This window comes from Tamandua tetradactyla, chromosome 7, assembly GCF_023851605.1.
Source record: "Tamandua tetradactyla isolate mTamTet1 chromosome 7, mTamTet1.pri, whole genome shotgun sequence".
Classification (NCBI taxonomy): Eukaryota; Metazoa; Chordata; class Mammalia; order Pilosa; family Myrmecophagidae; genus Tamandua; species Tamandua tetradactyla.
This window is the reverse complement of record NC_135333.1, coordinates 55,970,293-56,114,471: the sequence shown is the minus strand read 5'-3', so window position 1 is coordinate 56,114,471 and position 144,179 is coordinate 55,970,293. Positions and strand designations below refer to the sequence as shown.

The 144,179-nt window shown below is 41.2% G+C and overlaps 1 protein-coding gene, 1 long non-coding RNA gene and 1 pseudogene across 4 annotated transcripts; 1 reads left to right on the top strand and 2 right to left on the bottom strand.

Moving 5' to 3' along the window:
- The first annotated feature begins 22,595 nt into the window (after positions 1 to 22,595).
- On the top strand, positions 22,596 to 28,759 carry LOC143689680 (uncharacterized). Of its 3 annotated transcripts, none has more exons than XR_013178886.1 (4): positions 22,596 to 22,850; positions 23,277 to 23,421; positions 24,781 to 24,982; positions 26,595 to 28,759. It is a non-coding gene; the product is annotated as an uncharacterized LOC143689680 (long non-coding RNA). The 3 variants fall into 3 exon arrangements; XR_013178883.1 differs by having other exon boundaries at positions 23,243 to 23,421; XR_013178885.1 differs by having other exon boundaries at positions 22,596 to 22,887.
- A 24,086-nt stretch (positions 28,760 to 52,845) lies between these two features.
- ITIH5 (inter-alpha-trypsin inhibitor heavy chain 5) lies at positions 52,846 to 142,750 on the bottom strand. The gene is made up of 14 exons (XM_077169465.1): positions 142,589 to 142,750; positions 133,420 to 133,464; positions 121,517 to 121,680; positions 120,595 to 120,696; positions 116,575 to 116,825; positions 99,707 to 99,876; positions 98,860 to 98,976; positions 73,262 to 73,430; positions 69,752 to 70,061; positions 67,076 to 67,635; positions 61,360 to 61,413; positions 58,826 to 58,942; positions 54,707 to 55,084; positions 52,846 to 53,595 (listed from the first exon to the last, which is right to left on the bottom strand). The coding sequence occupies exons 1-14, from the start codon at positions 142,703 to 142,705 to the stop codon at positions 53,306 to 53,308; spliced, it is 2,844 nt and encodes a 947-aa protein (XP_077025580.1). The 5' UTR covers positions 142,706 to 142,750; the 3' UTR covers positions 52,846 to 53,305.
- LOC143689679 (mitochondrial import inner membrane translocase subunit Tim17-A pseudogene) lies at positions 124,522 to 127,112 on the bottom strand (annotated as a pseudogene).
- Positions 142,751 to 144,179: the final 1,429 nt, after the last annotated feature.

The window sequence follows — 144,179 nt, the reverse complement described above, 5'->3', positions numbered from 1 at the left end:
CCAAACTTCATATATTCTTAGGATATTATAAGCCTATGTGAAAGGCTGTTTAAAAACATTGATTTTTAAATAATTTATTTTTATACATTTTGATATACAGGCTGTGCTTTCAAACACCATATGGTAGAGAGAGACTGGGTTAGAAGGAGTAGCAGGAGGGAAAGGAAGCGGGGGAAGGGAAGGGAAGAGGGAAGATAGAGCAGTTGACTTGGACAGAAAAGGCTCCTAAGTCCACTCTCAATGAAACCCTGATGGTACTCCAAAAGACTAAAGTTCTAAGCGAGAAGCATTGAGCCCCATGTCATACAAAACATGTCCTTTAGATGAGGAGCTCCTTCGTATGAAGCCTTTGCACACCAGAGTACTTCCAACTCACTAATAAAATGTGAAGTGCACACATACCAAGAATGAAAGGTACAGTGTGTCCTGCTGTATTTGCCTGTGACAGCCAGGAAACACTTTCAAAGTGGTCTTCTTATCTGTGCCTGTTTTGTTTTTGTTTTTTTCCTACCTCACTCTGATCCTTAGTTACAGCAAATGAAGGTATTTAAATTACTTCGGGGAGTGGTTTCAGTGAGCAAAAATTTCCAAGAAGTTATCAATAAGTGGCTTCTTCCTTTCATTTATTTATTTTTATTTTATTCTTTGCTCTGAGAACATGTTACTCAGGAAAAGCGGGTTTAACCTCACAAGGGCTAATAGGACACTTGAAAATTTGTGTATTTTCCTTGCTTGGATGGAGAAGAATTAGCCGTCTGATCTTTGCTTGGAAGTTATACCATCTTCTTTCTTTCCCTGTCTTCTCTCCACCCTTCCCTTCCACCCCTTTTTCCTTTCTTTCCTGCCTCTGCCGGATGTCTAGGCTAAATCACCACATGGCTGTAATAATTTGCTTGCATAGGCATCACTCTGCTGTCCCTTCTGGCTCATCTTTTCTTTGGATTGTTCCTCAAACTATGAAAACCAGTCTAAGTCTCCTGTCTTCAGCTCTATCCTTCCCAGAGGAGAATATTCTTCTGTGAGGGTATTTATAATCACACTTTTCCTCTGTACTCATATGATTTCATATAACATATCCCGGAGGAGGAAATCTTTGTTCCAGGCTACCCTTTTCTACTCATAAACCTTTTATCATGTATTCAATAGATATGGGCATTTTATAACGAGATATGCGTGGGGAGACAAGAACATACATTAGTCATGATTGTTGTAAGCTCCAGTTTTGTTCATTTAGGATTTTGTTTGTTTCTATCCTTTCTTAAAGTGCAGTTTTACTGAGATATATTATATAATCACATACCATATAATCATCTAAATTGCACTATCAATGGTTCACAGTATCATCATATAACTGTGTGTTCATCATCATCATCAATTTCTGAACATTTTCATTACTCAAAAGAAAAATAAAAATAAGAATAAACAAAAAAATAAAAGTAAAATAGAATACCCAAAACATCCTATACACTCCTCCTGTTATTTATTTATTCATTTTGTCTTTTTCTTATTCATCTGTCTATATACTGGATAAAGGGAGTGCCAGTCACAAGGTTTTCACAATCACATGGTCGCCTTTTAAAAGCTCTATAGTCATTCAATCATCTTCAAGAATCAAAGCTATCGGATTACAGTTCAACAGTTTCAGGTATTTTCTTCAAGCTACCCAAAACTGAAAAGGGGTATCTGTATAATGCATAAGAATAACCTCCAGAATGCCCTCCTGAATTTATTTGAAATTTTTCAGCCACTGAAACTTTATTTTGTTTCATTTCTCTTCCCCTTTTTGGTCAAGAAGTTTTTCTCACTCACACGATGCCAGGTCCCGGCTCATACCAGAGAGTCACGTCCCACGTTGCCTGGGGAATTTACATTGTTCCTACCCTTCCTGTTATGAAATATAATGCATATATTGTTGTGTATTGAAATGATATTAACGATCCTGGATTCGTAAAATACTGTAGATATACTGACAACAAGTAAAATACAAGCAAATTGAGAAAAACATGTTTTGATAACAAGTGATAACCAAGCATTTGTGCAAGGATATACAGACTGGACGGATGCCTGCCGGAGGAACGCTCCCTCGATGGGAACACTGACTACCAGACCTCTGAGGCTTGGGTCCTCCAGGGACACCACTCCTGAGACCTCTTGTGTTGGCCTGAAGGGCTTTAGAGACTCTGGAATCCTCCAGCTATAAATATGTTGCATACCCTTGACCTGGTGATTCTGTATAGGTTGTTTTGGCAGCTTGTGGATAAGCAAGCAAATAAACTGCACTGAGCATGCAAACTATTGTACCAAATTTGCTTTCCATTTGTGATCACTTCTCAGGTCACTTTATGACAATTTTATGACAATTACATGACACATGCACATAAAAACGCATAAAATATAAATATACAGTTTAATGCAATATTATAAAGCAAACTCCTATTTAGTCACCATCTAAGTCAAACACTAGAAATTGCCACCACTCCAGAAGTCCCCAATCCCGCATGGCCTCTCTCCCACACAACACCCTGTCTCTTCTCCAGAGGGAACCACCATCCTGATAACTTTCCTTTATAGTTTCTGGAAACTATGTATTCATCTTTTCCTTGCTTACTCTTATGTAATTTCAGCATTTGCACATCTCAAAAAAATACAGTTTAGTTTTGCAAGTTTTTTACCTTATATAAAAACACAATGATATAGCACATATTCTTTTGTCTGACTTACTTCTACAACACTACATTTTTAAGATTAGCCAAATTCTTCTGTGTGTTCATTGTTTATTCATTTTCCTTGTTCTATGATATTCCATACTTTTGAATATACACCACCTTTTCTTGATTGAAATCACTGTTGATGGACACTGTGTTATTTCCAATTTAGAGCTATTACCAACTAACTAAAATCACCCTTGCCCTGTTGCTAAGTAAATGTACAGGCCTGCATTTCTCCAGGGAAATAGTTCTGGAGTGATCCTGGAAACCCACCAGCATCAGCTAGGGACTTGTTAAAAATACAGATTCTCGGGCTCCATTCAATATCTATCAATCAGAAATTCTGGAAGGAGGGCTCAGCCACCTGTGTTTGAATAAGCACTCCAGGTGATCATGAAGCACACTAAAATTTGAAAAACATCTCTCTAGGGAATGACAAGCCATCATAATCTAGGTTTACTATCAATAATCTAGGATGGTCATGGGATATGCATGTGTGTCTTTAAATTTATTGCGTACACTCTCTCCATTGTCAGGGTAAGAAGAGGAGGAGTGTAGTGGTATCTCAAAGTGGCTAAATTTGCATTTCCTTGATTACTAATAAGATCGAGCACCTTTTCCTACATTTATTGTCCATTTGGATTTCTTCCTTTTTGAAGTGGCTATTCCATTCTTTTGCTCACTGTTTTGTTTTGTTTTTTATTCTGGAAAGCATGTTCTTTGCTGCTTATAGCTCAATTTTCAGGGTTGGCAAAAGGCCTCAGGTCAAAAATAACTAAAGTGATGGCTCTGAGATTTTTAGGTTTTCCTTCATCACTTTGGCTTGCTAATTCCTTATTATGTTGCCCATGTTTAGTGCCTTTTAAGATATAGTTTCTAAAGATTTTTTTTTAATCCAGTTTATTTTTGTTGTTTTTAATAGGTAGGTTGATCAGAATAAATTTGCCCATCATTCCTGGAGAAGGTTCAGGCATGATGAATCTGACAGGGGACAGGGGTATGTGTTTTAAGAATGAAGGCAGCAACTGCCTATGAAAAATATAGTTAATGCCAGAAGTTGTATAATTTTTCACACCCTGAACTACGAGACAGGAAATTTAAATCTCGTGGAAGAAATCTTACTTTTGTATTTATAATTAATCCTTATTTATTCATTCAGTGAATAGTTACTAAGTTTCTGCTTTGTGCCAGTCTACACAAGGCCCTGTCCTCACAAAGCCTACAGTTTAGTGGGAAAGACAGAAAATTAATCAAGAAACAATAGCAAAGTGTGCTGTATTTTATCATAATGAAGGCACAGGGAAAATGTTACAAAGAGTAGGGACATCTACCTTAGCTTGCAATGGAAAGGCCAGGGAAAACTTCTCAAGGGAAGTGGCATGAAGCTGAGACCTGGAGAATGAGTGGCTGGGTAAAGAGAAATGAAATACTGTGCCTGGCAGGGGGAACCCTTGTGTGTGAAGGCCTGGGGCCCGCAGATAAAGCTGAAATCAGAGCACAGATGGTGAAAAGTTTGCAAGCCTCATGAAAGGGTTTGATCTACATCCTCAGGGCAGTATAAAGCTAGCGAAGTGTTTTAAACAAGGAAGCGACCTGAACACATTTGTATTTTATAAGGGTCAGTCTAGCCACTGGTGAATGGATTGGTGGGAAGCCAGATGATGGAGAAAGAAAAAGAGAGGGAGAGAAGTTAGGAACCTTGCATTAAATTAGTGGCCTGCACTGAGTTAAGAGAAGTAGTCCTGGGGAGAAAATAGACTGGAAAAAGAACTAGGAACTTGAACAGAAAGAGCCTCATTATTGATGAGATAAGCCTGTTGACATAGAGAGAAGTCAAGCATGGTTTCCAGATTTTGGGGTTAGGTTGTTCAATTGATGGCATTATGCACTGAGATACGAAACATTAAAGAAAGGACAGGTTGGGGAAGAGAAAGGATGAGGTTGATATTGCACATGTTGAGTCTGAGGGGTCCATGTAGGCAGTTGGATATAAGAATGTGGCTAGTTAATCCATGGACAATAAATAATAGTACAATTATAAAACCATGTTTTTGTCAATTGTAACAAATACACCAATGCAAGGTGTTGATAATAAGGTGGTATATGGGGATCCTGCATTTTATGCATGATTGTTCTGTAGACTCACTAACTTCTCTAATAAAAAAAAGTGGAGCTCATGCAAGAGTTGGAGGTGTACACTGGGAGTCAGCTTATCCAGTGTACTTGAAGGCCTGGTATTGGTGAGTTCTGAAAATTTCTATGGAATGAAAAGAGAAGATGACTTAAATGGGATTTAGAAGGACACCTGGATTTAAGGGATAGACAGAAGTAGAAAAACTACATGAGTTATGGAACATGGACATCTAGAGGGGTTAGAAAAAAACACAACACAAGAAGAACAGTGTCTCAGAAATCAAGAGAAAATAGTGTTTTGGCAAGAAGAGGACATTTAACAGGGCCAAATACTGAGAGAGCTAGTGAGACAAGGACTGAAAAGTGACAACAATGTCATGTATAACCTGGGCAAGAGAAGGTTTGGTGGGGTGGAGGGGAAGGAGGTCGGGGTGAAGTTGGGGTCAAGGCCAGATTGTAGTGGGTGGGGGCAGAGTGTTTGGGACATAACATAGGCAAAGTTGACCCATGAAGTGGGGCAAAGACATGGGGCAGTAGATAGAGGGTGAGAGAGGGTTGAGAGAGAGTTTCTCCAAAGTAGGAGAGACAATCATTTTGAAAGATAATGAAGGATGCTAATAGAGAGGGAGAAGGGAAGTTCAGTAAAGCGTTGAAAAAAGCAAGAGGAGCCCTTGCTGAGGTAGGAGGGGTAGGCTCCAGGCCTTAGGCAGAAGGTTTCATCTGAGGGAGAAAGGACACCTTCTTCACTGCAACAGAAAAGAAGTAGGAAGGGGACAGCTGCAGCTGCAGGAAGTGTGGCTTCATAGCAGGAAACTGATGGAGCCTTATGACTTTTATTTCCTCTATAAAGTAGAAATCAAAATTATCAACTGAGAGCAAGTGGGGAAGAAGTTGTGATGGTTTGAAGCCTTATGTACCCCAGAAAAGATCATGTTTTTAAACCTAATCCATTCCTGTGGCTGCAGACCCATTGTGGGTGAGACCTCTGGTTAGGTTATTCCAGTTGAGACATGTTCCAGGTGGGTCTTAATCCTCTTACCGGGGTCCTAGATAAAGATGAAATTCGGAGAAGCTGAGAGAGAAGAATACACAGAAAACAGAGAAACCACAGAAATGGAGAGGAAGCCACTGAAGCCAGAAGCTGGAAGCAATGAAATCCAGGAGAGAAGGGAGAGACAAGCAGATGTTTCCATGTGTCCTGAGGATTTTATATTTCAAATTTGCATCATAAATTTTATTCCTGATGCGGGACAAGTCCTTCACTCCCAAATGGAATCACATCCTACTCTGGAGGCTCGGAGACTCTCCCTTGATCTCCAGGGAAGTAGTGAGAAGGCAGGTGCTGGAGACTGGGAAGGCTTTACAAAAGTTCCCCACCTTATTGAGAACTCTTCAGGGAGAAAGTATAGCATGTTGATGCCTTGATTTGGATATTTTCATGGCCTCAGAACTGTAAACTTGTAAGTGAATAAATCCCCATTGCAAAGACTACCCTATTTCTGGTATATTACGTTTCAGCAACTTTAGCAAACTAAAACAGGTTGTCTGAAGGCTTGAGGAGGGTGAAATATATAGGAAAGAGAGTTGAGTAGGGACATGAGAAATGGAAGGTCAGTGTTTAGAGCCCAGCTGAGGAAGGAAACCTTGAATGAATAGAGGCACCAATCTGCACTGCAAAGCCATTGTCTTCTGCAGGGCTCGGGCTGCCCAAGTGGAGGAAGCCGTGGGCAGAGAATGGAATACAGCCGGGACTGAGGCTTTATCAAGTGCTAATGTGCAAGCCACAGGCAAAGAGAGTTCAAGGAGTGGCAAGACAGTCGTTGAAATGGTAGAGTATGGGATCTACACTAGAAATGAAGAGAAAGAAGGAGCTCAGAAACAGGAAGTGAAAGTCTCAAAAGATTGCAGTTTTCACTGAAGCTGAAGAACTGATTGGGGAAGCTCACAAGCACGCATAATAAGATAAAAATGAAGAAAAATACTGATGCATGCTACACCTCGATGATTTAATGCTAAGTGAAAGAAGCCAATCACAAAAATCCACATATTATATGATTCCACTCATATGAAAGTCCAGAATAAGGAAATCTAAAGCCAGAAAGTAGATTAGTGTTTGCTTAGGGTTTAGGGGGTGGGTTGAGGGATAGGGCGCCATGGGAGACACAGGGATGGGAGAGGGGAATAAAGGGTATAGGGTTTCTTTTTAAGGTGATGATAATGTTCTACAACTGACTGGGGTGATGACTGCGCATGGCTACGCTTTGAATGGCAGAACTGTACAGGTGTGAGAATTGCATTTCAATAAAGCTGTTAGAACAAAGAGAAAAAGAAATCAAAATAAAAGTAAATAAGAGCAGGAGGATAAATTTGGGGTGGAGGAAAAGCTAGTAGCCAGAAGTACATCACTGGAATGTCATTAATAAGTTATTGGCCATTAACTTGGATTTACACTTCCTAGTGGCCAAAGAGTTTAAGCAGTTAAACCATCAAGCCTATCGTAAAATAAAATGCACAAGTTACTCCAGGAAAAGAAACTGATTTTCCTGGTACTGCAGTTAAAGAATTTCACTTGTAGGCTCTTCTCCAGGACTCTACACCGTAACGTGGATATTGTCTGTAATCGGCACCTCTACAATTAAAGAAATAGTAAGGCGCATTAAATATAGTTTTTTCTTGACGACTGCCTCCCAGGTGAGTCAGGGCATTAACCCCAAAGCACAGTTCAGGAAAAGCTGTTTTCTGCAGGTGAGGTTAAGCAAAACAGGCTAATCCTATAATTCTGGGTGTTTGGGGTCCATCCTGGGATAAAGTCTAGAGTACTGGCTTCCCAAACTTCATGAATGATTAAAATCAGTTGGCAAAGCTTGCTTTGGTCCCTGCTCTGGGCTCCCCAGCCCTCTCTTTTCCATATGTCCAACTTCTACCTCTATTCCTAGGTCAGTGCATCATGCACATACTTCGATGACTTCCGCCGAGTCTAAGCTCCTTCACGTAATATCTGATCGTTTCATGATGCTAATACAAACTCTTAAAAAGTTAACCATCATCCCTGCACGCTGAAGTTACTTTGTGGCAGGGACAATTAATATCATTAATTCTGCATCCTCCATACAGCTCTAAGCACAGAAGGAGATGCATAGTGTAATAAATACTTGATAGTTAATTGATTGACCGGGAAGCTCTTGAGAAAAGGGGATGAAGAGTTAAGTAGCTGCTGAGTTGTGAAAAAATTTACATAAACATGATCTTAAATGCCTCAAAGGAAACCATTGCTGGTCAGGGCAATTGGAAGCCAATATTTTCATAAGAAACACTCTTTTACTGGCCAATGAATTACATTGCAAATGCAAAATGTGCAATTAAGAGACTTTCAATTAAAAACACTTTTGCTGCAATATTTACTTGTGTGCACGGGTGTGCGTGTATGTGTGTAAATGAATATACAAAAACAGACATATACTAGGAAAGTTTTAATCCTTACACCTGTGCACGTTTTCCTTTTTCATAGTAGTGATTTTTACACTTAGTGCAATTGTTGACGTTTAATATGCTAATATTTGAATATATCTTACTGTGGTAGCATGCATTTATTCACAAATATTAAATAGGCTTGGTATAGGGTTGTGAGCAGAATGGCAAGGTCCCTATTCTTAAGACCTATTTTTAAAATGTTGCATTATAAAAATGGATTTGAAATGATCAACACAAGGTCAAAAGAAAGTGTTTTAAGTCTATGCTTATCTATTCAGAAAACACGTCCAGTGATTTTTTTTTTTAATGCACGTATTCCATCTCATGAGGCTCTTTTCCCTTGTCTGATCTAGCATTGTTTGTTGTTAAGCACAACCCCAGACTGTTCAACAGAGCCCCCCGCCCCCCCCCCTGCTCAGAACCGTATCTTGTTTCTTAGGTGCAGATAAATGCACCACTTTGAAACAACACGTTGTAGCCTTAGAGATTTCCAGCTTCAACAATCTAAGTGAGTTTCTTTTTGTTTTCCCTCCTTCTAGCCAGGAACTGGATCAATAAAGTAAAAGTATAATGATTTCCCTTGCTTTATTTTAGTAGGTTATCTGATACTATTTGCTTTTTTTAGTCTTAGTCAATATTGATGTCTACAGGGAGGCTCAGATGATATCTTTTCCCTAAACATGTTTCTGCACAATCCTAAATAAAAAGCCAGCCAAGAGAAAGGTCACTGACTAGGGGTGGTAATTTTTTAAATGGCTCTCAAACATGAGCCTAATTTCTAGAATAAGGACTCCCTTTCTTATTACTGTAAAACGTGATGGCCACGCACCGAGAGCTCGTGGCTGCGTTAACAATCGGGACTCAGCTTTGGGGGTGAGTAATTTAGGTCCTGCTTTGTAACAGGGTCACGTGGGCACCGCGCTCAGGGGAGACCCTGAAGCGCGTCGCTGACGGCTCAGGAATGGATTTTAAATCTCAGGCACAATAAATCGTGTGCATTATCAAACAGGAAGAGTAAAAGAAATCCTTCCGTTCACACTTGGCATTCACAGGCTGTAACAAGTTTATTGCATCGTAGGGGTGCCAAACAATTCCCTTCCTTGTTTCTTAAACCCTCCTCTCCTTCTTTCTTTTCCTCCTTCCTGATTTCTGCAAGTACTTATTTCAAAGAATTAAGACCCTCAAAGAAAAGTTTTGGAGCTTCCTGGTCTGATTGAAAAAATGAGATTCCATATAGAACAATTACCCTCTGATTCTCTTTCTCGGGCTTTTACGCTTCATATCGTTGCAGGGGACCAGCACGTGTGGGTGCGTCTTCCTCCAAATTGGACTTGAGCATAAACCATGACAATGGAACCCAAGAAAGCTTGTCAAATGACTTCTCATCAACGATTAAAAAAAGAAAGATTTGTTTCCCAGGAAGCAATGGCAGGATTTTTGTATCTTAACCTCATGTGTGACCGAGGACAATGGTTGGGACCTCAACTTCATATCTGGAGTGATCTGCAGCTGACCATCACTCTGACCACGTCCAGTGTGTCTGTGGAAGCAATGTAGAAAGTGGGGGAACGCTGTGAATTCAAATCCCAGCGCGGACATTAAATAACGTATGACCTTGAGCAAATCATTTTACCTCTGTTTCCCCATCTGTGAAAAATGGAGGATTTGAATTACACTGATAAGGTTTTGAGGTTCAAAAGTTGTTTGATTTCTGCTTTCATTTCCCACAGGACAAATGGCATAAATTTAAATTTCCTTTGCAACTTATATGTGCAATGGAATGAGATATTTGCTATGTTATAACTGGCAATAGGGGAAAATAAGTGAACTGAATAGATTTATAAGGAAAACTGTGTAGGTGTCACCAATAAAATAAATTTCTCAAAAGCTTTATTCACCAGGTCATCAGCGTTCACATCGTTTCTATTTGGGAAATATCACCTTCCATTACTTGCCTCATAGAAGTGAAATGATGTATGAAAAGGGCTGCTTTCTGAAGCTGCATTTTTAGCACTAGAGCTTACAGTTTTTCAAGCTGCTATTTCTAAAACGTTAAGTATGAAGTGTTATATTTGAAGCAGCTTTCTTTTCTCTTCAATGTTTATGAGACAGACGTTCTACTCATGTGTTCTGCTTCAAACATCAAATTATTTTATCTGTCCAAAGGTTAAAACGCAGCACGCAGTCCTTACAGACTTGTATCTATCTATTTATTAAATAAAATCTTACCTCTCCTTACTTTTTCCTAAATTTTTATTAACAGAATGAAGTACGGATTCCCTTTTGTGCAGATTTGAAAATATTACGTACCCCAGAATAGCCATGTTTTAATTCTGACTCAATCTTGTGGAGGTTCAATCTTCTTTTCATCTAATTCAATACTGGAGGTTGGGAACTTCTGATTAGATTATCTCCATGGAGTTGTGACACACTCAATTGTGGGTATGATCTTGATTTTTTAAAACTTTTTTTTTATTGGATAATATAACATATATACAAATCAAAGAAAGAAAAAAGAAATAATGTTCAGAGCACTCTTCAACAAGTAGTTACAGGACAGATTCCAGAGTGTGTCATGGGCTACCATACCATCCTCTCAGATTTTTCCTTCTAGCTGCTCCAGAACATTGGAGGCTAGAAGGAATAAGTATTTTTTATCATTACAATCAACTTTTTACTTCTTTTTTGTGAGAAATAGCATATATATAAAAAAGCAATAAATTTCAAAGCACAGCACAATAATTAGTTGTAGGACAGATTTCAGAGTTTGGTATGGGTTACAATTCTACAATTTTAGGTTTTTGCTTCTAGCTGCTCTAAAATACTGGAAACTAAAAGAAATATCAATTTCATGATTCATCAATTATATTCATTTGTTAAACCCTACCTTCTCTGAATATGTAGGTATGATCTTTTGATTAGATGGAGATGTGACTCCACCCCTTAAGGTGGACCTTGATTAGTTTACCGGAATTATTTAAAAGAGGAGACATTTTGGAGAGAGTCAGAGTTTATGAAAACCACAGAATCAGTAGAAACTTCACAGCAGAGCTGACACAGATGCCAACATGTGGAGAACAGAAACACGGATGTTGGGAGATGTTTGGAGTCCAGCAGACATCACCATAAGATGTTAAGCAAGCCAGAACCTGGAGAGAGCCAAGGGAAGCCAAGGGATGAAAGTCAGCCCTGGAGAGGCACAGTGAGGAACCCCCACAGTAACAGAGGCTGAAAGCAATGGAGCCCAGGAACGGAGACCAGCAGATGCCAGCCACATGACTTCCCAGCTGACAGAGGTGTTACTGACCCATCAGCCTTTCTCGAATTAAAATATCTTTCTCTGGATGTCTTAGTTCAGACAATTTTATAGGTTTAGAACTGTAAACTTGTAACTTATTAAATTCCCCTTTTAAAAGCCATTCCAGTCCTGGAATATTGCATTTTGGCAGCTTGCAAACGAACACACCTTTACTACCATATTCCTGCAAGTTTCTGGATTAGCATTTCTTAGCCTGAGGTTTATGGACCCCCACCTAAGCAGCTTACCATCTTCTTCTGAATGATATAAAATAGTTTTTGAACTCTCTGAACAGAGTTAAAAAAGACTTCATGTGCATGTCCATACTTGCACTTTTCTCCTGGCAGAAATTGCAATTTCCATCCCATTCTTCAAGAAGATTATAACTTCCAAAAGGATAAAAATTTGTGATCAAGGTATTCACTTCTAGGACCTGACTTGTTGACAATATAGGATTTCTTTTTTTGTCCACATTCTTAGAGGATGGTGGCTAGGTTGCTTGAACTGAACTAAGATCTTCCTATGAACTGAGTGGCTCGCTTTAAAAAATACCCAGGTTCTGAAATGTTAGCTTTGTGAATTAGAACTAGAACCAGTCCCAGGAGATGGAAAGTGCTCTGTGCTCTTGTACTAAGTACCTCTTGTGACCCATTTGGTACAAAGGTAACATGGTCCAGGTCTTAAGAAAATCCTTTTGTAGAGTGAATTTATAGATGATAATGAACATCCTGGGGTCTTCAGCCTCTCCTGTTTTAATCACATGGTTTACTTTTTTGAGGGGTGAGGGTGGGGTAGTGTTAATTTGCCAGCTGCCAGAAGGCGATATACCAGAACTGGAATGGCTTTTAAAAGGTGGAATTTAATAAGTTATAAGTTTACAGTTCTGAGGAAGTGAAAGTGTCCCAGTTAAGGAACTAACAAGAGGTTACTTTCACTCAAGGAAGGCCGATGGGTCAGGAACAGCTTTGTCAGCTGGGAAGTCACTTGGCTGGCATCTGTTGGTCCCTTGCTCTTGGGCTCCATTGCTTTCAGCATGTGTTCTTGTGGGGGTTCCTTACTTTGTTACTCTGGGGCTGGCTTTCATCCCTTGGCTTCCCTTGGCTCTCTCTAGGTTCTGACTTGCTTAACATCTCATGGCAATGTCTGCTGGGCTCGAAGCATCTCCAAACATCCGTGTCTCTGTCTACATCTGAGTCAACTCTGCTGTGAAGTTTCTGTCAGCTCTGAGGAATCTGTCGTTCTGTAAGGCTCTGTCTGCTCTGAGCTCTCTCCAAAATGCCTCCTCTTTTAAAGGAGTTCGGTAAACAAATCAAGATCCGCCTGGAATGGGTGGAGTCACATCTCCACCAATCAACGATCACACCCACAATGGGGTGAGTCACATCTCCATGGAGATGATCTGATCAAAAGTTTCTACAGATGTTATTGAATCAGGATTAAAACCAAGTGCTGTTCCCACAAGTGTGAATCAGAATTAAAACATGGCTTTCCTGGGGTATATACTTTCAAACCGGCACAGGGGTATAGTTATATGTGTATTTTCTCTTCTTTACCAAGCAGACAATTAAGCAAAAATACTATAAGCCTCTTTCCTGCACTACCATTAAACCAGCAAATCCTATCATCACTCTAGTATGCTATGTACACCCACATTCTTCTCCTTTTATTCCCTCCGCATCACCAGTTTTGAAATTTGATAACATGTTGACTCGAGGAAGAATGTTGCAGAAATTGTGAACAAATACAGAGTTTTAATGAAAAAAAAATTGACCCATATAAAGACGTGTATCCTATAATCTATCACTTGAAGTTTCTTCTTTTTCCCACTATCCACAAAATTAGTCATGTGTGATTATGGTGGCATTAATCATGGGGACCATCCCCCCCTTTTTTTTTTCTTACATGGGCAGGCACCGGGAATCGAACCCGGGTCCTCTGGCATGGCAGGCGAGCATTCTTGCCTGCTGAGACACCGTGGCCCGCCCCCATCCCCTTTTAAATGGACCCTAAGTTAAGGAATCCACATGAAAAATATCAAGGTCAGGCTGCATAAACTATATTGATGGAAACTTCAATTCCGTTTAATTCACGTGTTTGTTGGTAACCTCCTGTATGACCCACCTTGTGGGCTACGCTATAGAAGCCAGTGTTAGAGTTCCTGCCCCAGGGGAGCTTTCAATCTCATTAGGTGAAGGCTATCTGTACATAGGAAACCCCAAGGAAGCAATATAAGGCATATATAATTCGGCTTTGAAACACCCCCTCATTTAATTCTGTAGGAATTCAGAAGAGGCTTAAATTAGGGGGACTGAAATAGTTGCAGAAAGAATTCTAAAACTATACTTGGACGAGCCCCAAGAAGTGGGGAAAGCATTAGAAGGTGGAACAGCAACATAGAAAAGGCTCTTCTGGGGAGACGGACATGACAGACAGGAAGGGGTGGAACGGGCTTGGAAGAGTGTGTGGTCATGAGGGAGAATGGATAAATCTGGGGCTGGACGCCTAGCAAGAGGGAAGACCCCTTAACTTCACTTGCCTCCTCGATCAAGTGGTACCTCTGCATCAGTGGCAGGTCTAAGTCTCAGACAGGTGTAATGGCAGAGGGGAGAAGAAGAGAGAGACGAGACGGGAGAGGAGAAAGGGAGGAGGGAGAGCAAGAGTCAAAAGTGAACAGGCTTATTTCATTAGAAACCTACTTATAACTAAGGCTTCTTAGGGCCACCCCAGCTTGGTGAAGCCCCTTCTTTATGTAGGCAGCGTCCCTGGGGACAAATACAGCTCCGCTGAGGTGTTTTGATCTTCTTAACCACTCTTTCCTAGGATCTCAAGGCCCCTTGAAGAAATTAGCATCTTCAGTCACCCTTAAGTTTGTACGGGGCCCCACCCAGATGTGAGGTCCCCTCTACAGCCTCTGGGAACCCCGTTCCCGGACCAAGCAGCTCAGCAGATGCCCTATTGCACAGTTAATTATTTTTCTTTGATACTGGCTTTTTAAATCTTTCAATACAACAGTTTTACTGTCTATGATAATTACCCTCTCTCAGATAACTCCTTTGAATCTAATGAGGCGTGGCAAGCTCTGCTTAACAAGGCAACAAATCATTAACTTCTTGCCTCTTTATTTGTCATCTTATCACATTCAATTACTGTATCGCCAGGCCCATACACAACCTGTCACTTGCCAGTGGCAGACAGTGTAACGGGATCTGCTGTCAGGTCGGCTCATGGGGAACTTAATAAACTTCGGGGCCACTCACAACCCTATATTTTTTGCTGCCCGCGGTCCGGGTTGAGTGCACTGTCAGGATAAATCAGTTTTCCACTCTCTGGGTAATAAGATCCTTAAGCAGGGACCTTTGCTTTCTCATTCCTTGCTTGCTGGAGATTGTAATATTTTGTCTCAAAAGTCCCTGAGAGAGAAGCAGTGAGAAGTAATGGAATGAGCATTGGCTTTAGTCAAAAAGCTTTGGGTCAGTCTAGCCAAGCTATTCTCTGCCTGTGTGGCTTTGGGAAAGTCATTTAACTTCTCTGAACTTATTGTTATATATACATTGCAACACACATTTCTGAGAGTTGTCCTGGAAGTTACATGGGATCATTGCTATCTAGGTTAACAAGCCACATCAGTCTGGAAGAGAAAGTAACATAATCCCCCTTTTAGTCTATTTTTAAAATGAATTAGGTTATAAATAAATATAGAGTCAAGGCAACCATCAAAAATCCTTTTCTTTAGCCCAAGACACCCCCCTGCCCCAACTCCATATTCTATATAACTGCTCCTCAGGTCACTCCGAAATAATTTGGAGAGTTCTTTGAGTTTATTTATTTAATCTAAACTTTTTTTCTTAGCATCTATCTACAGACACAACGACCTATAGTGTGCTCAATGGTCAACGAGGTAGGGATGGTCTCTGCACCTCTAGTGGGGGAGACAGACAGCCAACAAGCCAGTGCACTGTTAAAGGACTGCAAACAGTGAATCTTCAGGCAAAGAATAAGATTAGCAGAAAGTGGCTTGCTCTTCACTTCTGTATTCCCACCACCGAGTCCATCTAGGAGGGTCAAGTTCAAAGTTTCAAATACGTACATGTTGTTGGTTGAAAAGAGAGAGACACCTATGACCTCCAGGGACCTCCAGGGGAGGAGTCTCATTGCATGGCGGGTAGCAGAGAGCAGGACGACGTCTGCCACCAGGAGCAGCAGGCCTAGGGCACTGACCCATCCCTGGTTTGCAGATACTGGAATCACCAGCAAAAGCGTGACCCACACAAGCACTGGATGGAACAAGGTTTATTCAATAGAGGAGAGACCGAGCAAGGTCAGCTCCAATGGTGAGTGTCTACTGCCAACACAGGGATAGATGGTCTATTTGTCACACCCCTCTTGAGCTATAGTGGAAGGACACTGCTCCCTCCCACCAGGAACTGGTAAAACAGCAGATGTAAGCCAGGTGCCATAGAATAGATCAGCCTTAGCCAGACTATCTCCAGTGGATATTTACCTATGCTTGGGGTAAAAGGGAAAGACCTGCCATCTGCTGGGGTGAGGTTCACTTCAAGGCATCCCCAAGAAGGGAGTCAGTCTGCGTTCATCATGAGCAGCAGGCCAGCAGGGTCTACTGTGAGCTACAAGGAAAGGCAGTCCCCTACCACACACACTCTGGCCTTTGCAGAGAGGAAGGGGAGAGCTACTGGCCATTCTGAGGTCGCATGTATGGTGCGATGAAAAGTGCAAAAGATTTGGTGCCACAGATCCAAGCTCAATATCTAGCACCCTCACTTATTAGCAGTATCACCCTAGCCATGGCATAGAACTTACCACCTTGTCACCTGGCATAGAATTATTTATTCATTGTCAAAAGGAAGAGGATAATGCCACTTCAGGGGATTTTCTGTAAAGGCTAAATGAATTGAAGCATCTGAAAATTGTAGACTTTACAATACTATTGGGGATATTATGACTGTTTATTCATTTTTGGTCATTTCCTTGGTCTCTGGGTCAACAAAGCAATGACTTACGATAGAATGGAGTGTTCTTCAGTTGATTGATTAAGCTGTGATTTCCTATAATGCATGCTCTCTCCCTCTGTTCTCTTTTTATACCCATATTCTTGCTTTGCTGCCAAGTGTATAGCCAAGTCTGTTTCTATAAATGAACCTCAGAAGCAAGATCACAGGAACGGCTTGCCATCCCATCAGGGTGGCTGCTGTAATTATAAAACTTTAATCTCAAGCACATATCTTTAGCAGAGGGCCAGGCTTAATCTGAGCACATAGATTTCTTCTGTTTTTGGAAGATACAATGTCAAATCATTTGTAACAGGTGTTTTCCAGGTTATCATCCAATGGCTTTGATCAGTTTGCCATAAACACTAACAAACTACCACTCTATGCCCAGGGCTCTGGCAAGACAACTGGACGGTTACCTTCCAAAGTTCTGCCTTTAAGAGATTTCAAACAGAGTCGAGAGGTCATTCTGGAAGTTACTCTATCTTCAGCCAGATATTGCAAATTGTTACAGTATGCAAAGCCCCCACCAACAGTATTCCCGAAAACTCTAAAGAAACCCTGGGCTCTATCTAAGACTGTTTTTCCTTGGGGGTTGGGGCGGTGAAGTGGGGGACAGGAATTGAACCCGGGTATGGTGGTTAGGTTCAGGTGTCAACTTGGCCAGGTGATGGTGCCTAGTTCTGTTGCTTTGGATTTGAATCAATAGCTTGTGAAACTCATCTATGGCTGATTACATCCGCAGTCTCTAAGGGGAGTGCCTTCCTCAATGAGTGATGTTTAATTTAATTCATGGGAAGCTTCAAAGAGAGAGCTCAATGCAGCACAGCCCAAGCAGCTTAGCATATCTTACCTCAGCACTCTCAGCTCAGCCCAGATCTTTGGAGATGCAGAAAGGAATCACCCCAGGGAAAGTTGTTGGAACCCAGAAGCCTGGAGAGAAGGCCAGCAGAGATCACCCTGTGCCTAAGTAGGAGAGACAATCATTTTGAAAGATAATGAAGGATGCTAATAGAGAGGGAGAAGGGAAGTTCAGTAAAGCATTGAAAAAAGCAAGAGGAGCCTGGAGAGAAGGCCAGCAGAGGTGCCAGTCTCTCCTAGAACATCAGCCAGTTTCATTCCTCTACCCCAAAAGGTCGACATCTCTTTCCAGCATGAAGAAGTTAAAATGGTCATTGCCCAGAGAGAAAGATCTAATGAGAGGAAGAGGTATAATGAGGAAATTAGGTTCTAACAAATGATCATGAGTACTGACTCATCGCACAGAAATTCCTTTGTAATTTCTAGTGTATTAGAATAGTTAGAAGGAAATATCTGAAATTAGTTGAACTGTAATCTAGTAGCCTTGATCTTTGATAATGTTTGCATAACTATATAGCTTTTACCATGTCACCACGTGATTGCAAAAATCTTGTGACTGATGCTCCCTTTATCCAGTGTATGTGTAGATGAGTAATAAAGACAAAAAAATAATGTGGGGGAATAAGGAATATGGGATATTTTGGGTGTTCTTTTTAGTTTTTATTTCTTTTTTTTTAGAGTAATGAAAATGTTCTAAAATCGACTGTGGTGATGAATCCATAACCATATGATGATATAATAAGCCATTGACTGTGTACTTTGGATGGATTATATGGTGTGTGAAAACATCTCAATAAAATTGCATTTTAAAAAAGTCTTGCCTTAGATCAAAGCAGAGAAGCTTGGAGGAGAAGGGTGGGGATGGAGTGCTCTGCAAAGCGTGGTGAACGCTTGGTATCTCCACCATATTTTGAAGCCTTCTGGCCCCCAAAGTGACCAGAACCACTAGAAAAACCACCTGGTCTGTCACCCTGTCTGCCACTTAGAGCACCCAAATGTTGCTCCTGGGGTGTTTCTTTCTTGCCTGTCCCGCATGACCTGGATGTTTCTTTCCCTTGTCAATGAGGGAAACGAGACAGGAGATGTCCCGGCCCCATGGCTTGTGTGCCCTGCTCTTGGTTAACAAAGCTGCATGACTCTGAGCTCCCAACTTTACTTGGAAACTGCAGAGCCATAACTTGGCATTTAATTTTCTCACCCCAAAGAGAGTCCAACTGGAAGCCAAAGTGAGGGGTCACACCTTAGACTCCCATTTATCTTAGCTTTCAACTCCCCGACGGCAGGAACAATGTTTGTCCTGTTCTCCATATCACACTGTTTGGTGCAGTGCCTGGTATGAAGCAACACCCAGAAAGAATTTATCGAATGCATGCATGATGCTTGAGCTTGAGTACAACCCCTGCCCAGAGCTATGGACCTTGTGAACCTTTTAACGACAAGGGTCTCCATGAAGGAGAGCCAAGCCCTAAGTCCCGAGTGTCCCTCTCTCTCTCGGCTGAGATTTGTTTTAGTTCTTCTAGCGTCAACCTTCCTGGCAATGTTGACACATTTCATCATTTGTCTTTCTGATGAAATTCATATTTATTGATTAATCCATTTTCTCTTTCAACATTACCCACTATGTCCCAGGCACTGTTCTTTTTTGAATACATAAAGTATTTATATGATTCAAAGATCAAAATTAGGTGAAAAGGCATAAACTAAGACATTTCACCCTATATGGGAGCCATATCTGCACACAGATATTTTCCTCAATATTTTTTATAGTTGTAGTGAATCCCATTGCCATATATCACATATGCCTTTGTTTATGTAATCAATTCTCTGTTGCTGGGCACGCATGGGTAGTTTCTAATTGTTTGATATTGTAAACCAAACAATGCCACAGTGATTAATTTTGCACTTGTGCTATTTCGTCCACATGCAAGTGAAGTTGCAAAATAAATTTCCAGAGGTGGATTACTAGAGCCAAGGGTAGATGTGTCTGTCTTTTTGGGTAGACCAGATTTCCTTCAATTGGGGTTTACCATCCTGTGCTCCCCTGGTCATGTGTGGGGTCCGGGCTGGGTCCTGAGACGTGGGGACGCAGTGGGGACCAAGGCTGACACCGGCTCCTGTCTCAGGAGGCACTCATTCTAGTGTAGGCAGCCTGATGGACCTCAAGTTCAAACACAAAGATGATTTCAAGTAGTGATAAAATGCTAAGGAAACATGACCCTGTGAGGGATAGTTTGGGGATAGGGTGGCTGAGGGTGAGCACTGTTACACAGGGTGGTTGAGGCTCCATGGGGGTGGGGAAGAATGTTCTAGATGGCGTTCGGAACAACACAGCAAAGAGGGTTGGAGTCCTGGAAAACACTCCATACCCAGCTCACCCAGAGAGCTTCCAGAGACACAGGGGATCAGCTAGGAACAGGGCTCAGCACTGAGATTTCTGTTGTACATCAATCAGGGACCGTTTGAATTTCATTGTTCTCATGTCCCCAACCTGCAGACGCTGGAGAAGGATGTAAGATGGAGAAAAGGCAACCTCTGTGCGCTACTTAGAATTGGGATTTTCTGTTGTTTGCACATAACATCTTTTTCATAATATTTTTAAATGTTCCAGCATCTAGCAGTTATTTAACATTTTTCGACTAAAAAAAATCAACCTACGTTGGGAAGAAGATGGAAACAAGATGAAAATAGCTAGAACTTATGGCACAGTTCTGTGAGCACCCTATGATTCCAATGTCCAAGGAAAATTGAAACAGAGAGCACGCTTATGGAAGAGGATGAAATTGAGGGTCTCTGACGTCTGGAAATGACCTTTCTCTAAAAAACTTCAGTGACAAAGGAGGCTCAACTCATCTTCACTGCCCCTCCCCAACCAGGTTATGAAATGGTTCCATTGTTTTTCAACTACAACAATGCGCTTTCATAGTTGAGAATGAATCTCATCTTTTACTCAGCAATAGGAAATAATTAATGCCTCTTAACAAATGAGTGCATAAATTCATCAGAGGCTAACCCATGTACTTTGCTTCCCCTGTTGATGCAGGTCATCTCAGAACTTCTACCTTCCTGATGTCCAACAACTTATTGGAAGGATTGGCTAGATTTACCCCATGTCAAAGACTGCGCACTTCTGACTATCTCTACTCTACCGTATTTCTAAGGGTAATTATCAGAAAGATGAGAGCTTGCTGCTTGATAATTTTATAACAAATGAATGAATGTTAACAAGCATTGACAAGGATAGGAGAAATGGAAACCACGTCCCATTGTTGGTGGGAATGTAAAATGGGGCAGCCCCTGTGGAAAACAATTTGGCAGTTCCTATATAAAAGTTAAACATCTCATTACCATATGACCTGGCAACCCCACTTCTTGGCATATACCCCAAATAATTGAAAGCAGGGACTCAAACAGATATTTACACACCGATGTCCACCACAGCATTATTCACAGTAGCCAAATGCCCATCAACAGAAAAATGGATAAACATAATGTGATAGATACATACAGTGGAATATTATTCAGCCATGAAAAGGAATGAAGTTCTGATACGTGCAACAACAAGGGTGAACTTTGAAGACATCAGTGAATTGATGTAAGCCACACACAAAAGGACAAATATCGCAGGCTCTCACTCACATGAAATACCTACGATAAGCCATATGCAATTCACAGAGACAATAATCGATTTCAGGTCACCAGGGGCCAATGGGAGAGGATAGGGAGGCCACGCTTAACGGGTGCAGAGCTTCTGTTTGGGGTGACGAAGGCTTTATAATGGATGGTGGTGACGGTGGCACGGCATCGTGAATGTGATTACATGCTTGAAAATAGTTAAAATGGGACGTTTTATGACGCGTATATGTTATCACAATAAAAACAAAAACTTTTAGAGATGTGTCTTGAAATCTTAATAAGTGACAATAGAGGGCACAGAAATGAGGATAATGCAATAGAAAGTATCTCTGCCACAAAGCAGTGAACTGTGAAAGCTGACAGTGAAAATATATATCCATTAGTGTCATTTAAGACGCTTTCTTTTATACTTAACACATTGTTTTTTCTTTTATTTAGGGTGCCTTGCAGCAGTAATCCACTAGATGGTGCCATCCATCTGTTTATCTGACAGCATGCGTGCCTTGCACTAGATTGAATCTAATTTTGAGACTTGAAAGCTAGAGGGCAAGATTTCCTTAGAAATAACATCAATTTCTTAAAAGACCTCTTGGCTTGGAAAATACTTAGGAAGCTTGAAATCTTCAAGTTGCAAGGCTCAGCTTGCAGCAAGCAGACACACATGTGAGGGAATTTTATAACAATTCACAAAGATTTTTAGCAATTTATTTACAGATTAATTAAAATTTTAAAAAATGTTATAACAGATGCCCTATGGAGAGTGGATGACTTATCACAAATGATTTCCAGAAAGTGAGGCCATCAAGGAAAAACCTCGCTAATTTTCAATAAGGTTCGCTGTTGCCTTGGAAAATGCATCTTAGATCTTGTGCTTTATCTACCAATGATTCCCCGCAGTGAAATTGGGATTGGTCCTTGCAGGGCCTTTCCTCCATCCGCACGGTGGGCGGGAGCGGAGCAGAGGCTCCCGCCTGTGAGCCTGGTAGAGACCCCTCACATGGAAGTCATAATAACCACTTCGGGAAGCATCTGCTGTGGCTCTGTGAGCAGTGGTCAGGTTTCAAGGCCTTTCCCTGTGTTTGAACTCGCAGACCTGAGCCGGCACGAAGCCTTGTCTGCCCCATGTGGGGGTGTGGTGGCAGCTTTAGTGGACGGTTTGTTCTTACCCTCTTCCATGACCCCCGGCTGTCCAGGGCTCTTTCCCTTCCTTTCCTCTACCTCCTCCTTTGTCCCCTCTCTTCCTCACCACGCCCCTATTTTACTCCCCTTGCGACCTCTGCTAGAACAGTTGGCCATTTATTCCTCTGTAATTTCCCTCCTTTTTTTTCAGATTTTCCTCTAAAATTAAACAAAAATCATGATCTCTGTGGGTGGGGTGTGTATGAGTGTGTATAGGGACGGTTGCTTCCGATTTGCAAAGAACCAACCTGGCCCTGCTGAGCTATAGCTGACCCGGCACCGGAAGGGGCGCGGGGGTCACACGCAGGCTCGGTAAGAGGTGCTCTCCCGTGCAGTGGTACCAGGCTGATAAATGCGGGATGACAGCTTTCCACAGACCACCCCAGGAGCCTGTTGACTTTCATTAATACCCAAGTCAGTTTCTCAGGAAGGCGGTTCAGACACCTATAGGGTAGGGATTTGGGGAAACATACCACCCACCTCCATTTGTGTGTGGCCTCCCTAACTCTGTCTGATGCCACGGTCCCTCTCTGCAGCGATCCCTGTGTCCACCTATCTGAGGTACCTTCGCGGGCTGGCTACATTCACCAGGCGGATGGTGGGTCACGTGTGCTAAAAAGTGGTCATCTAGGTTGCCTTCAAAACCTGATTTTGTTTTTTTAAATTATAGGGGGCATGGGGGAGTGAGAGGGAATACGTGCAGCCTATGCAAGAGGGGTGGAGTTTTACAGCCCAAGTAAAAGACTGTTGTGTTCATTTTATTTAGCAAGAAAGATGATGTGAAGAAGATGATATATAGACATACAGATACAGGTAGATGATAGATTAGATAGATAGACAGATAGATAGAGAGATATAAACAGATAGATGAATAGACATGCTCCAGCTTACATTTCATACCCATTTAAGGACAATTCAAAGAAAACGCACAACTAATTTATTTACCTTCACAGAGAAATCCTATTACCAAGTGGGTTGTTTGTATAGTTCTCGTCAGGTTCCTCGTCTTGTGAGAGTATCTCAGCCAGGTGCTGTGGGCGCGTGGAGGTGTTGGGAGCAGCCCGGAGAAGGGAGCACCGCGTAGGAGCAGCAGGTCCTGTCTCTGAACATTTATCTGCAGCCGCAGAGCACAGTAAGAACGTAGAGACGCAACTATAAATACAGCATCGCTTCTGCCTTTACATGACCGACTCTGACTTAAGATACCTCCAAGGGGAACCGGTGGGCATCTCCACACTCCCGCAGGGAATTGTGGGGGTGGCGGGTCTGAGGGCATCCCCTGCTGGGCTACCCAGATGGGAAGGCATCACCGATAGCTGGTGTTCGGCGGCTCTTTTGTCCAGACATGAAAACATTCAACTTGTGATCCCATTAGAAAATGCCCTAGATAAACTTCTCTAGGGGCTGAGCTTTAGGGAGCTGTGCGTCCTGAAAGCTGGTGTATGTGCCCTGAATAAGCCACTTAGAAAATAATATTGATGAATTAAGGCCAGATCCACGAAGCCCTTCTGCTTTTTAAAGTGGCGCCCCAACAACAGATTGCTGGGTAGGTGCAATGGGCTCACCTGATTATAATGCACATGCTTCAAATACTTTTACTGAAACTGATCGGGCCTTGAGAAACAGGGAGGCTGTGCAAGTGCCTCGTGGGGAGAAAATGGAGATCGCTTCAAAGGTTTTAGTCTTGTGATTAAGAAGAAGAAAAAGAGAAAAGACTCCCAAAGTTATAGGGTGCAAGTCTGGGTCTTTCTTTTTGACATCCTTGCCCAAGACTTCTCTTACCTCAATAAATCTAGAAACATTGTCGCGGTATTCTTTTTCCTTTTCTTCTAATGAAATGTTTTAAGGAAAGTAAAGGAAGTAAAACATCCTTGGGGAACCTGGAATCTGGTTAGATTTTACCACTTCCAATGTGTGGAACTGAAGAAGATGGAAAGATTTGACCAGTTTCCAGAAGGTTGTTTTTTCTCAAAGTTAATTTATGTTTGTATTGCTTATTATTCCTGATTATTTCAAATATGCTCATTTGGGGGGTATTTATTTTTAGTTTATAAGATAACCTTCAACATAAAATAATTTATTTTTCCTATTCCTGTTCTCACACCACAAATGACAGTCAAAAGAGATAAATCTAATATTTACAAAAGGTCATAAAACTATTTCAGAAATACTTGCATGAACTTTGGCTTATTTTTAAAAATACCATTGGTTTGGGTAAATACATGATGTCCAAATTTCTAGTTTTTCCACTGTCTTGATGAGCAGTCTGAGGACATTTCGTAAACCCTCTCCTCCTGAAATTCCTTACTTGGTGAAGATAAAATGGCATTACTACTTAACGATCAGAGTTATTAGGAAAATGAATAAAATATAAATATTATTATTTAATTCTTCCATTGAAGGCATTGGGACAGATAAGTGTCATGACAAACAAAGGCTTATAATATATATTTTATGCTCATCTCATTCATTTCTAAATATTTTCCCCCAGGAATGCCATAGGATAGAATACTTTTGCAGATCGATGGTATAGAACAGTACAACGTGGACTAAAGTCATTTAATAAAAGTTTGGCATCTATAGAAACCTATTTCTAGGTTATACGATACCTCAAAGCAAGCAATAGGGGCCTCTGCATACACTTCACTCACAAACACAGATGAGACTTTACAGAAAAGGACACTTACTCTCTGGTGAGTATACAGACTTGATCTTTAAAATACGCAATTGTCTTTATAACTAAAATTAATGGAATTTTTCATGAAAACATACAATTTTCATTAATTGCTATACAACTGAAAATGTGGCAATTAACAATTAACAATGCTAAGTGCCTCTATAATTGATCATCAGTCTTTCTCTGCACTTTTTAGGCCGGAAAACCTGATGTCATGTTGATAACCTTTTCTTTTCCTACAATCCTTATTCATTTGGCTAATAGCATTTAATATTGAATGAACACAGCCTTGGGAAAACACTTCAATTCATTTTCTCTATATATGCTGCATTGCATTTTGCTTTTGATCTGTGAAAATGGATTGGTCAGTTTCTTTGTAAGCTGTAAGAGATGTGGTGGTTACCAGAAAGGGGAAATGCTGGTCAAGAGTATCCATCCCAATACCTACGACTGGTGACCTCCCACCGTGTCCAGACAGACACTGTGCTAGGTTTGAGACACACAGAAAATTAATGTCTCTGCCCTCTGCTTTTGGATATATGACTCAAGGCCAGCCATCTGATTCTCTAGTCCCGGTCCCTAGAGCCCATCTTTTCTGTTTATTCCCAAGTGTAACTGCCCAGCTTCCTTTGCTTTTGAAAATACTTTTTCATTCATTTATCCATCCAACAAGTCTTTCCTGAGCTTTTACTATTTGCCAGCAAACGTACTGGGTACCAAGGATAAAAGGCAATCAAAACCAGACCTGATTCCCAAACAGGGAACTTACAATGTAGCGGGGGAGAAGGATGCTCATCAAAGAATCATCCCAGGGCGCACAGGTAGTTCAGTGGTAGAATGCTCGCCTGCCATCCATGCGCCATGTGGGAGGCCCGGTCCGACTCACCAACCATGTACCCACAACCCCGACCCACACCCCACACCCCTCCCCCCAAAAAAGAATCATCCCCAATGAAAACTGCACCCATGGCAAGTGCTCTGAAAGAGAAGTGGGTGCTCTGAGTCTTGTGAGAGTCTGGGATCTGAAGTATCCCAGATCCCAGAAGTATCCCAGGATCTGAGGAGGGGCTAAGTCAGCACAGGGGAAGGGAAGCCCTGTCCCTCCTCTAGGAGCTGAGAAGCAGATGGTAAGGCTAGGGAAAGAGGATAGGATGGGAGAGGAGGGGCTTTGTTTAACAGTTTTATATAAGAAAGGGGGGCACGTGGCAAACCATGGAGATCCATACAGGAATTAACCTGGACAGGTGGTGACAGGATCAGAGTAGGATTTTGAAATGAATATGTGGAGAACCCACTAAAGGAAGCTTTGCTACAGGTAATAATGCCAAAGGATTTGTCGGGCTGCACGTGCCTAGAGGCATAAGTGAAGGACTTGTGTGGGATGGTGTCCCGTGGTCTCTGAGGGGAGAGCACCCATCCTAGCAGTCAGGAATTGCTGGTCTGGGTCCTCACACACCTTAAGAATAGGCCACTAGATGTGAGGATGTAGTTACTTCCAGTAGAAAACCTGAAGTAAATAATATAGACTACATTCATTCTCTTTCTGTAGTAAGCTAGGAACACATAACAGAGTAAAATGGTAGAAGAAAATATTATTGTGGGTTCTCAAAATTCTTCTCATTTTGCAGGCTGTTCCTTCCACAAGGACAGAACCCACATTTATCTGCTCATACTTGAGCCTCAATGTCTGGAAATGACACACCCTTGTCCTTCATCCAAAGAGCAATGGGGAAAAACCTGTTCCATTTAACAAAACAGAACTGCCGTTGCAAAACTGTTCACCAGTGTAAACCCTTGAATTCTTTTGAAGGTTTTACACCTGGGAAGCCAGTGAAAGAACGCCATGCTTTCCACCCTGGAGACACGCTGATGGGTTTTTCTGGATGGGCGAAGCCCACAGGTGTTGGCTTAGCAGCTCCTGCTTCTTTTCCTCTCTTCATAGTTCCCTGATGAGCTTTGCTGTGGATGCCACTCTGGAGAGACTGCTCACATGGTTTGCAGTGAAACTGGCATCATGATAGTGGGATGTCACCAATATTTTTTGTTGGTGTTTGGAGAGTACAGTAGGTAACCAAAAATCTAGCCTTGGTGTCTGAAAAGGGGACACTGACGTGAAGTTCCTGTTGACTCACTCAGCGCCATTATCTTCACACCGTGGGCCTTCATAGAAGGTTCTTTGTCCATGGTTGTGCCTCCTGGGTTCGGTTAACAATGGCAGTCTCAGTGGCTAATATCACCACTGTGTTGATGAAACAGAATTCACTTGCAAAGAGCAGAATCTGCTCTAGTTTAAACGGAAAGGGTTTTATTACAGGGCATTAAATGACTCCCACATTCATTGGTGGGACTGAAGAAATTGAAGAAACAAGGCTGAGTTTCCAAGAACTACTCTCAAAGCTACACCAAATGGGCCACCAAGAAGGCTGCTACGCTGTCAACACCGGGAAGTGTCTGCCCTTCAGGGATGACTCGGGAAGTGCACTGCTTTTCCCACACCAGCTCCAGCAAAAAGGAGACCTTGCACCCTGCCTCCTCCCCTCTATTTCAGTTCTAAATGCATGTCCCAAGCCATGGCTTCTGACTGGAAATACTTAGATTTCCTCAGTGCACTAGTTGTAAGGGAGTCTAACAACTGTGCCCTTTCAAGCCCTGCAAAGCAGAAAGTTACTCCAGAGGGAGGCTAGAATAGGTGCTGAGTGAGTGGGCCGGCCTGCAGAATCAGTCATAGGCATCTCTAGAGACATCCTTGTGAAATTAAAAGAACTCTTCTCAGTCTATTTAAAGGTCAGAGATAAAGTACTCACTGTCGTTGTTCTTAGTTTTCCCTGTTATTATTAAGTCTTGATGGAAGATAAATAATTCGATTTAAATTCTGTCTTAGATGTGGGGGGGAAATATTTCCATTATCACCATGACCGTTTAGGGTTACTAAAACAAAAGCAGGGCCAAAAACTCACAAGGAAGATCTTACTGAGAAGTTTCTCCTAGTCGTGCTCATGAGGTGTTCACTGAGATTTTGTGAAATAGTGATTTTAAGTTCCCATCTTTCCTCGTAAATATAAGTTTCCCATTGTATGTCCTTTTTCCCAAATTAATACAAAGCAACCAATTTCCAAGGTGTTTAGTTTCTCTCGAAATTTCCTGAGGTACTACTCCCACTGAAATTTGACCACTGAGTCGCTCTCCAGGTTACAATTACTAATTGAAATACAGAATGTAAGAATCCTTCACATTTCCATAGCGCTTTATATTCCAAAATGTTTTTCTATCTGCTGTGTTCTTTGTTCCTCAGGACCACCCCTGAGGTTATTCTTGTACTGCAGCTGAAGGAAGCAGGGTATGGAAGCTTGGGTTCATTAAACTCCTCCCTCTCTCTAAGACAGTGATCAGCTCTGGGGACAGCATCCCATTCTCTTCACTCAATTCCAATTTGATTTCCTCCTCTCCGTAGCCTGCACACCCTAGGTTTTGTCCCAGTTTACATCTCATAATTCCAGACTGCAAGATTAACAGTAAAACATTAACCCTTAGGCAAGTCTCTCCCTTGATTCGTAACATCTCCTTAGAGTTATCTCCAATGGGTTGTGAAGTTTGCCGGAAGTTAATTTTAATTCAGGTGGAGAGGGAACAAATAGCATTAGAAAGCTACCCTTCTGATTTAATATTTCTCACACCGTCCCACAAGGGGGCAACAAGAGGTCTTCGCGTAGCTGAAAATTTTAGCACACTCTATCTTGGGATAGTTAGACATTTTTAATTCGTAACTAGCTTCGATATTTATGAGCTTTGTAATGACATTTCAAGACCATTTGCTATAGTATCTTATTTGGTAAAACTTCTGTTTTAACCCACCTAGTTTGAACTGTTTTCTCAACAGGAGTAGATGCTGGACGTAAGGTTGAATTCCTTCACCCCCTTTTTGTCTTGTCCCTCCCTTGCTGTAGTCTGTGCTGGTATTTTCTTATAATTTGATTCCTTTAATGTTTATTAGGCCCTCTCCTCCTACAGCTATGCCTCACTCATATTTTTCATGTATCCTGCCTGTAACAACCCCAAGAACCAAGGCTACTGCTGCCGAAAACTACAGGTTCGCTGCCCTATGGGCACAGAAATCAATGTATTGACCCCATGGCTTTATTTTACTGCCGCCAAGAAAGGAGACAGGAGTAAGAAAAATCTCAAATCTGTCTCCCCGAGTCTAATGAGTTTAGGCTTTTATGGATTCAAACAAGGGGAGGTGGAGTTGTTACCATGACAATAACACATGACTAAGCTAAAATAGTTTAATTTGCTTGTTAATTTACAATAACAAGTATAAACAACTATACACAGTGGCTACATCATGATAATGTTAATTTAATGTTATAAGTGCCTTAGAGGAAGGGGACCCCCCCATATATATGTCTTTGTATTCCCGACAAGCACTGTTAAATGGGCTTATCCTAGTAACTGTGTGTTAGGGGAGAGGGTACAAAGCGGCCCATCCAACAGTTGTTGAATGAATGAATGAATGAACACACAAGATGGTGCACGACGATCATGGACTCTTGTGTCCAGTACCCTTTCCGGCTGAATGACTTTTCACTCCTGGAAACAATGCCCATATCTTTAAGTCTTGACTTTTCCCTTGAGAGTTACAAACCTTGTTTCTGATCTCAACCTCAATTAAATTACTTGGAGGCCCCAGAACAGTGGTTCCTAGTCTGTGGTTCACATTTCCTCTGGAGCTTTTGAAAAATGAAATGCCCGGGCCTCACTTCTAGAGGCTCAGATTCAGCAGGTCTGACGTGTGGGTCAAAGTGTCAGTAGGTTTGAAGGTACCTCTGAGGCACATCAAGTGATGAAAACCATCATCCTAAAGTCAGGATTCAAGGGATCCACACTGCTGTACTTCACAAGGGCATGAAAGTAGTTTTATTTTTGTGCTTCTTTGCAAGAAGCTTTGTGCTGAAAGGGAAACATGTCTATTTTTTATTTTACTGCCTACGTAGGGGGCACTTCCCCAATTACCCTTTTGGAGAGTATTTCAGCCCTGGCCCATGACTGGGGCTTGGCTAACCGGTGAGTTTCTCCCTGAAGTACATTGGTACCCACTTGCCCTCGGCCCCCTGATTTTACTGGATATTGAAGGGGGCTTCTAGAATATGACAAAAGACTTGAAGAAATTCCAATGGGTCCTCCGCAATTCAAAACAATGCTCACTGACATCCACTGGGCCCATCCTGCCCGTGAGGCCTTGCCCTTTTCATCTGACATTTTCCCATTTACATCTCACAGAGTTCCGTAAGTTAAGTTTCATTATCCCTATTTTCAGGATGAAAGAAGGCAAGCTCTTCACCATTCATTTGTCTGCCCGGAGCCCAGGTACCAGGTTTCCGGGGCTTAGATTCACACGCCTCTAATTCCAGAGTTCTCTAACCGCTGTGCCATTCTACATCCTATTTAAAAACTCAGTTGAAAATTATTAATTCAAGTTTTCTTTCTCATTCTTTTGGAATCTGTTGCCTCTTTTTTTCTTTCTCTTTCTTTTGGCATTTGTTGCCTCATTTCTTGTTGTGAAGCCAAGAGAGAAGAAAGGCAAAACGAAGAAGAAAAGTGACAGTCCTCTAGGGCCTGGAGAGCTGGAAGCTCGGCCGCCCCAGCAGGATTGGCACAGCGGAAGCCCCTCTAGGCAGATATGCTGGGAGGGGATTCTGGCAGCCTCCAGTGGGGCCTGAATACGAAATCATTTCCGCCTGCCCACCCAGACCATACCAATCTGGGTTTCCACCATTCTACTTGCGGAAGCCCCTGATTTTGCCTTTGTTGATTTTTTTGTGACTGCTTTCCTTAATGACAAAATAAAATGAATGTTTGCAACTGGTCATGGTACCGGCTTATCAGCTCACTGGGAGAACGTGTAGAGACTTAAAACTGGAATTTCGTTTTTGTTTTAAATTAAGATTGGTGTTTCTTCCTCCAAAGCTGGGTCTAAGACTTAGCAACTGGCTTGCTAGAAAGACAACTGTAATTAGACAAAGTTTTAGCCCACTACTTATCTCTCTAAGCAACAGGTACAGGGGGAAAAGTTTAGATGAAGGGATGCAAACTACTCATCCTAATACCTCCTCAGTGGGAAATTTAACCCGAGAAACAAGTTTATTGGTGTCATTGAGATTTTCGGCAATATATGTTCATCAAATCTCTGTGAAGTCAGTTCCCATGGGTTACCTGCCAACGTGGAAGAAACCCATAGCTCCATGATCTATTATAAAAATGTGGCAATCTTTCTTAAGGGCTGGGACAGGAAAATTCCTTTTGAAATTAGGAAATTCTTTCTAAATTTTCTTTTGAAAATTCATTTTCAAAGACAGGAAAATGATTTCAAATTTGTCTTCTTGTTTTCCTGATTTTCATGGGATCAAGGCTTCATACCTCTAGGGATGAGAAGAAATGGGTTATTTCATGCTTGCTAAAAAAAGTTAGAAAGCAGGGAGGCCCAGAGGACCTCTTTTGTTGCTTAGATGTGGCCTTTCTAAGTCAACTCTGCAAATAAACTCACTACTCTCCCCACTACATGGGATATGACTTCCAGGAGTTTAAGTGCCCTTGGCAACATGAGCCATGATTCCCAAGGATGAGCCTGGCCCTGGCATTGTGGGTGTGCTAGCTTGAAATGATGTATGTACCCTAGAAAAGCCATGTTTTAATCCTAATCCCATTTTGTAAAGGGAGTGTTTCTTCTAATCCCTATTCAGTATTGAATGTTTGAAACTGTAATTAGATCCTCTCCCTGGAGATGTGATTTAATCAAGAGTGGTTGTTAAGCTGGATTAGCTGGAGGTGTGTCTCCACCCATTTGGGTGGGTCTTGGTTAGTTTCTGGAGTCCTATAAAAGAGGAAACATTTTGGAGAAAGAAAAGATTCTGAGAGAGCAGAGCAGAACGACATAGCCACAAGAAGCAGAGTCCACCAGCCAGCAACCTTTGGAAATGAAGAAGGAAAATGCCTCCTGGAGAGCTTCATGAAACAGGAAGCCAGGAGAAGAAGCTAGCAGGTGTCGCCATGTTTGCCATGTGCTTTTCTAGATGAGAGAGGAACCCTGTCCGTGTTCACCATGTGCGTTTCCAGATGAGAGAGAAGCTCTGACTGTGTTCACCATGTGCCCTTCCACTTGAGAGAGAAACCCTGAACTTCATTGGCCTTCTTGAACCAAGGTATCTTTCTCTGGATGCTTTTGATTGGACATTTCTATAGACTTGTTTAATTGGGACATTTCCTCGGCTTTAGAACTGTAAACTAGCAACTTATTAAATTCCCTTTTTAAAAAGCCATCCTGTTTCTGGTATATTGCATTCTGGCAGCTAGCAAACTAGAATGGTGAGATTGAGAATGACCAAAGGGGGAAAAGAATAGGAACAAAGTAAAGTTTCAGTGGCTAAGAGATTTCTAATAGAATCAAGAGGTCATCGGGGAGGAATGACCTTAGGTCCTCCATGTCGATCCTAGGCCAGTTAAGTCTCAAAACCCAGAGGTACCAGTCTCTCCAAGAATAACAACCAGCTTCATTCTTCTATCACAGAAGGTCAACACCCCTTTCAAGCATGAAGAAGTTAAAATGGTCATTGCCCAGATATCCCTGAAGGTTGAAATAAAGATCAAATGAGAGGAGGAGGTGTAAATGAGAAATTAGGATATAGCAAATGACTGTAACTACTGATTCATTATATAGATTTTTTTTATAGTCTGGTGTTTTGGAATGGTCAGAAGGAAATAGCTGAGGTTGCTAAACTGTAATCCATGTAATCCAGTAAACCTGACCTTTGATAATGATTGTATAACTATGTTGCAAAAAAATAAAAAATAAAAAAGCAGGGAGGCATTTAGCTATGAAGGTGTTAAAAAGAAAGAAGATGAGAGGGGTCAGAATTAATGGACTCTGATTGGGCTCTCCTCACCCTCTCCCTCTGTATAGGAGAAGAGCAGATGGCGAGAGGATGAGTGGAAGGCATGGCTGTTTCAAGTTGCTCCAAAGACTGGGAGTGGGAGGGAATAAAGTTACTATCAGGTCAAGCTAATACTGGTTGGAGTTAGGAAAATGAGTAAGAAAGAGCCTTGACATTTATTTATTTGGAAAGAGTTTAAAAGTCCTTCCAAATATTCCAGATCTCCTTAATGTAATACTTATGATTTTTCACAGGCAATTTCAATTGACTTATTGAGCTCTGTTTTCTCTATTGATGGAAACTCTTGGATCTTTTGTCAACTGAATAGCCTATTTGTTCTTTTCCCATCTCCTTGCTTAATCACTCTACTACCAGCTTGCTATAGTATATCCTTGACAGAGGGTGTAGACAGACTCTCTACCCTGCCCCAAAGATTTAATGTACCCTAGTGAGCAGAGAGAAGTAGACTACGGGCTGAGCTATGCATCTGTGGACACCCTGGAGCTAAGAAGAAAAAGGATTGAGAATCTGAAATGATTTATAGCCATAACTGAGTTGCAGAGGAATGGAATGATTGGACTAATTATCCAAAACAGTGGGTAATCCATAATTCAGTTCTTTTGGTTTTAGAATCTGATATGCTGTTTTCAGGTCAAGTTTTACTTTTCATATTGTATTTTGTTTGCTTGCTATTGCTATTTCTTTGAATTGCCTGACACGTACACCAGTTGGTAGCAGTGAAATGCACCCTGGAAGTGCAGTAAGTTCAGAGGATATGCAAGTTTGTGCCCCCATAACTGGCCACCAGGTATTAGAATTTAGAGAGGTACTGGGATCTGATTACATCCTTAGTTCATAAATAATGGCCATGCTATTAGAAGATGAGAGAATTTTATTCTAGCATGTTAGGTGTACGACTTCACTCCCTCCATACATTTTTTTTCATTGTAGTAACATACATACAACTTAAAATTTCCCATTTAAACCACTTTCAAGTATACAATTCAGTAGTATTAATTATATTTTAAACATTGCTACTATCACCAATATCCATGTCCCCAACTTTTTTTATCACCTCGGACAGAAACTCTGCACCCATTAAGTAATATCTCACTCTTCCCCTCTTTCCCCTGCCTGGCCTCTGGTAACCTATAATCTACCATCTGTCTCTTTGACAGACATTTATTTCATATGAGTGAAATCATACAATATTTATCCCTTTGTGCCTGGCTTATTTCATGCAACAGAATGTCTTCAAGCTTCATCCAGGTTGTGCCAGGCATCAGAACTTCATTTCTTTTTATGGCTGAGTAATATTCCATGGTATGGATATACCATATTTTGCTTATCCACTCATCTGTTGATGGTCACTTGGGTTCCATTTTTATTTTTAAAGCAAAGGTTGAGGTTCAACGGGAAATCTCACTCTACTTTTTGTACTTCTGAAGGTAAACTCCTTGAGGGCAGAGACAGTTGGTCTCTTCTTAGACAACCCCATGGAATGTATGCCACACAGCACCACTGCAAACATAGCTGCAGTGGGTAACAATGGCAAGGACTCAATAATATCATTATAGAGAATAGAATGAAAATTCTCCTCCTTATCCAAGGACACTATATTCAGAAAAATGCTAAATTGAAACAAGCCATGGTTCTTTCTTTTCTTCTTTGTTTCCCATGACTATATCTTTAGGTGTGGCCTCTGAGATCTGCATAGTCATTCATTGTGCAAAGGACACGAAAGCATAACTCCTCCCTAAAGTCAGATAGATTCTGAATGTGGCCACTCCTCTGCAGTCATGTCTTAGAGGTATGCATCTTGCCAGCTGGAGGATCACGTGGGACACTCCCCAAGCAGCTGTCATGGCACCATTCTTTTTTTCCATAACACAGCCTCCCCACACTCTGGGCAAGCCAACTTGGACAGGTTGCCCTGTATGATACTCATTAGGCTGGAAAATGATCAGGGACCCTTTGCAATTGGTATTCTCACTTGGGTGTGTGTGGCTGAAACCAGGCATGTAAACATGCACAAGCATAGGCCCAAGACCTAAAGAGGATGACTGGCCCCTGGAGAAAGAGTACAGACCATGCCCTACCCCCTTTCTCTTTTATTGGCTATTGAGAGTCTGCAGGGTGTTCAGAGTGTTTTGGCTGTAGGAATTCTCATGTCCATGAGAATTGGAGGGCTGTAGAGAACTGACCAAGAGCAGGCAAAGAGAGAGGGGGAGGCAAGAGCTAATAACAAGTGTACAGGCAATGGTTAACTTTTGTCATTTAAAGATTTTAGTAAGTGACTCACAAACTTCCCTACTCTATCTTTTCTACCGAAGAGCAAAAAAAAAAAAATTCAGAAACTGACTTTGAACTTGAATTTAAGGAGATTCCTCTCTTTAGTGGTAGTGGCAAGCCACCCATCACCTGGGGACTGCATATTTCACTGAAGAGCAAGTTCCCCATCAGAAGCAGAATGCAGTGGCCATGGCTTGGGACACACAGGTGGTCCTCTATCTCCTTTTCCTCAGCAATTATGATGGAGCACCAAGTAGTCAGGGAACATAGTTCCCGAGTACTCCTTACTCAGACCCAGAAAGAAACTTTGATCAGGGCTTGGAGGACTCCTCCACTGATTGAGGGACTCCACGTGCTGCACAGATGGGGCTTCTGGGCAGAGAAGGTCAGGATGCTGCCGATTTCCAGGCAGCTTCCACCTCTGCTGTAACAAGGCATCAACACCTTCTTAGGGTGCCAGGGGTGACCTCTGTCCTGTTCTCACCATTCCTTCCTCAATCCTGGGTGACTCCACCATTGGTGCTAGTTGTTAAAATGGAGAAGATATCACAATGCTTTTTTTTTTTTTCAAGTTTTCCCAGTTCATAAATTTTTAAATAATTGACTATTTGCCTTTTAAAAAATCATCCCTATCAAACAGTAAGTTCCGTAAGGGCAGAGATAATTCTTGCTCATGTTTGTATCTCCTACCTGACTATCATGTGTTTACATAATAGGCACATGATGAACACCTGTTAAATAGCATAAACCAAATATCCTAGTGTTGCAAATATCTTAGTGTTGCACTAGTGGACATATACCAAAGTATCGACCGCTAGACGATGGTGCCATTTTGGACCCTTACTCTACCAGGAATTTTTTTGTGACCATTCAGATGATTTTTCCCCCATGAGACCCCACTCTCTTAATATATAAAAATAAGGTAATATAATGTAGTGTAGTATAATGTAATATATAATGTAACATAACATAATGTAGACAGTAATTTTGTTTATCTGTCACCAGTATGTTCTTTTAATGCTAGTAGATTGGATTAGTTGTGTGATTATGACCTTTCACTTTTTTTTTTTGTATGTTGTATGGTGGGGGTCACCTTTCATTTTTTTCCCATATGAATATCCTGTTTTTTTGAAGTGCACAGCCAGAATTTGAGCCTGGGTCTCCCACATGGCGGGCAAGAATTCTACTACTGAACTACCATTGCACCCCAATTATGACCTTTTATTTTCCCTTGCTAATAAGAACCTTAGCAATAAGCAGTAGCAATAATTAGAGCCTGGGGCCTTATTTCTGATCCCTGCTATCTTGCTTTAGGTGATTGATAATCAAGAAATCATTTGCTAGTTTATTTCACCTTTTACAAAGGAGTGCTGGCCCATTTTGCATAGAGATGAGAACTGTATTTGAAGTCTTTTGTGATCCCCAGAAGGAAAGAATGCTTCACAACCTCAGGTCATTTCTCTACTGGTAGCAACAAAAGAAATGTGTGTCTGATACAAGGATTTGCACTTATTGGATAATCAGTAAAAAAAAAAGAAAAAAAAATTGAATAACAAAGCTCACAAACTGTCAGTGTAGCGACCTGTCAGTTTTTGGCTATCCAGCTCCTTAGAGCACATGTCCAACTTTTGGAGAATTCTCACACTTCATGAGTCTTGCCTCCCATGATGGAAGCTTTGGAGAGCCTTGTTCAATGGGGCCAAGATTCAATATGTTGAATAAGAAAGATCTGCACTCCCACACCCCTATTTCTTTCTCCCCGGGCCATGCTTTAAAGACGCATGTTCTAATGTTCAATAGGTCCAGTTCTGAAGAAAGAGATGTGGAGTATTCCCATTATTACCAATGAAACGTTTTTGAGACCAAATTTGACAGCTTTACCCTGAATGTGCCAAATCAGTAACTATTATTGGCCATTGCAAACATTTTCATACTACTCTGAAAGTCTGTGTTCCTGAGGCACTGGGAAGTCCAGTACCTTAATTCTTGGCCCTAGACACTGAGATTCTTTCCACTACGATTCTGCAAATAAATGAGTTAACATCTCAGCCACCATGTCTCCTTCTGTTAATTGAGAGAGGTTTAAAGAAAACTTAGTGGAATGCTCATGATGAACAATTAACTCCATCTATGGATCAAACTGAAGACCATATCTATGCAAAATCAAGTCTTTATCCCTTGACTTATGACAATGGTAATTGTTTTTTTAAGCCATGTTAGTGGAGTTGCAGAGAGAGCACACCAATGCCAGATTCTATTTCACTTGAGTAAGGAAAATCAGATTGAAATAATGAATGACAATTCAGGAACTGGGAGGTTTTGGGCGGGGCGCGGGGGGGGGTTGCAGAGGGAGGCTAACGACGTGGTCCCACTGGATCATAGCCTGAGATCCCCTTGTGGGATAAATAGGGATGCATTTCATAGCAGCTAAGCGTCAGGAAATATGCTTTTAATTATCACTTAAGTAGTAACCTGTCAGAGGTATTAGTATCACTTGGGTTTAATGAGAATTGATTTTCAGATTGCCTTACCTAGAAAGCCTGGGATAATGGAAACCTCGGTTCTTTCCTGAGACCTTAGTCACTGCGGGTCTCTCTGCCGGGGCTTGCCCACATCAGCAGCCATCAGAAATCTGGTCTGTCCTCATGTGTCCCAGGCAGAGGCCTGTGTAGCCTTAAAGTGATTTCTGATGAATGAGATGCAGAGAGCTGAACCCAGCTGCGAGTTTCACCACAAAGTGAGAGAGCCCAGGGAACACTCATTAGTTGTGAATTTTTCACCTGAGGACCACAGACCTGGTCCTGGCGAGGAAAGAGTGTAGACATGATGTGTTGACTGAAGAAGCATCGTTTGAGCAATGCCCACCTGTGGCCAGGTCTTCTGGTAGTTTCCTAGCCATTTCTGAAATAGTCAAGCTGGCCCTGGAGAGGCAGGTCTCATATGGGTACACAGCGAGGCCAGGTAAGGAAGGAAAATATGCCTGGTTATTTTGTTTCCCAAACTTAAGTCATTCATATACCATTCTCACATTTTTCTTGCCATCATCTAAAACTACCTTTTACAATGTTGACTTAATATTCTCTTTTAAACTAACTTGGTTACCTTTATCAATTTATTTTGTAAAGAAAATTTAAATTGATCCTGTAAACAGATGAATCATATGGGTTTGAAAATAAAACATTTTTCAGTTATAGCTGGATAGTGTTTCCCGCTGATGAGTTTATAGCCGGGCTCTGAGGTTTATAGAGATCTGAGAAGTGTTAAAAGCATATTAACATTTTCTGGGACCTTCTCTTTTTCCTTCTCTAAATCAAAAGGATTGGAAAAAACTGGACAGGGAATAACTTTTTCTCTGTGAGAGTCATGTTACTTATCTCTGTGTATGTGTCCAACCCTGCCTGAGGGTCATCCATGCATCCATGCAGCAGAACTTTTAACAGCTGAATAATATTCCATTGTGTGCATATACCACATTTTGTTTACTATCCAGCAGTTTTTGGACTCTTGGCTTGCTTCCACATTTTGGCTGCGGTGAATAATGCTGTTATGAACACTGGTGTATAAGTTTCTGTTTGGATCACTGCTTTCAATTCTTTTTTAGTATATACCAAGAGTGGGATTTCAGGTCCTATAGTAATTCTATTTTCAACTTTATGAGGCATCTCCAAACTGATTTCAACTGTGGTTGTACTATTTTACATTGGCACAAGAAATGTTAAAGTGTTCCTATTTCTTCTCCACACACCACTGGGCTCATTCTTTCATCTCAGAGACTCTCCTCAAGTTCAGCCTGGGTTGGACAGTGCATCCTGCATTAGTTGATGATGTTTGAGAAAATGGCCACCAGCCTTGCCTTACTCATCCCAGGATGTACCACAGACAGAATGTGGACAGCATTTCTGGCCATGCTTTAGGTTGATGTTCAAGAGACTGATGAGGTTTGGAGCCAGGAGAAGGGTGGGCTCTGGGCAGCCCTTGGCTGTTCAAGGACTGATTAAACAGGGTCAACCTACCATTCACATTTAAACTACTTCTCTGATCCTCCATGGAAATAAAAACCAGTCTGTTTTATTCATCTTGAAGCAGTTTTGGTATAGCATGAAGTAGAGCAGAAAATGAAGCCTCAGTAGAGCACCCTTGAGGCTGGGAGAATTTTGTGGATTTCAAGGGTTACCCCTGTGCTTCTATTGTTATGAATAACTGAGAGTTCCTTCTACTGAATTTCAATTCTTTGTCCTCAAAATAACACTTCCTACCTTTGCCATATCCACTTTTGAGCTGTATGCTTAATTTTCATGTTACTTCAAGTTTCCTGACACAAGTAGAAGCCAAAGGAGATTTAGTTTTCCAGAAAGAGGGTTGCCAAGTATTGATGAGTAAGATCCTAGGATTCGTTCTACTCCATTGTTGTGTGATGATTGTTACTGTTCCTCCCCATGGCTTCAGGAGGTTTTATTGGACTCCATCCCAGGTCCTCAGCTCAAGCTGATCCAGTGAGACTTACTGTGCCTTTCATTGTCAGCATTAGTATGTCAAAAGGGTTTCTGAAAACAAAACGGAGCAGCTTAGCTAGGCACAGGGGTCAGGGTAGGATTTGGCCTTGAGAGTCCCCTCAGCTCAGGATGGGGTGGGGGCAAGTAGAATTGGCCCTTTGCAAAATGAGTCCTCTCAAGATCTGGATTTCCTCAAGGAATCCTTAAAGCAATTTATAACATCTCCTTCAAGTTAAGAAAAAACCACTGAGTGTATCTACAGAGCAGAGTAATCTCATGAGGTATATACCTCAGATGTGCTACCCAGGAGTTTTGCTTTGCTTGTTTTTCAAAGTGTTCTCTTTGGGACATTTCCATTCTTGTTTTCTGTAAACAGCCTGGAACCTTTGGTGATTTGAACACTTTGTCCTGAAGTTTCCTGTCCGTGAGAACCAGCCTCCAAATAAAGGGGGTACAAAGTGAATTTTAGATTATAAGAAAGCTTATAAGCCATTGTCTTGGTTCAGTCAAAGGATAGGAAATGGAAAATAATCTCTTTCAACTGTGAATGCATCAACTACCAGGAATAGCATGACCTCCTAGCTATTTAGAACCTGAAGTATTTTGGGTTTATTCAGATTGCAATGATCCTGAGGCTCTCCAACATACCCACAATCACGTCCCTTCTCCTCAAGGAGTTTTAATGATAAATATTGCTTTTTCTTACCTTTCCTTGGCTCGTAGGGTCTTCTTTCAAAGAAGAGTACGCATCAGCTGAACAGGAGCAAGTTGCTGGGAAGGTTGGAATGAGCCTACCTATAAGACATAGAACTAGAGACACAGTGAACAAAGAATCATAAAGTGACTCTACTCATTTCCCCCCTTTCCTTAACAAGACTTTTTTGATAAAGAACATGTTTCACCATTTTTCACAATCTAACTTCAGAGTTTTATTCAAAATCATTTTTGTATCAAAAAGTAAGAATCCATCCATCTTAGTCTCTTTCGGAGGCTGTCAAGTTCTGGGTGGTGAAGAACTTGATCATGAAGAAGTACAAAAAGGCAAATAGTCATGATAATATTCAGTGTGGGTGGGAGGTAGATGGCTTACCAGGTACAAAGCAAGAATATCAAATACAGGTCAGTGCATGGGAATTTAAACATGATCCTTTAGGTTGAGTCCGTATGCATTAAGTCAAGTTTCTGAGTACAGAACTGATGCAACCATACGTCTAACATTTATTATGAAAGTAATATATATTTACATATAAAATTAGTATATATTCACTGTAGAAACTTTGGATATATATTTGTTTGTAGGAACTTTGCATACTGCTACTAGGTATAAAAAAGGAAATAAAAATCATCTGTAACCCTACCACCAAAGATAATCACTATTATTGTGGCATATTTCTTCCAGTCTTTTTCTATGAATTGTATGTTGCTCTCTTTTTCACTTAATATATTTGAATACTTTCCTATGACATTAAATATTCTTATCTTATGCGATTCCATCATAAGGCTATATCATAATTGATAAGACCAATCCCCTTTTGTTAAACATTTGAGTTGCTTTTGGTTTGGTTACATCATTGCCCACATATTGATGACATCCATGGACCACATCCCTAGAGGCAAGATACTAAGTCAAGGTGTATGCACATGTTTGAGTGATGATTATAACCAAGTGGTCCTCCAGAGAGATTATACCAATTTGCCCACCAAAATCAGTGTATAAAGATGCTCAGTTTGCTGGGTATGAGTCTGTCTAATGGTTATTAGAGCAGGGCTTTACTGTAGAGTTTATAGGAAGTCAGAGGAAGCTCAAAAATGATGAGGAAGGAATGACTGCCCAAACAACAAGAGTGCAGTTCTCCAAAATTAAATGAAGCATGGACTAGGAGTTGGAAATCCTGAATTCAAATACTGTCCCAAGAAGCTGTGTGGCAAATATGAGCCAGAAAGTCTCACTGGGCCTTAATTTCTTCTAAAAGGTGAAGTACTGAATGAGATGCTCATCCACAGATTCCATAGGCAGAAAAAATGCCTGCAAATGAAGCTTCCCGCTTCCAAGAGGGTCCCAACACCCCAGTGTGTGGGGAAACATGGTCCAAACAGTGTGAACAGGGTAATAAACCACTGTAAAGTGATGCTGCGAATCTCTGAAGAATGTGCTTTCCTCCCTCCAAAGGAATGGGTTCAGATCTTAATAGCAATAACCAATTTGTAGATAAAACGCTTAAAACATGGGTTGCCACAACAGTAGTCTTCTTCCAAAATTGACAAAACCAAATGAAGCCTGTGGCATGAGACCTGCCAAAAACGGTTCTGTAGCTTTGGTGGAAAAGACCAGAGTCCAAGCCTTCTAATTCCTAGCCAAATACCTTCTTTTAGTGGTTGGTTGCCCAAGATGCTGTTGACATGAATGTTCCATGAATTCCTTGGAATGCAGAGATGAGTTATAACCCTTCCTTGGAATTCAGAGATGAGTTATAACCCTACACAAACGTTAAACAGTAAGACTTGGCCCTTAATATAAGAAATAAGCAGAGCTTTCACAGAGACATTGGAATTCCAGCTATAGGAACAACACTAAGACGAGGGTTCAGTGATCTTCATTTACACAAAGGGTGAGGGTCAGTGAACCCCAAGCTAGGCACAGGAAGCAGGAGTTTGGCACATCTCTTTATACTCTGCCTCCTATCCATTGCACTCTTATAATTAAAGTAAGTGTCAGACTGGCTTGGCTTCACTCTTGCTGATTACTAAACAAAGGACAAACTCAGTCCTATCATGCAATCTTGCTTTCCCTTGCTGGTAGCAGTATCATTCTGAACAATGTGTGGGGATAAAGTGTCTTCCATGGAACTCAATGCAGAAACGAAGTATTCATTTCCATTCTCACAAGAGGAACACTCTAACTTTCTCTGACATATGGTCTAGAGAATAACATACTCTTCACTTTTAGGACAGCAGAAAAACATGAATCATGATGAGGTTTCTTCCATAAACTCATGACTCACAACTTCTCCCATCTGCCAAAAATCTGATAGCACTAGGCAGGCAGGTGGTGTCAGAAGTCAAGTTAAGAAAAAGGACAACTGGTATACCTCCATGGTTGTGCCCAAGTCTTGGGTATCTTATTCAGAAGGTATGTTAGGAAGCAGTATCCTACCACTACAGAGACTTTAGTGATGATTCAAGTCATATTTTACACACATGTTCGCTTTGTAGAGAAATCAGTTGATGTTCAAATCAAATGGAAATATAGCTATCCTTTTCAAATACTTAGCATATGCCAGATATGGCACTAGACTGTTTTCATGCATCAGCTCATTGATAGTTCTCAACCATGGGGAGGCAGTAAGATCTCCAGACAAGGAAACTGATGCTTTAGAGCTGATAAATGACATTGTCAATGACACATGGTTAGTTATAGCCCAGGTGGGGTGAGGATCCTGGTTGTCTGTTGCTCATTGAGAACTCTTTTCAATATGCTGTATCTTGAGGGTCAGATTCGCTGGTGAGGGACAGGATCTTGCTCCCTAGTGAAAGGCAGAAAGCTCAGCAACACAGGACTGTGGGAACATGATCTTTTTCTCAAATATCTCATTTGGACGTCATTTCTTGCTGCTTACTTGCTTGGATTACTCAAACCAAGAATAAGTCTCTTTTGAAAGTACTTTTTTTTGAAATGGGCAGGCTCCGGGAATTGAACCCGGATCTCGAGCTCAGCAAGCAAGAATTCTTGTCGCTGAGCCACCATTGCATTGCCCTGAAAGTACTTTTTTCTCAGAATGGCTCAAGAGAAGACTTTAAAAATCAAATTAAAAAGAAATTAATTCTTTTAATTTTTTTAAGGAACTGTATGCCCTTTTGAGGCTTTTTTTTTAATTATAGAAGTTATGGGTTTACAGAACAATTATGCAGAAAATCCAAGGTTCCTATATACCCCCCTATTATTAGTGTGTTGCATTGGTGTGGAACATTTGTTACAAATGATGAGAGCACATTTTTCTAATTGTTCTATTAACTATAGTCCATGGTTTAACATGGTTTGTATTCTGTAGTTCCTTGGATTACAAAATTTTTTTCTAATAATATATATATGCAACCTAATAGTTTCCCTTTTAACCACATTCAAATACATAATTCAGCGCTGTTAATCACATTCAAATGTGTGCTTCCATTACCAAAGCATTTCCATCATCCCAAATAGAAACTGGACATTTCATGCCTTAACTTCCTATTCCCTACCCCCACACATCCCCTGATAACCTCTACTCTAGATTCTGATTCTATGAGTTTACCTATTCTAATGATTCCATCTCAGTGAGGCCATACTATATTTGTCCCTTTTGTGTGTGAGTTATTTCACTCAACACAATGTTTTCAAGGTTCATCCAGGTCGTCATATGTCTCAGAACTTCATGAAAAAAGGGAGTATACATAAGGATTTCATAAGGAGAATATCATTGAAAGAAAAACAAAAAGAAAGGAAGAGTGAAGGGTTATCCTGTCCTATTCTTCAGAGAAACTAAGTAGTTCCTTTTAGGATTTAACAAATATTTTAGTTCCCTAATTGTCTGTGCATCTTCTCTCTGCCCCCTGCCTCTCTGGAAACTTTCTGTCTTTAACACAACCTGCTTCTTAAGGCCCAAGGCCATTACTGGGGGGCCTTTCCCTTGTAGACAGCTCTGGAGAGACAGCCTCAACCAGGAGTCACAAACATCCTAGTACTTCACGAAGCTCTGGGGCCATGACCCAAGGATCCAGAACATTCTGGTGCCAGCCAGGGCTTTCCCAGGCTGCAGAAACAGCCTGTGGTCCCAAAGACTGACCCTGAACTCTGGGGTCAGCCCCTCACTGCCCAGCTCACTTCTGCTTCATTTTCTGTCCCCCCAGCCCTTGAGGGTTGCAAAGCAAAGCACTCGGAGGATTTGGGGATGAACATACAAGTTTGAATTCCATCAAGAACGGAGGTTACTCCAATCTCTAGGCCCTAAAGGGGGGAAAGTGAGGTGCCTGTCAGCTGACAGGAGGCTAGCTGGCATTCTCCCCAAGGGAAGGAGTTTGTAGCCTACACTTGCCCAGGACACTCCTCCATTCCCTCCATTCCCAGTCTGCTGCCAATACTATTGGGGTTTAACCTGAGGCCCTCCTGGGGCTCTGATCCCATCCGTTTTACCCCTAAGGGGCCTTCCTCCCAGCTGCAGGACCCCCACCAGGCAGACTCCGAGCAGGTCAGCAGAGCCAAAGGCAGCTCTTTGCTGCCCCCTGAACATGCTGGAAGCCCCTCCCCGGACTCCCCTCCCCCACCCAGCCAGCCTTCCGCCACCATCTCCTCCCACCTCCTTCCACTCCTCCCCCGGCGCCCTTCCCTCCCATCAGGTGCTAAGGTTTCCCGGGCCTGGCAGGGATCACGGAGCCGGGAAAGTGCCTGGGGGGTTTATCAGAGTTCATCAGCACTGTCTAACTGCAGGCGCCGCCAGCTCACAAGCATCACAGCGACTTGAATTTCAACTCGTTTTCTCTGCTTAACACCTCCCTGGCCTGCCCCGCCGCCGCCACCCCACACATAATAAGCTCCATTCTTTAACAGTGAGCTGGGCAGCGACTGCAGCCTGGGACCTAGCCTATGGGGACAGGAATTGGCTTTCCTTAACTTGCTGGATTCACCCCCCACCTTTCTTACCAGCACATTCAGCTGTAATCCTAGCAGGCCCCAGCCAGAGAGGGGCGCCAAGGTTTTTGCTTCTGAGAGGAAAGAACTGAGCTAGGAGCTGATAACTCACAGGCCACCCTGGGCCGCAGACTGTGCAAGTGTCAGCGGGTGACTGGGTCTTAGCTTCCACCGTGACCCTATAAGAAAAAAAGAATAGGCTCGCTTCTCTCTGACCTCACGGGGAGGTCTTGGGAATGGCTTTTAGCCCATGTGTAAAAGTACTGTGGAGGAAAGAAATGGAAGAGTTGAATGAGAACAAAGAGAAAGAACAAGACCAGCTATTGTGCCTGGACTCTGGCTCTGTTTGCTCAAAGGATGTGCAGTTGGGAACCAACATGGGGGTCACTTGGGGATCCAGAGTAGATGAATTAGGCTTAAATCATAGCACAAGAAATGGAAAGAAATAATTGACTCTAAAGTTTGACTGCCACCAGAATATGGCAGGAAAGAATTCTAGAGCTTCTGTTTTGTACAGCTTTAGTAAGAATCAGAACTTGTTAATGAGAGTAATTTAGGGATTAACTTGACATTTAGGGGCTTTTGTGTGTTTACTTACATATGTATTTTTTTTGAGAGAGAGAAAGGGAGTTCCAAGTTCCTAAATTTAATCAGATACTCAAGAGTGTCCATAAGTCACAAATGTGGTGACTTCTAAGGTCCCTGTCACTTTTCGAGCTACTGGTTTTTAATGGCTGGCCAGCCATACTACTTTCCCCTTCATTTCCCTCCTCTCCTGAGGATGAAGTGGAAACAGTTGGAGGTGTGGGACGTGAGCATGCAAAACAGAGAGGGCAGGACCTAACCCTCACCCTGCTGCATCTCAGGCTTTGGGATGAGGGTGATAAAGAAAGAGGAGGAGAACCAGAAGAGCTCCGCCATCTAGCCGAGAAACTGAGCGAAGGTGCACTCTGCCAGAATCTCAGTAGGGCCTCTGAAATCTGTTAACATTTCTAAATACGGGTAGCTTGTAATTCAAGGAATTGTGCTTTGCTCATCTTTGCTTAGTGATCAAGCATGTGCAAGAGAGGTTGGGCAATTTACAGGAGACCATTTTATTCCTAGTGTTTTACCTTTGGGTGGTGGTAACTTTGCAGCACCCTGCTCAATGCCTCCCCACCCCCCTTTTCTCTAACCATTGTGGACCAGCTCTTGGTTGCCTGTGGCCCTGGATCTCCAGGCTGTGTTCAGCTTTTTTCTTTCTCACTCCTTGCCAAACGCATATGTTCTTCTCGGGATGTGCTTATCTCCTCGGTAAAAGCTGGGGCATGTCACCCTAGCACAGTGGGTGTCTGACACAGAGAAAAGGAAGTTCCTCTTGCTTCCGCCTCCTTAGCCTGATTCTCTCGCTGCCAGATGTGGCCAGGCCAGCTCATTTATCATTTCAATGGCTGCATTGTCTAGGCCTCTCCCAGGGAAGACAAGTGACATTTAGAAGGCACTGAATATGCATTTGAGTCTGTCTCTATTTTTCTGTGTCTTTAACCCTAAGGGTTGGGGTTTGGGACAGACCAGATGTAGCAATGTAATCCCTGTTACTCCTTTGTTCAGTCATCCAGACAACCCTGCCCTGCTCCCAAATCAGTCCTCTACGCTCCAGCTCCCCAGATGCATTTCCATGCCCTTCATTTGACAATGACTTGCTTCAGAAAATCATTCTGAGGCATTAGAGATCGGAGATGTTTCTAGGCTGAAAGATGTTTCTAAGATGTCGTTCTTAAAGAAAAGGGAAAAAGATTAGGTTGGAGAAATTCTGTGGTTTCCAGACTTCCTGAGCCCTGAGGAAAGAGGACAAGCAAATGCAGATCCAGTAACAGGTCCAGCAGAGTCCTGACGGCTAAAATGAGGCTCCTACATGTGTCATACACTCCTCACCTTTCTAGCCATGCTTCTTTCCAACCAAGCAAAGCCCGATTCAACAACAAACTCTTGGAAGGTGGTGACCGTACTTCCTAAGGATGTTCCCATCACCTCCTGCCCCATCAGAATTCCCTGCCCGTGTCCCACCCAGACCAGGGGCAAAAGTAACTCAATGTTCAATGCAACAGGCAGCCACTTTTATTTTTAATTTTTGCTTTTTTGGGTGCCTGGTCCAGGAATCGAACCCGGGTCTCCTCCATGGAAGGTGAGCATTCTACCACCGAACCACCCAGGCAGCCACTTTTAAATGGAAAGACTAGAACTGCATTTGTTAATAGGTAAGAAAGATCTTTTCACCACCTTTCTTATCTTGTTGGGCCTTGTGATACACAGGGGATGTGCACCTGTGGTTTCCAGCAATCCAGACAGGTGCTGTAGAAGCTGCTCTGGTTTTGTGAGCAGCATGCCAGTGTCATGGAAAAAGCAAAGGCATGACGGCCAGGCCAGCCTACTCTCAAATATTAGCTCTGTATTGAGAACAGGTTATTTAATCTGGGTTTTTAGTTCTTCTATCCAATGTGTTTTCTTTTTCTGTTTAATGTTTTTATGAAGAATAAGTAAGTTTTGATATAAAATGCTCTTACATATTTCCCCCCTCCAAACCTACCAGTCCTAGAAGGCCTGAATCAAATGTCAGTTTTTCTTCCAGCCCAGGCTAAAAACTCTTCATTTTTAAGCCCCTATACATTGTATCTGAACCTTCATAAGAGCAGAACACTTTCTTTTATGCTAAGTAACTGCATGAAGCAGAATCTCCAGGGCTTGAGAGTTTGTAGCTCTCTTAAGGAGCATACTCATTCCCCACTCAGCACCCAGTAAACATTAGCTGAATAAATGAATAAGTGAATGTATTTATTTTGAAGCAGTTCTTCCCTTACTTCTGAGAAAATTGCATGACCAACTGAAAATGCTTCTGTCATTCAACAAGGTACTATGTTTTATATGATGTTTTCTTCGTCACAAATTCTCAAAGCGTTCTAATTAATTTTCCAGACAGGCAGATGAAGAGATTAAAAGAATAGAGAGTTGGCTACAAGTTGGATAGAACTTTTAGTTTCTAGAATATTCTTGGGCTCTGGCCTTCTTCAAACACAAATTACACTTCACTTTGAGCCAGTCCTTCTAACTTTAAACCATTCTGACTTCCCCTGGAAAGGTTTACTTCTGGAACATTCAACGTGGGTTTTCGGAATAGAAATGGACTTCAGCATTGTATGTATCTTTTATTTTTAAACATTTAAAGAGCTTATTTTATCTCCATGGCTGAAAGATCCTAGCAATGTGAAGCAGACTTCCAAATGGAAGTTTAATAGGATAAAAGAGTGTATGTATACTGCCTATACATTTTATTCACACTTAAAAACCTGGAGTATTGCCCCTTATGCATTTTAAATAAATTTTATTTTTTAAAGCATACGAAGATAGTATTTACAATGACAAATGACATATCAATGGCTTGGTACATTTAATTTTCAATTTATATAACCAAAATTTCCCAGTAGCAATCAGGAAACGGGGCCTTCTCTTTCAAAAACACAGCTGTTGTTTTGAGAAAATAGTAGATTAACAGAATTTTCAGGAAGAACATTATGGTGATAAAAATGAATTTTGAGTTGGGCTCCTATGAAATGCACTCAGCACAAACTTATATTTCCACCTTAATTTGCAACATGCAGATAGAAAAAGATGGTGCTGGAACTCCTCCTGTGTGGTTTTCCCTCCTCAGTGCTCAAATGACAGCCCCCGTACAAAATTCTCTTATCGTATTTGTCACACTCAATTTCAATCTTCGTAATATTTTTCCCCCTATTTCCTTCTCTAAACTGTGAATTCTGTGGAGGCATGAATTGTATTTGTTTTCCTCTGGATCCCTGGGCCTGGTACACTGGAATTCCAAATATGCTGGAGTCATTTATTTATTTGGCAATTCAGAAAGTGTCTAAATCTGAATGAGGTGAAGATCATAGGACCTTAGAAATTACCTAGTCCAATTTCTTCATTTTATCGAAAAACCATAAGCCCAGAGAGTTGACTTTCAGTCCTTGATATCAGTTTTTCGCTTGTTTTCTCTTGAATCCAGACTATGAGTAATACCCTATTCTTGTTCTATGTCTGTTTTTGTTCTAATGATGGATGTTTCATTCAGAATTTAGTATAGATCAATCTGAATCTAAACGAGATCCAGCAGAAACTCAGGACTGGAAGTGAGAATTCTTGAATGCTAGTGCTACTTAAAGAATGAAAGGTCCCTGAGCCAAATGGAAGAAATAAGCAAGATGATGGATGGCCAAAGTGCATGCACATGGTTCGATGGTTTATTCTGTTTGCTTGGATTATGTTGAATGACCCAATAAGAAGACAATAAAGCTATGGGATACCAGAATCCACAGATAAAAATGGGCAAGAAATACAAGACATCCCCACATACTTGACGGTTTTATAGGAGCTCCTATAAAACCATCTCAGGATTGAATACTATAAATTTGCTGTTCTATATGGTAATTTGTGCTATTTCAGTATTATTCTCCCCAGATCACTGCTCCATTTATAGATCATGTTATGTAATTCAGAAATTCCGACAAACAACCAATGCAGTTAGAATCATCATGTTTTCTTCTCTACAGCCACAATCCCATTTCCTCTCAAGAACCAAACAAATCAATGTTGTTTGTTTTTAAAAGTCATTCTCTTCCAAATTTTGAAGAAAAATGTGTCTTGAATGCGAACTCTCTCATCCCCTCCTTGCTATTTAAAACTGACTAAAATAAATATTTGAAGCTACATTTCTAAGTATTTGCCTAGCTGTGTCCTTTATTTTCTGTTTGCTTAGCTGGAGCATGGTCTTAAGGTGTGAAGAGTCTCTCATCTTTTTATAGCAAAACTGTATATATTCTAGGTAGTGTAGAAGAAAAGAAAAATGGACCCATATTTTTATTGATTCAGTTTAGCCAAGAGATAAACTTAAAGGAATGAATCCTGCCCCTAATGCACCTGTGAGGATACACGAAACAAATATTTGATGTTACACCTGATAGGCGCAAACAGCTGCTCTTCCCAATTCCCAGTCGCCCTGCGTCCTCAGCACAGCTGCCTGGCTCCGGTGGGAGGCACAGGTGATTCTTCCTTCTAAGCCCCTTCCCACTACAATGCCCCGAGCCTCAAGAAGGGAATTACTTTAAAGTCACGTGGAAGAAAATAAAGCACCTAGCATAGGTGGGTAGAAAACTTTCAACCCATCCCTCTTTCTTATTTTGGGGATATTAAAATTCTAATCTGAACAACCTGAATGATGACCCATTCAGATCCCTTCCTCTTCCAGATGACAGAGGGGATGAGAATTCAGAGCTGGTGACTCTTCTCTAGGCCCTAGTGAGCCAATGATTATGACTCATTATCAGTAGTATTCTGAGGATAATCAGATCTATCCCCTCTAATTGCAACATAATTCCCAAACTTGTTCAATTACTCATTTAATAATTCCCCTGATTTATAAATGCTCAAGGAAAAGAAACCATTGTCCAGGCGGCAAGATGGTATCAAAGCTAACAATATAAATTCTGGAGGTCTGGTTGGTCCTTCTCTAAAGCCTTTTACATAACCTTGGGAAAAATCACTCAGTTGTACTCTGCCTCGGTTTCTCCATCTAAGAAGCGACTTCCTCCTTACCTCTGTGTTTACTTTAAAGAGCCTGCAAATGACAGCACACATGGCCAGTTGAAAATACTATGTATTTCAATCACATCCAACATTCTATGGGATTCCAGCCTCACAGATATCAGTCTCTGGCTAAACCAGGAAAACTGGACAGTGAATCCCTTTTATAATAAAGAGATGAATGCAATTAACCTTCACTTGCAGCTTTAAGTTGCCACAGGACATGGGAGGAGAGAGAAAAGTGGTATCTGTCTGAAGTAAAAACATGAAAATAGATGCTCAACATTGATACTTTTTATTTATGTGTTTATTTTTCTAACAAGGAGAGTAAGAGAGGGAGTATTTTTCTCTGCTCTTAGATAAGTGGAAGCAGCAGCAGTAGCCCCCTTGCCTCTGTACGGGGGTGGGGAGGGAGCCCACATCTGGGACAATACTTCATTGCTCTGGTGCTACCCGGTGGGCTGGGCCTCTCGCCTCCAAGGCCATCTGCCCAGCTGGGGCACAGAGAGCAGCCAGCTCCACCCACCACCTGCCCCAGAAGCCTGTCCAGGCCCTGGCTAGCCCTGGCTCATGCCCCTTCACTTTCTCGGGCTTCTAAAATATGGAACTACCCTTGGGCAGTTTGGGTTGGTAGTCTTCATACATCTGGCATGCAAACAGCCAGCTGAGTTTGGGAAGATGGTGGCATCTGTTGCCAGCCATGGCTGACAGGGCCAGGAGACAAACAGGGAATCTAAGGCAGAACTCTGAAGTCACCCAGTGCAGACTTACTCTCCGGAAGCCATCTGGGTCCAATAGGAACATGTGGATGTCATTTTGTGGCTCAGAGGTTTCCCACGGGAGGATCAATATGATAAACAATTTTCTTAACTCTGATTTCTCCCCAAGTGCTAAATATGCTTTCACATTCCATATGAGACCCTCTGGCTGCATTCCCAGCCGACTGGAGTCTCATGCGTGCGGCCAACACAAAGCCTCTAGCTCTATCCCACGTCAAAATATTGTATTTCTCTGACCAAAATCTTGCTCTATTTGGCTCAAGTGTCTCCCCTGCATCTTCCGGCTTCCTGACCACGTGCCCCGTTCAGCTGGAATCCAGCTCATGGCAACTCGGAGGTCCCCAGAAGACCACCAAAGCAAAAAGCTAAAAAGGAGGCGTTGTGCCCTCACCAGCAGGCTCATCACCTTTGATAACAGGAACGGGATTTCAAGAGGGTGTTCAGAATAGGAAGGGTGACATTTATTGACTTCTCCAGCCCCCCTGATTTTAAACTTTTCCTTACAGGGCCAGATTTTTTCAATTTCTGAAACCAAAGCCCCTCATTCACGCTGAGATGTGGGAAGCCGTTTTGGACTCTGTAAGTTGAGAATGTGCAAGTTGATCCCTCTAGCTAGGCTGATAGACCAACAGAGTCTGCAGGTTCTACCCCCCACGCCAGCACTGCTCCAGCATGATTTATCCCCTCCTGCAGGACTGCAAGCAGAAAAGGTCCAGGAACTACTGACAAAGGCTGAAGAACTCCAAGCAGAAGATTCATCATGCAACTTACTGACTCTCCAGCACAAAGTCGGGTCAGGGAGAAAATATCTACGTGGGGCCGTCTTGCTTACTGAAAGCCCGTAGCTTATTAGAATTGAGAGGAGAACGTGCACTAGCAAAGCCAAGTGGTTTAAAAAGCCCATCAGAAAGATACCTGTGTCTGGGATATGGATTTTCTATTTTCAATCAATTTTTTAAATATAAAGGCAAATATCGCAACCGTCGAAATCCTCTCCAAAGGAACTTAATAGTTTACAATGATGGAATCCATGTGCTATTGGCAGGACCTGTGGTTTGGGGTCAATTAGAGATTCCTTTGAGACACAGCTTGGCCACACAGCTGGAGAATGAGAATGTACTAAAAGGAGAGATTTTTAATGCATTTGTATAAGGCAAAAAACAGAGTACCCAAAGTTGGCTGCTTCCACAGAAAAGTTTTGTGACAACCTCCCTTCCCAGGAAAAGGTCACCTTGTGGAACGCTGTGAGATGGACAGGAACAGTGGGTACAAGACACAGACTTTCATGACTGTAGCTATCATGCTTCTCTCCTTGGTGCAATCATCTGTCTCTATTGTTGTTAGGGAGGCGGGAAGGCAGGAAGAGGAAGTAGAAGGAAGTAACATTTTCGCCCGAGCATCCTTCCCCCACCCTTTGCTCAAGCAGATGCAGATGCTATACCCCACGGGGACAGGTGATTGAGTGCAGCTAATTACCAAGAGATGAGACAACATACAAGGAACTGGATGAGCTGCACTGCAGTATCCTCACAGACCATGTCCCTGTCATGCACACTTATCATTAAGGTTATTAGATCAGAGTCTCTTGGGTCTTCCCAGGCCAAATGTCATCTCAGTATCAAAGGGATGTGACGCCAGGTAATCCTCATACTCCCCATCAATCAATTTGGCAGCGTTGTTCCTGGCAAACCAGCAGTCTATCTGCTCCTCCCCATTGTAGATCTTCCTTTGTTTCCAGACCACTGGGACTCGATGCCCTTTCACCTTTAGGATGGTCTCAGGCCTCTCCCCTGCCTGAGCTGGAAGATTCTTGCTGAGTACTGCAGGCTCCTCTGTGAGTTTAGCTTCCTGGTTCAGGAACTGACCTAGAAGGACAAGAAAAGCACTGGGTCTGAGTCCAATGCAAACAACATCATTATGAAATCTGACTTCTGTTTGGGTGGAATATATACGTCCTATCCAGAGGAAAGAAGGGATTATATCAGTGGTGGGAGGATTTTCAATCAGAGGTTGGACTCTCCCAGCAGGTGTTCACATATTTTCCAGTATCAGTGCTACAGCGTGCGATTTTTTGGAGAGGAACAAAGAGGAGAGAGCTGAGGTTTCATTCCTACTGACCTGCCACTTCTGGAAGCTGCCAGATGCTAAAACTGGCAGGCTGTCTAACTCACGAATAGAGATAAGCTCAGTCTCCTACTGAGTTGGGAGGACAAAGCAGGGGCAGATAACCAGGGAAGAAGGGTCAGGTCTTCTTCATTTCTTCCTGGCTTAGGTTGTCCTTCACCCCATTCACTTAATAGTCAGACACTGGGGTGGGGCATGGAACGCAATCAGTTCAGTTCACCCCCCGTTACTCAGACTCAAATACTCCAGGTCAAGTGAGGGCAATGCTAAGGCCAAAGGAATGCTGATCTGCATCTGTGTGAGGAGCTCGCATTTGGCAGTCCTTCTCTACATAAAGGCTTCCAGCTCAAGTGCCAGGAAATCCTGTCTTCTAAACTGAGCCCTGGCAATGGTTCGCTATTTACTTTTGGGCAAGGGGCCCGCGTGAAGTTGCACATTGAAGAAAGAAAGCCAGCCAGGGCGCACCGCCTGCTGCTCGCAGCCATGTGGCTGGCTTTTAAGGAAGGAGTGCACTTCTCAGGCTTGGTGCTAGCTGCCAACTGCCCTTTATTTGTGTCTTCTTGCTGTGAGGTAAGAGGCCAGGCACTGAGACACCAAGATGATTACTCTCCCATTGCTGTGATGGCTTTCCAAGCTAGTGAGAACTGGTTTATAGAGCCCCCGTCTCAAAAGTCATCAGAAGATGAGAAATCAACTTTTCATAGCACAACAAAAAAAAAAAGAAGAGAGAAAAAAAATGACCACATTCTTATTGAATTTCCCAATCGAGCTGAAAGTTTGCACATCAGCTCCTCTTTGGATGATTTCATTCTAGCCTCTAAGCCCAATATGGAAAAGGGGTCAGCTGCTTACCCAACAGTCCATGGCAGTTGCCAGAAAGTCCTTTGCTGTTGGAGATGTAGAAGCCCAAGTGGTTCCGCTGGTAGGGTGCGGGCTCTTTGTAGAGGTGAATGAGGATGACAAAGGCAATGCTACCCTGGATGGTGACAGTGACACTGGCGTTGGAGGACACTGATACCTCCAGCCCCCGGCTCCCCACCACCACGCTCCGGTTGCAAGGGAGGACCAGCCTGTCCCCGCCATCCAAGATGACTCTGTGGGGTGTGATCTCGAGATAAGATCTCTCTGGTTTGTTGACGAGGATGGTGATGGTGTGGAAGTAGGTGCGCTGTTTCTTGTGACCATTTGGGGGAGCCGGGGCTCCTATTAACTCTCCATTCACTGTCACACCTCAAAGGCAGAAGGGAAGAGAAGGTGGTTAGAAAAGCTACCTCCTGCTCCCTTTCTATGGTAAAGACATCGAATCAGAATGTCCTTTTATCTGGGTTTATCTTTGCATCTTTATCACCTAGAACATGACCTGATTCACACATAGAGGCCACTTGGTGCTTGCTGAATGAATGAATGAATGAATGAATGAAGTTGTCAATCCATTTACCTCCACATCTGAACAGTATCTTGGACAGAGAAGGGTGATGGTGGACACTGAGATCCAGGCATCATAAAAGGGATTTTGTCCATTTGGCTTTCATTCCAGTGTCTGATTATAGTGCTACAAAGGCTTAGTATGTCCCTGACATGTATTTTATCTCTACCAGTTGCTAGCAATCCTAATTTGAAGATCTTGTAATGCCATTTGGCAGTGTGGCTTTATATTATGCAATTGTACAGTGTGGTTTTGCATTATGAAATGCAAAGGTCAGGATTTTTTGAGTCCCCAAACTCACGTCCTTCCACTTACTATATGTGCATCTCTGGAACAAGTCATTTTAGGAAACTAAGCCTCTCTCCAAGAACACCAACCAGTTTCATTCCTCTACCCCATGTCGATACCTCTTTTCGGCATGAAAGAGTTAGAATGGTCAGATATCCCTGCAGGCTGAGAGAATGATCAAATGAGAGGCAGTAACTGAGAAGTTAGGATTTAACAAATGATTATGACTACTGATTCATTTTATAGGTATTTCTTTTTAGTTTCTAGTGTATTAGAACAGCCATAAGGAAATACCTGGAATTGTTGAACTGCAATCCAGTAGCCCTGATATTTGATAATGATTGTATAATTATATAGCTTTCATCTTGTGACTATGTGATTGTAAAACCTTGTGATTGACACCTCCTTTATCCACTGTACGGATAGGTGAGTAATAAAGATATGTATGAAAAATAGTAATAATAATGATAGTAATAGGTTGGGAATATGGGAGAAAAAATACCTCTACATAAACTATGGACAATAGTCAGTAGTATTATTTTAATAATCATTCATCAACTGTAACTACTGTTAAAAAAATAGAATTATTTTAAAAAGTGCTATTATCGATTGCAACAAATTTTCCTCACCAATGCAAGGGCTGGTGGTGGAGGTAAAAGGGAATCCTGTATTTTAAGCATGATTGTTCTGTAAACCCATAATTTCTCCAATAAAAAAAATTTTAATTAAAAAAACTGAGCCTCAATGTCCTCATCTGTACAATGGGGGCATATAATACCTACCTAACAGAATGACAGTGAGGATCACAAGAGGTAACATATCTGTGAAAGCTGTAACTTGCCAACACTTGTAACTCCTTTCTTTCTTCATTTACCATCATTATTCCAGCTGCACCTTTTCTAGACTAGAGCGAGGCCTGTGACCAAGCCTTTCGAGTTCCATACCATCCTACTGAACAGTAAACAGACAGCAGGCAATTCCACATGGGATTTGAGACTAAATGGGGTGATATAAGGGATTTGAGACTAAATGAGGTGATACATGTTCAATGTGTTTTGCTCTCAGGAAAAGAGGCAATTTGCAATAATAAAATATTACTCTAAAATTAACTCTCGTTTTCTCTGCTTTGGGGGATAATATTCCCAATAAATCATGACTAGCAATTTCTTAGACATTCCAGGAGAAAACTGTCTTTTCCGGGGCAAGGGTCAGGGGAAGAGGAGAAATCCTAGCATAGAAAAGCTCAGGCTCTTCAGCCTCAAGGCTCTAAGCATCTTTGGAATAAAGACACTGTGAGATCAGCTCCTGGCGAGCTGGCACTTTCACAGAGGAATACAATTAACTTCTGAGAAACAAGAAGAGGTTCAATGCTGAGGCTAAAAACCCTGTAAGAGAGCAAGGTTGGAAAGGAATCCCATGATCCAACACTAATTACCTCCTCCATGTTGACCAGCCATGGGACTCTGTAACCTAATGTTCCGAGAAATCCATTTTCTCAGAGCTGAGAAATCCAATTGATTCTCATTACTCAGTTACGTTCTACAAAATCACCTCAAACACTGAAGTAGCAAATACTGAACCATTGCTTTTAGGGGAGATACAGGGTTAGGCTCTGTCATGGTTAGGGACAGGTGTCAACTTGGCCAAGTTGTGGTACCTGTTCATCTGATTGGGCAAGCGCTGGCCTGTCTGTTGCAATGAGGACATTTCATAGGATTAGGTCATGATCACGTCAGCTACATCCACAGCTGATTCCATTTGTAATCAGCCAAAGGGGAGTGTCTTCTGCAATTAGTGATGCTAAATGTAATCATGGGAAGCCTTTTAAGGAGGACTCAGAGGAGACAGGTTCCAGTCTTGCTTTGGCTGGTGAGCCTCTCCTGTGGAGTTCATCCAGGCCATCTATTGGAGTCATCGGCTTCGCAGCCTGCCCTGTGGATTTTGGACTCTGCGTTCCTACGGTCACGTGAGACACTTTCATAAATTTTATATTTGCAAGTGTTCCCTGTTGGTTCTGTTTCTCTAGAGAACCCTAACTAATACAGGCTCCTTTGAACCTCTGGTCACAATATTTTCATCAACCGATTAACATATAACCTTGTTATATGTATTTTTGCCAAAAAAGACCTTAACTAATACATATTGCTGCTTCATTAACACGGAGCTCCCAGCCAGCAGCACTACACCACATGTCTGAATGAAGCTCAGCTAACACACCTACTTCCTCAGTAAGGCACATCACAGCCTTCTCCTGCTTAGGAACACTAGATGGTACTTAAGCACTACAGGGCCCACTTTAAACAGCGGAATTGCCCACAAAACGCATAAAAATACAAAGAACATGGCACTAAATATATTGGGAGAAGGACACTTGCTTCCAGTTTGAGAGTTGAAATAAGAGGGATTTATCCATCCTCAGCTGAGAAGGTACATATCGGGTGACTCAAATTCTTCCCCACCCTCCCGTGTCTGGAAATGACCATGAAAGTGCGGCAAGTATTGATTTGGGAGTTACAAGTACACTTTAGAAGTAGGTGACTTCACAAATACAAAGTCCACGGACAATAAGGATCAACCGTACAGAATGTCCACTCTAATTCCGTCCTCGCAAAGGCAGGCTGTGCGGCTGTCCACACAGCTGTCACCTGTACTTACTAGGAAAAGCTTTATATACTAATCCCTTTTACGCAGTCCCTCTACAGACTCCAGAGGACCAGAGCCCATTTCACACAGGTGTACACTGCACACAGAGCTGCGTAATTAGCATGTGGGGTTGACATCTAAATCATCAACAAACTGAGATCATTGAGTTTAGAATGCTGGCATCTCCCTACCATTACAACTTTCACAAACAGAAAGATCTAATAATAATGATAAACAGCTATGTATTTCTATAGCACTTGAGAGTTTACAGAACAACTTCCTATGCATTATTTAATCGGATCATTATAATAGTGCCATGAGATGCACAGAGCAAGTATCATTACCTCCGTCTTGCAAGGGAGGGAACAGAAGTTCTCAAACAGTGTGCCAAGGCCACCTCACTACCGAAGTCCTGGTGCAGGGATTCGAACACATGCCCTTCTGACTCTGAGCCCAGAACATGGTCCACTTCTTTTAGTTAATCATCAGCCCTACACGTCGATCATCTGTGATACATCCCTTATACAACTGGACATTCGTCTTCAGGACAGAAGACATAGGTGCATGGCCTTGCCCGGGACCCGCCTGCCACCACGAGGGCAGGGAGAACTTACCAGAGTGCATGTGGTCAGAGATCAGCCTGAGGATGTCGCCAGGTTGCCCATCGATGTTGAAGCAGACGGTGAGTTTGCTTAAGGGGAAATCCACAACAAAATGGGGGTCTCCGTCAGCTGCCAGAGCGGGAAGACAAAAGAAAGAGAAAGAAATTGCCTTCGTGTGTAAGGACTGTTTTATACTCTCTAATGAACTATATTTAATCCTGACAGCAGTACAGTATAGAAGGTAGCCTCCATTTATAAATGAAGATGACTGGGAGGTGATGTCACTCGTTGAAATTGCCCAGTTAGCATGTAGTAAAGTACCCTAAGCTCAAATAGAGCACGCCTTTCAAGGCAAGTCAGCTAACTGTAGACAACCAAGCCTTGATAGTAAAAGGGCAGGAAAAGGAAAGAACATTGCCATATGCTCTCCGCTGTTACTGAGGCCACATCCTTTCCTTTCAATCTATGTGCTTTTCCTCCTATCATTTACTTTCTCCTTAACTGCCCAAGTGAAGAGATTTGAATGAGGATCCTTCCTTTTCTATGACAAGAGTGCCACTGTACCTCTCCCTGGAAGCTGTAGGGTACATCAAAAACTTTCACAGCACCAGCAGTAGGGAGTCCTTGTAGGGAGGGTACTAACAGCCAAGCCCCATTTAGAGCTGATGACAGCTGAAGCATAAATGTCAACAGGTGATTGTGCGGTAGTCAGTGATGACATGGAAATCCTTCCTCTGGGTCCCATGGATTTTATTGCTCTCCAATTTTTGTCCACAGGTGAGACCACAATTTCGGCAGGCCTCCTGTCACTTGCCATCCTCCCCATTTTCACCTCTGTTAAAGATGAACAGCCTTGCCTCTTGTGCAGACAAAATATTTCCAGAGAGTCTATATTAATTTTCTTCTCTTACTGGGTTAGAGCTATGGTTTCTCTCTCTACAGGATATACCAAATAGGCATCTCCAAACACCTCTCTACTTTATTCACACATGTATGTGTAGTGGGTGTGCTGGCTTGAAACTGTTATGTACCCTGGAAAAGCCATGTTCTTCTAATCCAGTCTTGTGGGGGCAGAACTATTTTTGGGTGGAGCCTTTTGGTTAGGTTCTTTCCATGGAGATGTGACCCCACCCATTCAAGATGAGTCTTAATATGCTTACTGGAGCCCTTTAAGAGAGGGACTTTTTGGATAAGACACAGATGTTTGGAGATGCAGAAGGAAAATACTAAAGGAGATGCCAGTAACTGAGAGCCATTTGAAATCAGCAGCTGGGAGAGAAGGGCCAGTAGAGGCTGCCATGTGTTTTCCCAGGTGACACAGAAACCCCAGACACAATTGGCCTTTCTTGGGTGAAGGTATCCTCTTTTTGATGCCTTCATTTGGACATTTTCATAGCCTTAGACCTGTAAATTTATAACCTAATAAATCCCCTTTGTGTAAAAGCCAATCCATTTCTGGTATGTTGCAGTCTGGCAGCATTAGCAAACTGAAACAGTGGGAGATGTCTGAACTGCAAGAAATCAAAATCTTCTGTGCAACTGCTGAGAACCCTTTCTGCCTCCAGCTCTTGAGAGAATCTCGCCAATCTCATTGTAGTTCTTCAGTCACCCTGTGAAAGGCAATGTATAAAGAAATAAAAGGTATGGGCCTTTCACAAATGGAAAAAACAACACCCGTATTTCTGGCACTCTCTGAGGATGAATGAATATATCTTATCTGACAGTTCTCAAGAGCATGATGTGCTCTCACTGCATCACTTCTACTCAAATATTTCAAATCTCTTTATAAAGAAAGATGTTCCTTGCTCCAAAAGGGGGTGTGGATGGAGGTGAATGTCACCACATCCCTGCAGCAGCAAGAGGGTTTTTAACATTCCATAAAGCATGTGTGTGTTCCAAGGAACGACATTCTGTCCACTGGGGGTGTGTGCTTTCCATTCCCGTAGCTCCTGGCTTACCAATGCAAGTTTACAAAGTCAGAGCACGTCAGCAGAAAGACAATAATAGGGGCTTACAAAAGAAGACGTGTACCTCTTCAGAACAAAACCTAGCCTTCTGTTGTTACTCCATCTGGATTTGTATTATAAACCCAGAAAGTTGGCAAGAGGAAACTTTATGACATTTTAAGCTATTCTTCCCTTCTAAAGCCAAGGATTTAAGAAAAATAAAAACAAAAATTCCCACTTATCACAGACATTTGTAACACCACAGGCTGCTAGTATGCAGGCCTCAGAACTCTAAAACAAATGTTCTTTAAATTCAATAATTTTCTAAATGTGCTTCTGCTATCCATCTACTCCCTTATTAGGGCCATTGCCAGGATTCCTTGGGACTGTGTAATCTCCATGGTGTTTATGCAATGGCTTAATGATGGCTCTGGTTCTTAGTTTCTGCCTCAAACTGTTGGCTTGGGCTAAATAAATATGAGCTCCTAGGCCATGTTCTAGGAATGGGTATGTGAACTGGTTTCAAGGGAATTCCTGGTCGTCCACTGCCTAAACAACTCCAGCTCTCAATTCCCACACAATTGCATACTTTGTCTTTACCTGATGTTTTAGAGATTTTAATTCTTGGGTTGTATGGTTTCTTAAGAGCAGGTCCTAAAAAAGGAGAAGGAGGAGAACAACCATTATTCATTAAAGCAGATGAAGTGAATGGTACAGAGAGCAGAGGGTTGAGATGAGTGAAATTAACTTTCAAACACCTTGGTAGCAATTTAAAGAATCTCCTAAAAAGAAAAATTTTAAAATCACTGTATGTTTTGAAGAGGGAGCTTGGCCTCACCAAACACAAGGGAAGGCATAAATGTAGAAAATTAATTATTTTCTTCTATTATGAATTAGATATTAAACTTTTCTGTGATTTCTGTGCACATAACAGGGGAAAATATTCTATCATATTTAAGATATATTTAATATCCAGTGTCTATAGCTGTAAGTATAAGCATAATTCATAAAGTACCAGGCAAAAGTAAACAATCAATGAAAGATTAGATGAAAAGTAAATTAATTTCTGTAAAAAGAATTCAAAATTTACTTCAAATTGTTCATATTAACAAAATTATGCTCTTCTTCATTGATTTTTGCTCCTCCCAGAAATGAAAGATCAAAAGCATCCAAATGAGTTTTTTTAAGCATCTAACTGTTCCTGCCCTCCACCCTCTTATTGACACTAGCTCCTGGCCAGTACAATGTTGGTAGAATGCTAAAGGATCGCAAAAGAGAAGGAATTTCTCTATTTACATGGTTGTTTTAAGGGGCCTGAGTGAGTAAAAAGTAAAAATTTAAAAAAGTCTCCAGAGCTTTAGGAACAAGATCATCCAGAGAACTAACTGACTTATCAGGAAAACCTTATCTCAAAAAACACTCCTTTGAAAAATCAGTTGGTTATTTCCCTCATTTGTGTTCCAGATAATCCAGGATAATCTCCATTCTTTCTGAAGTGGGACACATTGCTTTCAGCTACCATATCAGCCTCTGAATTTTTCAATAAATTTCTAGCACTGTTGTCCTCCTGGAAGGGGATCTGTCACTGGTAGAACTCTCATCATGATGCAGGCACTATATTCTAAACTTTGCAATAGCTCTCCAGGGAAGTTAGTATTGTCTTCATTCTACCAACAAGGGAAAGGAAGTTCAGAGAGGTTTATAAACTTCCTCCAGGCCTCACAGTGAAGCAGGGGAGGGTCTGTGAACTAAATCTCAGCTCTTTCTAGATCCAAACTTCATACTTTCTCCACCACATCCAGGTGTTTCTCAGAGCGTAGAACATAAGGAGTAAGTGAGACAGCATTTTCTAGGTGCCCAGTAAGGACTGGATTAATCTGAGCTCTCTCTCCCCACTTGGGAGACACAAACTTGATAGGAACCTAGTTAAAACATTACACATAGAAAACATGTCATGTTACACCGATAGATATTGCCAAAAAAAAAAGTGATTCTGTACATTGGTTTAATTGCTTTCCTCTCTCTTGTTCTTGTCCCTCCTCATTCTTACTATCAAAATGGTACCGAGACTTTTGGTCAACCAAAGTGCTAGCATAAGATGCTCCACAGTGCTATTCCCCAATAGAATGTTTGAACAACTATTAAAAATTGGCAGAGCCAAAGATCTCAAAACTCCGAAAACAGTAAAAGGGTTGCAGTAACTAAGCAACTGCCAAATCACGAAAACACAGCTTTGAAAAGGTAGGAGCAACCAAAAGCTGGTTCTTTGAAAACTTCAGTTCAATCAATAAACCTTTAGCCAGACTAACAAAGAAAAAAAGAGGATGCAAATAATGAAAATCAGAAATGAAAAGGGGATATTACTAAAAACCCCAAAGAAATAAAATGGATTATAAAAGGATACTATAAACAACTATACACCAACAGTTTAGATAACCCAGATGAAATGGACAAATTCCTAGAAGCACACAAACTATACTGATTCAAGAAGAAATAGAAGAATTCATCAGACCAATAAGAAGTAGAAATTGAATCACTAATCAAAAACCTCCCAACAAAGAAAAGTCCAGAACCAAACAGCTTCACAAAGGAATCTGACCAAACATTCCAAGAAGTAACACCAATTCTTCTCAAACACTTCCAGAAAATTGAAGAGGAGAGAACATATCCTAACTCATTCTATGAGGCCAAATCACCCTCATACCAAAGCCAGCTAAAAAAAAAAGAAAGAAAATCACAGATTTGCACCATATTAATAAAATTAAAGAGAAAAACCACATGATTATTTGAACTGATGTAGAAAAGGTATTTAACAAAATGCAGTTCCCAGGGGTGCAAGGGTAGTTTAGTGGTAACATTCTCGCCTGCCATGTGGGAGACCTGGGTTCGATTCCCAGCCCACATACTTGCCAAAAACAAATAAGCAAGCAAACAATAGAAAGAAAACCAACAAACAAAAATTCAAGAAATGGTGCTGCAATTACAGGATACTCTCATGGAGAAAGAATGAAATGTGATACCCACCATACACATACAAAAAAAAAATGCAGTTCTTCTTCTTGATATAAAAAACTAGGAATAGAAGGAAACTTCCAAAATTGATAAAGGGCACATATAGAACCACAATTAACATCTTATTCAATAGTTAAAGACTGAAATATTTCCATCTAGCATTAGGAACAAGACGAGAATGCCCACTGTCATCACTATTAGTTAACACTGTTCTAAGAAGTTCTAGCCAGAGACCTTAGGCAAGAAAAATAAATGAAAGACATCCAAATGGTAAGTAAAACTTTCCCTATTTATAGATATGATCCTATATATTTAAAAAGCCCTGAAAAATCTATAACAAAGCTATGAGAGCTAAGAAACAACTTTAGCAAAGTGGTGGGAGTCAAGATCAGCATGCAAAAATAAGCAGTGTTTCTCTACATGAGTAATGAATAACCTAAAGAGGAAATCAAGAAAAAATTCCATTTTTAAATAGCAACCGAAGGAACGAAATATCTAAAAATCAAATAAATTTAAGAAATGATGTAAAGGACTCGTACGAAGAAAACTGCAAAGCATTACTAAAAGAAAGCACAGAAGATCTAAATAAAATGTTCATAGATCAGATGACTAAATATTGTTAAGATGTCAATTCTACCCAAAGTGATTTAAAGATTCAATGCAACCACAATCAAAACTCTAATAGCCTTCTTTGCAGAAATGGAAAAGCCAATCATCAATTTTATATGGAAGCTTAAGTGGCCCCTAATAGCCAAAAATATGTTGGAAAACAAGAACGAAGTTGGAAGACTCAGGCTTTCCAACTTTTAAGCTTATTACAAACCTACAGTAATCAAAAGAGCACGGTATTGGTACAAGGACAGATGTACATACCAATGGAATCCACCAGGGAGTTTATAAATAAACCCTCACCTCTGTGGCCAGCTGATTTCTGATAGAGGTGCCAAGTCCAATCAATGTGGAAAGATTAGTCCCTTCTACAAATGGTGTTTGGAAAATTGGATATCCATATGCAAATGAAAGAAGGTGGATCGTACCTTATTCTATATACAAAAATTAACTCAAAATGGATCAAAGATCTAAATATAAGAACTAAAACCATAAAACTCCTGGAAGAAAACATAAGGAAGCATCTTCAGGACTTGTGCTAAGCAATGGTTTCTTAGACTTCACACCAAAAGCATGAGTAACAAAAGAAAAAATAGAGAAGTAGGACTTCAGTAAAATTAAAAACTTCTGTGTATTAAAGGACTTCATCATAAAAGCAAGAAGAAAATATTAGAAATGTCATATCCCATAAGGATTTAATATCCAGAATCCAAAAGGAAACTGTACACCTCAATAACAACAATAAAAAAAAACAACAGATTTTTTAAATGGCCAAGAGGATTGAATAAACATTTCTCCAAAAATATCCTCTAAGCACATGAAAAGATGCTCAACATCATTAATCATTAGAGAAATGCAAATCAAAACAATGCGATACCATTTCACAACCACTAGAATTGCTACTATTTAAAAAACAGAAAATAAAAAGTGTTGGAAAGGATGTGGAGAAATAGACATAGTTATTCATTTTTGGTGGGAATGCAAAATGCTGCAGCCACTGTGGGAAACAGTTGGACACTCCTCAGAAAGTTAAGTATATGACCCAGCAAGCAATCCCATTCCTAGGTATGTCCCAAAAGAACTGAAAGATGGAACTTGAACAGCTATTTACACACCAGCGTTCACAGCGGCATTATTCACAATAGCCAAAAGATGAAATCAACCCAGATGTCTATCAACAGATAAATGGACAAAGAAAAGGTGGTATTTACCTACACTGAAATATTATTCAGCCCTAAAAAGGAATGAAGTTTTGATACATGTGATGACATGGATGAACCTTGAAGATATGTTGAGTGAAATAAGTCAGACAGAGAAGGACAAATATTGCATGAGCTCACTGACATGAAATAACTAGAATGAGCAAATCCATAGAGTCAGAAACTAGAATACAGGTTACCAGGGGCCAGCGTGGGGGTAGAGAATGGAGAATTAATGCTTAATTGGTACAGAGTTTCTGTTTGGAGTGACGAAAAAGGTTTAGCAATGGATGGTAGTGATAGTAGCAGAACACCGTGAATGTAATTAACAGCACTGAATTATATATTTGAATGTAGCTAAAGGAGAAATTTTAGGTTGTATAAATGTTACCAGCATAAAAATTAACAATTAAAAACAAAAACAAAAATACAGCACTGCATGAGAAAGAGAACCCTACAGTAAACAATGGGCTATTACAATAGTTAATAGTACAACTATAAAAATGTCCTTTCATGAATCATAACTAACGTATCACACCAATGCAAGTGGTAATAATAGGGTGGTCACATAGGAACTCTATTTCATACATGATTTTTCTATAAACCTACAAATTCTCTAATAAAAATTCTTTTGAAAACTTTAAGATAGTATAGAACAATACAAGCAGTGAATCCTAACATAAACTATTAGTAGTATAATTGTAAAAATGTTTCATCAACTGTAGCAAAGGTACTACACTAATGCAAAATGTTAATAGGGAAAACTGCGTGGGGTTGGTAGATGGAACTCGACATTCTGCATGCTTTTTCTGCAAATCTATAGCTTCTTAAATAGCTAAATAAATAAAATGTAAAATGGCACAAAGACTGAGAACGACATTGCTTAGACTGAGCAACAGGTATGTAAAAGGTGAGTGCTCTCAAGAACCTAGAGCTTGGGTTTTTACGTAAATTCTCTGGAAAATAAAACCAAATATATACATAAAATTAACATAAATTTAAAAAATAAAAATAGAGATGGTCACATGAGAATGAGCGTTTGTTGGCTGGTTTGCTCGCGTCCGTGCCTCGTGACGTCCCCGGTGCACGCTAGGCTCAGAATTCCCTGATGATTGATTGATGCACTGATTTCACCGGGCAACATATTTGAGTCAAATGTCACCTCTTATGATTACCCTACAGAGTCCGTGGTTTATGGCAATACAAGTACAGCAATCTATTTCACTCACTGAAGACTACGAGCTGCATTAGGATTAATTTTTATAAAAATTAAATGGGGTGGGCCACAGTGGCTCAGCAGGCAGAGTTCTTGCCTGCCATGCCGGAGACCCAGGTTCGATTCTTGATGCCCGCCCATGCAAAATAAAATTAATTAATTAATTAAATGGTTTACAATGGAAGAGACCACTGAGGAGGTGACCTTGGCATTAAAAGGAATGGGAGCTGACATTGGAGGTCCGATGTCCCTCCCTTTGCCATCCCATGAGACCTCTTACCTGGCTGCATGCTGACCCCTCGCAGGCTCTGCATCACTGTTTCCGGGCCTGTGGCGGCAGACATGCCGTAGCTGTCCTCTAGCCCCTCCGTCAGGTCAGCTGGTTTCTTCAACTTCATGGAGGTGACCGGGGTGAGGAAGTGGTAGTTCACTGCCAGCGTCTGGACCTTCTGCCTCAGCCGCTCCTTCTCCTGCTCATCACCACTCTGCAGCCAGGAGCTCAGCAGCTCCTTCACGGTGAGATAGCTCCAGAGACGCTCAAGGTGGTTTGGGACGTCCTTGCCATCCCCCTTGGACCCCTCGCTTCCCGTGACATCACGCCCCACCTTCTGGAGTTCCAAGGGCACATCTGTCTTCAGTATGACAAATTTCTTACTGTTGCTGGCCGTGACCTCCACGTGCAATTGACCCATCGTCCTATCCCCCAGCTTTCCAGCAATGACGATCTCGGAGCCATTGAAGTAGTTGGGGAACAGCGTTCTGGTGGCATGCGCCACTGAGTCGGGCCGATAATTGACACGGATGTCCGAGAGGAGAGGAGTTCTGATCTCGTCATAGAACCTGGAGAGGGAGACCAGACAAAGACAAAGGGAATCAGTGCCGCACTCAGACCACAGGCAGGACAGACAGGTCCTAAAAGAAGTCAGGGCCTCTCAGAGAGGTGGAAGGGATTTTAGATTGGATCCAGCACAGCCTTTCTGATGGGAGGGAACACTACTGGTGAGCGTTCACTATCCCAAAGCCTTTCTAGTCTCTCTTTCAAGTGCTTCAATGATGAAGGACACCCCCCTTAGAGCAGATAAAAATCCTTTCTGAAATTTCCACCATTTGGGCTCAATTTTGCCTCTGGAGCAAAAGAGAATTGGCCTAACGCATCTCCAACAAGAAGGCCATTTAGATGCTTAAAATTACTGCTGTGCATTCCTTAAAGCCTTCCATGCAGCCTAGTAGAGCCCCAGGTTCATGCACTCTTCTTCAAACAATACAATTTTAAATATTGGTAACTTGGTACCTTTCCTTTGTGCATGCCTAAGTTTTTCAAAGGGCCTCTTACAACATCTCTCACAGAGCCAAAGACATATTCTAAATGTGCTCTAAAGAGCATCTTATACTTGAGAACTCTGACCTTGACTTTGACACCATGTGTTTGTGTAATGCTCAGCATTTGCTTGATTCGCTTTTCTCAGTTATGTTACATGGTAAGGAGAGGATTAGAATTCCCTTTCCAAAGATCTGGAGAACCCAGGCTATGGTTGGAGACTTCCATCTCAGCCACTCTGTGCTGTGTGTCTTGGGGACGTGACAACCTCTCTGAACTACAGTTTCTTCACCTATAAAATGGGGATGTTAACAGTCCCTTAATTTGGTAGAGTACTAGTTGTCCCCCAAATACATTCCCCCTTTCTTTCATAACAATTGAGATTCAACTGGGCACATGCCCACCCAGAAAGATATTACATTTTATAGCTTCCATTGTAGCTAAATGTAGTGATATGACTATGTTCTCACCAAGGGAATATGTACGGAAGTGCTATGCAACACTTGCCCAAAAAAAAAGGCTTGTACTGGCTTTCTTTTCTTTCCCCGCCCCTTAGGATGGAAGATGGAAGCAGTAGTGAACTAATTTCAACTCCGGAAGTGAAGGATAACACCCTAAGGGGTGCAAGGCAATAAAATGAAAAGAACCTGAGTCCCTGATTGACTTCCTGGGGCAGAATCTAGCTGGTCCAGACCATTATGGGAGAAAGGGATAAACACACTATCTTATTGCACTCTTGTTATTTTGTCATCTTTATTAGGGAAGCTTAGCCTTTACTCTACTATACACACTTCCTAGGATTTTTCTGAGGATCACACATTATATGCATGTCAAAATGTCCTAGGAACAGTCCCAAGCACAGGGTTTGTTTGTGGGCCCCCGGGGAAGGCAGCAGGCTGCACTCCCAGTGCTGGCTGCAGGTGGCTGCAGGCTGAGACCTTCTGGCTCTCGTGGGACCAGGGCCCACCAATGAAGCTGACCTCCTCGCTTCATCTCTTCCCCGTGGAGGAAACATTGTTCCATGTGTTGCTTGTGTGAGTTGTGCTTTTGTCGGTGACCCCGTCCCCTGAAAACTATGGAGCAGGTTGGCTTCTAGGACCGCTATGCCTGGTGGCAGTCATTGCCGTGCTCTGTTTCCCTCCATGTGGTGAGACCCTCCCTGGGAGGTGGTAATGGTGTCTGTCCTATTTGACAGTCTGGCACAGCCAGGCAGGATGCTGACTACCTCTCCTACCTACCACACAGGGGAGAATGAGAGGAAATTTACTAGAAGGTACTTTGAAATGTCAAGAAGACAATTACAAGCCTAAGGGCTGATTACCATGTGGTTGACACTCTGCCAACACATTATATCGTCTTCTCCATTAAATTCTGACAACTGACCATAACCCTCATTTAATAAATGAGGAAACCAAGGCACAGACAGGTTTAAACACATGTGCCTCACGTGACAAAGCAGGATCAGAATTTGAACCCAGATCTGCCTTTTTCCAAAACCAGCGTAATGAGTTATAATCACTTTGATCAGACTCAAAGTTAAGGTACAGCAAAACCTCACTTCTAAGTATCCCATCGAATCCAGCCTTCTAACCCTTCCAGAAGAAGCTTTCGTTGCCCTGAGAAGACAGACAGACAGACCCGATGAGCTGGGAGCCTGCGTCCTCCTCCTCGAGAATGCGCCGGGTGAGGCCACAGTTCTCCAGCGACAGCTTCTCCAGCAGCTTGAAGTCCACGTCATCGCCAATGCCGATGGTGAAGATGCAGATGCGACCTCGGACGGCCTCCTTGGTGTTGCTGAGGATCTTGAGGGAGTGGGTCTCCCCCACGGTGGGCTTCCCGTCCGTCAGGAAGACAATGAGGGACACACTCCTGTCCTCGACGTCATTGCGAGCCACGTACTCATTGAGCACCCTGATGGCCCTCTGGAGGGCTCCGTTGATGTCTGTGCCTGTCGGACACCAAAACAGGACAGCTCAAGACTGGGCTCAGCTTCCAAATCTGAATCCACGGTCACATCCGTGGTTAGCTCTCAATCGCGAAAGCGTTAACAGGAGGAAGGCAGGAAAGAAGTCATCTGCCCAAAGAGGATGATTTCAGGTCACACGGCCTGTACAGAAGCTTGGTAAGCATTTGCCAAATGAATATACAAGTGACTCTTTGCATTATTCGCAATAGTAATATTTTGTAAATTCTCCATGAGCATTGAATTAGCAAATACCGAACCGTCACTGCTAGGGGAAATATCAGGTTAGGGTACCTGCCAATGCCTCTGGTCTCAACATTTTCATTAACTGAGCTGAATATGCTGTAAACAAAGACACTGGTTTAGAAAGGGAGAGCCAAAACGAGAAGGCAGAGTACCGCCTTTTCATTTGACCTCAACTGGAAATATGCCTATTGGGTGACTCAACATTGTTGCCACTCTGTGCATAGCCACGAATGAACGTGAAAGCACAGCGGGTGCTGATTTGGGGTGTGAAAGTAAATTTTAGTGGGTAGGCACACTCAGAAACACAGAAGCAGCAAATAAAGAGCATCAACTGTAAATGAAATTAATTTCCCTGCAATAAAAAACCTTCTCTTGCAGGCATCTAATGGTTCCAGCGTAGACGTCTTCACTGTTGATACTCCAGCATTAGTGATGTCTACATCCTGTTCTGGGAATAAGTGCTGAAAAGAGCAGGAGGCTCCTGGCTACAGAAATTTGGAGGGAGAACCAGAGGAAAGAAAGGAGGTTTCTGGATAAACCAAGAATCTCATCCAACCACTGATGCTATCTTCTATTTCATCCAACCACAGTCACTGCAGTCTTGAATGCCCATTTCCTTTTTCTGTCTGCAGTGATTATTGAACAGCTTTATTCAGATAAAATTTACCTACCAAAAATCCACCCATTGTAAGCCTACAAGCCAATGATATTAAGTCGCGCAGCCATCACCACCATCCAGTTTTAAAACATTTCCCTTAGTCTGACTGGAGTGATTTTTATCTATATGCAACATTTTTCATGTTTTGAGTGAACCATGTAATTCTCTCATTCCTTCACATCCTCCAGAATTTCTGGCATCCCAAAATATATAAACTTGTGTCTGTGGCAAACACATTCATCATTTTCTTTTAATTGCACTCAGAGTCCAAACCTAAGGGACAGTTATAGTTGAAATAGTATTTAACATTTTTTTGAGGCTCATTGATGTGCCTTCCTGAATGCCCAGCCTAACTTCATTTTGCCTCTGGATGTGTGGGCATGACTAACGGGTAGGTGTTTATTTTCTTTTTAATCCAGTCTTTAGCTACAGAGCCAACTCTTTCACTCTGCTTTAAAGCCAAGGGGAGCCAAGCAAGGGGGTGGACGGACTTTGCTTTCCTAATATCACACAGTTACCATAAGTACAGTAGGACTTGGAATGAGATCCATGTAAAGCCAGATAATCTCTCAACCACCTACCAAGAGTGAGGAGCTCTCTCCAGGGAGAGTCCTGCAGAGGTACCCCAGCCACCCCACAGCCAACTCATGCAGGATCATCAAAGGACCCAAGTGCAACTGCAAAAGGAACCACTCAAGTGGGTAAAAATAACGAGCGTTTATCTGACGAGCAAGGGAACTTACTATTATGCGCCAGGTACCACTTAAAGCACCAGGCACCGGTTTAAGCACGTTAAATATATTAACCCATTTAACCCTCACAGCAACTCCATTATCATCCCCATTGTACAGTTGAGGAAACCGAGACCCACAGCAGTTAAATAGCTGGGGAATGGTGGGGGTGGATTCAAACCCAGGCAGCCCATCTTTGGCATCTACGCCCTGGCCATGACGTCACATTGTTTAGACAGAATCTAATAATGTTTATACGGTTTGGATACCTAAAGGAACATATTTACCAGTTCTTTTCTAAAGCTGCTTATTCTCCACACACACATACACCATTCTAGTGGTACGTAGTATAATGAAAATAACTTTAATTTTATGGATGCTTGCTGGGCACAAATTATGTCAGGAACTATGACTATGCCAGGAACTATAGTGTATACAAAGATGAAGAAAAATCTCTCCCTCCAAGGACTTAACAGACCTGACAACTTACTGTCATAGCTCATCACTACTATATTAGATTAATATTAAAGCTAATCTTTTATTTCTCCCTTCCACCAATAAAAGTTGCTAGAACACATTGTATTGGAGACTGGTAGAAATCCCATCATAAATCAAAGTATCATCCAAGAAAATCAAGGTCCAAATGAAGTTTATTTGGGAAACCAGGGGTTTTGCTTGGATAGGAAATAATGAACATGCGAAAGATGAAAAATCCCAGATGGAAGAAGATTGAACTGAGTGTTTTAAGTGCTTCCAGAAAACGGAAAAAGGAATTATCCAAGACAACAACTCCAGAAGATGGTGGTTTTGTAAAGGGTTTTGAAGAAAGAAATAGGATGTGGGGGCAAGTTCAGTTGTGCTAAACATCCTTGTTTTTAGCACCTCTTATGCCCTCTGCACTGGTGACGGAGATGTCAGCAAGATTAAGATCCAGTTCCTGGGTTGAAAGAACTTACATCTAGTGCAGCTGTCACACAGCTGGGTAACATACTGTCCTGCTTCTCTAACCTTAGAATTCTTTATAACCTGTCCTCCTCCCCTCTCTTAAAATTCTGCACACTCACCTGGGGACCATACCCAATATCCCCTCCATCACATTTTACACCTGGGATTCATGCTTTGCCCGCATTGTTGTATCCCCACCATGAGGTCTAACTGTTTAGCAGGTCAGTTCCACCTGCTGCTTTTTAAGGTGATACTATCCGTGCACACAATACAGGAAAGCATCCATTTGGCTTTAATTCTCCACCCAGAAACATTTTATAAAAATGGCTTCATTGTTCAAGAACCATGAGATAAAACCAGGAACATCTCCAAAAAACATATCGGGTATTTCCGCTCATAGCTTACCTGACCACCTTTGTTTTGGGACTGGAACAGGAGAATCCACAGATTTGGTGTTCAGAGAAAGATAAGCGTCTGGGAAAGCTCTCACCTGTTATCCCCTTTCCCGTAATTAGCGTCAGCTTTCCAATCCTCATTGCGTAGTGGGAAATTAGCCACTAACTTATCATCACATCAAAGCCCAAGTGAAGAGGAGTGGTTTTTACCTCCAGTGGGCGACATATGGTGAATGTAGACTTTGCCGTCCCTGACGTTGTCGGGAGTTGCTGACACCAAGTGGTCCTTCCACACCTTGATCCGGTTGGAAAATCCAATGATGCTGAAGTGGTCCTGGGGTCGGAGGTCATGGAGAATGGTGAAGAGGGCGTCCTTGGTCTAGACAAAGAGAAAAGCAAAACCAGTCACATCCAATCACGGTGGGCCTCATGGCTTGGAAACTGAACACCAGGAAAATTCTCAGGGTTAAAATACAGTGCTGACTATCTAAAGGGCACTGCGATAAATGTCAAAGAACCTGTCACCTAGCTGAAAAAGCAGCACATATGTTAAAATTGTATACAGGACGTATTTAGTACCGAACATGGCACATCCTACCACAACCTTTCATGAGCTCAGGACTCTGTGTCTTCTTGTGTTGTTCTCTGGTCCTAGGATTTCATCCCCACGGTACCATCCCTGACAACCCTCTAGTCATTTAAGATACACCTATGAGGGCTACATTATCTATTTGAAATGTCTTTCTTACTTCTCCAAAGAGAGGTGATCGTTTGCTCTGTTAGGCTAGTTCTGTCACCAATACACTCATTGAAGATGATTTGTTTTGGTCTCTTTTCCTTATTAGACTGCACGCTCTCTGTAGGCAGTCCTCACTCCTCATCCTATAACCCAGGGCACAGCAGAACTCCAGACATGCAGGAGGTGCTAAGCACAAGCTGAGTGAATGAATGGATGCATGCATGAACAGCTAATGAAGCATAGAAATTAAAGGTACAAATAAACAACAGAGGAACGTAAATAAGAACAAGAAGACTTTGGGCTGCAGTGATGTGAGAAGGCTTTATAGGAAAAGAGGAATTTGAGCATGAGGCTTAAAAGACGTGGATAGCTGGAATTCTGGAAAGAAGCAGAGAAGTGAGTCAGTTTGAGCAAAGCAAAGAGGTGATACAGGTGAGTTCAGGGAATGCTGACTGGATAAGAGGTGTGCATTTAAGGAAGATGCACCCTGTGAAATGAAGAAAGAAAACACATGAAACTGAAAGAAAAAAAAATAAAACTCTCGGAGCCTAGACAAGAGTTTCTATAATAATCACCAAGTATCGTAGGAAAGCACCATCCTCCCTAACCATCAGTGCTGTTAGACATTTAGAAAGGGATTGGACTCTGGGGACAGTCCCATAATGATTATCCTGGCACCTTTCTCCCTGTGGTGAAGAACTCAGGCTTCAAGCCTATCAGCCTGGGTTTGAACCTGGTTTCATCCCTTTCCACCTGGGTGGCCCTGGGCCACCTCCTTCTGCCTCAGTTACCACATCTGTAAAACCAAGATTGAACTAGTTCCCGCCTCACCAGTTTGTCAGGAGGATAAAATTAGTTACCATATGAAAAGTGCTCAGAACAGCCCAGGCATTCAGCAAATGAGAAGTACTTGCTTGTGATTATTTGCCAGCCTTGGGAAGCAGCAGAGCTGAAGAGAAACGGGACAGTGTGGAGAAGTGGTGTCCAGAGTGAGGTCTGCTCGAGAGCTATATGATTACTGTGAAACTATTTCGTGGGCTTCTTCTGCAGATTTTATGACTAATCGCCTTTGGCTTAAACCCCAGATTCCGAGATGATCAGTTCTACTCTCCACCTTCTAGCTCTCTGCCTGTGTGAAATAACCACTCTGTTTTGGTTTTGGTACCTTTTGAATTGTCCTTTTTCCTTAGTTTCCCCTTTCAATCCTGTATCCAACTGCTTACTCTATCATCCCATCAAGCAACCCTGAATTTCACAGACAACTCCAAATCCACTTTAGAAAACTATTCGGGATGGGGCTACTTGTAAATCCATATGTTAAATATTGTACAGTTCAGTAAACAAAGACTTTCTAGTCTGAGCAAACGTTTGCCTAACGTGAGTCTTACTGAATCCACTGAATCAACGGCAGCTGTTACCTCAATTTCCTCATGTTTCTCTGGTCCCAGCTGAGAAAGCAGTAGCTTTTAATGACATCGTTACAAGTGTGACGACGATAATAATGTCAGTGCTAGTATTTCCTCAGAGCTTTCTCCTTCCCATGCTAAGGGCTGGTGCTTTCTATTTACTGCGGTGACTGTTATTATTAATAAAAATATTTCCATTTTATAGTTGAAGGACCTGAAGCCTCATGCCCCATGGGAGGCTGAACTGGAACCCAGGATGTCTGATTCCACCACCAATGACACTAAAACCCGTAGCCCCAACTGGCTGGGGCTGAGAGTGCTCTGAGTTATAACTCTTATTTGAAGCTCATTTTGGGATTCTGTCCAGGTCCCTGCATGTGGATGGGCTCTGTTTGTTTCTTTATTTCTTTCACTTCATTTCTGGCAGCAATTAATGGACTCATCTCCTGTAACATCCTCACAGAAAGCACTGCATGAATTCCGCATCCACCCAGGGACAAGAACAAGAAGCATATTTCATTAAATTCATCTGCTCACCCTATAAAGGAGTGTCCCCCTTCTTCCCCACCCACCACGTTCTCCTGGGAGAAAAGCATGACAATGGAAATGCTCATTTTCCTCCATCCGCCTAGGAAATCTCCTTCTCCATTTTCCCTTCTCTCCTCCTGGCTCCAGGCCTCCCTTCTCCCCTCCCAGCACACTCGGGTTTTGCAGAAGACAGGCTCACTGGCAGCAGAATTTCCTGTCCTCTCCCAACCCTGCCTCCCACCTCCTAGAAATGTTTCTAAGTGTGTTGCGAAAATAAATAGAATCCGCACCCAAAATTTGTCAGAAATATCCAGAAGATGTTTTATACTATATTTTACCAACACAGCCATTCTTCCTTTCTCTTTCAAAATTACTATCATGGTAACTATTTTGGTTTGTTAAAGCTACTGGAATGCAATATACCAGAAATGGAAAGGTTTTTCAAAAGGGAATTTATTATGTTACAAGTTTACAGTCTAAGGCCATAAAAATGTCCAAACTGAGGCATCCAGAGAAAGATACCTTGACTCAAGAAAGGCTGATCTGGGAAGGCATGTGATTGGCATCTGCTGGTTCTTGCTTCTGGTTCCATTGCTTCCAGCTTTTGATGCCAGTGGTTTCCTCTGTAATCATCTGTGGGCCTTCACTTAGCTCCTCTGGGACACAACTCTGGGTTCTGACTAGCTTAGCATCTCCAAAAAACTTTCACCTATTAAGAAATAACTCCCCAACCCTCACCCCTGGTAATTTCTAATATACTTCCTGACAATGATTTTGCTTATTCTGGTTATGTCATGTAAGTAAAATCATACAATATCTGTCCTTTCGTACCTGGCTTATTTCATTCAACAGGCATTTCATTCAACATGATGCCCGTAAGGTAGCATATATCAAAACTTCATTCCTTTTTAAGGCTGAATAGTATTCCATTGTATGGATATACCACATTTTGTTTATCCATTCATTTGCTCATGGACAGACACATGGGTTGTTTCTACCTTTTCACTACTGAGAATAATTTTGCTATGAACATTGGTGTACAAGAATGGGTCCCTGCTTTCAATCCTTTTGGGTATATTCCTAGAAGTAAGATCACAGAGTTATATGGTAATTCTGTTTAATTTTTGGAACATTTGCCAAACCGCTTTCCACAGAGGCTACATCATTTTAAATTCCCACCAATAATGCAGGAGGGTTATTTTTCCCACTCCTTCCTTGGTGGTTTGGAACTACTGTACCCCAGAAAAACATGTTCTTCAACTTAATCCATTTCTGTGAGCATGAACTCATGGTAAGCAGGACTTTCAATGAATTTTCTTCAGTTAAGGGGTAGCCCTACTCGGTTAGGATTGATCTGAATCCTACCACTGGAGTCCTTTTTAGGAGGCATGAAATTCAGACAGACAGAGGGAAAGCCACAGGAAGCAAGAATTGAAAGTCAACAAAACTCAGAAGAGAAGGGAGAGGCTGCCATGTGCACCACCATGTGACAGAGAACCCAGGACCAGGGGTCTCCAGCAGCCAGCCCCAGAACACTTTTGGGAAGAAAGCACTTGCACTGATTTGGATTTGTGCTAGCCTCAAAATCATGAGTCAATAAATTCCCATTGCTTAAGCCAACTCATTGCATGCTATTTGCTTGAACAGCTAAGAAAACTGAAACCACCCCTTCTTGAAACTCTTCTTGCCTCTGGCTTCCTTAGCACTAGCCTGCATCTCCTCCTCTCTAACTCTGCAGATACCTCCTTTTTGGTTGACCCTTAAATGTGAGAGTTATGTGGCATTTTTATCAGCCTGCATACTCAGCCTCTCACATGCTATACCCTTCTGGTGAGTTTATCCACTCCCATAGAAAATAATATTGTTCATTTTAAAAGATTAGGAAGAAAATAACTGTAGAACTCAAAATAACCTTGCCCATAAAGAGACATGCACTGTCAAATATGTTCCTTCAGAAACTTCTCTATGCATGTATGTGTAATTTTAAATCAATGGGATCATACAATATGTGTGGGTGTATAGTGTTATTAAAAGTTTTTATTTACTATATCATACACAGTTTTCAGGTCAACATATAAGTGTATGTCACATAATTTTAATGGCAGCCCCATATTCTACTGTATGCATGCACTATAATTCAATATTTTGAATATTTGAGTAGCGCTGCTATAAAGCTCATCATTCACAAATCTCTGCACCCATCACTATTTCCTTAGGATAAATTCCATGACATGGAATCAGCATGACAAAGAGCTCCCAATCTCACTTTCTTGCTTATTTCCCGTGATTCTCACCTCCACTGCAAACTCTGCTTTAGCTTCCTCATTGCTAAAGCAAATACCATGCAATGAGTCGCCTTCAATAATGGGAACTTATTGGCTCATGGTTTTAAGGCTGGGAAAAATCCAAACCAAGGAGACACCAAGGTGATGCTTTCTTCTCAAAGACTGGTGCTCTGGGGCTGGCTGCTGGTGACTCTTGGCCCTGGGCTTCATCACAGGGCAATGAACATGGTGGCCCCTCCTGGCCTCCCCTTCTCTTCCAGGTTCCAGTCACCAGCTGAAAGGTGACTTTCAGCTTCTTGCTGCTCCCTCTGTGCCTTTTTTCTTCTCTCTACAACCTTCTGTATAACGTCCTTAATAATAGGATTAAGACCTATCCTGGGTCACACCTTAATCTGAAATCACCTCATCTAAAGATCCTACTTACAAGGGACCATGTTTACAGGAATGGATTAAGTGTAAGAACGTTTTTCTAGGGTACACTGCTCTAAACCCCTACAAACTCTAAGGTCCAATTTCCCCATACACCCAGCTTTCCTAAACATACCCTGCTTGCTTTTTCATGGTTTTGGCATTCTGAGCAAAATGGCCTCCTACCTTCCCCCTCTTTTCTATCATTAAACTACAGTTCATGCTTCCAGACCCACCTCACATGTCCAATCCTTGGTGACACCATTCCTGCAGTACTTGCTTATGCACAGCTACTGTGGCATTTACACTGCTTAAGGTAAATGTATCTGCATCATATTAGCATTGGTCTTTCAAGCCCTTTCCCACCTCAGGACCTTTGCACAAGCTGTTCAATTTGCATGCAATCCCCTCCCTCACGGTCTTCACTGTTGCTGGTCTGTCTCATTCTTCAGTCCTGGGTCTAAACACTCTCTCCTCAGCCCTCCCTCGCCTGCTCACCCCCCTCCCACTGATCTCTTGCATGTGGCCCCCTGTTCTTTTCCTCATGAGGCTCAGAAAGAGCATGTAATTGCATATTTGTATGTTGACTTGTCTGCCCAACTCAATCCTGTGCTACTGAGTACAAGAACTTTCAAACTTTTGTTCACCACTCTACACTTAATACCCAGCAGTCCCTGGCCCCTAGTAGATGCTAGATACATGCTTTCTCAACAAATGAATGGTGAAGAAGGTGTCTACCTGTCACCCTGGATAGGTTGCTCCTTGAAGCAGCTGTTCCCTTACCTTTTCACACACTGTAGGCTTTTAGAAAATCTCTGTTGAATTAGGAGAGAAAGAGAGAGTCAGAGAGAGATGGATGGCAAGGAATTCTGTTGCGTGAATAATGCCAAGGAAGTGAGAACCTTCCCTGAGAGCCTAAGATAGATAATATTGAGAAAGATGACGTGCATGTAGGAAACAGAGCTAGCTGGCAGATAAAACAATAGTAAATAAATCTGATAATAACAATAAGCAGATGTGGGCAGGAGGCCCGAAGCACTGATATTTATGACATTAGCAGAGAGCCGGCAGTACCCTGACTCTTCACCCTTCTTTCCCTCAGGGCCAGAGGATCCCCAGTCTGTGCCTGTGACAGGCTCAGCACCACCGGTGCAGACGTGGATGCGGGGCTGGGGTCTTGTCACGCATGGCTGTCTGTTTTGCTGCTGGCATCTTTACAGATCCTTAAATAGTGTGCAAAAGACCTCGAGGTGGGCCAGCCCACCACCTTTACTGATATTTTTTTCCCCCACCGTGATGGATATTCTGCTTCAGGAATAGCTGTTTGAGCCTCTCCACCCTCCCACCACTTCCCTCAGCAACTGCAGATTTCTATGACCTTGTAAGGTCACAGCTGCAATGTCTCCTCACGTGCATGGGGGAGGGTGGGCCACCGGGCTCACGGGCGCTATGTTCCTGGTTGCATTCAGATCTTTTGGATGGTTTCCCGCCCCTCATTCCAGAAGGCCTGAGCAAAAGCTGCTGCCCACAGCCCCTGCTCTCTAATAACCCTTGACTTACTATTACCTTCTCCTTAGAGAGACTCATGAGCCTCAGTGCTCTGTGTTCTCCGGAGAGCTAAGGAGAGAAGGCCAAGGCGCGTGTTCGGAAGAAGGCTAAATGTGAGTGGGTTTAAGCTGATATTTCTTCACACTGGGCTCACCTGCTAGAAATGAACAGAAATATAGATAGGTTTTTTTTCCAGAAAAGAGGGTAAACACGTTCCAGAAAGATCAGAGGAAGCCCAGAAAGGCACAGAAGGTAACCCACGCTTCCCTGAAGACCTGAACTATCCCGTGGGCAAAGGAACATCACGGGAGACAGGGAGCCAGATCCCTTGAAGGTTCTCTGCAAACCTGAGGCTGTTTGTTCCTAAGAATAGCTGTGGCCCCTTCCAGGGTGGCCGAGGGACAAGGCTGCCCACCACCTACTCTCCAAGGCCCTTCCCAGTGAATCGGATCCAAATGTAAAGACACTGGGTTCCCAGGCTGCCACGGTCTTGGCACTTCTCATTTCCCCTAAGCTCCACCCACTGGGCTACACATTGGGAACAGTGTCTAGAGACATGTGACCCCAAAACACACCAGCTGGAATATGGTGTGGTGAAACTAAGTTGCTAAGAAAGGACCAAAGGAAACTGTCAAAACGTCATCCTTGGAGGTCTTCTAAAAATAGGCATGTACAAATTCTCCACAGAGCACAGAGTCATGGAGGTGGGCAGAATTGGGGGTGCTTCGTGTATGACGAGGGCTGACCGGCTGACATTGCAAAGTTGCATTTGCTCTCTGGGACCACAAGAAGAGCTCCCACGGGTCCTCATCCATCCAGACGGTCAGAGACGAGGACAAGGCCTTATTTGGGGATGAAAACAAAGAATGGAGAGGCTCGGGCCACTGTGTTCAACTATTGCAGTAAGTCACTTGGAGGGGAGTTCATTAGTCTTGGGGAGGGAGGGCAAAGGTGAAGGGGTGAGAAAACCAAACCTCTGGGCGGAGGGAAATACAATTACAGAGCACACAAGGGGTCCAGTTAAGGGGAAAAGTGGATTCTTAAAGAGGTCAGCTACCACGAGACAGGTAGGTGTCCCCTGTGGGGTACGTGTCAGTTTCTGAAAACCCCAATGCCTAAGGGATGGGCACCCATGTCTTCCTGGGTGATCGCAGAGGGAAATCTGCAAACACTGGACGTGTCCATGACCTGGAGAACTATGAAACAAACCCAAGACTGTGTTTGGACTGAAGGAAGATTAAAAGGTACACAAAGACCATTAACAAATGAAAAGGATGTATTTCTTGCTACTCTGGTAGAGAAGTGCTCTGGCCTGGAGGCAGGCCTTCGCTAAGATTTCTTCTCATGCTAGCTATTTAGGACCCCAAAGGAGGCGATTATACTTAGTTAAAACTATTTTATAGTGATGAACTCCTCTTCTACTGCGTACTTTCCATGGGTGAAAACAAACCAACCGTGTTTCCTTTAAAAACAATAGTTTAGAAGTAAATTCCAACTTTACCTTGGGCTTCGTATTTTATACCTATCTTTTAAGCTGTCTATTCTTTCAAGAACAAGAAGAGATACAAATAAATAAAAATGAACTCTCCCTTTCAGAGTCTCCACCCTTCCAATATGGTTGGCAATGGTCCCTCTTGCTCTGGTGAATCTTCAAGAAAGAAGATATTATCTCCTCTAATGGGGTCTGTAGAAAGGAGCCAAATGGGCCCCTGGAGAGCTGGGTTCCCCGTTTTTCATTCTCCACTTACCCCACTTCTCTCTTGGGGCCACCACCAGGTCAGGGAGACTCCAGGGGGCAGCTCAGCCCTGAGCTCTTTGTCCTTACCATAAGCTGTACTGGGCACAAGGGCTGGACCCTTCCCTACCCTTCTTTCCCCTCTTCCCTAGAAAACAGAGCCATGCTCTTGGCATAGCCCTCAAAGGGGTAAGCATTCCACGGTGTTACTGCCACATTTCAGATGGCTACCAAACACTTCACAAATAGAGAACTGCTATAGAATGAGAGCTTCAGAGTGAGACCTCGGTGGAACCCAAGAAAATGCCAGCTGCCTTCCCATCACTTCCTGGGGTACCCGTGGATGTACAGTTTCTCAAATATTTCTGTGTCTGCATCAAATGAGGCTCGATGGGAACTAACGCTTTCACAAAAGGCCTTTGTACCACAAACCCGGGTTGTTGGGCATAATACAAGGGGAGCCATGACATCATAGGTGAAATCCAAGTTCAAAGGTATTAGTATTAGCCATTTCCATGTGCTCAGCACAATGACAGGCCTGTTCTCCTAAGCGACCCTATCACTTGCCTCATTCTAAAATGTTTACCAAGGAGTTTACATTTTCTCTTTCATTGGTCTACACAGTACTTCTAAGATAAGCCCAAGAGAGAAATCTTCTAGGCTGAATCGCTTAAAATCATCCAGTAAAAAATTTAAGACTCTCTAAAAATTTGATTTGAGGCATGGGAGAGACTCATGATCAGCAAATCTATACCATATAACAATCTTGAGTTTCCTATAGGAAATATTAAAAAGTGGAATATGCCCAAGAGAAAACTTGGCTACAGGTCAGCCTTCAAGCTTTTGGAGATGGCAGAGATAGTGGACACCGCGTGGGGGCACATCCACGTTGTCCTCTTGCTAGTCCCTGATGCCACCAGGTGGGACGTCTTGGAAGGCAAAAGTGGTCTGTGACTGCATCAAAGTTTGCAGTAACAGTTCCCCACTGCCATCTTAACTCCCTCTCTCAGTCTGCAGTGAGGAGAATGGAGGTGACCACAGCCCTGGCATTTGTTCTGTCTCCCCTCCCCATATGCCAACTGGCATCCATACATTGCACAACCCATTGCCCCTTTGGGTCAACTTGATGGCTAAGACTGATAGAACCACACTTGGCCAGCAGATGTCGCCAGTCCATGGGTATCAACCATGCTTCAGTGGGGGTATTGAAAAACCACCAAAACTTATCAAAGGAAGCATAACCTTATATTGGCCCTCTGCAGGTCTTTCAATGATTTCAAGGAAAGTTTTCTGAAGTCTTCTCTTGACTGACCCACCAAGTAATCATATCTTTTGTAATACCAACTCCAAGAGCAAGCAAAGAAATGGAATATGAGAAAGACCATTTCTCCATAATATATTCTTGTCTATGTCAGTTACACATTTAAAAAAAAAAAACAACTAAAAAATTGTCTTCAGAGAAGAAACCAAAACATTTGAAAATAATGTTATTCTACCCTCTATAGTACATACTTCAAGAGGCTGTGGAAACTCCTAAAGGAAACTGACGATAGAGCAGTCCCTCTTTGCCTTTTGTCACCCCTCTACTGCCAGTGTCCCTTGAAAGTAATCAAATTATACAATGTATGTTAAAACTATGATATAAGAAACATAAAGTGTCCCAAAACAGCATCTCTGTCAAATCTGAGGAACCTTGTTGAAAGGAGCTAAAACTATTTTTCCACTAGCCAACATGTTCTTTTTGGAGAAACACCAAAAACAAGATTTCTTTATATAAATAGAAAATTTGAAATAGAAGTCATCATTTCCAATATTTTAAAACTGTTTAGTGACTGCTAACTAGTGATTTGAAATTTCATCTAAAAGTAAATGTAGAAAACAGCGGTTATTTTTTGGTCTCTATATTTAAGTGTTGACATTGTTATGAAAAACATTTATTAAATTGAGCAAAATCACAGTGCTTCCATCTTTAAGGTTAATACTATTTTGAGCTATTATAATTACACTTAATGCTTGAATTATAATTTCAAATGCTCTTTCAATGCTGTACTTCTACTTGGCAACTCTGATTCTAGTACCTATTTACATATATGTTTAACCAACCTGTGTAAACATGGTTGAAGAAAAATGGATATTTCTTCATAGCAAGATAAAAGCACCCTTTTGGTGAAGGTTCAGAGCTAAATACCAACATCCAGTAGTCAGGGCTGCTGCCAAAATAGAATGACTATGTTGAAGGCTAAATTCTGGCTGAATTCGGCCTTAACTAAAAAAGAGAAAGTCTGGATAGGTTTTGGTATTAGGACATTTTCTGCAATGCAAACTTACAAATTTTACAAATCCTCCTGTTTGATAACATAGTGTAACTTAAGAAGCAACTATCTTTCATCTTAACCCTCTGGCTAATGTTAAGCTTAGTCATCTAATGTTTTGACTTTGCCATGACAAGTGTTTCAAACATTTACCTAAGAGGATCGCTGTACAACATTTTTCTAAAAGGTTCGTAATACTTTGCCCGCAATGTTCCTGTAATTCTTTGCGATGTTAGTTACGCCCATTTTTCATACTGGATGTGTCAATAACTCAAGGCTGAAAATATGTTGTTTGTTTCTTTTCCCTCTTCTCTTCATGCGGGAGGCTAGCAATTGACCACGATTTACCCTCCTTTCAATCCCGTACGACTCACTGAAGTTGAGAACATAGCCTTACTGCTTCCTTCTGTCAGCTCTGCACAGCCACCTCAAGTACAGCTTCCTATTGTAATAGGAAGTAAATAAAGATGACGTCGAACCACAGAAGTTCGCCTCAGTTTGTGGCTCTCCTTTGTAACTGCTGTCTTTTGTCTATTGTTCTGACGCTCTTACTGACTGAACTGACTGAATTTTGGTTCCCAATGCCTGGTCTAAATTTTGAAGTTTATATCAACCAACCGCAGGTTTGGATTCTGGAGCCCTATCGGTTTCACTCTAAGGATTGCTTTAGCGTTTGACTCTCTGACTGCCTTTTGGCCCATTCAGCTTGCCCTTAAGTAGGAGTTCTCATGATTCCTCCTTCTCTGGCTTTGGTCCATTCTATCCCAGTCACTGAAAATTTTCAGGATGTATCTTGACAACTACCAAGAACACAAAACACAGAAAAACATGGGGAGGCTATGGAAAACCCATGCAGGAACACAAAACAGTGCAACAACTGGGTAGGAGGTAAACACAGCCACAAACGTAGATTGTGTATACAAGGAAATAATTAGAGGAAAGAGAGATGCCCTCCACCATAAGGCAGGGAGAGTGATAATAACCCTGGATGTCTCCTTCCATCTGCCTCGACTTTTTAAGTTGCCACGAGACTGGAAAGGGAGACTTTTATTGCAATAGGGAAGACATGAATTTGATTGTTGGGGCTCGGGAAAGAACCTCTGGTTAGTAAATTTTTCTTGCCTTCCTTATTTGTGCTGTATCTCTTTGGTTATGGAGATCCAGCAGGGACAAAGGAGAGAAGTTCCTCATCTATATGGAGAAGGAGGGCTCACTGAAACCTTACCTCTCTTCCTACGTGGTCTAGCTCAGTTATCTGGGGAGGGAAAGCAAAACGGACATCAGAGCAAAGCATTGCCCTGTATTAAAGGTGGTATATCAGTTGAGGTTTCAGAAATGCTGAATGTCTCTGGAATCTGGATGGAGAAGTATGAATGATTCTAATATCTCTGACCCCTAACTTCTGGTTCTGTTTCCTTCAAGGCGTTTTAAGTCCAGCACATTCCCCAGACCATCTTCACTCTCTTTTGACCATCTCTGAATATTTAGTCTGCTGCAAATTACAAACATGGCCAGTCTTTCCTCTTGGATTGCACCTTGATCACTCGGTCTTGCTGACCTTTCTTAGGAACACCCATGAGGAGTTTGGTCACAGAGGTCTCCTGTTTTTCTGCAGTTTTTTACTTTCTTAAGTTTCGTTCTCTTCCCCCTAAGATAATGATTCTCAAACTTCAGCATGCATCAGACTCACCTGGAGGGCCCCATCCCTAGAGTTTCTGATTCTGTTAAGTCCGGTTGGTCCTGAGAATTGTATTTCACCCCAGATGACATGATGCTGCCTGTCGGGGACCACACCTGGAAAACCACCGCCCTGAGAAGACGTAGTCTATTTCTCATGTTCAGAACTGAGCAGACTCCTTCAGCCCCCCTTTCCATATTGCATTTTCGTTTTACTAAGAAGTTCAAGCAAAATGATTGCTGTTCAAAGTCAAGTAAGAAATAATGGATGATTTCAGGTAACCTTCTCTGGGCCAAGGAAGTAAGATTTTGCTTGAAACTATCCTTAATGCTTGAGCACTTTCTTCAACGGTAACCATATTGGCCAAAATTCCACTCTTAGAATTCAGCTTTTCACACTCGGCATCTGTCCAGCCACAGTGGAAACTGCCACTTTTATGAAACGGCAATTGTGAAAGAGTCATGAAGTAACCTAAAATTTACAAAGATCACATTGGCCAATAGTTGTTCACTATAGCTGTCATTATCCCAGTGTCACCTTAACACATGTAGGGACCACACAGCTCCATGTGCTAACAAAGATTTCTATTCAGTTAAAGCAAAATGCCATTCACAACACAATCACCTTTTCAACAGACGGCGATACTACTAAATCTACCATTTTTTGCCACCAGTGGGGTAAGGGTTTTTTTATTTTTATTTTTTTGAGCTTCCCCTTATCCCCACAAATCTTACTAATCCATCTTTCTAGCTGCTCTAGAAGGATTAGCAATTGATGTCATTTGTCAAATGGCTGAAGTTTGCATTATGACCACAAATGTCAAGCAAAAGTCAGATGTTTCAGCGAATTGAAGAAAGATACCCTCTAAAACAGTGATGGTGAGACCTTTCTCTCCTTTTACCCTAAGAGAACTTCCCAAGGAAGCCAAGAATGCCAAATGCCAAGCATCTGTCAAGGGGGAAGGGGGAGGGCATCACTTCATCCTCACAGATATTCATTTGCCTGCACCAGACAAAAGAAGAGTTTGCCAAACGAAAACAGCTGCCCTGAGAACCTGTTTGAGACTTTGCCTCCACCACCCATCCCCGCTTCTCTCTTGAAGACACAGACCCGCTACTAAAAAACCCTGAACACTTTGACCAGCATCAGCCTCTGCTGTGACAGGTCTCCTATTTTACCCAAGCTGCCCATGTGCTCCAACCTTCCAGCAAGATGCAGGAATTGCTTCTGGAGGCTCTGTAAGTGGCCACCCGAATTTATGTGAATACCTCCACCAATGGAGAATGCCATTGCCCAAGGCAGACTTCCCACTGTTGGGCAGTAACGTTCATTCTTAGAAGGGGCTTTTTGTTGAGCTGAATCCTCTCACTGATACCTCTCTCCGTTGATTCTAGAATCATTTGTCACATGTACACCACTCCTTCCCCCTCCTCGCTAAATCTGCAGTACCTGAGGCTCAATCCTTGGCCCTCTGCTCTTTCTCTCTCTAGACCCCTTCCTGGGATGAATTTCAACCATTCTTCAGCTATTACTTCTGTTTAGCTATTTCTCAAGTTCACATCTCCAGCCATGACTTCCCTCCCAAGCTTCCCACGTGTATCACTCTCTAAGTGATATGTACCCTCCCCCCTACTGGATGCCCTTATCATCTCACTGTCATTTGGACCTTAATACTGAAAATCTAAAATATAATATTTTTTCTCTCACATCAGCTCTTTGTCTAGAATTCCGCACTTCTATCCATGGTTCCAAAATCTTAAGAATCTTTCTCTCCACACTTTTGCTCCCCTATATCCAGTTAATCACCAGGTCATTGGTTTTTCCTTAACAACAGTCCCAGAATTCTCTTTTCCCAAATCCCCAGGCAACATTCAGGCTCATTCCTTCTTGTGGGGCATATATCACTATTCCAGCCACGCTCTCTGTCTCTAATGCTTTCTGGTTCTTGTTTGTCCTACCCACAGCCCACAGATTATACTCCTAAAGCACCATTCTAACCACAAACCTCCTCCTGCTTACCCCCATCAACCGCCAAATACATGCTATACTCCTTAGACTGGTGTAAACAACTACAGCGCCCACCTCTCAGTTTAGCTGCAGCTGCGGTGTGAAATTCTGTGCAAGCTCAGACTCACCTCATGCTCACAGAGTTACCCTTAAAAACATACAGTGTATCCGTGCAATGGAATATATTATTTGGCATAAAAAGAAAAAGTTCTTATATACACTACAACATGAGCACACTTTGAAGATGACATGGTGAATGAGAGAAGCCATCACGAAAGCCCACATATTGTTTGATTCCCGCTATATGAAATGTCTAGAACAAGCAAACCCATAGAGACAGTAAGTAGATTAGTGGTTGCCAGGGGCTGGGAGGAGAGCTAGAATGGGGAATGACTGCTAATGGATAGGGGTTTCTTTATGGAGTGATGAAATGTTCTGACATAAGATAGCAGTTGATGGTTGTACAATTTCTGTGAATATACTGAGCACCATGAATTGCATACTATAAATGGGTGAATTTTATGCTATGTGGATGATAACTCAACAAAGCTATGTGTGTAGATATGTATATATATTTGTGTATGTGTATATATATATATAATCTCCTTGAGCGCTTTGGAAGGTTGGGCTGTGAGCTCCTTCTAAGAGGGGCTGTATCTGTGGGAATCCTGTGAAATCTGAGCTCATACCATGGCCCTCCAAAAGCTTCCACCAGGCACCTCAGGGTTATCATGGGCCCAGAGCACTTTAAAATAGTTTTATCATGGAGTTCCTTGATTAGATGGTAACACAAATTCAAATACTAGCCCAAATGTCTCAATCTATTTTGAGTCCCATAGTTATAGGGGAGTGATTTTTTTTCTACCCAAGCCCATAGAGAGTTGGGCAGACTTCCATATTGCTTTCCCATAAAGGTGGATAGAGTTTTCTTCTAGCCTACTACCCACTGTAGGTTGTGGTCCTTCAAAGGAACCAGCATTATGCCAGGATCTCAGGCTCAATTGTCCACCTAGGGGAGCCCATGATCTCACCTCTTGTTCCCACAGAGGTGTGAAAACCTAAGCCCCTAGGATATGGAAAGTGGCAGCTCTTCCAGGGGACTCTCACTTACACCCAGCTGCTTATTACTTTGCTTTCTAGTTCCACTTTCATTCTTCGAATTTGTGCAGCTCTTTGCTTATTTACCAGCTCAGCTGTGCACTTAAAAGACTTGGTATAATTTGCCTGCCTTCCTGAATGCTCATATCAGGACGGTTTTCAAGTTATCTTGAAATTTTTACCAGAACCTTCAGACTATAGCCTATTCATTCTTGCCACATGCCTTTCTTCATGTCGCCCCCCAACCAAGAATTCACTTCTTCCTTTCCTGCCAACAAAGCTATAGCCCATCTTCAAGGCCTAGCTCCTATTCTACCTCCATCATTAATCGCTTGCTGACTACCCTGTGCTCCTTCCCATCCCTAAAATTTGTTTCCGTTGTCTATGTGACAAGTCGGATTTGACTGACAGAATTGTGCCATGCTTCATCTCCTCAGAAAAACCTGAGTTTAAGGACTAAGTGATGCTTTCCTTGTCCATACTTTCTCTCTCCCTTCCATGCTTTTGCACATGTTACCCATGTCCCTCTCTCCTCAGAGCCTCATCCCTGCCTCAGCCCAGCCACTTGCATAACTTTTCAGAGAACTTCAAGACTTCTGCAATTATCTCCTCCTCTGAAAAGCATTCCTACTCCATCCATAGAGAGAACACCACCTCCTCCATGCCAAAACTGGATCTTATACACAGCCTCACTCTAGGTAGCACGTTGCACACAATTTTTATATGACTTTCTCATCTGGCCTTCTTGAAAGACTCTGTCTTATTTATCTTACTATCCCACCACCTAGCACCTTACCCAAGTCATATAATCAATGTTTGTTTTGTTTTGGGGGGATTCCCAGGTTGGGAACCCCTGGGTGTCATGAATGAGAGAAGGGGACCAGCCAAATCAGTCGCTCCTGGGAATCTTACCCAGTTACAATTGCAATCAGCAATCCAGGAATAACAAAGCTCACTGTCACTCTGATAAATGGGTCCACATTTATCGTTTTTAATTTTCCTTAACTTGTTGGGCTTATCTTGTGGTTACTTGACAGCAAAGGTTTCCTTTTAGCCTGTATTCAGCCCTTTACAAAAAAAATTCACAAACCTAACTCAAGTCTACAGTGCAAAAGTAGGGATCAGGAAAGGGTTGTTCACTGAGGTCATGCTTTCAGATGCCAATGGTAATGCAGGAGTACTAAAAGCTCTGTACTATTAATTTTTTTCTTTGTAAGACAGCCATTCAGTGCTTGGTGCCTCCAATTTATTTCAAAAATATGCATATTTTCATTATTGGAGAATGATTTTTTCCTTCTTGAAACTAAGTATTACTGGTAGCCAAGGGTTGAAAAAGGTTTTGCCCTCTGTCCACCATTTACTACCTCATATTCTGAGTTAGAGTCAAAAAAACACCAGTTTTCCCCACTGCCTTCTGGTAACAATCTCAAGTCCCAAATCTCAACTCTGCAACATATTTCTGCAACACAGATCAGCTGGTGGTGATGTTTTGCCAAAAGCAGCTCAGTAGATAAGCACAAGCACTTTCAGCTGAATGACCCCTAGACAAGGAGTCACAACTCCAGACTAGGAGTCAGCCAGCTAGGGCCTGGGGACCAAAGCCAGCTGCCACCTGTTTATACAAATAAAGTTTTATTGGAACACAGCCATGTCCATTTCTTTACATATTGTCAATAGCCGCTTTTGCACTACAACAACAGAACTGAGTAGTTAGGACAGACACCATCTGGTCTGCAAAGCTGAAGATATTTACTATCTGTCCATTTACAGAAAAAGTTTGCTGGCTCCTGCTCTAGAGTTAAGAGTGCAAAATTAGGAAACCAGAATAGGGGCAGCTGGGCTCTTATTTCATTTATTGGGGTCTTGCTTTCAGATGCTTATAAGTACTGGTAAACAGGAGTACACCAAGCTCTATACCGTCAATTTATTTTTTTAATGATAGCCACATAGTGCCTACTTTCAAGGACCCTTACAGTTTTTTAGGCATGAACTCATCTGGCATGCTTGCATCCTCCTCTTTTCTGAGCTCCTTCGTTGTTTGTTCCGGGAGTTTTCTCCTCCTCAGGAGATCATAATTCCTGCGAGGGCCCTCCAGGCTTCCGTCCCAGCCCAGCCTTTTTCCAGGCCACCCACTGAGGCTCAAACTATCTCCTTTGCGCCTCATCACTTAAAAGCTACTTTCTCCATATCCTAGTGTCTTTCCAGAATCCTCCCTTTCAAAGTGTGGCAGGTCCACGTGTTCTTGAAGGTCCATGTGTTCAGCTGGAATGTCACACACCATTAGGCATCACTCCACCTCCCAACCCCTCTCCTCCTCTGTCTGCACCTCTGCTGACCCCATGCTTATACTCAGCCTATCCAATCTCCACCACAAAAGGGAAGGAAGCCTGCATCTTTCTTACATGCCAGGCAAGTTCTTAATGCTAAATAATAACCTACTACTAGTTTATTCTTATGGATCAGAACACAACGGCTCTGCTGATTTTTCCCTACACCAAGCTGCTGGCTGAAGCCTCCTAGAGCAGGCGACACCTGTGTTCACCCATTTGGGGACAGCACTCCATGTTACAGCACCTGGAAATGAGAACAGGTGGAGCCTAAGCACTTGGGAGGGGCTCTAATGTTATGGTACTGAGTGGAGGCTTCAGATTGGGGTAGACCTGGGTTTGAATCCTAACTCTTACACTTACACCTTTGTGCATTTCACCACTCTTAACTCACACATCACCTTCCTGCCCATTGCCTTCTCATCTATAAAATGGGAATAATGTGTCTACGTCATTGGACTGCTGAAAGAGCAGATGAAAAAGTAAATGTACAACCCCCAGAGTTCTTGGCGTGTACTGATCACACAATGATAGCTAGTATGCTTTAAAAAAGCAGGCTGCATTTAATGTTTATGTGCCAGTAGGACTTCTAAGAAAAACACCTTCTATGTGTTGGGTCCTGTGCTGGAAGATGGGAATGCATATGAAAATGACCAAAGCCGAAATAGTCCCCAAACCCATGGGGCTCATAGATGATTAACCTGCAAGGTTACATATAAAATGTCTAAATGACTCTTGGGAGTTCAACTTTGAATAGTGGCAAAGAAATTGATGTTCTGGAGCCTAAAGTCAAGCAGTGAGTGAAGCCGAACATTTGGGTCACAGCCCTTCAACCCAGCAGTTCACACTACCCCTCATTTTGATTTCACAATTTCAGACCAGAAATAGTACACTGATTTTTTAACATCTTCGACTAAATCATATGGAGAAAGCAGCCAATCTTTCAAAACGGCATGGGAAATCAACATAGCATGGGCACAGAATGGCACAGAGGATGGGAACAAGTGTGAAAAACATCTGCTCAATGATACATTTGTCACTGTTTGGCCGCCAAAGTGGGTCCCTTAGCCAAGCTCCTTAATATGAGAACAAAAGCAGTAGATCGAATTTCACAGATTAGGGATGGGAAAGAGAAGAAAGTGTGGAGGGTGGTCAAGGATGAATGCATTCAATAGACTTCACATTACCTTTAACTTTCCCAAGGACATACATATTTGCCAATGCCACGCTTCAGTCATTCAACTAACAAGGGGGAGAAAAGCCCTATGCCAATCACAGTCCCCCCACACCCTACTTTGGTTGTTCTCACCGAGACGTTGTGCTAGCTCAAACTGGGAAGCAGAAATCTTGTCTGACCCAGCACCAAAGCCATCCCTCACGCAGAAGCAAAACCCAGCCACGCCAGGTGCCAGCAACTGTGGGAGATTCTGTAGCTGTTCCCAAGCCGGCTAAATCCTAGCAGGCAGCTCACATCCCTGCTGTGATTAGGACAAAAAGCAGAAAATGCCAGATGTGCACAGCTTCAGGCATGCCCTGGATCCAGGAGCCTTCCCTCCCTTACTGGGGATACTTCTCAAGGTTGAATGAACTTTATGACTCCTAAGCAATCATTTGTTCAAGCAATTATTAAACACCAACTATATGCCCTACATTTTGACAAGTTCAGTGAAGTATTTCTGGCCCTTTAAAAATGAGAGGAGCCAAGAATATTCAGAACATTAGTGAACGATTCCTAAGACAGCATGAGCGCATCTGTGACAAGTGTCTGATGGTGCCAAGCAGGTGAACTCTATAAGATAGCCCTATGCTTGGGGGTAATTGTCCTCTTCACCTCTGGACTGTTTATATGAGACCCTGGAAGGGACCAGCTAAGCTTTTCTCTCAGTGCTGTGGCCTGAGAGAAGTTAAAAGCTGCTAAAACAGTCAGCAGTTTTCAAAGCCACTCAAGGTAGCAATGGCTTTAGAAATTGGTCAGAGGCTCTGACATTGTTTGACTGGTCTAGGGTGGTTGTCCTGGAAAGAGGCCATGCTGAAGCTTAGAAGCCAGCAAAGTGCAGACCAGATTTTCAGTGACTAGTAAGGAATGGGATCTTAACATCCAGGAATGAAGGAAAAGGCGGAAATTACAAATGGTGTGACATCTTTCATTATGTGCTCCTGCACATTTCAAGGAAATCCCTGTCTTCTGAAATGCAGCCTTCTCAGCTAGGTCTTCAAATGTAAAACTGCACTGATCTTGTATCCGTCTGCCCTCCCATCATTTATACAACACGAGGGCCTCACCCCGCCACTACCTGCACGGAGGTACCACAATACCATGATCTGGCTCACGAGCTTCAGAGTTTTGAAGCCCGGCCCTGCCAATTTACTAACTTGAGTCATCAACCTTTGCAAAACCTCAGTTTCTCCATCAATAAAATGAGGGTGATGACTAAATTGTTCTAAGGATTAAATATCCTCATATTAAATAATTCATGAATTACCCAGAGCAGAAAGCCTAGCATATTGAAGATGCCCCATGCTATTATAAGGTGTGTTGTGAGCTCTATATTGTTAGGAAGTGCCCAAATTATTTTTATCATTGAAGATAAGTTTAGGAGACCCTGACTAAGTTGATGGTTCTTTCTGTACAATTTGAAGCAGGATTTTTTTTATGGGCGTTATTAGGGTAAGAAGATTCCTGTTAGTTCTCTCATCAGAAGTAAAAGAAGAGCCTTGTGCCTTGGGGTGCACTGGGCTTGAAGTAAGACCCTGAAGTAACTCAAGCAGCTGAAGATAAGGGTCCTTCAAGCAGCTTTAGTCTTTGGGTGATTAATGGCCTCTGAATGAAGATGCAGTAGAACTGACAGTACATTTTACCACCTTGATGCTTCTTGATACTTACTAGGAAATAATTTAGATACATATTTTTGTTTAAGTTCTGCAAATGCATACCATAGAAACTGCTTGACATAAACAAATGACGTGACTTAGAGGTGTAAATTGGAAGATAAAAATGGCATTTTTCATTTGCATTTTTAAAATTACTAGTCCACTTGGTAATCTTATTGAACCTTTTTGCTTTTGCTTTTCTTTACAAATAGTATCATATCCTTTGTCCATTTTCTTTTAAAGATTACTTTTTATTGATCTGAAACAGCTCTTCACAAATTAAAGACAAACTCGTCTTTTCATGCACAAATTTTTCCAGCCTTTCGTTCACTTTTGTTTTTTTTTTACAATGAAAGTTTAAAATTTTTTAAGTAGCTAAAAGCTATTAATCTCTTCCTTTGTGATCACTTTCCATGTTTCTAGGCATAGAAAATCTTTCCTCACTTCAGAGCTAGTTAAATATATACCCATATTTTCTTACATATTTTGGGTTGTGGTTCATTGATTATTTTAACATCTTAATCCACTTGGAATTCTTATCCTAGTAATTGTTTTAAATGTTAAAATTGGTACAATCTTTCTTGAAAATGTTTTTGTAATATGCATCCAAAACCACTAATTAGATGGTATTCTCTGATCCAGAAATTCCACTCTAAGAATCTATCTTAGGAAAACTGGCTGTGCTGGTTTGAGAGGATGTATGTCCCCTAGAAAAGCCATGTTTTAATCTGAACCCCATTTTGTAAAGGCAGAATAATCCCTATTCAATAATGTATGTTTGAATCTGTAATTAGATCATCTCCCTGGAGATGTGACCCAATCAAGAGTGATTGTTAAGCTGGATTAGGTGATGACATGTCTCCACCCATTTGGGTGGGTCTTGATTAGTTCCTGAAATCCTATAAAAGAGGAAACATTTTGGGGAATGGGGCGATTCAGAGAGAACAGAGCAGAACGACATAGCCACGAGAAGCAGAGTCCACGAGCCAGTGACCTTTGGAGAAGAAGAAGAAGGAAAACACCTCCCAGGGAGCTTCATGAAACGAAGCCAGGAGAGAAAGCTAGCAGATGATGCCATGTTCGCCATGTGCCCTTCCAGCTGAGAGAGAAGCTCTGACTGTGCTCGCCATGTGCCTTCTCACTTGAGAGAGAAACCCTGAACTTCATCGGCCATCTTGAACCAAAGTATCTTTCTCTGGATGCTTTCGATTGGACATTTCTATAGACTTGCTTTAACTGGGACATTTTCTCGGCCTTACAACTATAAACTAGCAACTTATTAAATTGCCCCTTTTAAAGGTCATTCCGTTTCTGGTATGTTGCATTCTGGCAGCTAGCAGACTAGAACACCGGCCATGTGGTCAATGACCTCTACACGAAGACTGGTGTCCCAATGCTTTTTTATTTTATCTTATTTTTCATTTGCCAAAGGGAGGCTTTGTTTGTTTGTTTTTCTATTTTTGGGGGGCATGTGCAGGCTCTAGGAATCAAACCCAGGCCTCCCTCATGTCAGACGAGAGTTCTACCATTAAGCTACCCTCAATATTTTTTGTAATAGTAAAAAATGGAAATAACTTGAAAGTGTCTCATGAAGAGGGGTAGTAAGCACTGCATAGCTGCATAGCTCGATATGATAACCAGTAGCCATGGATGGCTATTTAAATTTTAATTAAATTAAATTAAAAATCCAGTTTCTCAGTTATATTAGTCACATTTCAAGTGCACAATAACCAAATGTGACCAGTGGCTACTGTATCAGATAGTGCAGATACAAAACATTTCCATCCTCACAGAAAGTTCTATTGGGTGATGTTGCTCTAGAGTCATTAAAATAAAGTTTTTAAAGAATATATAACAACATAATAAATACTCATAATACGATAGTACATAAAAATATCAGAACACAAAACGTTTGGTGGTAATGGGAATTCAGGTTGGTTATAGTAATTAGAATCATCAATATCCTCATCGAGCTAAGCATGTTCAGGGGACACACACAGTCTACCAACAAGAAGTTTATTTACTAAAATTTTAAACAATTCATGGAGGAATTTAATGAGACACATGAAAAAAAAACTTGGTACATGGCACCTACTCAATAACTGTTGATTGCTTCTGAATCCAAACAGGAATTATCATCTTGGGCCAGATGCAAGACCTAACCAAAATTACATTGTTTTGGATAGGAATGGTCTCAAAAGATTAAAATTTTGGGAAATGTGCCCATAAAGGATAACTAAGGGTAATTTGGGCCCATCCTTCCCCGTAAGAACAATTGAAAAATAAAAAAGCTAAACAAATGTATATTTTAAGAATCTTCTTGAAAGTGTCATAACATTAACAAAACAGAAAAAAAAAAAAAAGATCTGGGAAACAATGAAAATTCAAAGAGGTGAGCCCAGATGTGGAATCACTTCTGTCTAAGGGATGTTTCTCAAAGCCAAAGAGTTGGTTGAGATACTGAGCATCACTTTTGCAGCCTAGGAGGCCAGAAAAGTGAAATCCAGAGCCTGACGAGGGAAGATACTCTAATAAATCTTCCACACTTAGTGCAAAACAAAAACAAAGGAGCCCATGAAAGGACTGCAGTCCAGCACTGAGCTGTCTAAAGGCGGTCCAGAAAAATCTTAAACCCTGAAGATGGACTAAAATGAATCCAAGTTGTTAACAGCTCTGAGCACTTGACAGAGCACAACAAAACCCTTTATGGAGGAATGTATCATCATTCTAGGCCTCAAATTTATTTCTACAAACAAATTTTCAAAAACAATGCCTACCATACGATCAAAGATAACCATTTACACAAGAAGACAAGACAAGAAATGAGAAAATCAGCCTCACAAGAGCTCCATGTTTGGAACTTTCGAACACAGATTTTAAAACAACCATGTTAACTATGCTCGAGAAAATAAAAAAGTACTAGTAAAAACTTTACAAAATAGGGTGCATGGGTGGTTCAGTGGTACAATGCTCACCTTCCATGCGGGAGACCCGGGTTCGATTCCCGGACCACACACCCGAAAAAAAAAAATTGTAAAATAATGGAGAGTTCTAAAGAGTGACAATGAAAAAGAACCAAATAGAAGTTTCAGAACCAAAAAAAAAAAAAAAGTACAATTGAAATAACTCAATAGATGAGTGTATACAGATTAAATGTACCTGAAAAGAGAATTTTTGAACTGAAAGATAGGCTTAGAATGAGCCGTAAAAGGCAAAGGTGGAATATGTGGAAGAGCGTACAGGAGACACAGAGGACATGAAGAAAAGGTCTAACGCTGGAATCCCAGAAGGAAGTCAGCAGAAGCAATTTCAGCTGGGGAATTTTCCATGAATCCACAAATTTATGAAGCCCTGGGAACCTCAAGCAGAATAAATAAGAAGAATCATCATATAAAAATTACAGAAAACTAAAGACAGGAAAAGCTTAAGAGCTGTGAAAGATTACCTTCAGAGGAACAGCAATCAAAATTTGACCGACTTCAACTGCAACAAATGAGGCCAAAAGGCAATGGAATGTATGTGCAACGTACTGGAAGAAAACAATTGCCGACCAGTAAAACTATTCTTAAAGAATAAAAGTGAAATATATCATTTTCAGACAAACAAAAAACTGTGACAATTCTCCATTGGCAGAGTCACATTAAAAAAAAAAAAAAAAGACCCTAATGGTATTCCTCAGGCTAAAGAAAAGTAATACCAGATGGAAGATCAGAGGTGCAGAAAAAGAAAACCAATAAAAATGAAGACATTGGCAGGCTGAACTCTGTACAAAGATGTAATGGTGGAGGACTAAAGAAGTTGGTTTATAGGCTGAGATTATCTTCCCCCTATATTTATATTTGGCTATCCTCCAAAAGAAAATAAGTAAACCTTAACCTCACGTAACATCTTGGAATATATTTTTGCTATTTCAGGATGAAGAAGACCCAAATGTCTTGAAGAAAAGATAGACAGATTTTACTACATGATATTCAAAATTTAAATGGCCAAAGAAACCATATTCAAAAAACAGACTGAGTAAAAACATTTGCTATCATTTTTTCACTTAGGATCAGATTTGAATGAATGTGGGATGGGAACTGAGTATAGAAATAGCTGAAGGGGGTCCTTATAGGCTTTTATATACTATTTGACTCATTAAACCAAACTCATTAAACCAAACTCATTTTATCACACACACACACACACACACACACACACACACATAACTGATAAAAACAGATACGGGATTTAAAAAGAAAGGCTGAGGGATCTAAATTTTTGATATTAGTCAGTCTGGCAATCAGTACCTCTTCTGTTTTCAATTAAGTGAATTGGCAATATATTACAAATGCAAATTTGCAAGATTTATGATACCAGAGTAAGCTAAGAAATAGCCTTTCCCAATGATTTGTTAGGAAAATGCACATAGTATTTTCAGAGTAATTCAATTTTTCAGCATAGCCCAGATGTGCCGTTAGTGTCCCGAAAAGCCCTTAGTCCTAAAGCTAAGCCGAGGGGGCTTCAAGGGTTGTACTTCACGGTCTCAGAGGCCGTCAGCACTGAATGGAAAGGCCGTACCCACAAGGGTGCCTTTGTGTGGCCCTCTCAGTCTGTTCCCTTCTTGCTCACGTCATCTGCTCTGCCAGTCCCCTTCATTTAAGGGTGTTACCATAACATGTCCTTCTGCCCTCTTCACCCATGCTGAAAGGACGGTTTATGTCAATGGCTTAATGGAATCAGTTCTGGAATGTCCTCCGTAGGCAGGAACAGCTGGATGGTAAAGCTGAATAATGATAGTTGGCATCAATTCTGCTTTACTCACAAAGATCGTTGGCCCAGGCAGAAGTGAGAGAGGAAAGCCACGGGCAGCTGGCACCCACTCACCTGCCGGAGTTTGGTTCCGACCATGGAGGCGCTGCTGTCAAGCACAAATACCACATTCTTGGGTAAAGGAGGAAGGTCTTTAGGGGCGAAGTAGTGCACAAAATAGCCATTTAGAACCTGGTGGAGGGAAAGAAAAATAAGAAGGGCGGTACCCAGAACAGGGAAGGAATAGAAATAGAATGGACCGACAGTCTATGGAACTTCTAAAAGTCAAAGACAGCGTGGGCTAGAGTCTAGGGTGAGAGTCCAAGCCCAGAGCAAAATTATCTATGCTCTTGATCCTTTGAAGAAAACTCATTGCTAATTTAGCCTATTTAAGGGAATCAGCCCTTAGCATTTTGAATATGTCTACTCATTACATTTCAATGATCCACCCCACCTGGCCCTTGTTGCTTAAAAATCCTGATTCCTACATTATCTATTTCTTACCAAGCATCTTATAAGTTGGAACCACAAGGTCGTCTACATTCTGGACACAATTATTACATTTCAATATTTCACCCTGTCTCTGGAGCAATAAAACCTAAAGGGAAATGAGCCATGGAGCAGTTTCCTTTAATTAAAAGTGAAAAGCAACTAAAATTCCAACTCCACCTGAAACACTGCAGGGACAATTATATCATAGGTTTCATGTGCTCTCAAGGTTACTGAAGCAGGAAATAGGAACCCTTCAGTCTCCAGCAACGGAAAACCACTAGTCTCTTTGGAGATATATTTTAGGTTTCAATAAAGTTTCTAAGACTCAGAAAGCTCTCTCCCTCCAATAAGCATTAAGATCCCCAGGTCTGGGTTTAACTAAAAGTACCAAGCAACCAACACAAAGCAAATAAGAAGGAAAACCCACTACCTGGATGTCTCCAATGTTCTGTTTCCTATCGACGTCATACCGAACAATGAAATCTCCCAGAATGCCATTCTGGGCAATCTTGGCTTGTTGCACCACGCTAGGCTTAAAAACAACTTTGGCAAAAGTTTCATTTTGGTTGATTACTGTAGAAGGAGGAGGTCCAGAATCATCTGCCAACAAGATATAAACATAATCAGTAACTGAATATATAGTTATTTTTCTGAAAAGAAATAAGGACTGTTTTGCATGGTTAGTCTTAGACCCTATTTAACTTCAGGTTCATAGTCCATATGAATGTCTGAGGCTTATACTGCTAATTAATCACAGTGAAAGAGATATACTGTCATATGTTTCATCTTTATGCCTCCTTTATTTATTATTATTTTTTATTAATAAAACCAATAACTGTGCAACAGGACTAGATACAAAAACTCAAAAACGGACAGCACAATAATACCTAATTGTAAAGGAATCATGTTAAAACACTGAATGAAGCTGCATCTGAGCTATAGGGGTTTTTTTGTTTGTTTGTTTGTTTGTTTGTTTTTACTATTATTACTACTTTCATTTCTTTTCTCTATATTAACATTTTATATCTTTTTCTGTTGTGTTGCTAGTTCCTCTAAACCGATGCAAATGTACTAAGAAATGATGATCATGCATCTATGTGATGATGTTAAGAATTACTGAGTGCATATGTAGAATGGTATGATTTCTAAATGTTGTGTTAATTTCTTTTTTTTTCCTTCCGTTAATAAAAAAAAAACCAATAAACATACAATATGAACCTTCTTTTTTTTTACCATCTAGTTGTATATTCATCATCATGATCATTTTTTAGAACATTTGCATCAATTCAGAAGAAGAAATAAAAAGAAAACGGAAAATAAAATTCATATATACCATACCCCTTACCCCTCCCTTTCATTGATCACTAGCATTTCAATCTACTAAATTTAACATTTGTTCCCACTATTATTTGTTTATTTTTAATTCATGTGTTTTACTCAACTGTCCATAAGGTAGACAAAAGAAGCATCAGACACAAGGTTTTCACAATCACACAGTCACACTGCAAAAGCTATATCATTATACAATCATCTTCAAGAAACATGGCTACTGGAACACAGCTCTACATTTTCAGGCAGTTCCCGCCAGCCTCTCTGTTATGCCTTAACTAAAAAGGTGATATCTATTTAATGTGTAAGAATAACCTCCAGGATAACCTCTTGACTCTGTTTCGTATCTCTCAGCCATTGACACCTTATTTTGTCTCATTTTGCTCTTCCCCCTTTCAATTGAGAAGGTTTTCTCAATCCCTTGGTGCTGAGTCCCAGCTCATTCTAGGATTTCTGTCCCACGTTGCCAGGAAGGTCCACACCCCTGGGAGTCATGTCCCACATAGAGAGGGGGAGGGTGGTGAGTTTGCTTGTCGTGTTGGCTGAGAGAGAGAGGCCACATCTGAGCAACAAAAAAAGTCTCATGACTCTTATATGCCTCCTTTTTTAACCATTTCTTATGAACATTTTTAAAACATATAAAAGTAGAGCAAAGAGCAAAACAAACTTCCATGTACCCATTACCTAACCTCAACAATTATAAAAAATTGCCAATCTTTTAATGTTTTCATCTATCCCCTGACCATTTTTTGCTAGAGCATTTGAACATAAAACCTGGATATCATTTTTTACCTATAAATACTTCATATGCATCTCTAACTATAAGAACTTTTTTATAATATACATAACCACCAAACCATTATCACAAGTAACAAAATCAATACTCAATGCATTCACACCACCTAGGACTCAATCTGTATTTAGACTTCCCTGATTCTCTAAAAAGTGCTTTAATATAGTTGATTTGTTCAAAGCTGGATCAAAACAAGGCCCCACCGCATATCTGTTGATATGTTTCTTAAGTCCTTCTTAATCTAAAACATTGGCTCTCCTTACTGCAAATACTACATATTTGTCATAAAAGCTTGGTCGTAGAAACCTACAACCTCCAGATGGGTCCCTGGACCAGATAAGTCCTGAAACCTAGAAGGCCCAGCCTTTCTAGAACATCATATAGTTCCACCCCCTTACCCATATTATTGGCAGCTCCTTCCAACATGAAAAAGTTAGAATTGGCCATAGCCCAAATACCCCTAAAGAGTAGGATAGAAAGATCAAAGGTGATGGTGGAGTTATTCAGAGAAGATAGGGTTTAACAGATGAATATGATTGCTGAATCATTAAATCGATACTTTTTTTAGTCTCTAGTACCTTAGAGTAGCTAGAAGTAAAAACCTAAAATTGTGGAATTGTAATCCATACCAAACTCTGAAAATCTGTTCTACAACTAATTGCAGTGTTGTTCTTTGAAATGTATTGCTTTTTTTGTATAAATGTTATTTTTTCACACACACAAAAAAAGTCGATTGTGATGATAAAAAAAAAATTTATTCCTTCTAACCTCCTATATTCTGGAGCAGCTAGAAGGAAAAATCTGAGAGGATCGCATGGTAGCCCATGACAAACTCTGGGATCTGTCCTATAACTACTTGTTGACGAGTGCTCTGAAAACTATTGCTTTTTTCTTTCATTGCTTTATATAGATATCATATTACACAATTTAAAAAACTGAACAACAACAACAAAAGAGCCTGGTCATTTATCCTCTGGAATTTCTCACATTCTGGATTTCACAACTGTCTCCTCCTGGTGTGCTTTAACTTGTTCCTCTATTCTGGGGGGTTCCAAACTTGGCTCACATGGTAACATCTGGGGAAGCTATAAAAAGACTGATATATAGGACAAAATATTCTCATTTCATTGGTATGGATCATGGCCTGGGCATTGGAAGTTAAAAATTCCCCATGTGACTCTAATGTACAGTCAAGGCTGAGAACTACCACTCAGACCAGTATTTCCTTGCATTCTGGTATTTAAAACAAGAGGCACAGTTCAATTAGGGTTCAATGCTTTCCGTAAGAATACTTCTTAGGCAATGCTGGGTACTTTCTACTCTATCCCATGATATCTAACGTTGCTTATAGAGCAGGTAAGCCTGAAAGTGGGAGCAGGTATTGTCATTGTGATCATCCATCATAGCCCCCCATCAACCTTTCTGTAACCTAGATCCGCCATTCATCAGGGTTATGAAATGGTGATTTTAATTCTATCACCCTCCCATATGGCATTCTTTTATAAAGAAAATCTCTCCCTAAGGAACCATTTGGTTGCTCTTTCATACTGTTTGTCCAGAAAGTTTATATCTCCTTTAAAAAAAACATTTCCCAAAGCTTTCTCCCAGTCATGAGCTTTAGTGTATAATTAGAATTACCAAAAGCTAAATAGATTTCATGTGATTAATGAAAAATTCATGAATAACAGATTAAACAAAGAGCCTCTAGTTTTTACCCCTGACTTTCATTTCCTATTACATTATTGTGGGAATTATCTAGCTCACTACCCACGTTTATAAATCCACGCATAACAAGGGCTATGTACTCAGCAGCAGAAATTCCCATTTTTGAGATCTGCATGTACCATAGAGAATCTGAAAATAAAAATAAGAATTCTTAATCATTAGTATATGTGGAAGCTTTTATACAGATACCGAATCGCCAGGCTTAATACTCCTGCAAGACATCTGATTATCTTTTTAAACCTTTTTACTCATAGGCTTACCAACAATTTCACATCTCCAATTTAGCAGAATAAAATAGGAAATGAGGCTTAAATGGCCACAGTAATTTGTACTAAGAAATAAACTTCCTTCTGCTAAGAGCTTATTAGACACTAAAGTCAAAGGAAGTTCAGACATTAACTTCAACAGAACAGACAATTATTTTTCAGAGACAATTTAGATGTAACCCTAACGAGAACCACGGGGTAGAAAGATTCTTCTATTCTTTGCACTTGTGCAAAGGGCAAGAATTTGGGGAGTGGTTGGAGAGCTGGCAAAGGGAAAGTTTATTCTTGCAGAAAAAAACATTTGAAGGAGTTGCGAAAATTGAGAAGGCACATGGATCAGTTCATCAGCACAGTTGAAGATGCTTTAGAACCACGAGTTGGAAGGAAGAAGAAAAGGCTCAAGATGGAAAGGTTCTTGAAATTAAGTTAAACTGCATGTTCTCTAGAATCAATCACTCATTGATGAGTATTGGTAAAGCACCAAGAATGACAGGCAAGATCATATGCTAGCTAAGAACTAAGGACTGGGGAGTCAGCAACTCCGCATTCGATTAGTGGCTCTACCTCTTACCAGTTGTGAAACCTTGAACAAGTTATAGAACTTCAATTAATCACCTGTAAATTGTATTAATGGTATAACACGGTTCACATTACTGAACAGATTAAGGGATGTAACTGACTAAGCATGGTTTTGGGTCCATTGTAAGCAGTCGTGTTACCAAATAGGTACAAAATAAAAAAAGAAGGGCAAGGGAAGTCAATGTAAACTATAAAGCATATCAAACTTGGGATACCACATGGTAACAAAAAAGAAAAAGAAAAACAGCTACATGCAACAACATGGTGGAATCTCATGCTCAGGTTGAGTGAAAACCATCAGACAAAAAGGGCTTATTCTCTCTGCTTCCAATTGCATAAAATTCAAAAGCAAGCATGACATCCATGGCAACTGGAGAAGAACAGCAGCCACCTTCGCGGGGTGGGCTGCTGACTGGGAAGGAAATTTGGGGGCTGTGTAATACTCTATGCCTTGATTTAGAAAGCAGATGTATAGGTGTACACATATGTCAAAATGGATTAAGCTAAACCCACAAGATGTGTGTGCTTTATTCTATGTATACCCCAATTTTTCAAACAGTAACATAAGTATTTCTTTATTAACACTTTAATTAAAAAGATCCGGTGGTAGACCTGATAACTAGCTTCATTCCAAAGCAGTAATGATGCAAGATAAATGTAACCACTGAAGTGGTATGAAAATATCTACTAATATCATTATGCTTTGTTGAGCTATTCATAATCTCAGGAAATGCCAATTTTTAATTTTTAATTTCATACTTTTTGGAAGTTGGATAAAAGAATGAGCAAGTGTTCCCTGGCATAGACTGTAATATTTTCTAAAAGTACCCTTGTCTTTTATTTCTTAGGATAAATTTCTGTCTGTTTAGACATTTATATGGGGAGTGGGTAGATTCAGAGTGTTTCCAGTTAGCAGAATTGGGACTAGAGACAGAAGTTGCTCTGAGATAATTTTCAGTGCAGAATCAGTAAGCTCTAAGAGATAAGTCCAGTCAGTATAGCAGCCTTCACAACTCATCTCACTGCAAGCGTTCAAGCAAAACCTGGAGGGATGTTCCATAAAACGGTTCTCAGAGGGTGGTTCCAAACCAGCAGCAGCTGCACAACCTGGGAACATGCTGGAAATGCAAACTTTCAGGCCCCACCCCAGCAACTCTGACTCACAGACTCTGGGGCTGGGTCCCAGTAGTCTGTAGTTTCATAAACCCTGCAGGTGATTCCAGTTCATGTGTGTGGAAAACAACCAAGTGCCTTAGCTTACACAGAGTCTGTGTGCCTTACATATAGAAAACTCCCCATAACGTATGCTGTATATAATTAGGCAGCTCTAGATTATTTTTAAGTGCTACGATAATTACAGTTGACTCCTTTATATTGCCAGTATGTACTTACTTTTTCTTGCTTCAAATTGTTCTCATGAAAACACTCTTTACAACTATCCCGAAGGTTGAATGAAAGCTTGGGGATTAAAAAGTATAATTTCTCTCTTCATAATTCATTTGACCAGGTTCTTTGATACAGAGCATGAGAAATGAGGAAGCATAATGTATTATTATTTTGGTTTTCTCTGGTGTTTGCTAGCTCATGATGAAAATTCATGAGATTCATCTCAATGGGTTTATTTTATAGGCTCAAAGAGTAGCTTGAAATGCAGATTTCAGCCCATTAAATACAAGAGAGTCTTTGACCCAGTGACTCTTCACTACCTATCTGAAGAAGGCTTATTGGGGAAAATCCCAAAGTAAGCTGTCTAGCAAAGAAAGTCTCTTTTTCATTCTTAGCTGAGAAGAATGAAACCCTGCTAATTAATAAGATTAGTATAGGTTCCCCCACCGCTATGACCAAAAGCTCAAAACAAAATCATATTATTTAACTCTTCCTTTCTGTGAACTGGGACTCATACTTCTGACCACCACAAAATATTTCAAAAGCACAGTGAGTTTTATTAGACGGGCCCTCAGCAGGCCTGGAGATGGATTCTACAGATAAGGATGAGTGCAAAGAAAAGAGGCTGGGAGCAGACCAAACAAGGGTAGGGAATCTGACCTACTTTCCTAATGAGATGTCACATGCCACTTCCTCCTCTTTGCTTTCTTTCCTTCTGCCCACGTGGGAAAGAGTAGGAATGAACTGGTGACAGTTCTGAAGGCTGGGTTTTCTAATGTCGTCTTGTTTTAATTTAAGCACTGGTGACTAGGTCCAATTGATGACCAGTTGGTCATCTAACATTGGAGGTACAAAAATTGTCTTCAAGAGCTCACAACTGCCACCGAGTCCTCGTGAAATGCACTGACTGATCTTTTCCCACCCGCCGACTCCCCCCTGCTACTCAGATCACCTGGCTCCCATGATCCTCTCTGAAGCCCCGTATCTTTGACCAACAAGATACGTGTTATCTATGGAAGCCGCAAAACACAGAAGAAAGAGAATGGACTCGAGAGCTCAACAGACCCACCTTCTAATGAAATGACCGACAGTATCACTGGGCCTCACTTCCACAGTCTCTTTAAGGATTAAACAAGACCACTATGCAGAATACCAAGCACGGCTCATAGTAGCTGCTCAATGCATATTTATCTTCAATCTCTTCCCCTTCAGAAGGTGCTTCTTGTACTTGTCTATTACGATGACAACTTATGAGGAACAAATGCTCTTTCATAACATTCACTTTACGTTTTGCCACAGCAGATTTCTCTAGACCACTAAGAACTTATACAAAGCAATCGCTATTTGGAGAGGACAGAGACATCATAATGAATTCATTCCAGGGAAATGAAGCATGTTCACATAAAGAACATTCCTTATGACATGTGACAGCATCACTAGCTATCCAAGGACCCTCTAAAACTGTAAGCAGAATTCTACATGGAAGTGCATATGTGCACATCCATACATTTGTAGAAAAGTTCTGTAGCTTTTGCCAGATTCTCAAAGAGGTCTACATAAGGTTAGGAGCCACCCACCTAAGTGCTATTAAATATTTCTTTCTTTGGTTCCACCTTGTTGAAAAGTACTTCATAGATAGTGCAAGAAGGGTGAAGGGAGCATACCTGTTTAGTTTTGTCCTGGATTATGGATGCTATTCACAGATAAACATTCTAAACCCTTGCCCCAGACATGCCACATGGGGAGAAAGGAAGCCAATTACTATGTAAAATGACTAACTGCGAAAAGATGTCAGAGCCAAGAACCACAGTCAAGGACATCAGCTGGAAGTTACACCCCTTTGGGTCAACGGGCAGAGGGATTTCCTGGCCTCTGTTTCCTGTGGGCCTGAGGTTTGGCTCCTGCAAGAGAAAAGCAGCCAACACCTGGTGGTTTTACAAAAGGTTTTCCAAACAAGCACTGCCTGTTCATTTCCTCTTTGGAAAAGAGGCTAAATTGTTTATGTTTGTTTATGTAACTTGCTCACCTGGGATCCAGTGAGATAAGTTCCTAAATGACTGAACAGCTATACTTTGATTGTAGCAATGAAGGTGAAATTCAAGCAAATCAGCAGGGCATTAAAATAAAAAGTGGAAGAGCTGAGACCATGGAGGTGAACAGGAAATTTGGTTAAATACCATCATAAATCCGTAGGTATGTAATTTTCTTATTGATAAGTTTTTCTTTTTTATCAATGTTTGGTATTTTCAACCCTTATGGAAATAAGCATCCTAGAACACTAATGTAAATTCATAAGCGAAGGGGTTCAAATTCAACGCTATCATTTTATAGTTAAATGGTATTTACCCAGACTTCTTAGCAAATTAGCTTTCTTCACTACTTATTCAAATAAAATTCATATAATATAAAATGAAAGCAATTCACCTTCCTAATGTCACTTAGTGTCCCCTGAGGACCTCAAGTACAAACTGCTCTAAGTATGTGAAGCAGAACTGAATGGAAGCCCTCTGAAAGCAGTGCCAGGGCAACAAGGAATGGAAGAGAGAGATTTCTGTTAACTTCCTTTTACACTGTCCTCTGTCCTTTTACACTGTCCAAATCAAAACCATGAGATACTGCTTAATATCCACTAGGATGGCCATTATTAAAAAATAGAAAATTGTTAATTTTGTGTGTGGAGAAAATGTAGGGAAATAGGAACCTGCACACATCATTGGCAGGAATGTAAAATGGTACAGCCAACTGTGGAAAACAATCAAAAAGCTAAACCAAAATTAACCATATGATTTGGCAAGTCCATTCCTAGGTATAGACCTAAAAGACTTGAAAGCAGAGACTCAAAAAGATACTTGTACGCCAATGTTTCGAGCAGCATTAGTCACAATAGTGACTAAAGGAAACAACCCAACTGCCCATTCGCAGATGAATGGATAAACAAAATGTGGTCCATCCATACAATGGAATATTATTCAGCCATAAAAGGAATGAATTTCTGATACTTGCTGCAACATAGATGAACCTTGAAGAAATCATGTTGAGTGAAATAAGCCAGACCCAAAAGGACAAGTACTGTATGATTTCACTTATATGAAATACCTAGAATAAGCAGGTGAGTAGAGTCAGAAAATAGAGCCAAGGTTACCAAGGGTGGGGGGTGGAGAGGGAAAGTGGGACCTATCACTTAGGAGATATACAGACTTTCTATTCGGGTGATGAAAAAGTTTTAGGGATGAGGGGAGCACAACATTGTGAGTATAATGAATGCCGATGAATTGTACACTTAGAAAAGGTTAAAATGGCAAATTTTATGTTAAATATATACATGTAAACACAATTTTTTAAAACTGCCAAATCTAAAGTCCTTAGGGGTAGTGACTGTGCCTCAAACATCCTGAGATTCCAAGCCATGTAGCACAGCTCCAAGACCACCCGGAGAACAAAATCCCTGCTTGTTGAACAACGGTTGTGGAAGGGACATGGCTGCGTGGATGGAGAGAGGAGCCCTTAGAACTAAAGCTTCCCTGGAAAGGTGTTTGGTGGGCGCAGAAGAAGTTCTTGGGGACGTGCATCACATCCCCTGGATCCACCTCTGTCTTCAACCACAGCTGTGGACAGTGTCATACACCTCAAACCAAGACAGCAGGAGAGTGAAGGAAGTAAAGAGTGAGGTCTCACAGAGATAAACAGGGGGATCACGAATATCAAGTGACAAAGAGAATGTCCATCTCCCTGGAAGACTCTATCTGAGTCACCAGCTGGCCCTGACCATGCTGCAGCCGATGTGGGGGCCAACAAGATAACATGGGGTCTTGTAGCAGCATTCCCCAAATCCCACAGCTATGGGCTAAATGATTCATACCCAGATAATTTCTGAGCTAAACAATGTTGGAAACCGTCACACAACAGATCGGTTTCTGGCAAGCAGACAAACGGGGCATGCCTTCCCAGCTGCAGAGGGGAGAAGGACACAGCAGGGTGCGGGACTGGGTGGTGAACCATCAGCCACGAGATCAACTCTTTAATAGAGTAGGCATAGGGTGGGGTTGCCAGATTCAGCAAATACAAATGCAGGATGCCCAGGTCAATTTCCATTTCAGACAGACAACAAATGACTTCTTAGCATAAATATGTCCCAAATATAAACATTGTTAATTTGAAATTCAAATGTAACCAGATGTCCTTTATTTTATCTGGCACCCCCACAAGGGGTCCTTATGTAGTTTGTGTAAGCAAAGTCTTCTGGGATCAAAGACGGATTATTAATTCTGGCTCCTAATCCCTCCTTCAAAAACGGTCAAAACAAGAGCTAACCCAATTTAAGCCAGGAAAGTGCTGTAAGAGTATTTTCATTGCCAAGAGTTATTCATTCATTGCTTTGTTTAACAAATACTAACTAACCCCCGTTCTAGGGCAAGCGCCATGCCTAAGAGAGCCTTCACAGTAGAACGTAGCTCCATGATGTTCACAGACCAAACAATAAAAACACAAATATAATTTTCAAACAGATTCAATGTATCTTTGATTGGGCATCTACTAACATAAAAGACACTGTGCTAGTCTCAGGTCAAAAGTACCTAAATCTGTAAGGATGGGTGGCTGGGCATTAACCTACTCTCACAGACAACTGCAGATGTATGTCATCTTCCTAATATAAAAGGTCATAAAACTGCATTTCGAGTGGTTCTCTTCTTTCTAGATGAGCTTCTTCAGTACTTTGAATTATCTAAAGGTCAAAATTTTATAAGGGTGATACTATTAAAATATGTAAGTTGAGTTGCACCTACTCTTATCTTTTACCTACAAGGCATGGAAAGAGCTAACTACTATAAAAAAAGCACAGCAAAAGTCGCCTCCAAGGCACTTGGAGGGAATGGGATTCCATTTAGAATGCACTTTTTTTAAGAGCACAAGCTGATACTGTTTCCTTATTACTCTTCTGTGTTCTTGAATGTGGAGCACCTTTCAATGTTGAACCAGATACCAGAAGAACATGAAAACACATTTATGAATGGCTCCTTGTCCCTGAAATGTACAAATTTCCTTCTAGCATCAGATTAAAGTCACAGGAATCCATTGGGTTTGACGGAAGGGGGATGTTGAGATAACCCAGGTACCCCAGCTTGGAGGCTTGGAAACAAAGAATCACCAGCCCAGGAAGAGAGTCTTAGGGAGCAAAGGGCAAATACAGTCAAATTATCTCGAAAACAACAAGCCAGGGTCTACACCCCAAACTTTGCTCAGGTTGATATTCATAGAATATCACACAAAAATACAATTACATAGCCTCTTACCCCACCCCCAATAGATTCAAATTCAATTGTAAGATTGTGTCAACTGTATTTTTTTTTAACCTCTCCAGGTTATTATAGGGTTGAGCCAGGATTGAGAATCCCTGATGTAAAGCAAAAAAAAAAAAAAAAAAAAAAATACAAGTAAGAGATTTCTCACTTTATCTGGTTTTCTTTTATTCCTACTCGTATATACATGAATGCCTGGTTTCCATGCCCAGATATCCTGATTTATTCATCATGGGTGAGAACTGCACAAGAGAACTAGAAAAGTTTCCAGGGTGATTCTAATGTGCAGCATATATGGGAATCACTTAGCTTGGCCAAGGAGCTGTGTAAATAGCAAGGAGGAAGGCTGGCACTAAGCCAAGTTTTCAAGACAGGAGCTGCTTCTCTCAAAGTGATTGGGTGAGAAGTGGGGAGGAGTGAGCAAGGAGCAATTCCACAGGCCCCAGAGGCCACGGTGGGGATTTAAAATTAGAGAAGTTCTCTTGCCATCAAAGATTTACTATATAGTCATGTTTGACTTTTCTAGGAGAAGATGGGACACCAAACTGAAAGAACCTGCAACTGTATTCAGAGGCCACACCTGCCCGATGTGGGATGGCCTGTTGGTACTTCTTTTTCTCAAGTTTCTACATTGACGAGTAAGAGGAGTTGGATATGGGAAGAGGTTATTTCCATCAATTGTGGGAGGGAGTAATTCTAGGTTGGCCTGTGACCGATAGCAAAAACTTGCTGGTAGAAGAGAGAAACAATATATATTTTATCAAAGGTCTGATGTCAAAGTATTCTGAGGTCCCTGTGAGAGTAAAGGAACAATCCTGTTTAATTTGAACACTGCTTCTGTCCACCAAAATCCCGATATCACTAGTGTCCCTAAGTTCTGCTGGAAAGTCCAAAGAAAGGGTTCCCAACATTTACTGAGCTTCAGAACTGCTAGCGTTCTTTTATCCTGAAATTGATAGAGACAGAAAGTGGATTAGTGGCTGCCTTGGGCTGGAGGGAGACTAAGGAGTGGCTCTAGGGGATGATGGAAATATTCCCAAATTGATTTGTGATGATGATCACACAACTCTGTAAACATACTAAAAATCACTGAATTATACACTTCTGAGTAAACTGAATTTTATATAAATCAGACCTGAACAAATCTGTTTTTACAAAAAGCAAGGAATGTGACGGCTTCACTATGAAAGTCACAGAATCGTATGTTTCATAGCAGAAAAACACTTAGCATTATTCTTTAACTTTAAAAGTACGTAAACAATTTTAAAGCAGCTAAATATTTTTTAATTGATAAATTCATAGAATATCACACATCACACAAAAATACAATTACATAGCCTCTCCCCTCCATAGGTTCAAATTCAATTGTAAGACTGTGTCAACTATACTTTCTCTTTTAACCTCTTCAAGTTATTATAGGGTTGAGCCAAGATTGAGAATCACTGATATAAAGCAAAAAAGGAATACACGTAGGAGATTTCTCACTTTAGTATCTAGTTTTCTTTTATTCTCAGTCATCAAAGACCTTATCATAAACGAAATTAAAAAAAAAAGGATCATGGAAAGGGCAGTCATTCAGGTGACATGGGACAATATGAAGAGATGTTGTCATAGAGAGTGAAACAACTAGCCTTGAGCCCATCTCCTAGATGGAATATCTATCTTGGCACACGCCTTCGGACAATCACACTTACCAGATGCTCCATGACAGTCCTATTTTCAAATACTCTGTTCCACTGAGCCCAAAAAGCCACAAAATATTTTAGTGATGAGGAATTGGGGGTGGGGAGGGGAGACTGAAGAGAGAGGGCGTCTTATATTCCACCGTATTGTAATTTGTGATTTTTTAGATTTTTGAATCATGTGCTTGTGATAACTATTTTGATAATCCAGAAATGGTAATGCTTTGGCTTACAAACCCCATCTCTCAGAATTGGCTTTTTCATTGGAAAGGAGCCCACTAATTTATAATTCAGTCCTGAGCCTCCAGCGGAGTCACCTGAGCGAAAGTCAGACTACATTGCTTTAAGCCTTTATTTTTATTTTTACACTTAGCTAGGAATAGACTCGGAATTTGAATTCACACCCTCAGTATTTTCAAATATTCCATTTAATAAGGGGGTAGCATAGTACAGTGGTTAAGATCATGAACTTGGAGTCAAATAGATCTGTGCATAACTTGTGTTTGTAACAATACTTAACTATGAGACGTTATCCAAGTTACTAACACTCTGTAAACTTCAGCTTCTCCATAAATAAAATGGGGATAAAATACCCAGACTAAGAGGGTTGCTAGAAGGATTGAATGAGATAATAATATGCACAAAGTGCTTGGTCCAGTATCTAACCCGTTGTAATCCGTTATTTGGAATTGCAGCCCTAAAGGTGACATGAGTTCAATGGCCAGAGTTTGCTTAGAGAGATTCCAGGAGTCTGATTTCCGAACTACAGCCAGACCTATCAGAGAATGAAAAAGCTTTAGTCCACGTCACACAATTCCAGCTCATGCTTTGATGCAAGCCAAATTCCAGTTTGATCTCTACCCTGGATTTCATTTGCAAACACGCAATGGTGTCCAGACAAGGTCACCACATCCTGTGCTCCATGCTGCCGAAGCTACCATTTCGCAAGAACAGTAACAGCTGAGCTCTAAAAGATGGAGATGGGGAACAGGAAAAAGGGAATATGGTCACTGCACCTGTCTATGGTAAATGCCGTGAAATCCCCATGGGCCAGAAGGCAAAATATCTGCTTTGGTACAATGAGCTAGGAAAACAATTTTCTTAAAAAATAAACAGATCCCGAGAGATCCATGATCTGGAAAAATTCCTCTGAGATCCTGACAGGCCCTGGTTAGAAACACTGAGCAACTTTTCAGCTAACAAATAACCATAATACATTCTATTCCCAAACCCAAACACAACACACACAGCCAGACACACACACACAAGCACGAACACTTATAAATCTCTGCAGTGTCAAAGAGGTCATCAAAATTAAGCAAACATGCATTCCATTACTACAGCACACCTACTCTCAGAATTCCCTTCTGGAGCCTTTGTCCATTGACTTTACCCCTTTGTATTCATCTGGACACACTGCACAAACACCCTCCTTCTCTGCCAACTCTTCCTCTTGAAAAAAGAGACTTTTTTTCACATAACGGTACATAGGAACATTTTCCTATAAACTATGCTTAGAAAGAAAAAACATTACAACATTACTGGTTTGTGTGGGTGTGTGTGTAGGTGGTGGTGGGCTATTTTGTTTTTTGTTTTTGGTTTTTGGTCTTTCTTCTCCTAATTAGCAGACACTCAATTAGCTGTGTCATGTTGAAGAGGCGTTGTGCTAAATACTGTAAGGAACCAAAGATTAATCAGATTCAGACCTGCCTTTAAAAGCACTTATTGAAGCACGTATTGCCCTTTTTAGTTAATGGTGTATTGGAGTAGCTAGAGGGAAGTACCTGAAAGTATTGAGCGATGTTCCAGCAGCCTAGATTCTTTTATTTTTATTTATTTATTTATTTATTTATTTTACATGGGCAGGCACCGGGAATCAAACCTGGGTCCTCTGGCATCGCAGACAAGCATTCCTGCCTGCTGAGCCACCGTGGCCCTCCAGCAGCCTAGATTCTTGAAGACAATTGTATAAAGATATAATGTTTAGAATGTGACTGTGTGATTGTGAGGACTTTGTGTCTAATGCTCCTTATATACAGAGTATGGAAAGATGAGTAAAATATATGGATAAAACAAAATAAATAAATAATGGGGGGGCAAAAGGTAAAATACGTTGGGTAGATGGAAACACTGGAGGTCAATGAGAGGAAGGGGTGAGGGGTATAGCATGTACGAGTTTTTTCTTTTTATTTCTTTAGCTGGAGTGACACAAATGTTCAAAAAATGATCATGGTGATGACTCTACAACTATATGATGATACTGTGAACCACTGCTTGTACGCCATGTATGGAATGTTTTTCTGTCAAGAATATATGTTTGGGAGGGCCACGGTGGCTCAGCAGGCAGAGTTCTCACCTGCCAAGAACTGGGTTCAATTCCCGGTGCCTGCCCAGGCAAAACAAAACAGAAACAAACAAACAAAAAAGTTAAATTTGGGGCCACAGTGGCTCAGTGACAGAGTTATTGCTTGCCATGCCAGAGAACCCAGATTCGATTCTTGGTGTCTGCCCATGAAAAAAAAAAAGAAGAATATATGCTTGTACGTTAAGTTTTCACAATAAAAAATATTAAAATAAAAAAAGGCACTTATTGGTTAGGAGGAGAGAAAGGACTTGTACAGAAAAAAGGCATATGTAAGCTGGAAATAATAATGATAGTAAAAATAATAACACAATCCTTAAGCTCTGACTTTGGATCAGGTGTTCTACGTCCATTAGCATTTCACAATAAGCCTCAGAGAGCGCTATGCTCCCTGTTTTAGAGATGGGAAAGTTGACTTTAAAGGGGTGAGAGCATTTTTTCAAGGTCCCAGTTAATAACTGAGCTAAAGCTCCTTAGCCACACATGCTGCCACCTACGTGACACATGAACGGTGACTCCTATCTCATGACATTTGTGAACATTAAAACCCTTGACATTATTTTTAATTTTTTTAATCAGGTCTGGATTGAGGGCATCAAAGTCAGTGTTTGGAACTAACACCCACCAAAGGACCCAAGTCGACCACAGAAGGAGGATAAACTGCCATTCTTGAGAGCAAACTACATCTCAGGAGGAAAGTCATTCACTAAACCGCTGTTGGATGCGGAGAGTGTATTTATTATACCACTTACTTTTCTTTCTGCCAGCTCCAAGCCTGTGCTATTTTTGCATTAAGTTAAAATAAGAGCATTCTTTTGTCAGGTCATTTCTCTCTGCCCTGAAATCTCATTCCTAAATAGACTTGTTCAAGAAACCTTCCTGAGTCATGCTAGGCTTTCTCTGCAGCCACGGGAGTTGAATTCAGCATCCTGTATATTCACATACTCACCTACGGCTTCACATTCTCCTGCCCCCGATTCACAATCATATGAAATCTTGTCATTACAATCTTGGTGCAATTTTTTTGACATACTTTGATTTTGACATATCAATATCTTGCTATTCAATTTGACATTAAGCATTACTGGGACTTTTAGAATAGGACCCAACACACGTGAATATTTAACATAAACTATTAGTGGGAATTAATAAAGTGATTAAAATTAGATTAGATTGAATTTTCATGACCATGTTAACAAATGGAATGTTACTTGAAAAGTCAGAATTCAAGGAAAAACCTAAACTCAGTGGTCCTCCTAATGAACCAAAATGCCTATATCTTAAATCAAATCTATAGTATACCTTTTTCATTTGATTTTAGAAAGAACAGAACAACATTGCTGAATGTTTAAGAAATAGATATTCCATAATCTCAGAGCCCTAGTTTAAAACATTATTTTATCGAACTTTCTAGCTTTTTGTCAGTTTCATATTCATGGTGGCTGTGACTAATAGTACACCCACAACTTTGTCATTCTTTTTTCTGTATCACACGTTGCATTGTTTTTATAACGATATTTTACTAATCATTTCCCTGTAGCTGAATAGAGAAGTGGACAGTATGCTTCTACTACTACAAATATCGTCAAAGAGATTCATGCACATAACATCCCCAGTATTTTAGGTGTATTACCTAGGATATATTCCCAGAAGTGGGATTCTAGATCAAATGATTTAAACATTTTTAAATCTCCTGATAAAGCCTGGCTCTTTAAAAAGAAAAACTGGACAGGACACTGTCTTTGTTTTGTTGATATCTTTCAAATCTCTGCAAAAATTCAAACCCTTGGTCAAGGGAGTGTCATCTCTTGTAGATTTCTCTAAATACAACACCCAGCTGTGAGTCATCCTAGAAGATCGTGGGCCACCAGGCACTCACCTTCCCCACGCCCGCTGCTCTTCTGCCTGCTGTTGTGCAGCGGAAGCACTTCCAGGGATGTAATGCCAGACTTCTCCAGAATGTTCACCTCCACCATCAGCCTCCCAACCAGCTGCTGGGGCCGCATGCTGATGGAGTGCTCATACTTCCCGAGCCGCCTCTGCAAAAGCTCTTCATAGCTTAAGAGGAAGACCACTTTGTCCTTGCTGGGAATCACTAAAGAAGCTCTGAACATTTCAATCCCCTTCTCTCTGGATGGAAAAGAAAAAGGAGCAAAGGGACAGTTTACACCCGCACTGCCCCGGCTAGGGAAGAGCCAGGCTCCCTCAAGGACTTTCAGAGCACTGGCCCTGCTTTCTCAATCAGCCTGCCATAGGGCCAGTGGGCACGGCGATGTGATTTCTTACAAAGAGAAAGGTAAAAGGGAGTTTGGGGAAGGAAAGGAAAGGCCTGAAATAGAGGAAGCTTCCAGGTTTGACTGAGACAACAAAGACTATTATAGAACTCTCCTACCCCTCCCCAAGGACAAGCTTAAAGAAGCAAAAGAGAAAGTGGACATTTAACAGGTGAAATGTTAGGTCAGAGGGCTTTGGAATCAAGATGTGAATTACATTCTCCTTTTTACAGAAAGAGATGGCCAAATGAATTTTGAAATTTTACACATTTTCAAAACAGCTAATACATTAGATTTCATACCTCTGTAAAGTCTAGTGGATGTGTTTCGGGAGAAAGGTAAAGAATAAAGGATTGCAAAGGTTGCAAAGATACAAACCATTACAAAAGCTTTCAGGTCTTGGAGTGAGAGTTCTCTGATTCAAGATGGCGGACTGAACAGCAGCAGGGAAGTAAAGGATTAAAGGAAAGGAATAAGAAGAGGGAGGGCAACCAGCAGTGGATAAGAGATTTCCAAAAATTTCTGGAAGACTTGGGGGACTCAGCAGAGCAAGAACTCTACAGCTCAGGAAATGTAGGCAGGGACTACAGCAGAGGGAGCCAACCAGTTTGGCAGAACCTCAAAGAGACAGCAGGCTGTGATTCAGCAGGACATGTCAAGATGGGAGTAAGTAGAGAGACAAAAAACACAGAGGACAATTCCAAGTCTGCAAATAAATAACTAAGATCATAGGCTCCCTACACTCCTCGTTATCCTTCCCCCATTGAGCACATACAGCATCACATTTTCCTCCAGACAAAATCCAGAGTATCTTCTTAAAGATAACTGCCTACAAAAAATCAATAGAGTGGGTTCTGGGGTTTGGGAAAGGGGCAGCCTGAAGGCCACTCACCCTAAAATGATGTCTTCCTATTTATTATAAGTTATATTTTTAAAAAAATAGACATGGCAATAGGAAAGCAGAGGAAATCCCAAGCAGCAACTTAGAAATATCAATCTAATTATGTAGCAGCATAAAAATAAACAAATAATAAATAAAAAATAAAAAACAGAACAGTTAATCCTTCAAAAAGTAATTTAGGAAACCCCAAAAAAGGTAAACAAAAATCCAATTATAATTAGCACCCTTATATAGGACACTTTAAAAATACGAGCAAACATAAAAAAGATATCTTAATAATCAATAAAATAGAAGAAAACCCTGGGGAACTCTTCAACATTAACAGAAAGAAATAGAGATTGAAAACTTCAGAACAAAGTCAGAAAGGCTCAATTGAAAAGTTTCAAAATTCCTTTGGCCATCTCTGTAAAGAGGATAATGTAAGCCACATTTTGATTACAAATTAGACCACATCAGATGCATCATCCACACACAACATCAGGTGATGTTCTAAGATATTGGGACAATGCCTGCAAACTTCTGAAGGGAAATTATTCTGAACCTAAATTCCATACACAGCCAAGATATTAATCAAGGCTTCAGAAAGTTTACTTCTCACACAACCATTCTGAGGAATTTAGTTCCAAATATACTCCAGCAAAGTGAGGGTGAAACTTAAGAAAGAAGAAGATATGGAAAATAAGAAATAAAGAAACCAACCCAAAAGAAAAGAAATCTGCAAGGCTACGAAGCAATGACAATATTATAAGAATCCGGAGACATCCATTTTTCCATGTTTTAACAGCTCTGAAATCAGTATGTTTCCCACAATCAATGATGATTTACAACTGCTGATGGCCAGGTACAAGGGGTGACACAGATGTCATTTCTTGCACAAACTGGGTCATAGCTATCCATTGTCATCAATCCAAATGTCTTATTTATCTTAATGACAACAGTGACATAATTAGTTTCATCTTTCCAAATAAACAACAGCCAAGGGTGTTCAATCACCACTAGATGACCCCTAAAAGAGACGTTAAGAGAATTCTACAGGTCGAAAGGATAGGACAACAGACAATAGATCAAAGACATATTAAGAAATAGAGATCCCCTATAAGGTAAAAAATAATAAGTTTCATTCCATAAGAATAGAGAAAGACAGTAAGACACTCCAGTAAAAACTGAAATTTATACATGTTATGGTCAAAAATAGAACTGAACTAAACGGTGGCATGATTCTGAACAATTTATGAAGTGTAAGAAAAGATAATCCTGAAAAAGAGCACTTAGGAGCCACCTGTATTCCAACAAAGTCATGTGTACAGCACGTTGACCTTGTTGCAGCAAGAGAGACCACGTATCAGAGGAGTCATGGTGCATCTGACCTAATAAAGGAAGGCACAGCGGTATTATAGGATTGGAGAAAGCGGAGTATTAGTAAAAGTTAAATGAAGTTGTGTTTCAATAGACTCAAAGCAAAGCAGGGATGTATGTAAAGGGGCTAATAAAAGCCTGGACAGAGAAGCAGACTCAAGGTGCTGGTTCCTTAGAAACTACAAAGTTAAGATAAATGTGGAATTTATGTCTGGAAATCTTTATCTGAAGTCCTGGACCGTGGTTACAGATTGAGGGTGCTTTCTTGTCTAAATGAACTCATCGCTCAGATGTTCCAGACAAGGGGAGGATGCTCCTTTCTCACTAATAAGATATCAAACAGAAGTTTCTGCCATTCTATGATTTTAGAGAACAAACTTTATTAATTAACAAAAGAGGCTTACAGGTTCCAATAATTTTATGTAGATACTAAGATCCTTTTTTCTCCCAAGAGAACAGAGGACATTACGTTGGGCTGGGAGAGACGGAAATATAATCCTAGGACACGAGGTAGCTCTGCAGTTAGTACTTTCTACACAATCATTTAAAGGTAAATGCCATTTATTGTTTTTTCAGTTTTTAAATTCAATTTATAGATAAAATAAAGAAGACAAATATGGTTACAGATTAGAATTTAATCCTTAATTCTGAAAGTTATAAAGGTAAATGATTATGGAAAAAAAGATGGGTGCAAGAAACGGGCAAGGAGAGGTACAGTGACATGTAGGAGAGGGAATGTCAACATTTAAGATAGTGGGGGGCTCTAAGCACCTCTTAAATTGATGGCCAAAGAAGAAGAAATCAAATAATAATATAAATATTTGGAACTCAGAGGGAAAGTAGTAGTAGTAGTACAAATAGCTAAATCCTCTTTCTTCACAGCAGTCAACAGATAAAGTACTTTTTATCAAGTCATAAAGAAAAAGCAAGCTTTCAGAATATACAGAGTTAGGGAGGTAACTACAAAGAAAAGTAAATACAGAAAAATTAGAAGTGAATGCCCCTTAGAAGTGAGAACAGGGATATGAAAGAAGTAAAATGTTCCCTTTCATCATAAACCCTTATCTACCATATTGTTAATCAGGTATATTTATATTACTTCGATAAAAAATACAAAGGAGGGGCAGGCCATGGTGGCTCAGCAGGCAGAGTTCTCGCCTTCCATGCCGGAGACGTTCTATTTCCGGTGCCTGCCCATGCAAAAAAAAAAAGAAAAAGAAAAAGAAAAAAATACAAAGGGGATAAACATTTGGTGTCAGGGAAGGAACGAGAGGGGTAGGCTTGGGTAGCAAATATGACACTCTCCTCAAGTGGATTCTTTTTTTTTCCAAGTGAATTTTTAATTCCATAAAAAAAAAAAGGTACTTACCCATTATCTTCTTTGGCTTTATTCCTTTCCTCCTTCACCCTATCACCATTTTTCTTTTCTTTCTCTGTAATTTCACCCTGATACACCTTGTCTCCAATCAGCCTGAAACACAGGAGGCAGCTGTGTTACCAGCTTGCATTTCCAAGAAAGAATTCAAACATGGATATCATAACCATGGGAACCCTAGAAAACATTTTTATTTGCCTTTTTTTTTTTTCCCAGAAAGAAAGCATTCCAGACAAGGGCATCACAACGGACTCATTCATCTCATTCTAGGGCAATTTCCAACGGATCCAAGTGATAAGACCCAACTCAAAACACTTTGTGATTCTCCAGGCACAAATCATAAGATCTGTTCACTCTTCCATGAAGATCCGTAAACTTGAATCTTCCCCAAACTGAAAACTAAACTTGAACAAAATTTTGCATATCTATTTTGCATATCTTTTAACTCTCAGTTCAGAAGGAAAGAAAAAATATATTCAACTTAATACCTCCATGATTTCAAGCTCACCCAAAGAAGTGCCTCGACCCTATCTGCTGGCTTGCTATCTTTACAGCATTTACTGCTGCCTGGATTTACCTCATTTATTTATTTGTTACTTGTTCATTGACTGTTTCTCCCTACTGGAATTCCTGGAGCAGAAGGACGATGTCACGCACCACTTTCAAGAGTGAGGATGGAAGGAAGGAGGGAGGAATGGAAGAGAAGGAAGGAAGGAAAGACAGAAGGGAGGGAAGGAGGAAGGGAAAGAAGGAAGAAAGGAAAGAAAGCAGGAAGGAAGGAATCAACCTTCAGATACATATGTCATCCACTAAAAAATATCAATTCTTACAAAGACAGGGCCTCCCACACCTCAGGCTCGCCCTGCCCACCCGACCCAGAAACCACTCCAGGCTCTCTGACCAGCGTGGCACCTACATAGTGAAGTTGGTGATGAAAGCTGCAACTGGAATCTGCATCTGAAACTCAGCCTCCTGATCCTCAGAAGCTCTATTCAGCATTCTGCAGGAAATCGTAGTGAAGGCGTAACGAGAAATAATGGTAGACTTCACCGAAAATTCTGTCATCAAGGGTTTGGTTTTCTGTTGGAATTAAAACACACAGTATCCTCAGTGATGCATTTAGCATGATTCAAAACATATGGGGGTCGGTGTGGGTCTGTTTTTCCATAATGGAATATTCTTCAGTTTGGGAGGCCGTGGCATGTTATTCCTTCCTTCATTTTGTCTTCTCCTGCTTTTCCCACATTTTACTCCCTCCACTTGCGAAGCAACCTTGGTTGAACAACTAGTTCACGACAAAGAAGCAAATCTTTTAACCTCACTTTAACAAATGCATATGGTGAAGTTTTTCAAATTAACAGTTTGCTTAGTTTAATAAATTGTTGAAATTTTAGAAGGTGAAGTTTATAATAACTGTTTTGTTTCAAACTTTTGGATCACTTTTACAGGATCACCAAATTGATCAAAACATCAGAATATGCCTAAGAAACTTCTCATGTTTTCGAATTTGCCTCCATATTGATTCAGATAAACTATGAGCTGGTAAGAGAGGGCTATCCCACCTGGACTACCATGATATTATTGTACAATAGGAATCAATACTGAGATCAAGAAAGTTTCAGGGAATTACAAAACAGAAAAATGAAAGCTTAAGTCTGTGCAAACCAAACTGATGTCAAGAGCCCTTGATAAGCACAGTAGCGAGACGTGCAAGGTTGAAAACCATTAGGAACAATTCAGGGTTTTACTAGCCTTCACAACAGGGTCACATCAATCTATTCACAGACGGGTAGCAGGAGGCTAAAGGAGGAAGGACCCACCAGTGAGGAAAGCACCACTAACTAAGCTATCATCTCATTCCAGGAACAGGCTAAGCAATTTACCAGCATCAGAATGTGAGAGTCTTGGGAAAGATATTTGAAGTCAGTAGTTTTATCCCTGTTTCACAGATAAATGAAAGCCATGCTTAAGGAGGTCACATATTGTCCAAGCCAGCAAGCAATGGAGATGGGACTTGAACTCAATTCCACATGCTTCTAAGTTCACTTTTCATCAACTATGCTAGGCTACCTATTAGCTTGCTGTGTACGTGTCTCACTCAGCTTCACGTGCTCACACCCCAGTGTGGTCTTCAGCACGTGGCAGCTCTCCATAAATGTCTGTTAGATGGATCTGGACCACTCTGATCTGAGCCCACAGTCTCGACATAGTCAATGTTGACTTCAACCCTCACCTCTATGAATTTCTTGACAACCCTAGGCCAGTTTGCAAAATAGACGTAAGAGCTATAACCTGTTGATGTCAGGAGTTTTTGCTCCTGGGATATACAAAGCTGACAATTAACCATGTTCCAAAAGAGTAACCACAGAGGATTATTCTACCTAAACAAATATTTACTCAAAACATTTGAGCCAAATCACACTGCACAGCCAAATGTAAAAAGCTTAAGAAGCTATTTTATAACATGTCTTAGCTAAGTGGAGCTGAGATGTCTTCAATACAAAACAGGTCTGAGAACACTCCCAAACACCCACACGAGGGCGAGCTACAAGGTTCAGACCCAGGGGCACAAGCCTGGCCAGGGTATGGGCAGGGGCTAGAAGCAGTGGCCTCAAGACTACTCGTCTTTTCGGATTTTTAGATCAACCTCTGTCTTGGTGACTTGAAAAGATAAAGACAATTGGAACAGGCTTCGGGAACAGGTAAGATGAATGTGTATATTTCTCAGAAAGTTGGAAAGGGGGAAACATATGAGTCCTGTTAAGTAATGATCAAGTAGAAAAAAGATCTGCAAGTATTTGAAAGATTTTTCACCTACAGGAGCAAAAACAGCTCTCCAGTTTGGTCTGAAAAGAGGTTATTTCAAAATAGTGGTCCTCAAAGTGTGGTCCCTGCACAAGCAGCATCAATATCACCTGGATCTAACCTGGAAACTTGTTAGAAATGCACATTCGCAATCTCTGTCCAAAGCTGACAGACTCAGAACCTCAGGGAATGAAGTCTAGTCTGTGCTTGAATGAATCTTGCAAGTGGGTGATGTATAATACTCAACCAGGTTTGAGAACCATTATTTTAAAGTAATATAGCTAGGAAGCCCTGATCACATATTACTTCATTTGGACGTTGAGAGAGCTTGAATAAATCACTAAGATTTATTTACATTCACTTCTGAAATCCACAGATGTAAGGCAAAACCAAAAGTGGAGAATAAAATTTTGGAGTGTGTCTTAACTTGGGTTTTAGGAAATTGTTCCTGGATAATTGCATTGTAGAAAATTCCTTCATGAAAAGCTGGTCTATTTAGGGCAAAATCTGTCTCTGTCTCTAGAAGTGATTTGGTTTAAAAAGAGATTCCAGATATGGTTTAACCAAATGCGTTTGGATCACATTAAAAATATTTAATGTGTTTCAGTAAAGGCAACAGGCGTGCAACTGAGCATCGTGAAGACAACAAACTTAACAACATGACAACCTGTTGGGTTTTTTCCATTAAAATTTAGGTCTCATCATTTTTCAAAAAAGGATCCGTAAGGTGAATAAAACCATGAATTGTGATGGAGTGTTTACTCTGATTTATATTGTTCCTAGAGATAGGTTTTCTTCCTAAATTATCCATATTTAAAAATATGTATGTATCTTCAAAGCTGGGCCAATACCCATCAGATGGCCCATAGCTGTGCTCTTGTGAAGACTCTAAAACACCAGTGCACACAACTCAAATATCTTTAGATGTATTGGAAGGTAAACAGGAATCAATGCTAAATAAACAAATAAATTCCGAGAACTCAGAAAAGACTAGCTTTATCATGCTCTACTCGATTTAAAATGTAAACTAGTTTTTATTAGCTACCGAATAATATATGCACATGATAAAAACCTTAAATTATACAGAATATAAAATGAAAAATAAGAATCTCCTTCTGTGGTAGATTGAGCTATTTGCCCCTGGTGCGGGGAGGTGTGGGGGGCTGTTCTTAATCTCAATCCATTCCTGTGGCTGTGAATCCATTCCTGTGGCTGTGAAGCTTTTGAAGATCATGTTAGTATAGTTAAATTGTGGCCAACTGAATCAGGATGAATTGTGGTTTTCTGGAGGGAGGGAGACATTAAAAATGTCATATATTTTATTTTCAAGCACACAATAAATACCAAACTTTTCCAATGACGACTGTAACCTCTTTGGATTCTTCTCATAGTCAACTGGGTATGTTGGAAGCAAGTTATTTCTGGTGACCAGGAATCAAGACACAGTAGACCTAAAGGTAATAGCTTTGTAGCTAACATACTCAGAATCAAGACATAACATATTTCACTTTCAAAGTAAAGGATAAATATTTTACCATATCCTTTAATCAAGTAAAGTACTTTATTCAGGCATGATCCACATAGATTGCTTAATTCTTTTCACACACAATTCACTTCAAATGAAATAAGGTACTAACTATTAAAAAATGAAGTTTTCAATGGACTTTGCATTATTGGTAATATTCGAGGATGAAACAGTAGAACTCTACAACTTATCTTAAAAGAAAGAGCAAATTCCAGAAGTTTACTATTTGAAAAACACAGCACACAAAACCAGGCAGAGAATTCCCCAAGGAAATGTTTCGCTGTTATTGGCCCTTTGGTTCTTCATCTTGTAAGCACTTAATAGATTTCCTTTTTATGATATTAGATATTTATTTCAATCACAAATGCAATCCAAGTGTGAATAATTAAATGTATTATCTTTTAAACTGCTCTCTCCCAACATGTTCCTTCAAACAGGAAAACAGAGTTAAATGTCTTTTCATAGCCTATTCGGCCATAGTTGTCCCACCCTTGGTTTTAAAAATAGATTATAACTCTGTTTTCCAAAATCCTCCTTGACATACTGCTCATTCTGTTAAAGAAACTCTAGAGCATCTGACCTACTGATTTTTTCGATAGTCTCCAAAAGGTGAGCAGGATCACTGAGTTGAAGACAACTGGGAGAGGTCTTCAGCAAACTGAGAACCAACTGCATAGAGGCAAATCTTGTCAACACGGTACCAGCTCCTTCAATTAAAGCTAGGAGCATGCCACCCATCGCAGCTGACCCAACCAGGCCCACTGGTCCTGGTTGCCAGGTTGGCTCCTGCAGAACTCCACTTGTGATGGAACGCCAGGCATCTTCCATCCCTCTGACTTGAACCACACTGCAGTCGACCACGGAAATCGGGCCTTCCTAAATTGCAAAGCTGGTCTTCATGGCTGTCAAATTCCCTGGTCGTCTGTGGTTTACTCCCACCGGAGAACTGCGAAAACCTTTGCAAGCTTGAAAGATACCACCACTCTGGTACCCACTGTGAAGGCCCCACCACAGTCATCCACAGTGAGCCAGAGGCAGAGCTCTTGTGGGTACTCCTCCATCTTCACTGCACTGGTGCCGTCGGGACTGGTCTTAAGCCTACTGCTGCAGGCCTTATAGAGAAGGCTTTTAGAGAAGGGAGGAGTAGAAGCTGGAAGTCAACGGAACCCAGAAAGGAGAGGACATCACCATATGTTGGAAAAGCCAAGGAGCCACAGCAGCCAGCCCCAGAGTGCTACATTCTCTAGGACAAAGCATCACTTTACTGACACTTTGATTTTTGACTTCTCCTAGCCTCAAAACTGTGAATCAATAAACTCCCATTCTTTAAGCCCATCCGTATGGTATTTGGTGAAGCAACCTCGAATCTAATATATCCTTCCTCCACGGACCCACAGTTCCATTTCCGAGAGGCAATACTTAATTGTTTTTGGTATATCCTTCCCTACATATTTATTGTACTCATTTGCTTTCATTTCACTTTCACCTGATGATACAGTTGATCATCTTCTTTATCTGTACATGTTTCAATTATTTAATGCTGCATTAACCAATCACTCTAAAACCTTCTGGTTTCCAACAATAGTCATTGTGTTTTCTCTCATTTCTGTGGCTTGGCTGGGAGACCTGGCTCCTTTGCCATCAGATGGGGCCTGCACCTAGAACAGTGGATCACAGAAGCAGCTGGAGGCTGGCTGGGCCTCTCTGTGTCTCCTCATGTTCTCAGCACCTCTCCATGCCGTCCTTGTTCACGGACAACTTTGACTTACCTCACAGCATGGGCTTCCTCATACCTTAGGCTGCTGGACCATGTGGGAACTAAAGACTTCAGAAGTGAAGGTTTCCTGACAGCAAGGGGGAAAGCTATACCATCCTTTCTAACTTGACCTTGAAAGTCATGTAGCATAATCAGTTCTGCCCTAGTCGATTGGTGAAAACAGTCACAAAAACATACTCAATTTCAAGAGCAGAGGGCATAGAGCTTGTTCCAAATGGAAGAGTGGAATAGCAAAGACCTGCCATCTTTAGAAAAGTCCATCTGCTGCCATCCAAAATGACCTGTACAAAAAGAAAACCTGATTCTTTTCTAAGTAGCTGCATAGTGTTACATTTTATGGGGTTATTATATTGACTTTAACCAATCCCCTAATGTCCATCAATTCTTTCATAATTATTTTATTTTAATTATTTAATTAAATCAATAACTTATAAAATTAATGATTTTATTAAACATACAGTTCAATAATTTATTATTTAGTTAATGATTTAATAATCAAATTAATGACTAATAATTTGTTATTTTTCATTATTATTGGAAATTCCCTTCAGATGCCCTGCCTCTCTAATTCAGCTACACCAGGGGCGGGTAAATTATGGCAGGCAAGCATGTGGTTTTTGTAAATAAAGTTATATTGGAACTCGGTCACAACCATTTGTTTACATATTGCTTATAGCTGCTTTTGTGCTAAACAGGCAGAGTAGTCACATAATTATATAGCTGCAGCAGATATGGTATGGCCTGCAAAGCCTTAAATATTTACTTTCTGTCCTTTAAGAAAGTTTGCCAACCTCTGATCTACATTATTAAAACAATCAAGACCTGTCTTTACTGATTGGTGCATTTTAGAAAGTGATCTCAGATTATACAGCCCATAGGCATTTTTGTTTGACTTGCACAGTTTAAAAATTTTTTCAAGTTCAGGTAACAACACTTAAAAATTGGGAGAGTTCACAGGAAACCCCTTAATTCCCACTTCTCTTTTAGCAGCTCTGATCACACGAACAATGGGTCACTTTAGATCAGACCCAGACACCCATTTCACCACAGGTCCTACCAACCCCAATTGTCTCACTGACACAGAAGCTGAGTCAGTAGCCATTTTCACTGTGTGCTTTCACTGGAATTTTTCTTTTTGAGCCTATTTCACTCATGTACATCCTCTGCACTAGTAGATGGTCACAAATTCTTTGCTTCTCCTCCCACTGAGAGGTGGGGCTTAATTCACTCCCCCTTGAATCTTGATGATTTGCTTCTCCTATAGAAAGTGCTGGGAGTGATGGTCTGGGATTTGAGGCTAGAAAATAAGAAACTTCACAGTTTCCATCCAGAACTCTTGGAGCACTCTCTCTGGAAGCCCTGAAGTCCAACCACTAGGAGCCACCATATAAGAACTCCATTTCAGCCATGCTGGAGGGGCCATGTGTTGTCCAGCCATTCCTGCCAATGAGCCCAGGGGCTAAGTGAAGCTGTTATGAAACCTCTAGACTAACCCATTTGCCAACTGAAAACCACTGAGTGCTCTCGGTGAGTGATCAACACCTGTGCCAGAAGAATCATCCAGCTGAGCCCTGCCTAAATCCCTGCCCCACAAAATACCATAATACTGTTGTTGCCTTAAGCCACTGTTCGGGGAAGATTTTTACACAGCAGCAGAAAACTGAAACCCTGTCTTGTCTCTGTAGACATCTGAGTTTACAACCTTACTTCAGTGTGACTTGTAAGCGAGATTTGGGTATTTTATTAGTTATTTCCAACTTGATGCTATTTTGATTTCTAAACATTTTGTATGGTTTGTTTTGTAAACTAGAATTTTGCATATTAGAAATGCCCTTGAAATTTTGTGAAAGAGGTTATGGTATAAATTTAAAAGCCAAATATAAAAAAGGGGAGACTTTCAAGTCCAACTCCTTCACTTTACCAGTGGAGGCCAATGTATTTCCCCAGGTCACACAGGAGAAGGTAGTAAGCCCAGGATGGGAACCTTTGGTCTCTGACTTCCAATCTTGCCTCTTTCAGAAAAGGATTCCACAGGCAGCTTGGCTGTCCAAGGCCTTCCATAGTGGTAATCATTATATAACCAATAAAATACACACCTCCACACTAAATATAATTAACTCTTTGTTTCTGATTTAAAAGTTACTTATGAACCTCTCATTCATTACATTTGTAAACATTCAAGACAAAGCATTAAGCTGAATCTATTCTGCAAGGTTGTTATTTTGCAAAAATTCTTCTTATCAATGTATCATGTAACGCTTTTACATAAAAGTAGAGTCCCAGTGGGAATAAATTTAAGTTTAGATCTTAAACAGCTCTAAGCCACATAGCATTCTAAATAAAATTTTCAGTTCCTTCAATATCTAGTCCTTGCTAGAAAATAGTATTTTAAAAAAAAAGCTCTTCTTCATTTGGGACATGTGATGATTGGTTCTTATTTATGAATTATGATTTCATTGAACTTAATAGTATGAAAATTGAAAGGCACCTGATGAAACACTAAGTTTAACTATTATGGTAACTTTCTTTTTCTTTGCCTCAAATTAAGATTATAGATGTGTAGAATTTTCCACAATATTACATCAAGAATATGATGGGCCCAAGAGACAGGCTGAGAAAAGTTTCAAAACACTATTTTAGTTTTACTGCTTCTTTCCCATTACTATTTTCCCACAGGAGCCCCTGCTGTTACTTCCATGCCTAGCCTTTACTTCTATATTACAGTGTTCTTGGGCTATTATGTACAAATCTCTTCTCCTCCCAGCTACCCAGACCCCACTCCTTCCCCTACTAGGTTAAAGTACGTGGAAAACAGCCACCATGATTTAGGGCATATTCCCTTTTTTTCCAGCCAGAAGTCTCAGCATACTGTAAAATGCAAAAATGTATTTATGAAATTGAATCAAATTTTCTAAATCTTGAACAATTCAGAAAAAAATCTATTTCCCCAGAAAAGGACATGGATCAACCAACATTTATGAAACACTAACAGACTGAACTCAACGAAGGATTCAGAGGACATATTATAAACAGTTCCTTCTCTCTAGGCACTTAGGATCAGTTTGGGAAGAAAGAGCAAAATACAGGAAGCAATGAAGGAAGATACAGCGAACCACATATACATAATTACGACTGTAAGAGCTTTCAGAGCGCAAAAGAAAGAAATCAGTGAGATGTGCAAAAGTGAGGAACAGTTTAAAAACAGACGTAGAATGTGTATGTGTAAAAGAGAACAAGAACATTCTAATAGTACAAAGGACATGGAAACAGGAGTCAGCCCAGCACATTCCTGGAACAAGCTAATTTAACTAGAGAGAAGGGTGCACTTTGCGAAGGACATTGGACAGGTAGGTAAAATAGCCAGGAAATGGACAATAAAAAGAGCTAAGCACCAAACTCTGGCTAGGAAAGGCTCATGAAAATTTGTCATGAAAAGAAGGATCTAAAAAGGTTGCCTCAATTTTTCCTAGAGCACAGTTCTTGAAACTCCAACATGCTTTCCATATTCATATTTAATTATTTCATTTTGGAACCTCAACTGGAAAACAGGGGGGCAAAACACCAAATCTCCCTGTGAAAATGTTATGTGACACAGTAAAATTTCTTCACGATTTTTCCTACAAAGGCTAAAAACAGATGGAAAAGCAGTTTGCAGCAGGGAGTGTCTTAATTAGGAGCTCAAGGGACGAAGGCTGCTGCATGACTCATGTGAATCCCTTCACATCAAGCCACCGTAAGGACGTCCCGAAATATCTGAGATACCGCCCAGAAAAGTTCCTGGGGAATGTTTGGGGCGGCATTTGCCAGAGTGCTGGGCTCAGGGCCTCTTCCCAGAAGAGGTTTTATTCTGGTCTGTTGCCACTTTCCTGGCCATTTGAAGAAATAATTCTGGAGGTGGCAGAGAACCTCAGAAATCCTCTAACCAGCCCCCCCCCCCCCGTTTTGCTGGAACTTGGCAGAGGGTGACTTCAGTCAAAATTTCTTTTATGAAACCTAAATGCCTCTCATTTTTGAGAGAAAACAACATAGTCTATTTTGTTACTACGCGAAGCACAGGTCCTCTGATGAGTACGCTGTCCGGAATACTGCGCCTCCCACCACAGGGACGTCCGTATTAGCCATCTGAAGAGGAAGGACGCATCCGCTTTGGGTCCCCTAGCTGTGGTAACACGTTCTGCTTTGTGGTATTGCATTATGTTTTGAGGAGAAGAAAAATGAAATACAATCAACACCCTTATATTTATTTAAACCCTACTCTCTGCACCTCCTAAAAATGAGACAAACCAAGATGGTTAGAACTTGTGAGGGAAACTCCAAGATTCTAGGTGCCCTCAGGAGGTTGCACGAAGAGGATGAATTGTTTTAGGAAAACCAGGCTGATATCGGCTGAGCAACTGGGAAACTCAGACCCAAAGGTATCCCTGCTTTTCAAAATATAAACATTTTCTTGTTGTGAATCCAGCTAGCTTCATAAAAAGGGTATCCAAGTTCAGAATAAAATCGAGCAAATCCCTGTGGCCCATGAGCTAGCGGTGGCAGGAGAATACCAGCTGCTGCCGTCTAAATTCCACTTAGAGTACACAACATTCAGGGAACTTCAATTAGTGTGACATGGCTAGAGCCTAAAAGGAAGAAAAGGTTTTCTGCAAAGACTTTTTTTGTGGTATTGTTTGTAGGGGCAAAAAGATTGGAAATAATTGATGCTCATCAGTAGGAGAATGCTTAATAAATAGTGTGTCAACAAAATGGAATATTAATTAATCATTAAAAATGAATAGGGTTATGCTAGGTGAGATGCTATCAAGTGAGAATGATAAAGAACAGAAAAATTCATATAATTAGTTTGTATGAATTATTATGAGAAGCGGTTTGTGCATTCATTGAGAGCCTGGACTCAAAAACAAAAAACATAAAGGGATTGCTGGAGCTCAAACCCTGTTTCTACATCTCTTGCCAACTGGGTAATCTTGGGGAAGTTACTCAATCTCTCTGAACCTCAGTTTTCGCATCTGTAAGATGCCTAAAAGAATTACTAGAAGGGTAACTGAGTTAGTCCATATTAAGTGCTTAGTCGGTAAACACCAGCTGTTATTATATGATCCCATTGTTTCAAAGCAACAATTAAAAAATCTCAAATATGCAAATGTATATGAAGGTCTCCCATTTTCTTCCACTGTATTACTTTTCTCAATGGCACTTATCATCTCCTCAATTACTAACAAATTTATAATTTACTTTGCATTTTTGCCTATCTCTGGGCCCCTTTAGAATTCAAGCTCTATGAAAGCAGGGATTTTCATCTGTTGTGTTTATGGCTGTCTCCCCAGTGCCTAGAATAGTGCTGGGCAGACAGCAGAAACTCAAAAAATACTTTTGCAAGCATGAATGAAAGTATGTATATACATCTAGCATGGAGACTGTTTTCCATGAGTTTCTCACAGCTCTGCACATTTTGTGAGTAGAGGCACTGACTGCCTTTACTTTGGACTATCTTTTCAGGGATGTCTGTAGAGTGAACAGCCTTGGGAGCAGAGGTGGGGTCTTTCTCCAGAATAAAAGGGCAGGTTTGTTTAACGTCCAGTGAAATAAAGATAAAGCTTCTCTCCAAGAAAGAAGCCCACGCAGACTTAATGCTCATTATGAAAGACTGAGCTTGGGGTTCCTCCCCTACAATGCAGTCAGCTGCAAGTGCAGGCATCACCTGCCCTCTTGTGGGAATTGGGGCTCAAGGAGTGACACCAATACTACCACACCTTTACTACTACTGCCCTGAGTAATAAATCATCCTTTGTCTCTGACCCAGGAGTCTCCTGTTTTCTGCCAGCATCCATGAAATGATCGCAGACTAACTTATTAACTGGCACATAGGGTCAAATCTCAGCCTCTTCACAATTCTTGACATGTTTACGTACACATATATTTGTCCACTATTTTATGAACATGGAGAAAGACATGAAAGAATGAAGACTGGGCTAGCAAATTTGGAGGATGGATAGGAGAGCTGGGAGGATCAGGGGAAGAGAAAGGCAAGCAAAAAATGAAAAGTCCCATTCTGAACCAAATTATCATTATCTTATCGGTAACGATAAGAAACCTGGAGTTGATTCAAACACCAGCCAGATGCAGGGACAGCTTGGATAAAAGCCTCACCCCTGAAAGCTGCTGGTAATCCACACTCCAAAGCCTGAAGGCCTCTTCACATTTTGATATTTCACAGGGTATTCAGTAGGAAGAAGGAACTGATATAGCTTCAAATAAGCTCTTAGAATTTGGCCCAAGTTGCAGTCTGTCAGCCTTTAACAAGGATTGAGAGCTTTGCCCAACTTTTCATCTCATGAAGCTTTAATGTACAACTGAAGTCTTTGGTTGCTTTAGTTGTTTACTTCACAACAAAGCCTTTATTTCCTGGGTAGGAATGCCCTAAAAAAGTAAAGATTACATTTAGTTGTTGCTTTTTAAAAAAGAAAAGAAAAGAAAGCCTCTGAAACTCTCTTTAGCAGAGCGTTTTTAATTTTTTTGTCCTTCTAGCCCCACTGACATAATCAATTCTCTTTCCACCTGAAAAAATCCTTATAAAAGAATTAACTACACTGTTTCATGTGTGAATTCTTTTATAAGCAACTTTGTAAGCTTTGGAAGGGCTGGAAGCATGATTCAAAACAAACAGGAAGTGAAGGAATCAGCTTTTGAGCTGTTCTACAAATATACATACCAGTCTTTGCAAAAGCCTGAGTTGCCTTGGGACCCTGCGTCCAACCTATGAAAAGAGAAGAGTTGTTAAATATGATTGTGTGGTCATCATTAAATGAGCTATAGGGGAGGGTTAAAATCTATTCACATATGCATAAAGGACCATCCATTCTGAAAAGCAGTGTTGACCTTTTATCAGGGACTCTCCAGTCTGGAGAATTCAATTCCCTGAACTGAACTGGAATTCATCACCAGTTCAGACCTGGTGGCCGGCTTAGCCCGCTGTGCCTGCCACTCTACCTTGCTACTTGAGTGTTGTTCCAGCAGTTGGAGGAGTATGCGTGAGATGCCAAGAACAAAGAAATAATTAAAATAGTTGTATTCTGTTTCATTTTATTTGGGGCTTGAAATTCACCTCTTTGCTATTGTGTCTATGACAATGAGTCTAGCCTCACTCTGACCAGCTCAATCACTCAACTCAAAATTCCAAGAAACTCGTGAAGAGAAACTGAACTTACCTTGAATTTTTCTTTTTGTGTCTTTTTTCAGATGACTTGCTATGCTTTCCCACAATAGAAGAGGGGTATGGGAAGGTGATAAAAGTCATTTTGAAAATTACATTAATAATTAACCAGCCCCTCCGGACTAATTTAAAAGCCTTAGCTGGTTGTTGAACACTACTCAGGGCAAACAACTGTTTAAATAATAGGACTGTAAATTACTATTCTGTGATAAGTCATCTTTTCAGGAGGGCGATTTGACAGTGTATATAAAACACGTGAAAATTACACCTAGACTTTCTGCATCTTTTTTAATCACTTTTATGAGATATAATTTACATACCATTAAAGTCACCCATTCAAAGTATACTATTCAATGTTTTTTAGTGCATGTGCAGAGTTGTGCGACCATCACTGTAATCAATTTTAGAAATTCTCATCCACCCAAAACGAAAGCCTGCATCCTTCAGCCATCACCCCAACTTTCACATATCCCCCAAGCCCAGGCAATTACTAATTTACTTTTTCTATATATAGATTTGCCTTTTCTGGACATTTCATATAAATGGAATCATATGATATGTGGCCTTTTGTGACTGGCTTAATGTTTTAGCATAATGTCTTCAAGGTTCCTCCATGGTGTGGCATGTGTCAGCACTTCATTCCTTTTAATGGCTAAATAATATTCCATTGTATGGATATATGACATTTTGTTTATCCACTCACCAGTTGAGGCACACGTAGGTCGTTTCCACTTTCTGGCTATTATGAATAATGCTGCTATGAACATTCGTGTACAAGTTTTGCCACGGACAAAAGCTTTCAATTCTCTGAGTATATACTTAGAAGTGGAATTGCTGGGTCATACGGTAAATTTAAGTTTAACTTTTTAAGAAATTGCCAAACTGTTTTCTAAAGTGGCTAAACCATTTTACAATTCCACCAGCATCCATATCTTTTAATTCAGGAATTCTATTTACTGAAAGGTATTCTAAGAGGGAAAAAAAATCAGAAATAAAATGAATGTACAAGAAAATTCCTTACAATTTTCAAGAAATTGTCAATAATTGTAAACAGCCTAAAATATCATTTAAAAGAAGCTTGGTTAAATATATTATGATACATCAATCAATTAGAACACAGCTATTGAACATACTGATGCGGATCTATATTACTATATTATATAGTTGTTCATTTTACTGGATTTTAATGATATTCGCTAATATTTTTCTAGCTCTCTATCAGAAAGACCGAACTTCCTGCCGCTCTATGGGGAGGTATAACCATGTGACTAACTCTGGCCAAAGAGATAGGAGTGTAAGTAGCATGGGTCACTTCTAGGACACGTGTTTCATTACAAATGTGAGGTCCTCCAGAGCCCCCTTCTATCTGGCACAGTGATTAGCAGCGTTTGAGACGGCAGCGCCCCCATCAGGCCAGGTTCCTGAGTGACCACGGCGCAAAAGCTGCCTCAAAGCCAACCCAAGATGTACACATTGAATAGGGAAGAAACAAAACATGGATGTGTTATTTAAGGCTTTGAGATTTGCAGATTATTACCACAGAAGAAGCTAGCCTATCCTGCTTTATATATTCATGACATATTTTTAAATGATTAAATCATGCATTGAAACAGCACATCTGGCATGATCCTGTTTTTGTAAACTAAGTGTTTGTGCGTATATAATGTGCACCAAAATGCTAATATTACCTTTGGGTGGTGGAATTCTTCTTTAAACTTTTCTGTACTACCTCAGTTCTTAACAAATCAGCATGTGTTACTTCCATAACAGAGAAAACAAAAATATTTCCCTTTTGGAAACTAAAAATATAACAGAAACTGTTTTAGCCCTCATCTTCTACCTGATCCCATCCCCCAAGAGATATACTATAGTAAATTACCATTATAAGTCATTATAGAGCTTCCTATTCTATAGAACATGGACTAGAAATAAATAGTATAGGATTTAGCTTGTCATCCACTCTGACTCCAAATGAGAACCAAATAATTACGAGGTTTCTAATTTGTAAACTGAGGTGTGATTCCTAAAATGAGAAATTGCCAAATGGAAAACTATAACAAGTTTTCCTTGTTATTTTGACAAGTTCTTTACCAATTCTGCATCCCAAGCTCTTCCCTCCCTAAAATTGTGGAATAGGTCGCGGGCCGCGTAAAATAACTCTGATCAGAAGGAAAGCCCAGCCCCTCTCAGGTATTATGTTTTCTGATTGATCTAAAGTATTTTCTTTGAAGTTTTCTCCTTTGAAAAAAAAAAAAGATCTTCCAAGAAACTAAACAAGCCTTAAGGAGAACAAGAGAATTTGTTTTTTCATTTTTGAGATGTTTATCTGATGTCTCGGGGGACAGTTATGGCTGCACTTCAGTCCAAGCCTGAACTCAGACTGAACCAGAGTCAGAACTTCCTGGTGCAACGGATTCCTGGTGCCAGCGAAGATTGGAAGTGGGATTGACACCATGCCCGCATCACTGTTTTTAGTTAGGAATTCCTCATCCTTTTAATGGTGGGAATGTTTTCCATTGCTTCATAAGAAGCCGAAATTGTGCATTTGGGAGAGGATAAATAACTGACTTCCCTTGGAGTACCATAGTACTACCTACTATGGTAGATAGTAAGAACTACCTACCATAAAAAGTCCTCTTAGAGCCTCCACTCACTTCCTTGGGGCCCCAAATCATAGACTTAAGAGATGATTCCAACAGAGTTCTTCAATGCTACCGAATACTTCGATCTCCAACTTCAGAAGATGTCCATAACACAGTATTGATTGACAAATCTAAGCAACAATCCCTTATCATCTCACTTAAAGTAACATGCTCATGAAAATATAGTGGACAAGGTAATGTTTATAAATTGCAAAGGAAATAGGGGAAAGTTCCTAAGTCCCCGTAAGAAAGACTTTGGGTGGAGGTATGGCTAGAACTAGATGAGTAAGATGTTGTGGGCACGGGAAGAAAGGGAAAGAGAAATTTGGAGGGAGCGGGGTTCAATGCAGAAACTATGCTGTAGAAACAATTGGCTGCATAGATCTGCCCCGGCCTCTGGAACTCACAAAGACCAAGCACCCTCCAAGAGTAAGAGGTAGAAGGGTGGGTAACTGTTTCCTTTGCACAAAGAATGCAGCTATTGCTATCAGGGCTATGGAGTTTAGACTCTCTGATCTACCCCAAGTTCAATTAGTCCAACTACAGGTTAAAAAAAAAAATAGCAGGTGCTGCTTAAATGTTTATAATTTGAATAATAGGGGTTCCATTTTTTCCCCCAGTACTTATCACAGTGTTAGACTGCAACTGAAAAAGAAAGGAAATCTCCTTAACTCATCCAAAAATCCAACAGAGAGAAAGAGTGTGGGAAGGAAGGAGAGGAGCAAAACCCACCAGTACCCCTGGTGAAAGAGATTCTGAAGACACGGGTCATATCACTCCCTTTTGGTGTGGAGGCTTTAATGACCCAGGATGACAAAAGAAGGCCATAAACCCAAGATTCTCAGCCTCTGCTCTCCCTTTAAGCACTGTCACTGGATCAGTGACTCTGGCTCCCACAAGAGATGCAAGAGACATTGCATCCAGGTTCGCCTCAGCCAGACACCATCGAATGACTGCAATCATGAGCTCCTAAAAAGCTCTGCACCAAGGTTTGTCTACTACGTGGCCTGCGAGCATCTCAGGGAGGTCTGAAATCCTGAAATCCTGTAACCAGGACCCGGCAAGTCAGGTGTCAGTTACTTCACAGTTCTGCTCTAGGACTTGAAACAATCAAAGGCCAAAAGTTAGAAAGCACTGGAGATGCCATTTGTCATCTGGGCTAAGGACCGTTAGTCTGGGAATATTCCTTTTTTGGAAAACCAGCCATACAAAATTCTTTTTCCTTCAGAGTAATGTAGCTGCAGGTTATTCAGCTATTAACTATTCACAATTTGGGATGCACATAACTTCAGTAATAGAAGAAAAGTCTTCACATTTGGGTTAAAATTTCAAACAATTTCCAGGCAGACTAAAAAAAAAAAAAAAGCAACCAACTTTGGACAAATCAACCTGTCCTTTTTTTTTCACCAGCAAAAAAACCAAGGGATTACCAAGATCTGGAGCAGGAAATGATCAAGATGAGCCTGGAATATTTTAATTTACAAGGTAGCAAAGATGCTCTCCAAGACTTCTCAGAGATCTGTCAAAAAGTGGCCAAATGGAAGAGGTTTCTAGCAGTAGATATGGGACATTTTGAGCTTTAACAAGGATAAGATTTCAATGGCTTTAAATTTATGAGTTCATAATATATTTTTAAAAAGTATTGGTCACCTTCAGATGATGAACACAAACTATCTTAAGAACTGGCAAATAAAAAGGAAAAAAAATCAAGCATTTATTCTTTTATCCTGCTTCTCCCATATGTCACAAAGAGACAACTGGGTATTTTGTGCTTCCTGATAAAAAAGAACATATTACTACCTATAGTCTGCCAAAAAAAAAAAAAAAAAACCAAGGGATGCTGGAGACCTGGGTTTGATTCCCAGAGCTGGAGCCTGCCCATGCAAAAAAAAAAAGGGAAATAGACCTTGCTTGTAAGAAAATAACAAGGTGGTTTGAGATCCAGAGAAGAGCTCAGGTCTCCTCTCATTGCCCCATCTTCCTAAATATACATTGCTGTTCCTTGGATACAGAAACATTGATGGGGTTCCCAACTGAAATGCTGACAGCACATAAACAAGATTTATTTAAGTCTGCGCTTTTGGGGAAGTGCTAGTTAGGAACACAAAATCACATTGAACTCATCACCCCCTTCTCAAGAGTCCCCTTCCTTTCCCCCCAAGAAACAAGACATAGCTGGTTTGGGAGTGGAGAAACCTCTGGAATCTCTCCCACAATGTACTCCTCTCCTATTCGGCTTCACAATTCCACAGTCATATCCACGCACGTAAGGCAGACATCATTGAGCGACCTGGAACTCCCACAATCTTTTGCTGACTGTTTTTTAAATAAAAACAGTTGTCTTGATCTTTGTGTTCGGTATTGTTTTCAGATGCAAAGACTGAGTTCTGAGTGAGAAATTACGAAAACTAAAAAGCCAGCAATTCTCAATTCAGGGAATCAAATCCCTAATTCAGGAAATTAGAGCTGTATCACAAGAGATGTCTGAATTACAACATATATGTACTGAGCACTTTTTTTGTTCCAGGAACTGTGCTACAAATAAGATAGTACTTGAGCAAATTAAATCGAATGTAACTATGGAAGGAGCTTGCTATTTGGAGGAGCTGCTGAGCCACACCTTGGGCCATCGGCACACCTGGGTTCGAATCCAGTATCTGCACATCAAGCTGGAGCACGCCCTTCACCTGGGTGGGCTGCCCTGGCTCGCCTTGGTAAAACGAAGTCAATACACTGATACTAAACTTGCAGTGGTAGTCAGAGCTTTAAATAGGCTGTAATTAAATAATAAAAATAGCTAACATTACCTGAGCGCTTACTATGTGCAAGTGCTTTGCCTGAATGAACTCACCCACTCCCCAGGGCAACCATAACAGCAGACGTGACTTGACCTTGAAGCAAATAAAACGTAAGCTTTGAGATTCCCTCTTGCACAGGCCCCTGGCAATATGTGGTATTTGCGGAGTTTGTCAGCTTGTTAATGTTTGTAATTTCCAATGATTTCATTATCATTCCAAATAAATACCCACCTTAGCACCTAAATTTTGTACTCCCAATCTCACATTCTTTTTTGTAAAGAGGTCCCTCCAAATTGTGTAAGTGTTAATCCCTGCCAAAAACCTAGATCCACCCCTGCCTACAAGGTAGGAACCATCAACAGTGCTGTTTTGCAGATGGTGAATCTGAGACCCAGTGAGGTTAAGTCACTGGCCCAAGGACACACAGCTAGGAAATGGTTGCGTCCAGATCTGAACCCAGACAGACATGCTCCACTTGAAGTGTTCTTAACCATCTCACCTCTTATATAAAACTCCTACAGTCTAGATGTGCAATAATCGGCACTATTATTTCTTGTAAACTAAAAATTTCTTCTGTAATAGCAGGAATATAACCCTATCCTTATTTAAATTCACCTAAATTTGAAATGTATACCAAAAAGATAAATCTCTAACAGACTAGTTTCTGAAAAGATTCCCTTAAAGTAGTTATATTCAAAGTGTGGTCCATGGATCACTTGCATCAGAATCTGCTATCTCCCCTACCCACACTCCAACCTAATGGAGCTAAATCACTGGTGGTGGGATTCTGGAATCTGAATGTCTAATAGGCTCCCCAAGTGACTTTTAGCACACCAAAGTTTGAAAAGCACTTCTTTCAGTAGTCCCTCCACCATGGGTAAAACTTGTTTATAGATGGTGTGGCAGGGGTGGGGGTGGGAGGACAGAACTTGAATCTAAAGTGTTATCGATAACTATTTCCAATTAAACATAAGTGACAAATAAGATATCTCTGGAAAGGCAATGCAAGTTGATAGTCATATATAAAAACAAAGTTTGCATATAAATTTCAAAGATCAAAATCATTGAGAATAAAGCACTAACTGCATTCCCAGGCATTGTTCTAAACTTTAAATTTATTAATTCTCTCAGTCTTCATAATCTTTCTGATTAAGTAATCTCATCTCCCCCATTCTACAGTTGGGGAAATGAGGCTCACAGGGCCAAGTGGTTTGCCAGTCAGTGCAGAGCCAGGAAATGAACCCAGGGTGTCTGGCTCTGGAGCCCATGCTCTTAAATCCTACATTACTCAAAACTTGAAAGAGGAAAAAGAAGAGGCAGAGAAGAGAGAAGGGAAAAGAGAAGAGGAGGAAAAGGAGGAGGAGAAAGAAGGTGAAGGCTATAAAAGTCAAATTGCAATTTTTCATAGAACTTTATATCTTGGAGGGTTTTTTTTTTCTGATTTAGTCATTTTCAAGATGAATAAATATTGCCATGGGTTGAAGTCAGCATGAAATCACCAAAATGGGCCAAATCCATGTTATTCTATGCGGGAAAACTTAAGAGGGTGCTAAATCTACTGGACTTGCAGATGTTAGAGCTCTAATCCTCTCCGTGGCTTATAAACAGAATCTTTGTTTCAGTTCTTCCCACACTCTCTTCTTTTCCATCCCCCCGCCAGGCAAGTTTCAAGATCTTTCCCCTAAATTCCTTTCCTCAGCACTTTAGCTACACCAGCCTAATAGTAATGGCTAACATTAAGTGCTCACACTGTGCTAAGCACTTTAGGTATGTTAACTCATTCGATCCTTACAGTCCTATTATTTCCCACACTTTACAGAGGAGGAAATTCAGGCACTGAGTACCCTGTCCAGAGCCATGGAGCTGGTAAGTGACAGAATCAGGACTCAAGTCGAGGCAACTTGGCACCAAGTCCATGACCTTAACCACTTACTAAAACATCTACCATTTATTGAGTGCCCACTGTATACCAGGTCCTCTACACATACTGGATGGAATCCTTAACAATTAAGCTCAAAAGGTGGTGCACTGCCTGCCGTTACCAACAAGGAAAGGAAGGCTCAGAGAGATTAAAGTGACAGAGTGAAGAAACCTTTCTCTCTGGATCCAAAGCCTGCACTTTTCCCACTCCACCACCATACAGCCTCCTGGGATTGTTATTATCTATTCCTCCTGAAACCCTGCAAGAGAATGACCATTACTTCCATTTTACAGAAAAACACAATCATAAGGCAGAATCATCATGGGATGATTTGGTAGCTACTATCTTCCAGAACTCCTCTTGAAAACAAGGTGCTGGAAAAAGAGAGAAAATGCACGCCTACTCCTGTCTTCCTCCCACCCTGTGAAAACCTCTTTTAAGCTAAAAATTTAAATATATTTTAAATGTATGTACATAACACCAAGAGATGCAGAAATCCACCATCTGTGACAGAGCCATTTCTCTGCATACAATCTTACGTTTGTATCTGTATAAACCTGCTTTATAATTTTAAAAGACCTTTCCTATTTATGAGAGATGGTATTGAGATTTCATATTTGCAGGATTTATTCTTCTCGAAGGTTAAGCCATTTAAAAACACAAACTCTGGCAGATGAGCAGAAAGAATATTAGCAAGAGGAAGCTGGGACCGTTAGGTTCCTTGTCCTAGTCCGACCGTCAGTTCAGAACTAACAACCTAATGGAAAAACTGCGTTCTCCCGGTTTTCAGATGGGAAAAGCGGAGGCTTTCAAGAGTTTGTAACTTTTCCCAGACTGTCCACTTTCTCCGGATCAACTGGGAACAGCAGTAACAAAAACTACCCCACATGTGCTGCGTAAAGATAGAACCTTGAAATTAACTTGGGGCTCGATGTGAGAAATTAATAACCGGAAAAAAAAATGGCAGAAGTCAGCGCGGACATCGGCAGCCAAAGATAAAGCTCGATTTTGCCGGACTTCTAAGCCCTAGTTCTGCAGGAAACTTCACGCGGAGGCCAGGCGCCGACAACAACCCAGGCTCCCCCAACAACCCCGACCAACTGATGGGGTCTCTACTGAGCAGAAGGTGGGGAAAGAACGGAGAAAGCGCTGGCGATGTAAGAGGAGAAGGAGTGATTTCTCCATGGCTCGAGTCAAGGACGGGTCACAGGGCCCTCGCAGAAGCCACGTGGCCCCCGGAGGCGGCGGGCAGGGACCCGGCTGCCAGCGGCCGGGAGACCCTCCCGTCTCGGCAGTTCTTCACTTACTTGCTCCAAGAGGTCATCCCGGCTCCGCGTCTCCTGCAGCTCCGGGGCCGCCGCCAGGCCCTCCTGCCACCCTGTGCAGAGGGGCAGCGCCAGGCACAGCCCCAGCAGCAGGAGCATGGCGAGGGCGGGCGACGCGGGCGCTGGACACAGCGACACGCGCGAGGGCAGCGCCGCGGCTGCCAGGCTTAGAAAGCGCAGGGCGCCGCCTCCCCGCGTGCCCCGCCCCTGTCTCACCCTCCCACCCCCATCCACCCACCCACAGAACAGCAATCCGCTCCGCTCCACCCAGCCCCTCCCCCCCCGCCTCCGCACCCCGCTGGTGCTGGACCTGCGTCGGCCTTAGAGCCCCGCCCGCTGCGCGCCCCTTGCCCCACGCCCGGGGTGCCGGTGCTCCGAACTTGTCCGCCGCGATCACATCGCTTGCCTTCCGGGCTGCCTTCTCGACCCTCCGCCGTATGAGGCTTGTTAAGGACCATACTTTACTGTCGACTATCCACCTGCCAAACCCCTTCTCTCCCCCGCTCTTCTTCCTCTCCCGCCAGGGGCTAAGTGCTTCTCCAATGATTCCTAATTCCTGTCTCGGGAAGAAACAGCAGAGGACACGGCAGCCTGGTCCTCAAAATACAGTACTCCCACCACCACCAACACCACCCCCGCCCTCACCTGCTAGCCCTAAACCCAACCGAAAACAGAAAGGTGGAGCCCCTCTGCCGCAGGACAGGGGATTCCTGTCCGGTGCTGAAAGCTGAGATTAAGGGGTACTTATTAGTAGTTCATGCAGCGAATTGACAGCAGTGTCGTGCCCTGTTTGCTGTCCAGGAGCATGGGGAGGGGAAAAAGAGAGGTAGAATCGGCACCTTGTAGTAGTGCTTCTAGTTTTTTGGTTATGAAGGATGAAAATGAATGGCATTGTGTTTATCTTAGTTACACAGTATTGGAACTATTTCTTTCTTGTTATAGGAACACTTGTTATCAGCCAACCATCCACGTGTGGTCTTTTAGAGTCTGGGTGCTGCCTTTTCATAGGGTAGATATATAATGTAGCTGAAGCCCCTTCTTCACTTAATGTTCCAGAAAGTCATCACCTCAAAGACATTTTTTCGTGTGTCCTGTAGCAACAATTCCTCCCAAGCTGATAGGATAATAGAAGTTAACGGCAACCTCAGAGAATAAGGAAATAACTAAATCTGGTTATGGGACATCCATCTGTTGGAATACTGTGCAGCCATTAAATAAAAATCACCAAGTCTATAGACGCATGAAAATATTTATAATATAATCTAAAGAGGAAAAAATCAGAATCGCAAACTGTTCCAGCAGTACGATTGTAACTTGGTAAAATACATATGCATGGGCATAAGAATTAGAAGAAAAACATGGAAAATGAAAACAGTGAATGTACTGGTTTGTGGCGGTATCTCAAAATATTTTATTTACTCTTGTTGAAAAACTGTTCAACAAAAAGGAATTAGGAGAAGAAAAAAACAAACTTGTTGCCATTGTGAAATAAATGAAAGGAAAATTATTGACATTAACATGTAAGCATTTAAGAGCCTAACCACTAAATAGAAAGCATGCAACCAACAAGAAT

Excerpts from the sequence above, each read along its gene's own strand:
- ITIH5 (XM_077169465.1), bottom strand. The coding sequence starts at position 142,705 with ATGCTCCTGCTGCTGGGGCTGTGCCTGGCGCTGCCCCTCTGCACAGGG. Across the intron at positions 133,465-142,588 it reads GGGATGACCTCTTGGAGCAA|GTTGGACGCAGGGTCCCAAG; the intron begins GTAAGTGAAGAA and ends CTCTTTTCATAG. Across the intron at positions 67,636-69,751 it reads GCAGGCTCCCAGCTCATCGG|GTTCTATGACGAGATCAGAA; the intron begins GTCTGTCTGTCT and ends CTCCCTCTCCAG.